Here is a 118,278-nt window from a genome sequence, read left to right on the forward strand (position 1 = left end):
TCACTACAGTTTTGTTCATGATTCAATCAGGTGCTGGGTAAATCCATTGAGGCTGACACAAAGTAGACAAGAGCTAGGGCAGATTGCCTCTTCCTACGTATTTTAAACCCCTTGCAAGTAGTCATTCTCTAGCACATTTTATCAGTTATTATCCCAGTACAGAACAGATAATAGAGTCAAATTAGGCAAGAGTGTCTAATAAAAAGCCTATTATCAAAAGTGTCTCGGAGTTTTAGGGAAACTGATATGAAGAAATTGTGCAATATCCCGGGTCTCATGACAGCCAAGACCTACTATTATTTCCCTAAACCGGAGATCTCATTTTCTCAGTAATATGGGTTAATAACTCTGAAATGAATTCCATGTATTCTAGAAATGGACAAACAAATATATACTAAGGACAGTGGCAGCCAGGTTCCTAAGGGCTGGAGTAAGGGAACTATACAGAAGTGTGAAGACTAGCATGAATGCTATGGTGTCAGATTAGATGCGGATTTATAAACTGGTAGACCTTCCATAAATCTGTTTGTTGGGAGGCCTAGAAGCAGGACCACACAGCAATGAGCACACCTTGAACCACTTAGAGCTGGAACTAGATCTCCATGGCGAAATGGCTCATTCCAGGGCTGGGGCACTAAAAGTACAAGAGGACTCTCGAATATTGTGCTGAGCCTTAAAGAAAGTACTCAAAGAACGATGGGACACGTCAAGACGATGTTAGAACCAGCGTGAAGGACCCTCAGTAGCCAAGACTCTGACAATCTGACGTGAAAATAAATATATTAGCAGACTATAACCCCACTGAATAAAATTAACATGCTCGAGTCCATACCGGTGTAAATAAAGAATAGATAATTAAACAAGAAAGAAGAAAAAGGAAGAAATGACTACCAGAAACTGAAGAAAACCACATAGCGGGAGCTGTGGCCTTTGGTACAGAGATGAAGCTCATCAGTGGGGATCCAGAAGGGAGAAAGTCAGAAAGCAAAGAACTGCCCATCAGCCCTCTCATCCGTCCATCCATCTCCAGCTGGTGCTTCCCCTTGATGAATCCTTACCAGAAGCTAGAGGTCATGGCAGCACAGTGATGCAGTCTGTGCAGGTCAGATTCCTAGGAGACAGAGAACTGGATGGCAGGATGGTTTGTGGACCCGCAGGAGCAAAAAGAGATAATCCAGCAAACTCTTTTTGACATGAGCTTTTTCCCAAAATAGACATTTAGCCATTTTTGTGTTCTTTTATTAAACAATTATTGACAAAAAGACAGAACTTCATGAAAGTCAAAACTCTTCGCAACTTGGTTCCAACCTATCTTTTTTAGCTTTTCTCCACCACCCTGTCTTGCTCTATCTCATAAACTAAGCTCCGATCTTATCCAACTATGTGATGTTTTGAAGCCACTTACTTACAGCACTTTGGCTTTACCTACCTGTTTTCCTGTGCATAGAACACTCTTCTCACTTACTTAACACAAAATTTCCTACTAATTCTTAAAGGTCTAGGTCACATATAACCTCCTTTCTCTTCTTCCCAACTGCTACTAGGCAAGTGAAGTTTTGCTCCACTTTTATTTGGCAGAGGTAATTTATGAGAGATTTGTGCTTCAATAACATTTATTCCAAAATCAATTAACAAAACGTACCATGTAGTGTATATAGAGAGAAAGAGAAAGGTGTTGTTGGTCTCTTTCCCAGTTAAACTGAGATCTTTGTATTTTTGACAAGTACCTGACATACAATTCAGGCACTCTATAAATAATTGTTGAGATGAATATATGATGACTTAAGTGATATAGAAATCTGATTTTCACACTATTCTTCATGAGGCCCTATATTCAGCTACAATGTTTGAAGAGTCAAGTCCCCAGATCACCAGCCACCTTCATCATCACACAGCTCATTCAACCAGATCACCAGCTCTTATGTTTATTTAATACACAATAATGAAAAAGTACTAAGACACCACAGACATTTTAAGAATATCTTGCATTTAAGATTGAAAATTATATATACAGTCAGACTTCTGTATCTGCCTTTGGTTGAATCTGTGGATATGGAACCTGCAGATACAGAGGGCAGATATCAAAGGATGATTGTATATATATATACACACACACTATATATATATATATATAGATATATATATACACACACAAAATTGGATTTGATTACAGCATAGCATAGGAGGAATGGCAGGTCTTTTATGTCCCCTTTTTATAAATAAATGCAGAAGCAGGGAAGTTAAATAACTTGCTCAAGATCAAATATCTCGCAATGAGGCAGGACAACATGGTCATGATGGATACACCTTTCCTTGAAGAAGTTTATGAAAAACAGAGGAGAAAATGTCAATAAAGAGACAGACTCTCCTAATAATGGCTGTAATTCTCTGTTCCATGTAATATATCCTTGTTGCTTATCTGTTCTACACATGGTGGTTTGTATCTCTTAATTCTTTAACTTTATCTTGTCATTCTCCTGTCTCTCTTCCCACCGGTATCCACTAGTTTGTTTTCTGTATCTGTGAGTCTGTTTCTGTTTTGCTATATACATTCATTTGTTTTACTTTTTAGATTCCACATGTAAGTGATAACATACAGTATCTGCCTCCCTCTGACTTATATAGCCATTATTTTGTAACAACTTTAAATGGAGTATAATCTATAAAACCCCTGAATGACTATGTTGTACAACTAAAGCTAATATAATATTGTAAATCAATTTCAATAAAAAAAATTATACTGGGGAAAAAAGGAGATAGTCTTTCCTGGCAGAGGTCTTGGGAAAAAGCCAAACCTCCTGAATTTAAAATTGGAATGTCTACATCAAATCCCCTCTTCTCCCTAGAGAAGCATCAGCAAGAATTGCCAATGCTACCTGTGAATATGGAAGACAATATTCTCTTAACATGGCTTCTTTCCTCCTTTCAGGTGGAGTAAATGATCCTTTTCTGAGCAAGGAATGTCATCCTGCTCGCCTAAGGAGATTAATGCATGTTCTAAATGGGAGTGATCTGTGTTTCCCTCACTGACCAACTCTGGCTGGAGAAATGAATTGCTGCCAGTTTTATGCGCAAGAAAAATTGTTGCTCTTGCTAGAATTACTAAATTGAATTGGAGGTCTGTTCACATTAATTCCTCAGTGGTCATTACTACAAGAAATGCTTTACATTTAGCAACTTTTGTTATAGAAAACGAGGAACCTCAAGCTGGTTCCAAGAGGAGGGAAGTTAATTACAGATACCCACATGAAAGATGTGACTTTCATAGAAATCTAGGAACAGAAACATCACCTGAGGAATCTGAACACTTGTAACTGGTAGGAGAGTCTACAGACACAAAGTAGCTACAGGTACTTCAATAGCAGAAGTCACAGGGTTTCTGTTGAAGTAATTGGCCGTGAACGTGTACATGGTTATACTTTGTATGTCTGTTTCCTTCCAGTCTGTTTTTAATATTTTCTTTCTTTTTTCTCAAACTCTTAATTTATCCCTCTCCCCCTCCTCCCTTTTGGTAACCATAAGTTTGTTATCTATGTCTGTAAGTGTATTTCTGTTTTATAAATAAGTTCATTTCTATCACATTTTAGATTCCACATAAAAGTGGTATCATATGATTCTTGTCTTTCTCTGACTGACTTACATCACTTAGTATTATAATCTCTAGGTCCATCCATGTTGCTGCAAATGGCATTATTTTATTCTTTTTTATAGCTGAGTAGTATTCCACTGTGTGTGTGTGTGTGTGTGTGTGTGTGTGTGTGTGTGTGTGTGTGTGTGTGTGTATCTCACATCTTCTTTATTCATCTGTTGGTGGACATTTAAGTTGCTTCTGTGTCTTCATCTGTTGTAAATAGTGCTTCTATGAACATTGGGGTGCATGTATCTCTTAGAATTAAGAGTTTTCATCTTTTCCAAATATATGCCCAGGAGTGGGCTTGATAGATCATATGGTAACTCTCTTTTTAGTTTTATAAGGAACCTCCATACTGTTCTCCATAGTGGCTGTACCAATTTATATTCTCACCAACAGTGTAGGAGGGTTCCATTTTTAATGTTTCTTAACTTAAATTCTCAAGACAGTCAGACCTGCTGGTTGTGCTTCTTAAAATCTAATATAAATATGAATCATCTGAGAATCTTGGTAAAATGCAGATTGATTCAAGAGGGCTTGGACAGAGCCTGAGATTTCGTGTTTTTAATAAGCTGCCTTGTGATGCCAAAGATGCTTGTCCACAGATCATGATTTGAGTGTAAGGTAGAGCATCTTACCAAGTCAGGTAATAGGTGTACGTGGCCAGTTTAATGGCTTGATTGTCCTTAGGTCATGTGCCTATGATTTGTACAATCACTTGGGGCCAGGGCTTGGGGATAGGTTGTTCATTATATGAAATATACAGGGAATGTGACAGGGGAAGTTTACGAAAGAAGAGTCTGGAATTGGGCTGGCACTCTAAATTATGCCTCCTAGATGCAGTTACTTCCCCCTGAGTTTTGGTCTTAGTTTAGTACCTTTGTCTCCTAGTGAGAATCATCTCTGAAGATCAAAAGAGGGTCAGACACTCAGAGCCTCCCTACTCAGCACATTACTTCTTGCTTTGATTTTAAGATGTGAAGATGTGACCTCCTTTAGCCAGAGAGGAGCCACGTGCTACATACACAGTGACTGGACTCACACAGGTATTTCTGCCGTTTGCTTCTCACTTGACTCTATGCTGGGTCTGTTTGCTTTCAGCAAGTTAGAATGATTTTTAAATCCTGAGTTCATGGCTGCTGGAATATTTACTTTTCCTAAATGAAACCACTCTTTTCTTTTCATAATTCAGGATCCTGGTGCTACAACAGCAGCCGAATTGAAAAGTCAACCCCAAAAGGTGGCTCATGGAAATGGCCAGGAAAGTAAATCATATATCAAATAAAGCCAATTCCTTCACTCTCCCTAACTGACTATTGTTCCTTAGAAGATAAAATATTTAATTTATCCTAGAGCTACGGAATCCAGGTGCTCTTACTATTGAACAGCTTTATTGCAATAGGTAAGATGTGTTCATCTTAGCACTTTATAATTTTGCCCAGAAAACATTTATACTCATGAGGCATTTGGCTTAGCTTTATTGGCTTATATTTATTCCAGAGAAAAGAATTTTATTTTTCTTTGCAGAAGTAGCTGAATGCTTTCCTGTCTTCTCATGCCATCCTTGATTTTAAATGATTACAGTTTAAACCATCTGACCCAGAGATTTTTATATCTATGTGCTTCCCTTTGGCTCCAGAGGGCATGATGTGAGTGCATTTGCTACCTAACCTTAGTCTACTATTATAAAGAACGGTTTACTCAGATCAGCTCAAAGAAATGCTGATAGACATTATGAGTTAGTAGCAGGACAGCAGAGAGGAGAGAGAGAGAGAGAGGTGTATGTGTGTTTCCATTTGGATGGTTTCTCATTAGTTCAATAGAACAATCTCCTCTCTGCCACAAAAACAGAAGAAATTACAGAGAAAGTCAGGAGAGAGAAGTGGCCCAGAAGGAAACACAGCTGTCTACAGAGGGGACAGAGTGCTGGCCTGGCAGCTGGGGCCAGCCTACCTCTCTTCTTGTTTCCCTAGTGGCTCCTGGCAGTCTTTTTAAGCTTAAACTCCATGGGTGTTTTAGAGGCAATGTTTCTGAAGACCATACGAATGCTAGATATCCATGTATGTCCAACCCATGGAGAGACCTCGGTGGCACTTTGCACACGTCCATCTTCCACTGAATGTAGTCCTATTGGCCCTGGGAGCTATACACACAGAGCAGCAAGTGTTTTTTGTTTAGCTCACACTGGCAGCTGTTTGCATGCAGGACCTTACAGATCTTCCAATAGACTCCATGAGCTTATGGTCTTCATACTCTATGTAGAGTGAGCAGCACTTAGCCTCACTGAAATTCTTTTATCATTGCCTCTGCTGCGCACCATGTGAAGTGTGAGCATCCCCAGCTAGGTCTGCCAACCCTGATCACCGCTACAGGGAGAGGCTGAGGTCTTCCCACAGGGCAAATGCTGCTGGTTGAGTATATGTCAGAATTGTTCAGCATGGAAAGAGTTTCTTATGGGGGCTCCATCATTTCGGGGAGACATGGGACATGCTGATGGGGCCATGCTAAGGCACCTCACCATTCCTGAGCCCTGGCTGAGCTGCACCAAGGCTGCTGTGGGTTTCTAGTGCAAACGGGCAAAGCTCTGCCGACCGCAGCAGAAGTCGAAGACACGGAGGCGCCAGAACTTAGTCTGGTTTGGCTCTGTTCTTTCTGGCTGAGACCGGCCATCACCAAGATTCGGGGATTCCTGTTTTGAGCTTTTGCTGGTGGAGAGATGGCTGTTTTAGAGGAGTTATTTTCTTCCTCTCCAGGACAATAAGGAAGTGGTGGGCATGTTGGCCGTGCTACAGGCATTTTGTTCTGATTCCTGGTCCTCTGACGGCTGCTACCTTTTTCTGTACTGCTACCCTGAGAATTCTGAGAATTAGAGATGGGAATGACAGGACCAGCGTGATCGCTGAAATCCCACTGGTTGAGGTTGGCAGAGAGGCAGTTCTGTACCTCGTGGGTTGGGGAAGCACTGCTGCTGGTGGTCAGATTAGCTGAAGGCTGGGGCTTCGAGGTGATGGTGTAGCCCTCCCGTTCTGAGCTCTGGTGTCCCAGGAGCAGAGAGGTGGCCATCACCTCGGACTTCTGGCCCATCCCTGATCTCTTTCCACGTGTAACCTATTGATACTATCAACTCAGCTCTCCAGGGCTCTTTGCAGTCAGTGAGTAACTCCACATAAGGTTTTAGTTCAATTTTATGACCCCAGCTTATCCATGAATCTTTCTTAACTTGATCAAAAGTGCCTCTCTTGGTGGGAGTGCTTCTCTTGGTGGAATTGAGAATGAGAAAGTTCCTGAGCAGGTTTTCACACTCCATGGACAAGCAGAAGGGAATATGGTAAATTTCACTCAGTCACTGCTCTCACGGCTCCTTGAGATCAGAAGGCAGGGGTCAGATGGCCACTGCATATAAGATGACCCTGAGGCTCCACACCTCCAATAGAGGTCTGTCTTAAATTTTGTCCTAGAATAGTTCTGGAGCAGCAAACTTATTGCCACAGAAATTATGCATCTGGTTGCCAAAGGTGAATTTGTTGCTGAAGCCAGAGTCTGCAATCTTGATGTTCGTGTTAGCACCCAAGAGCAGGTTTTCTGCCTTTTGGTCACTATAAACAATCCACTTCTGGTGGCACCACTGCACAGCAGATACTTTCCAGTGGAATTTTCTTCCAGCCTCTTTTCGTTTCATGTGCCATGAGCCACTAGGTAATCAAACACATCTCTTCCACTAGCATATTCCATGATGAGGTGAAGTGTTTTCTCAGTCTTGAGATTTAATTGCTTTTCCTCCCTTGGTGAAAATAAACCCTGAATTTTCTGAAATTTAATATTGAGTTTCATATTCAGTGCCAATTCACTCTCAAAACCACATATCTTGAAGATAAATAAAAAGACAGAGCCTAGAAATTTCAGTATTTATCTTGAGGTGATGAATTTATAATCCACTTAAGAAAGTGTTTGATTTCCCTCTAGTTAACTGTATCCAATAACTTTAAGGGGATATGTGAGGTACATAATCACTCATCATTGGTGGTCATGTAAATTGGTATAAATACCTTTCAGTGGGGATTTTATAGTATCAATCAAATTAAAAATTCTTTTAAAGAGCAGTTCCATTTTTACAAATTTATTCTATAGAAATGCTTACTTGGACACAAAGATGTGTGTTCAAGGATGATCATAATAGCATTATTTATAATAATGAAAAATATTTGTATGAATAGCCAAGACATAGAAACAACCCAAATGTCCCATGACAGATGAATAGATAAAGAAGGTGTGATACAAACACAAACACACACACACACACACACACACACACACACACACACACACACACAATGGAATACTACTCGGCCATAAAAAAGAATAAAATAATGCCATTTTCAGCAACATGGACATGGAGACCATCATTCTAAGTGAACTAAGCAAGAAAAAAGAAAGAAAAATACCATATGATATCACTTATATGTGAAATATTTTTAAAAAGACACAAATGAACTTATTTACAAAACAGAAACAGACTCACAGACATAGAAAACAAAGTCATGGTTACTAGGGGGAGAGGGAGTGAAAAGGCATAAACTGAGAGTTTGAGATTTGCCAATACTAACTACTATATATAAAATAGATAGGCAACAAGGTCCTACTGTATAGCACAGGGAACTGTATTCAATATCTTGCAGTAACCTATAATGAAAAAGAACATGGAAAGGAATATATGTACGTATATGTATGACTGAAACATTATGCTGTACACCAGAAATTGACAGAACATTGTAAACTGACTATACTTGAATAAAAAAAAATTTGTATGGATGGACCTAGAGATTATCATACTAAGTGAAGCTAGAAAGAGAAAGACAAACACCATATGATATCACTTATATGTGGAATCTAAAATATGATACAAATGAACTTATTTACAAAACAGAAATAGACTCACAGACATAGAGGACAAACCTGTGGTTGCCAAAGGGGAAAGGGATGGGTGAGGGATAAATTAGGAATTTGGGATTAGCAGACACAAACTACTATATATAAAATAGATAAACAATGAGGTCCTACTCTATGGGCCAGGGAAATATATTCAATATCTTGTAATAAACCATAATGGAAAAGAATATGAAAAAGAATATATATATATATATATATACATACATATATATAACTGAATTGCTGTACATCAGAAACTAACACAATATAGTAAATCAACTATACTTCAATAAAATAAAAAAAAATTTGTAATGATGAAAAATATGAGCTAAGATGAATACCACCGCTAGAAAGATGATAAATTATCTATGGTACATTCACACTTTGCTTAATGGATTCCTATCCTCTTGCTCATCCAGATAACCTTTATCCTTGTGATTTTTTTAGAGATGTAGAGAGACCATCAATACTTCTCAAAACCACATCCAGTTCCTGCTCCCAACCATGTGGTTTAAGATGGAAGTTGGCATATTTTAATGATCCTGTCCTGTAGGCCACTGTTGAACGCTCCAGACTGTGTATCTGAACAAAGATGTGACAATCAGGATTCCTCAGTTTCTTACATACGGTTGATTGATCCAGAGATGGATACCGAACCCCAGCTGAACCAACCAGAGTCACACCATAGAGTTTTCAAAGTGGGACTGACAAAGAGGAATCTGGGAATTATTGGTAGCCACAGTCCCCTTCATGTCAAAGTTATTTGCTTTGCAATGAGACAATCCAGCTGACACTACACAAGAATCTGAACTTAGAGAAGAGTGTTCTAAATTTTGGTTTTGAGCACTACTGAGGCCCAACTTCACCTTCTGATCTTATAGTCAATTGTTCAATCCTTCCTTGGAATTCATAAACCAAAACCTTCTCCTTTAAACTAAAGCAGATCAAACTGAGTTTCTGTTTTGATACTGTATTGGTGAAATAAAAAGGCACATTTCATCAACAATATGAAGAGTTTGGTATAATTTTTACCAAACTTACACCTTATTTGGATATGAATATAAACATTGTCATAGAAGATACACAGCAAAGTGCTGACAGTGCTTTACCCTTGGAGCAGTGGGCAACAAGAGAAGGTAATTAAATTACCTTCTTGTGTTAAATTAATTAAAATCTTGTGTTTTTAATATTGTATACTTTAATATTGACTAAAATTTTAACTATTTAAACTCTATTCAATTTGTAGTTGAAAAATACTTTAAAAAGTCCATCAAGTAAAAACTGCTAGGAAGAATACATTTTTAAAAAGGCCAAACAAATGCTTTTCAACCACTGTATCTCAAACATTCTGATACCAAATGCACCTGCCTTAACTCGGTCCACAGTGAAGCCAGTAGAGAATTGTGACGGCTTCTGATAGAAAGCCAAAGTTGCAGAGCGACTTCCCAACTCACAAATGCCTAATTTATGAACACCTGGCACATAAAGAGAAAGATCCTGGCCCAAGCTAACTTGCCAGGAGACAGCACAGCAGAGCGAAAAATGCCTCAGCTTTGCATTTTGAATTGTGCCCTTCCATTTACTAGCTATGGGATATTAAGTGAGATATTTAGGCCTTCCGCACCTCAGTTCCTCATCAATAAAATGTGCTAACCATGATTCTTAACTCCTAGGATTGCTACAAAGTTTAGCAGAAATAACGCATGACCAAGCCTGGAACATGCAATGCACTCTATGCAGATGTTAGCCATCAGTGTCATTGGAAGGCAGCTTGGCCTCTAGGTGCTCAAGATTTCGCTGCATCACTGTCTTTTTTCTCTAATGGAAAGCTGGATATCTGTTACCAGGTACAGACAGAAAATCCCTCGGAGTAATGGTTTGCCTGTCATGGTGACAAATTTCAACATGTTAGAATCAACATCCTCAGAATTAATTCTTGTCCCATATATCTGCATGTCACTTGACTAGACCAGAGCTATCCTTAAGTTTGTTAAGTTTATCACAATAAAAGCAGAGAAATTGTTCTATTTCATCTATGCCATTTCAAACATTCTAAGATTCATGGTTTTTTTTTTCCCACATAGTACAAATTCCTGAAGTCTGATATCCCTTAGAGTCGATGAAGTGTTTTAATATGCACCATCCAGGCAGCAGGCCAGGAGCTACTTGTGTTGTAGGTGGTTATTGCCTGATATGGGCAGGCATGGCCAAAGCCATCGTTGTATCAGGGTTTATGTATTATTCACATTGCTAGAACTAGATGTGTTTAGTTGCCTTTTAAAATGCCATCAAACACTATGACCCAGCAGTGAAAGAGAAGATGTTGAATATTCAAAAAATTACAGAATAGAGCAGCATGATATATACAAAAACTCTGTATCTAAATACATCTAAAATAAAATTTCTACCTAAGAAAGCATTGCTTTGGAAGTTGATTATGCTTTATCTTACTGTGCCGTTCATAAGATAATGACACTGTAATAATATAATTTAGGTTCAAATATATAGAGTGAGCCACATCAAGAAATATGGGGTCTTCTTCACCCCTGGGGTTTCCCACTTCACTCTGGACAACGTCTTCCAAAGCAGCACCTACCAACCACAGGCTACATGCCAGGCCTACTGGTGGCACTGTTTTTCTTCCACCAGAGGTCAAAGATTTTCTTTCTACATTTTATCCAAAACAAAGACCTTTCTACCACCATCATTTGCAGGGGCTGCAGTTTCACTTCTGATCCTAGACGTTTGCTGCCATTACGGGTAAAGGGATTCAGTGACTGAGCTAGAGTCTGCTTTTGATACAGAAACCTTGACATGTGGACCCTGCCACTGAGGCAGGTGATTCGTAGGGAAAAATGTCCTTGTAGAAAGGACGCGATACTTACTATGAGCTATAAACTTTATCTAGTCCTCAAATATCTATTAAACTCACAATGTAGATGCAGTGCTAACATCAAATCTCTAGTATATGAGATCATCTCAGTTTGGGAATACATGGTCAAAGAAAGCATCTAAGAAAGAATTGAGAAGTACTGCCCCTGGTTGGTGTCCCTGAGAGGGGAGCACATACAGGACCACTCAGAGAACTGCCACAAAATTTTGGTTGTACTAATAATCCAAATATGAGAGTCAGAAAATTTGGGTCAGCGAGGAGAGAAGTGGGAGTTTTCCAGCAGAAAGAAGAGATTTTCTTATTGAGAAAACCCATTATGATGGAGAGGAAGCCAACAACTTCCAAGAGATAAATCTTAAAGATGAAAGAAGTTCCCAGGAGACATGACAGTGGCTCTGCCTTCCATACACAGAACGTTCCCACTCAAAAGCCTCCTGTGAGTCTTTAACTCAGGAATCACTTTCAGCAGTGGGAGGCATTCACATTACGAAAGGTAGGTACATCGGGATGAGATGTGCTGAAGGTACCACAGTCTCATGCCGCCATTTCACGTTGACTCTTGGACATCCATCATCTCTTTGAGTAAAATGTCAGATGGGAACATTTTCTACTTAAAATGTTTCTTTTTTTTTTTTCATATCTGCCCCACTCTAACTTTTCCCCTAGTGTTGTTTGGTTGAATTTCCACAGTTAAATGTAACTGTACTGTAATCCAATTAAGGCAGAATTTCTAAATTGAAGCCCTCAGGACACCACAGGAAGATTCATTGCTTACCTGTAGTACCCTGATAGTTTTATTCCCTGCTAGATTGGGGATTAATGAGGTATTTATGGAGAAAACATTAGAATTATGTATTATGCATGGTATTGTGTTTTTGAGGAAATATGATTTAAGTTTCAAAAAATTTATAACCAGGCTTTGTAATTGATGCTTATTTTAAAGTGAGTTCTACCTGGGTGAGAACAGCACACTTGGGGAAGCTCGTGGGAGCCTTCTGACTTCACTTTAGGTACATCTGAAAATGGATTTCAATTCTTGAATTTCCTATGTTTGTGTCAAGCCCTTGCTATCACACTAAAATTTTGTCTTTCCCTCTTCCTATTTTTCCTGTCACCCAACACCTAACAAAAAATTTTCAGAATACCTTTGACTTTGCATATAGTAGATTTTCAAATTTTATTTGTTGATTAAACAAATAAGTGTGTATGCAAGTGAATGCATGAGTGAATAAACAATGACTCGAAAAGTTGATTTTCTGGCTTAATTTAAAATCTACTTGTAGCTCTAAACTTTGATGAACAGACTTACACTGACATGGTTGTGGTCAATAGGTGACATTCTTTCTCCCTTCCCTTCTTTGAGATGCACAGTCATACCCCTCCCCTCATGCCTACAGGACCCCTCCTGTCTCCAGGAAATGGAAGAGCCAAGCCACTCTCCTGACTAGCTGGTCCTTCCACTGACTTTTGGATAAACATCACTTGGCAGCTTTCCCTAGAAAAAGATGACACGTTGAATGTCTAAATCTGACTAAACCAGCATCTTCTCTCTCCCACTCTCTCTCCTTTTTTCTGCCTTCCACATCCTGCTCCCATCTTTCATCTATCTCCTAATTCCTCAGTATGATACCTGCTTCTGACTTTTCAACTATAGCCTCATTATCTCCTACTGATTAAATCACACACCTCTTCAGCATCTTCTTCCCAAATTCTGTGGATATCTTTTATTTAGATCCTAAGTCCTTTAGCCACATCTCACGATCTACTTATGCGGTTATATATGTGTTACAAATGAACTTGTATTTATGCCATTAAAGCACAGTCAGCTTTTGCCATTCATTGCACTGCTTGTTGCTATTCAACTGTTTTCACTTCCCTGGTGTGATGCCCAACTCCCAGGGGTTCACGTCACTGCCAGAGGACAACGAACAGCTGGACAGTTAAGGTCCAACACACACCAACTCCCACTTAGGCTTCAGATGCAGAGACCAGCAGTTGAAATAAAGCAACATGTATTAAATGTAAATTTGGGGATAAGTCACACACACATGCACATACATAATTTGATTTTATCATCACAACCCTATAGTTTTGACACAATGATCTCATTTTATAGAGTGTGAAATTAAGCCTTGAGAGATGGCTTAAACACAGGGGCGGATCTCACTCTTGGAAAGGCAAGATTAGATCTCAAGTCTCTCCATTTTTACTTTACCTTGCTCTTTTTCAAGACAAAACTTGGCCGGAAACACATTTACTATCACCTAGTTCCAGAACTTTTTTTTTTTCATGCTGAATGGATATCCTGTACCCATTTAGCAGTTAACTTCCCAGAGAGATGTTGGCTGCACATTGTAAATATAACTGATGCCACTGAATGTACACTTCAAAATGAATAAAATGTTAAGTTTTCTATTATTTGTATTTCAGTACAATAAAAAGAACCAGACACACACACACACACACACGCACACACACATTTACAATCTTCCTTTTCCCACTGTTTTTCATAACTCCCTTTCCTTAAAAGTTACGTCAATAATTAGAGTCCAGGATGAAATACCTAAGCTGGTTTTATTAAGTTAAAATATTGTATACTATTTTCTTTTTATTACCTGCCTTTTGCCTTCACCTGGTTAAATACAGATTTTGAGGCACAGGGATAGAGACAGTATTATCATTTATCAAAAGCTGCACTTCCCAGAGGGGCTGCAACGAGTTTTAAAACACTAAAGTTTTCTACTCTAGCAATACCATTTCTCAGAAATGCACCATTTGCACAAAGAATTTCATGGTATTTTATTTGGTCTGTTGGATATAAAATGAATTTTGGGGCTTTCACTTCAGTTTCGACTTGACAAGCCCTTGACATGATGTTGATGACTTCCAAATCTCCTTTCCAGCCCACACCTCCTTCCTGAGCACTAAACCATATATCCAACAGCCTACTGGGCATCACTGTGATATCCCGCAGACACCTAAAACTTAGCTTGTCGAAGGCTGTACTCATTACTTTGCACTCTCAGACCTGCTGCTGCTTCTGTATTTTTGATTTTGCTGAAAGATGTAACTATGCACTCACATGTCCAAACAAGACATCGAGGCATCATTCTCAAATTTTCCTCTCCCACCCACTTCCCAATCAATCATCACATTCTTTAGAGTCCATCACAGTATCTTGCAAGGTCTATTTCAAAGGATCAGCCTACACACACCTACACGAGAGTGCACATGCAAAGCTTTCCTTCTTGATTGCCTAGTATGATGTAATCAGCTATCCATTTGCTCTGGTAAATTGATCTCTGTAGACACAGAATCTCGGCCAAATGAAAACTTGGGAAAATAAATCAACAGAAGATAAAGGGAAAAATGCATCATTTACCAGAAGCCTTTTACTACCCAGTTTAATTCTCTGTTGTATTTTGTTCTTGCGAAATCAATGGATGTTTCAATGGTAGAAGCCAATGTGATGCTCTTTCTTCCTTAGATCAGGTCTAGATAAACAGCTTTCCCTCCATCTTGCTCACCACCTCTTGGAGAAACAAGTGTAGACCATACTGAGAAATTATTTTAAAGTATAAACAGATGTGTTTACCTGATGTCACACTTGCTTTTACCCAGAGGCTAAAGGCCACTCCCCTCCTTCTCTTATCTTAGGTACTTCTAATTTAATTAGGAACTTCTTCTAGTTTAAAGTTGGACATTAAAAAAAAAAAAAAGCCTTTCCTTGATCTTTTGATTAGATTTGACTAGAATGGGAAATCATGCCAAAACAGAAAGGCTAATGAGAAATAGCAACTCAACACTATCTTCCAAAACTTTTGACACTTGTGAAAAGGATGTCAAAAGAAATGATTAAGTAGGAAGGATTATATGGTAAGTCCCTCAATTTCCTGCCTAGCTCCATGCACCAGTGAGATGCAAAAGTCAGAAGCAGCCATATGTGCTACCTTCATTCTCAAGGAACACTCCTCTTACCACGACACATAAGCATGGTCTCTCTTTCGATGAATCTCCTAAAAATAATGGTTTCAGAAAACAAATTATTCCCTTTAGAAATGTTTAATCAAAAAGAGCCACAAGATCAAAGATGGCATGAGAAGCAAATACAAGTAAACCAAAGGACATAGAAACTATATTCATCATAAGAAATAATAATTGCACAGGAAGTCTTAAGTATTTCACTATGAATTTTAAAATGTAATGAAACAACTGATAAAAGCAAGATGACACAGGTAAAGACGTGAATTTAAACAAGATGGTAAGATTAAAATATGATGAAACGTGAATAGAAGAGCTAAGAAAAGAAATGAGAGGACAATAAAAATCACTGGAATAAAGGTAAAAATGTCAATGATAAGAAGATACACATTGCTAAATCATGTGTAAGGGTCATAAAAGACAGGATTTCAAAAAGGCAAGCAAAATGAAATGGATATAAATTCATTTTCCTAAAAGGATTATGAGAAAATAAAAGGCAAAGGAGATACAAAAATTGCATAAGTTGAGTAACTAAAGAAAAACATTAGAATATAATCCATCTTTAAAGATACTATTCAAGAAAACTTTTTAGAAACAAACAAGGTCTTAATATAGGGACCAAAAAAAGAGAAAGAAAGAAAGAAAATAATAAATCTGGGTCCTAGGAAAACCTGACAGAGAAGATCAACACAAATAAATGCCCTGTTTTATTCAGCTTTGCAGCCAGATAACGATCAGGTCACTTAAAAACAGGAAAACAATGTTGGCCTCAGACTGCTCCCCAATCCTATTCAATGCTGAAAACAATAGAACACTAAAAAAGTTCTCAAAGAAAAAAAAAGTCTGAGTCAAAAACTGTACGCACAGTCATTCAGACATAAACAAAACAGATGAAATTTTTGCAGTGTACAAAATCTCTGGAAATATGATTACTTTCATCCTTTTTAAAAGAAACCATTAGAGGATATATTTTAGCCAACTAAGAAAATAAGGGAAAAACAATGGCAAAAAGCCAGGTAGAGGGTATTAATGTGTTCAGCTAAAAAACAATTTTTTTTAATGTGTGAATAATATTTACAAAACAGTAAAATATATTATAAATATGGGCAATGTAAATGTAATACAACTAACATTAGTTTGGAAATATTTTTGGTCATTGTTTCCACAAAAATTTTTTTCTGTCCTTCCTCACTCATCTCTCCTTCAGGAATTCTTGTGACACATATGTCAGGGCATTTGCAGTTGCTTCAATTGATATTCTGTTCATTTTTTAATATATTTCTTGTGTTTCATTTTAGACAGTTTTATTGCCATTTTTTCCCTTTGCTCTTGCTTCTGCTATTAATCCCATCCAGTGTACACTGTTCATCTTAGACCATGTCGTTCTCATTTCTACAAGTTCTATTTCAGTTTTTGTTTTATTTCCTATGTGATCACTTAATTTTTTAAAAATAAGGCATACAATTATAAAAGTTATTATAATGCTTTTATATCCTAATTCTAACATTTGGGTCAGTTCTGGGTCCATTTAATTAATTGTTTGTTCTCCTCATTATGAATCATATTTTCCTGTTTCTTTTAATTCCAGGTAAACGTTTTTCCCATTTAAATTATACTTATTTTCCCAAGTTATTTAAATTTATTTAAAAGATTAGGAGATTTATATAAAATAGACTGTAAGGGAGGGCATAAAAATAACAGATTTTTGACAATGTCAATATATTATGTTTATATACTTAACAATAATTATACCAAATGCAATTCTAAATGTAAGCTGGCCATTGATGAAGTATTTTCATAAATTAAAATATTTTATATTCTTAAACCAGTTAGGGACATTACTAATACTTAAGTCATAATCTTAGATGAACAGAAGTTAACTTTTGGCCCTTTTTATTATTTAATATCAGATTACTTTCCACTTTTTGGAGTAGACATTGAGCCAATGAATTTCAGAATCCTAGAGTGCAAAAATAATACTTAGAAATCATATATTGTCAACTATCAATTTACTTCATGTGGATCTCTAGCTCAAGAATAAACTACATTGTGTGTATGTGAGTATGGGTGTGTGCGAGTGTATTTATTCCACACAATTTTATCCCATGTTTAGGCTCATGTACCTACCATGACAGTCAAGATACTGAATAGTCTGTTAGCACAAGGACCTGTTGCATAGCCCTTTCATAACTACACCCACCTCTCCCCCTCCCTACATCTCTAAACCCTGGCAGCCTTTCATCTGTTCTCCATTTTAAAGATATTTCAAAAAATATTTCCAATTCTGCCTGTAAGGAGTTTAGAAGCTAACATTCCATCGTAACAGCAAAAAAAAAAAAATGCTAACAGACTGAAAAATCCACTACTCTTCTAGATTCCATAAGAGAGGTGAGGACACAGGGCAAACTGCTCCCCTCAAAATTGAAGAGAGAGAAAGGTGAATACAGGTAGTCATGACCTACCAGACCAGAGACTCACTAGCATAAACTGCTGTGGGAACCAGCACCCGGGTAGGAAAACCTAAATTGCAATTGATAACTTGCTGCAGGTCAGCGTGGACAACTCTGAAAGTTAAAACCTCCAGGGAAACCCATTCATTCTGTAAACTCTTAAAATATTGTGGGATTTCCCTCCAGACGCTTGACCAGGTTCCCATACTAAGTATCAAAGAAAAAAATCCCCTTCTGCTTTTGCAAGGGGAAGGGTAAAGAAACCATTCTGAAATATACCGGAGCACTTTGTTCTTTACGAATAAGTCTGCCCTTACAGGAAACTAGTTAACCGGAGCCTAACTGGCTGGGGTATTATCAGAGCCTAACTCACCTGGAGGAGTGCCCAACTCCAGCCCACTCTGGCCATTCTGTTCCACCCAAAAAGGGAGAAAAAAAATCCAAGAAACACTTGTGAAGTTCATAGTTCAGAGGCGTAGGCTCACTAAAAGACTGCGACCTAATCATAGGGAACCTTCCCTTCCTCCCTCCCCTCACCACGTTACTAAAAGTCTACTTACTGCAGTTCTTTTATTCAATGTCTAGCTATCCTGAAAAAAATTATAAAGCATGCCAAAAGGCAAAAAAAAAGAAAGAAAGAAAGAAAGAAAGAAAGAAAGAAAGAAAGAAAGAAAGAAAGAAAGAAAGAAAGAAAGAAAGAAAAAACCTCCACAATTTGAAGAGACAGAGCAAGCCTCAGAACCAGATATGACAGGGTTGGTAGAATTATAAGAATGGGAATTTAAAACAACTATGATTAATATGCTAAGGTCTCAACTGGATAAAATAGATAGCATGCAAGAACAGATGGATAATGTAAGCAGAGAGATGGAAAACCTAAAAAAAGTACCAAGGAAAAATGCTAAAGATAAAAAAATCACTGTAAGTGGAAATAAAGAATGCCTTTGATGGGCTCGTTGGTAGACTGAATGTGGCTGAGAAAAGAATCTCTGAGCTAGAGGATATATCAATAGAATCCTCTAAAACCAAAAAGAAAAGAAAACAAAGACTGGAAAAGAACAGAGCAGAATATCCAAAGACTATGGGAAAACTACAAAAGGTGTAACATATTCATAATGGGCATACCGGAAGGAAAAGAAAGAAAGAAACAGAAGAAATATTTGAAATGATAATGACTGAGAATTCGCCTAAATTAATGTCAGATACCAAGTCAGAGATTCAAGGAACTCAGAGGACAATCAGCAAGATAAATGTCAGAAAAATTACAGCTAGGCATATAATGTTTAAATTACAGAAAAATCAAAGACAAAAATTCTTAAGGAAGCCAGAGGGTAAAAGACACCTGACCTATAGAAGAACAAAGATAAAAAATGACGTCTGACTTCTCCCCAGAAACCTTGCCATCAAGAAGAGAGTGGAGTGAATTGTTTAAAGGGTTGAGACTCCAACACCCTTCCATCAATGGACAGATCCAGCAGGTAGAAAATGAGTGAAGACATAGCTGAACTCAGCGGCATCATCAGTCAACTGGATCTAATTGACTTCCGCAGACTGCTTCATCTAACAACACCAGAGTATCCATTTCCTCCAGCTCAAATGGAAAATTCACCAAGATTTCCACCTTAGGAAACGAGAGGAAAAGAGCAAATTAAATCCAGAGTAAGCAGAAGAAAAGAAATAATAAGAATTAGAAAAGAAATCAATGAAATTAAAACAGGATATCCATAAGAACATCAACAAAACCAAAAGCTGATTTTTGAGAGATTAATAAATCAAGAAGCCTCTAGCCAGGCTAAGAAAAAGAGAGAGAGAGAGGACTCAAGCCACAAAAAAGCAGAAATGAAAGAAGGGACATCACTAAAGATCATTTGGTCAAAGGATCATAAAGGATACTATAAGCAGCTCTACAACTCCAAATTTGATAACTTAAGATGAATAAACCAATTCCTCAAAAGACACAATTTGCCAAAATCCACACAAGACGAAAAGGACAATCTGAATAGGTCTGTATGTATTAAACAAATTGAATTAATAATAACCTTCCAAAACACAAAGCACTAGGACCCAAGTAAGTTCTCAGGTGGTTTCTACCAAAATTTTGATTAAAAAATTTTACCAATTCTCTACAATTTCTTTCAGAGGATAAAAGCAGAGGAATATTTTTGAACTCATTCTATGAGGTCACCATCACTCTAATATTAAAAAACAGACAAAGGTATTACAAGAAAGGAAAACTACAGGACACTATCTCTTCTCCTTCTGGGACTCTAATAATTTGAAAATTGTTTCTTTTGATGGATTTCCATAGGTCATTCTTCTCATCATTCTTTTTTTTTTTTTTTGGTTTTCTTTTAACCAGGTGATTTTAAAAGTTCTGTCTTCACAGATTGTTACTTATGCTTGATCCATTCTGTTGTCAATGCTCTATATTGACTTTTTAAGTTTCACTCATTTGTATTTCTCAGCTCCAGATTCATTGCTTGGTTCTTTTTACAATTTCTACCTGTTTGTTAAACTTCTTGTTTTGTTTTTATATTGTTTTTCTGATATCATTCACTTGTCTTTCTCTGTTCTCTTGTAGCTCATTAAGCTTCCTTGAAATAGTTATTTTGATTTCTTTATTGAGTAAATCACAGATCTTCATGTCCTTGGGGTCAGATACTGAAAGATTATTATGATCCTTCGTTGTCATGATTCCTTGATTTTTCATGTTCCTTGAAGTCTTGTGTTATTCACATTTGAATAGGTAGTTACTTCCTCCAGCTTTTACTAACTAACTTCAGGAGAGACATACCTCCCATCTGTCCTGCTAGGAATTCTGAGGTTAGCTCAGACCTTCTATGGATACACTTGTGCCATCCTTCTTGCTCCGTCTTATGGCAGAACTCTTAAGCCTTCTCTCAATCTGGCAATGCCCCATGCCAAGTGCTTACAGCCCCTGTTTTGCTTTCCCAAGGAAGGAGCAAAACTCAAGTTTGTAGTCTCTTCCTAGCCTGCAGATTCGAGTCAACTTGGTGTGTGTGCTCACTGGTCATCTGGCAAAGGTCACTCTCACCACAGTCAAAATCACGCACAGAGAACTCACCACATGGTGAGGGAATGCATGGGTGATGCATGTGGAACAGTGGGAGTGTCCATGGGCCAGCTGCAGGAATCCACAGGGGAGGCCTCCTCAGAAGCTCATGGGTAGGCTTCGTGATGGAGTCTGTGATGCAGTTAGTAAAATTCATGCTCTCTGACAGTCCTATATGAAACTCCTCCAGTCTCTTTTCAACCACAGTCATGGAGTTGATGACTTAGTACTCTGAATGTAGCGAGAGTGAAGTGGCCCTTTAGCATCTTTCTGCACAGCTGGAGAAGCAAGGCACTCACTCAAAGCTCTCTCTTTCGAGGGAGAAATCATGGGCTGAGATGCTTTTGTCACTAAATTGTGGCACCTTGGGGAAGTAATGATGCAGGTAGTCATCTGTTTCTTTTACCCTCTCCCATGTGTGCAAACTTGTATTTTTTGCCCCAGAAGAGTATTGAAACTTCAATTCTGGAAACTTGGACATCCTCAAGGTCTCTCTTATCCATAAGTAATTGTCTAAGTCAGTATTTTCCAGGGACTCCCAGACAACGGTCAAGAAGGACTGGAGTTAGTTCATGAGCCACTGTAGGGTCAGGGTCAAGTTCAGGGTCCACAGCTTGGATCAAGGTCTGTATTCCTATTACCCAAAGCATATGTTGGGAAGACTCCTCCTGGGTCCCTTGGCATGTGGTGCTGGATCTCACAGCTCCCACAGCTCCCACAAAGGCAGTTTTGTCCATGGATGGATACCAGACTCTTGTTGAATGGGGAATATGAACAAGGGAGATCTTATTCAGCCATATTGCTGATGTCACTCCAAAAATAAAATCTTAATAAAAATAAAATTATGCCTAGGTATAAGGAAAAATAATAACATTGCAATGTGTTCACTTTTTTCTTATTTAAATATAATGCATATGGAAACTCTAGAACAAAGTATTGTTCATGGTTGCAAGTTTTCTCCAGTTCATTTGAGGTGGTTTTACATTAGTTCTAAATATTAACACTGCTGTCAATCATTAAGGAAATAATACAAAAAAGGCATACCTAAAATGCCAACAAATAATTTGAAGTGAAGTTTTAAGAAAGATTTAAATAATCCAAAAGAAGTTAGGTGATGGTAAACAGAGAAAGAAAATTGTGGGGACCAAGAGAAAGAATAAAATGGTACAACTAAATCCAATCACATCTGTAATTATTTTAAATGTTACTGGAATAAACACACAAAAGAAAATGCAGAGATTCTCAACTGGTCAAAAAAAGCATAAATTGTCTTCACCTTGCATATAAGAACACACCATGAATGTAAACACAAATGTAGGTTATATGTAAATGATGAAAAGGAGATACCTCATACAAACTGTAAGCATAAGAAGGCAAGAATAGCTGTATTGCTATTAGATAAAATATACTGTAAACCAAAGATATTTGATTTTGATGAAGAGGAGTATTTTATAATAATAAAAAGGTCAATTTAAGAAGAAGACATAACAAAATCATATAACACGAACCAAAAATTGAAGTAATTAAAAGTAGCCAAGTCTGTCACCATTTTTGAAGATTTAACACTTCTCTCTTTCAACTGATGGAACAACTAGATAAAATATCAGGAAGACATAGATGATGTAAGTGATACGAGGAAAAGAAGTTAAGAAAAGACATAAAAGGCACAAAACAGAAAGATGTAAAACTCTCCCCTTTTTGGCGGGTAACATGATTATTTACATAGAGAAACCTAAGAAACTGACAAAACAATTATTTGAATAAGTGAATTTAATAATGTCACAGAACACAAGGTTTGTTTCCAAAAATAAGCATCTGTGTTTATACGTTACCATTAAAAATGGAAAATCAAACTAAAAATTTTGTTCTCTTGACATATCACCATCTAAACTGAGAGATGTATTTAACACAAGATATGTGAAGATATGTAGTTGCAGTGCACTGAAAACTACAAATATTACCGACAAATATTAAAGAACTAAATAATGAAAAGATATACTGCTTGGTAGTCAATATTAAGATATTGATTATTGCAAAATTAGTCTACAGATCTTAGGTAATATCATGTCATATTTCTAACAAGTTTTTATTGTAGTATTTGGTTAGTTAATTCTAAAATTAACACAGACATGAAAATGACATACATACATCTACAAATCCAAGAATTCAATGAACTCTAAGTATGATAAACTCAGAGGCTATATCAAGATACATTATAGTTAAAGTAGCTAAAGCCAAAGACAAGAAAGAATCTTAAAAGCAACAAGAGAAAAAAAAAAGCAACTTATCAAGCATGAGATCCTCAGTAAGGTGGTTACCAGCCAATTTCTCATCAGAAACCAAGGAGGCAGGAAGGCAGTATGATGACATATTTAAAGTGCTGAGAGAAAAAAATGTCAAGAAATCATTCTTTATCTGGAAAATTTGTCCTTCAGATATGAGGGAGAAATTAAGACATTCCTAGACAAACAAACAAACAAACAAACAAACAAACCCTGAGTCCTTCAGGTTGAAATGAGGACAGGGAGTCCTTCAGATTGAAACCACAAAACCTGCCCTCTGAGAAATCCTACAGGGAGTCCTTCAGATTGAAATGAGAGGACACTAGACAGTAACCTGAAGTCATACGGAGAAATACAAGCTTACAGTAAAGGTAAATACATGGATCATATAAAAGCCAGTATCACTGTTTTTTGTTTTTTTTTTTGTAACCCCAGTTTTTATTTTTCACACAAACGCATAACAATAATTATAAATCTGTGTCTTGGGGCATACAGTGTCTAAATCAAATTTATCCAAAGAAGACAGACAAATGTACAGTAATCACAAGAAATGGTCCTAAACATCAGTAGTCTTTAGGGAAATGCAAATCAAAGCCACAATGAGGTATCACTTCACATCTTGTAAGATAGCTATAATTAAAAAAAACAAAAACAGAAAATAACAAATGTTGGTGATGGGAACATTGCTGATGGGAATGTAAAATGCTTGGCAGGTCAGCAGGGAAAACAGTTGGGCAGTTCCTCAGATAGCTAGACATAGAATTACCACCTGGCCATGGTTCATAGTAACTTCATGACAGTGTCCTAAGACGTCACATTCTGGAGCTCATTTCTGCTTAATGATATAAATCATCTATTACTTAAAATAATACCTGTTTATTCTCTTTTAGTAATAAGCTTCTGATTTTTTTTTCTATTACGTTTGGCAAATCTACAAAGAAGTCAGATCCTATGGAGTGGAAATGAAGTAACAGTCAGATACAAAGAATCAGCTTAAGAGATCAGATGATGAAACCTGGGCTGTAAAGGTCTTATTCCCACAGACCTTTTCCTCTCCAACATAAAGATTGATTTAAGCCATTATTGTCTCATGCCTGGAATGTTGCCAGCATCCTTCTGTTCTTCCTACTCTCTGGTTCACCTCCCTCCATTCTATCTTTAACGTTGCATCAAGAAGAATCTCTCTGAAAAGTAGGTCCAATCACGTAACTTCCCTGTATCCCTGTCTGTTCATATCTCCCCTGAAATAAGACCAACATTCTGTCAGCACGACCAAACAGGCCCTCTACCACCTGTTCCATCACAGAATTGTCCACATAGTTGGTGCTTAGTAAATAAAAACTCACTCAGTGAATGATCAGTGGTTTCCACCAAGAAAAAGAAAAGAAAAAGCAAGCATAACGGTGGGGAAAATTGCTTTACTTTATATATACTTTCTGAGCGTCATCTTTGTAAAGGAGACTGAGAGAGGGAAGGAAAAGATTTTCAAACCGCAGATACGTGCTTTTTCTGCCATATCTCTTGCCCCAGACTTTAAGAATCTGAGAATCTAGCAGGAAATACAAGACTTGAACAGAAACTGCCATATGATTGGGACTTGATAAATGTGCAGAGGAAATTCAGTAGGAGAAGTTTCTATTTCCACCTTGGGGACTCAGAGAGGGCTACAGACATTTGATCTGGGACTTGAAGAAGGAGTAGGGCAGGTGGTAAGAGGCAGCTCTCCAGACCCTGGAGAAAGGCCCTTGGGTGTGTGAAGTTTAGGACAGCGGCACAAGCCGTATACAATAATGAAGGGCTTAACAAGACTTGGCCAAGAGCAGTAAGGCTGGAAACCAGCATTGCTAGTCTTGAAGGCTCCTAATTGCTAGTAAGAGAAATTATAAGTTGAGGTTTCTCTATGAAGACCCTTGAAGCCCTAGCTAATTCTCTGCAACGCCTGAACCCTGGCTGCTTTCTCTCCTGGCCTGCCCTCCCTACCTGGAATTCATTCAGACTCGCTCTCTCCTCCTTCCCCAACTCCATGACAGCAGGCTTCAGTCAGCTTCTTCCTGCCAGGGGAGACTGATTTCCAAAACCATTCTTCAGGTGGCTTTCTATTTCCCTAAGCCTGGGTTTTCTCCTCAGCAGTCTAGGAAACTGAGAGGGGAAAAAAAAAAAAACCAAAAACACAGATCTGCATTCTAATCATGGTTCTTCTGCCTGTAGATATGTGACTCTGGGCAAATTACTTAACCTCTCTGAGCCATCTGTAAAACAGTGATAATAACGCTTATCTTCAAGAGAGACCATGAGGGTAAAGGAAAATGTTTAAGCCCCTAGTTCTGAGAATGCTTCATACAGCGTTAGTTGTCTTCCCACTCCAGTCTCCAGGCTCAATCAGGTCAAATCTGGGGCCCCCACTTCCTCATCGCCCAAGCCCTCTGTTAGGGCAGCTTAATGAATTCTCCACTGTGATCATTACGAACTCTCCTGGTTTCCTGCTCAGAGGCCAAAAGACAGCATTACACAGCAAGGCTTAAAGTCTCCTTTTTTAAACTTAAACGAGGCTCACTGGGGAGGCTAAAAGCTAAAGATTTGACCCGTTCTGGCATTTGAGCTGATTCGCATTAGAACTGCCTTTGTAACAACTGGAGGGGAAAGAAGAACGCTCTAATCAGTCTAAGCCTGAGGAAAAGTAATTGCAAATTTATGGAGACAAAAACAGGTGTGTGAAATGGTGTGTAACGGGGCTTGCCACAATCTCCCAGGACATGGTTCCTGGTTGGGAGCCCTCACGCTAGAAAAGAATTAGGAGTATCTTGGCAAGATCGTGTCGCGGGAAGTGCAATATTTATTCAGCACACAGAGAGCCAGTGGATGCACTGACAATTGCAATGCAGGCTCTCTGATTTGATTTTGGCTGGCGTGTTATTTAGAGACTTAATCATATAATGCCTAGTGGCACCAAGTACCCACGCGGATCTGATTGAAGCCTTTGCTCCTGCTGCTTTCAGGGTGCAGATAACTGAGGGTGGCTGGGAGAAAATCATTTGCCTACTTGCATCAGGAAAAGTGGACAGCTCCTGGCTTCGGAGATCCAAACTACAATGAGAACATCCCTGCCTCCAGGTATAGAAAAGTTGTTGGACCCTGAAGATCTCTTACCCTTTGTAGCAACTTTGTAGGATTTGCTTGAGCCTAAGATGACACGGCTTTCTCTGACCAAAATTTGTTTAGTTACCTTTGAATCTAACTATTTCATAGATTCAGACTATCATAGAGGAAGGAATGAGTCGAATTATCTTATTTCAGAGATGAGGAAAATGAGACCCAAAAGGAGCGTAGCTTACCAGGATCACAGAGACGGTTACCAAAAAAAAAGCCAGTGTGAGAAGGGAAGTCTCCTGATTCCCAGAGTTACTCTTTTTATGGTATTTACCAAAGAAAAAAAAGTAGATAATCATGCTAAATTTATTTATTTTTCTTCCATTGAAACAGACAGTAGGACCCTTTGCCTTATTTCTCCAAAGTGCTAAGCTATGTGTGCAAAAGCTACATTGTCACTTTCTAAATTTTGCCTGTACTTGCAAATTTCAATCCCTTAATCGATATTTGGTACCATGTTCTTTACAGCTTGACTTTAATAGAGTTAATAGGAAATAAAATCTTCAGTTACATCCCTATTCTTCTATTTCCACACTATATTTAAACCTCCAAAAGTTGAGGGGCTCTGATGGGTCCATTTCCATGAGCAGACAATTGTTTTTCATGATTCTTTGGCCAGATAACTCTGGAATCCTTCCTTTTACATTCATCAAAATGAATGCTCCTGGCTTGCCCAAGCTTATTTTTTCTCAAATCACTTTTTAGGATAGCCAAAGAAAATTCCCATAGTTCTGAATATGATTGGGTATGAAGAGCTTTAGGCATGAAAATCCCCAGATGGCATCAGAAGTCTGTAAGAGACTGGGAGCAGGGAGGGTGACGGGATGGAGGGCAGTAGTGTTACCCCAATCCTCCTTGGTCCTAGACTCCTGTGCATTGAGCACATGACTGTGTCTGTCTGTTTAGCTAACTGACTACCTGTCCTCTCTCTGTCTACCTCACTATTATATCTCTATCTAACAAGAAACTGTGGACAGAGAAAGAAGAAATCAGCTTCCTGTAGTCCTGTTTATCCATGGTTCCAAGGAAATTCCCAAATGCCAGGCACCTGCCCTTAGTGGGAATGAATGCAGTGTAGTGACTGCTTTGAGACCATTGGTTGCCAGCTCCTGTGTTCCTGGCTCTGTTGCTTTCACAAGACAAGCTGTTGAAGCAGCTATTAAGGTGTATTTCAAACCAGCTGGATATGTAAGACAACAGCCCTGTTTAATCAGCTGTCCTGGTCTTACAGTGTGCTCATCCTTCCACCTTGCCCTACTCATTATTAGAAGCAGAAAGCTGCTCTGTACTGGTTCAGCTTTTCCAAGGAGGTGATGTCCTACTTGCTTACAAATCCCCTCCTACTATTGCTCCATCAGAATTGGAAGCTTATTTCTCCTGGATTTTAGCACATGGCAATTTAACACACTTTGCAGTTTCGTGAAGTAGAATTGTGTTTGAGAAATAACTTAAAAACCTTTTTATAAATATGCCCTGTGTCTTTCATGGTGCCTGCCAAGTGACATGTGCTCATTCACTGAATGAAGACCTGCAGTGTGCTCACATTTTCCTATTTGCTAAGTTGAGGCCATTGTAGCAGAATTCAGTAACTTCCCTCTAAGAAAATTACCTTGCTTCGTAACTTCTGATTGAATAACACCACTTTGTCTTTCCATTATAAGTGTTCTTTCTGCGCATTCTCACATAGCCTCATGGCTTGCACTCCCGTTTGTGTGACTTTTAAGTCATTACCTCCGACCAGAACTTCAGACTTCATCTGATGATTGTGTATCAAGTTACCTGCTATACATCTCTGCCTAAAAGGCCCAAGGTACCTCAAAACTAACATGTTCCAATGTGAACCCATCACCTTGCACCTTCTCCGTCTCTTTTACACACATACGAATACACACACTCTCAAATAATCCACTACCGGGGATTTCCACCTCAGGGTACATCACCATTATCCATCTAGCCGAACAAGTTAAAACTCAGAAAGGTTGCGTCACCTCCTTCTGTCTCTCAGAATCTAGTGAAGCCTTTTCTATCAGTAGCCCCAGGCTCTACTCCTTCAGGACAGAGTCTCAGTTTCTAAGTATGACTCCTGCTTAAGTGAATGGCTACCTCTTCAGACATTTTCCCCTGTAAATGAATTCCATTCTCTTAGGCATATTATATTCTAGCCATCTCTCTTCTCTTCCATAATTTTTTCTTCCATCTCGCAAGTGTTGCCTTATGAACTTAGGTCTTTAAGATTTAACTCAGATGTCATCTTCTCTGTGAGACTTTTAATCTTCAGTTTTCCTGTGTTTCTTGCCTGTGTCTCTCTTCATACATCATAAAGTGATCACTCATTAATTTTTCTTTCTCTTGCATGCATTGCAAGAGGTGGACTCATGCCCCTTTCCTTTTCCACTTCCCCAGCACATAGCATATTTGTAAAAGGTATTTCGGAAATATTTATCGATAATCAAATGAACAAATGATGTAAGGTAATAACAAAGCCCTTGGAAGAACAAGTCTTGTGAGTAGTAACTGGGGCAAAGGGTAGACCATTTTCTTGGGATGACGGCTCAGATAGACTGAGGGGCAGAGTGACTTGAAAGCAAAACGCACCAGAGAAATACTCGAATCCTATAGTCATCTAATAAATGGCAGGTCTGCTGTACTTAAATGAAAGTTGGCTCCATGATTCTAGTAAAGAAAGAAAAGGTTTATGATACCAAAATGTGGACTAAAATACTATATACTGATAGGTAATAAATGAACACGTTGCATCAAATATGCGTTTCACATATCTCATGAAGGGATGGCTTGAAGACAAGAATGCCTTGGCTCGAGGTCCTCTGGTTAAAAAGCTAAATCAGATTCCCCAATACCATTGTTCCCCTTAATATGCCATCATAGTAACAGCCAGGAGTTAATATAAACTCTAAAATGTATCTCTGTTTTAAAATGTGTCACTTTATTGCCCATAGCTGTAATATGTAATTCATTCAAGTTTCAAAGCTATGGGTTAGGAAGAGTGACTCCTAGTTCTGTTATTCTGGGATTGGGTGAACTAGTCACTATTCACCTCATCCATATAATTACAATTTTATGACTTACATCATATGGCCCTTCTAATTAAATGCTGGGCCAGTAGTTTCTCAGTTTCATCCCTGAATACCTTCCTAATTCGTGGGTGGATGCTAGTTCACCTACCCTAGTCATCTTTCTGTAATTTCTTTATTAGTTAGATCCACACCACCTGGAATGCTAACTTCAGGTGAACTAGTATTATTAAAAAAAAAAAAAACCCAAAAAACAAAATGAGGGTGAAAATCTTACATAATAAAGATAGGAGTTATCCATTTAACTCCTATTATTCTTTTTTATTATTTGTTGGTTTTTGTTGGTTTAAATTATGGCGTCACATATTCTATAATTTTTGTTTGCATTCCAATGGATAGGTTGTTTAAATGTCCTGCATTTTTGGAGGAAGATGTTGGGGAAAAGGGAATAAGGATGTTTAATAAGGATGAAAATGTTCAGTCCTTGATTTTGCTATTTAATTCATTTCTACTCTCGGCAAGGAGCTGTGCAAAATTTTTGATATAAAGTGGCAAACAAACAGACGGGGGGCCCTCCCCTCATGAACACAAACACAATCATAAACATGCAAATAAGTATGTAACTCTTCATTGCAATAAGTGTAATGAAAAAGCAGGATACTGAGCTAAAGAATTAAGTGTATCTACTTGAGACCAGGTAATCCAGAAAAGCCTCCCTGAAGAAATGACATTAATTTTGAGGTATGTGTTGGAATAACAAAGGGAAAAAATAGGAAGGATGCATTCAAATCAGGGAACCCCATGGGAAAAGACCATGGAATGGGAAAATTCTTGATCCAGCCAAGTTACAGAGTGGACTTCAATGTGGGTGAAGCCTCGTGACAGACGAAGGAAGAGGCATGAAATGAGATGAGATGACATACAATTAAAAAGGTAGATTGCAGCCAGAAATGCCTTTTAGACATCTTACAAGTGCAACGGAATGCTCTAGAAGGATTTAAACATGAGAATGGGGTGATTAAATTTATGGTTTAAAAGATCAGTCCAGATGCTCTGTAGACTGATGTGTTGGTAAGCAGGGGTAGAAAAGAAAAAGAATCGTAAAAAGACTATTGAAGTAACCAGGAAATAATTGATAGTAGCCTGGACAAGAAATGCTACAGGACAGGTGACGATGAGGGCTAGCAAATTAATCAGTGCTATGAAATGGATATTAAAAGCACCCACCTCACAAAGTCAAAAATATTATATGGAATTGTGCCTTTAAAGCACGAAGGACGGTTCTGGTGCACAGAAGACGTCTACATGTTTGTTATTACTACAGCTATTATGGCTACCACTGCTATTGGGGTTACTTGGTTTGATTTTAGGGGTGGTGTTTGGATGGTGGTGAGGGCAAGTAAGTTTGTTTGGTATATAATAATGTATTAATTTAGAAAAAAGTTTGATAGAATTATAGTGTTCTGTCTTGGGGGTGGTGTTTAGAATGATGGTAGGTGCTGTTTAATGGTGTTGAAAAGGAGAAACGGTTGACTTTTTAAAAATCTAATAATTGTCTCAGGGACCAACAGATGCTCACCAGCTTTTTTCTTTACTTCTCTTCCCTTCAAGAAATTTCTTCAGTATTTCTAAGCTTTGAAGCCTCATTTTCTAAGGATAGTACAAATATTGTGATAATTCTCCACTGATATTAGAGCCATCCCTTTCATGGAAATTGTCCTGTGACTTCCTGGGATGTCAGAGCTAGAAGGAAACTTTCAGGGTCATTTGGCTTAATTCTGTCGGTCGCAAATACAGAGGCAGACTGAGAGAGAGAAATGCCGTGACTGGTCAGAGGAGCCAGATAGTGTGTCAAAAATGCCCACGACTGGATATCGGAGTGAACCAAGTTCAACCTCTGTATATATCACTGTCACTTTGAAACAAATGGCTTAGCCTTCGGAAGCTTACTTCCTCATTTTAGAAGGAGGAGCCTAAAACCTGTCCTGCCTTGTAAACAATTGCCATGAAGGATGAATAAAATAATTCACATAAAACATTTCATGAACTACCAAGTTCATTTGTTATCATTCGTTTGCAGTGTTTATCACCAAACCAACAGATGGGCATGTTGATTCAGCTGTTTGCCCAGAGGTAGTTAGCGGAGTGCATGGCTCTGATGCTCAAAACCTTTCGAGGTACACGTACTGGGAGGCTATGTTCTAAATACGTGTGCAACTTGAATAAGCTGAAAATCTTCAAGTACGTCTTTCATAAATTCTTAAGATGCTTAAACCTCAATACCACCTTGGGCTCATTATTTACATTTTACTACAAGAAAATAGTAAGTAACCAGAGTAATTAATAAAACAAATACAAGGTCACACAGCCACTGGGCAGCAGAGTCGGGTTTCAAACCTTGATCTGCTTTGTTTGGAAAGCCATAAATTTTTAAGTACTAACAGGGGAGCTCTACCACAGTCACAGAGGTAAGTTGACATCGTTTCTGCAAAAAAAAAAAAAAAAAAAGAATTCTTCAATTGACCAAACCTGATTAGGAAACCAAAGGCACATTTTTGTCCTCCAGCATGTGTTGAAATGCAGCTGATATGATATTGCAATTGAGCAAGTGGATCTGAAAATCACCGGTAAAAACACTCTGCAGATGGCAATTAATTACCACACTGGCCCTGCTCTATTGCGCAGTGAAAGACTGACAGAGATACTGCGACAAGACTGAACCAGGAAATGACAACGTGCTTGGGAAACTGCCCTCTGCTGGTCAAGGTGGTGCCCTGTCCTTGTAAAACAGGGACGTTATTCAAAGATGCAAATGAGATATTTTGAGCACTTTATATTTATGACTTTATTACTCTGAGATGGTTGGGAGTTTTAATTTTGTGGTTAGCCCACCTGCTGTTTCTTTATTAAAATCTTAGTTCTGATTAATCAAAAATGCTCTTTGTAGTCAGGTCACATAGATTCCATAAAAAAAGGATGCACTGGTTCGCCCTGGATTTGGCGTAAGATTTATCTTTTAAAGATGCATGCTGATTTATGTGTGTGCTCACAAGTGTGGCAGCAAATTAAAATATGATAGTAAGTGAGAAAGGTTCATGGCTTTCTGAATGTGATCATAAATAAGGAATTTCATGGCCAAGTTGCTCTGTGTAATAGCCATGTCTCTCCTCACCCATGGGCATACTGGGGTCCCTCCGTTGGTGGCAACCACAGTAAACCAGCATTGGGTTTGCACAGCTTTATAAAATTGGCATCAAAAATCCACACCAGAAATCAGCACAACATTGTAAACGGACTGTACTTCAAAAAAAAAAAAATCCACAATTCAATCAGCTGCCACAGTTTTTTATGCACATGGCACTGAAGCATGTGAATTTTCTGAAGCAACAGAAATGATGATTGTCTTTCTACCACCACCTGGAGTTTTGTTGACTAGCACTGGTCAGGAAAGCTGGCTTCAAGTTTTCCTCTACAAAGCTTCAAAAGGCAGCAGGCACAGAACTGGGATATGAGAACCAGAGACAGCGTAGCCCAGCATGGAAACTGTTCAACAGATAATTGGACAGAATATCTAAAGGGGATGTAAGTGGTGTTCTGAGATTTACGTATGTATATTTATATGTATATATATATATGTGTGTGTGTGTGTGTGTGTGTGTATTCAGAGTACAATTTGGATTCTATTTTACCTTCAGTTTACTTATTAAATACCCACATGACAATCTCATCGAGACTGGACATGCTACTTTAGTAAACAAGTCTCTTTCATGACAACTTGTAATATTCCCCCCACCGAATAAAAAACAAACCTAATATTATTTCAGACATACACAGAATGAAATGTAATTTACCATCTAGAACTATGAAACCGATGAGACAGCCAAGGTGAAAGAGTGCTGCTACTTACATTGAATACAAGAATCTCCTCGTGAGATAACCTTCCCTGCCAAGTTGTCAGAAGACTCTCTTAAGGAAGAGACTTCTGTAATTACAGAAGGCAGCAGAGCAGAGGAGATGACCATTTCTCAGGAACCACGTCTCTGTTTACCATGTGTCTCTGGGCAATTTCTTGACCTGTCTGAGCTTTGGGGAGCTATGGGCATAACACCTATCTATCTGGATTATTTTGAGAATTAAACTTCATGTGTAAAAGTCCTAGTGCATAGTGGACATCACAAAAAGTCAATTCAGGTCTCTTTTTGAGCAAATTTAGCTGACATTATTACTCTGAGACCCCCAGATTTTGCAAGCACACCAAAGGCAGTATAATTATATTTTTGGTGGTTAAGAATCTCTTTATGGTGTGTGGGGGTGTATGACTCAGGGGTAGAGTGTGTGCTTGGCACGCACGAGGTCCTGGGATCAATCCCCAGGGCCTCTGTTAAGGGGAAAAAGGAATCTCTTTAGTTTTGTGTCTTTTTCAGCCAAGCTGGTCTGCTCCAATGGAAGCACAGGGGAGATGGCTGCCAGCCAAGGACCTGTGACACTAGGAGTGTGATGCTGAGTCACGGAATCCAAGCTGTGTGAGTGGACTCCAGAGCATTTCTGTGGAAAGTGGAGCAGTGAAAGGAGTGGCAGCTATGGGGTTAAAGAGGAGTTTACAGGAAGCACTGCAGCAAGAGGGCTAGAAGGTGGGGGCTTGGGGGCAGAGACTGTCGCTTCGGAGGTTGTGATCACAAAGTTTGTGGCTGAGATGGGCTGGAGAAAGAGGATACTGCTGATGGTCCTGTAACAAAGTTCCAGATTTCTAGAATGACTGTGCACCTCTATGTTGAATTCACCCTGGATGAGGATAATGGTTAGGGCTGGGAGGAAGCCAGTGAACTAGGTGATTATGTGTAAAAATTTTTAAAAAATGAGAAGGAAAAATCAGGATCTTGGTAAGTGAGTTACCTAACAGATGAAGAGAGCAACACAGTCTGAAATCTGAGCCACAAAGAAGCCAAGCTATTTATGAGGAAGGAGGAGAGATGCTTCAAAAGCAACAGAGGAAACGACACAAGTCACCTCTGTGCTGTCTTTTTTTCCAAATGTACTGGGGATACCTTTTCCACTTGCCCCAAATTCTCCTATCCCTTCAAGCCCGAATCAAATTCCCATTGCTCATAGAGTCTTCCTTCTCTTCTTAAGCCTACTCTGGTTTCGCTTTCCTGGCTCCCTAAGATGTTTATTTTCTATAACACCTAGTTTGGGACATAATGATATAAAGCTCATCTCCTGTCTGGGTAACTCCCATTTAATTTTGTCTCCCCAAGTAGGCAGCTGGCTCCATCTAAGTTTCCCATCCGTTTTTATCTCTTAGTTCTTAGCATAATTTAAAGCATGTTTGTGAGCTCATAAATACAATACAATTGCTGATGCTATTCAACTTCAAGACTTACTGTAAAGCTACAGTGATCAAGGTGGTGTCATAGTGGTGAAAGAATAGTCAAATAGATCAATGAAATAGAATAGAGAGCTCATAAATAGAACCACAGAAATATAGCCAACTGATCTTTGACAAAGAAGCAAAAGCAATTCAACAGAGGAAGATTAGACCTTTTCAACAAATGGTGCTGGTACAATTGGATAGCCACATGCAGAAAACTGAATCTAGACACAGACCTTACACCTTTTACAAAAATTAACTCCAAATGGGTCATAGATCTAAATGTAAAACACAAAAATTCTAACAAATAACATAGGAGAATAGCTGGGTGACCTTGGGTTTGGCAATGAGTTTTTTAAATGTAAAACCAAAAGCATAATCCATGAGAGAAAAAAATTGATAAGTTGGGCTTCATTAAAATGAAAAAATTCCACCTTACAATAAACTCACCTCAGGGAAACAAAAGATAGATCATCGAGTGGGAGAACATATTTGCCAAACACATAGCTGATAAAAGACTTAACCAAACTCAACAGTAAGAACACAAACAACCCAATTTAAAAAATGGGCAAAATATATGGGACACCTCACCAAATAAGATTTACAGGTGGAAAATAAGCATATGAATAGATATTCGACACCATTTGTCATTAAGGAATTGCACATTAAAACTATGAGATACCACTGTATACCCATTTGACTGGCTAAAATTCAAAACAATGACATCACTAAATGTTGAGAAGCATATGGAGCAACAGGAACTGTCATTCATTACTAATGGGAATGTGAAATGGCACAGCCATTTTGGAAGACACATGGGCTTGCTATAGGATCTAATAACCACTCTCCTAGGTATTTTACAATATGAATTGAAAACTCATGTCCACACAAAAATCTGTATCTGAATATTTATAGCCCTTTCATTCATAATTGTCAAGAACTAGAAGCAACAAAGATGACCTCCACTAGCTGAATTCAGAAACAAACTGAGGTGCATCCATACAAATGGGATATTATTTAGCAACAAAAATAAGTGCGGTATCGAGCCATGAAAAGACATGGAGAAATCTTAAATGCATATCGCTAAATGAAAGAAGCCGGTCTGAAAAGGCTGCATTCTGTATAATTCTAACTATAAGACATTCCGGAAAAAGCAAACTATGGAGATGTAAAAGAGATCAGTGGTTGCCAAGGGTTGGGTGGGGAGAAGAGATGAAGAGGCAGAGCACAGATTTTTAGGGCAGTAAGACCTCTGTGTGATACTGTACTATTGAACATGCAACATTATGTATTGTTCATTTTTTGTGTATTTTGTACACAAAAATGAACTTTAAGGTAAAGTATGGATTTTAGTTAATAATAATGTACTATTATTTGTTCATCAATTGTAATAAATGTACCACACGAATGGAGATGATAATACTAGGGAAAACTGGAGCGGAAGGGAACTGGGAGAGGGAGTGAACAGGAACTCTGTACCACCTGCTCTATTTTTCTGTAAACCTAAAACTGCTGTAAAATGAAGCCTGATTATCTGATTAAAAGCAACTTCCTATCAACCTTGCCTCCTTCATTTATTGATTTAAAGACCTAGTGAGCAGCTGGCCCACGTCTGATAACAGGGTTACCCAATATTTCTTTATAAGGTGTTGTTTTTCGCATTGATTTCTATATTCGGCATAATGCAGAGGAAAAAACAGGGGGAAAAAAACAATTACTGTTCTATCTCTTCAAATTCAGGTAATAATGGCTCAATCATTTAACCTCACTAAATGTCGACTTCAAATACAAAATCAGTATGAGATAAGCTTTCCTACCGCAGTGGGTTAGACTATTAAATTCAGCTTGGGTAATTGGTGAAATACCGTATTAGGAAGTGTCGAGGGACACCTGAATATAAACTTTCGTGATAGTTTCAGCGTCCAAATGATGTCTTGGCCTGGGGAATGGCCAAGAGCAGCAGAATTTTAAAACAGGATGAAGAGTTTTCAGGATTCCCTCCACCCTTCCTCCGCACTAGCACCTTCCTTTTTGTTGGAGACTTCTTATCGAATAGCCGTATTACAGGGAATCAAATTACATCGCTGATTACCTCAGACTTAATAACACAACCAAATCATCTGCCTCCATTCCTCACCATCATTTGTTTCTAAGGGGATACCTCTGCCGTGTCCCAGCACCTTCAGTACAGCGGGGTAGATGGAGCTTGGAGAAGGCATCCTACGAAGGGGCTTTTCTTTCCTCTCTTTCCCTTGGTCTGGCACTCTCTAAGAAGAATTCAATAGAAAGCATCTACTCAGCACTTCTCACTTGCAAAAAAAAAAAAAAAAAAATGTGAATTTCATCTAAATGACCCATGAAGCTGTTTTACATTAAGTGCTCTCTTGTATAGAAAACGGTTAGAGGACACATTAGGGGGCCATTACATAGCAATTATTTCTAGCCAGGTGTAAACAGAGACCTCTTGTCCACTTTAAGGAACTGTTATGATCCCCCCAACCCATCTCAGGTGTCACTCCACCCCTTTGGCGTGTGTGTTACCGGGAAGAGTTAGTGTCTCAACGCCTGGATATCTCACTCTGATAAAATCTCAGGGGACCAGGACTGTCTTTGGAGGAGGAAAGAAATGGTGCTCCCAGGTAGGAGCCTGCTAGACTTGGCTTGCTCATCGTAGGTCAGGTGATACTCTCAAGTATGTTTCATAGGTACTAGCACTTATCCTCCCTGGGGCTCACAGCTGACATCACGTACTTTCCGTGGCACTCTTCTTCACTGGGGTCAAGGGTGTCCCCAGAAGCCTCCTCAAGACTGCTCTCTATTCAGCCTATAATAGCCGATCAAAACTGGCATGAGAGGTGAAACTTTTTACCATTTTTAATTGTGGAAATCTCGTAGGCTTTAGAATGGGGGAATCTTTTGTAAATAATGGTTTTGCACACTTATATAACTATTCTTATCTCAAAGATGAGATGATAATATTTACAATACAAGGTTTTTGTGAGGAGGTGACTAGTTGTCCCTGTGCACGCGCGCACACGCGCGCATCCCCCCCATATGCCCACATAGAAACAGACGTTGAACGTTGAACCAAGTGTAACAGCAGACACCCGAATGTTATTTCATTTTCTACATATTAGCAGAACTATCAGCTGCCCATATGGCCACTGGGGAAGATATGGAAGCCAAGCTAATGGCATAACTTGTCCTTTAAAAGTTTCTAACATACTCAATAAAATCAAGCCCTGATGCCAGTCATCGTGACAATTACCAAAGACAGTCTTACATTTTAAGATATTGTCTGTTCTGTTTAAGGACAAAGAAGCAACACTACCTTTTTAAATGAGTATTTCCTTGGTAAATAACTCAGTTCTCAGGGTCTAAAGAAGAGGAAAGGTAACATAGTAGATAAAACCTAGGCCATAAAGAGGAACAATTTATACAACACCATGAGAAAATGAGACCAACCCAGAATGTGGGAAATTCAACAAAACAACTAGCCTGAATGCATCAAAAAGTCAATATGGTGATAAAAGAAAAAAAAAGGGGACATCGTTCTAAGGAAACATTCAAGATCTAAGGTAATTTGTAAACCTTGACTGAGTCTTGATTTTAAAGAACATTTTTTGCCACACAAGACTCACGTGAGACACTGATTGCAATCCTCATCTTAGTTTCACAGTTTGAAGAGCCAACACCCTTCCCAGATTTAGGCACACAGTTGAGTATAACTTTTGGGGACTGTTTTATTTTTATCTTTCTCTGATGCTTCATAAATATTGGAGTAAAATGTACATTTACAGTCAGCTAGATAAATTTCATTTTGAACCAGAAGTCATCTATCTCTCTGATTTATTTCTTTGCCCCCAATGGAATTTATCATCTTTTTAGGTCTCCAAATAAATTAATTAGGATATTGATTGGGATTGCACTGTATCAAGAATGTAATTCTAGAGTGTGTGGTTATCAGAATGGGCTGATGATTTCATTGAAGAAAATTCAGCAGTCCAGATATGAGGTAATTTTTTTCATGGTAATAGGATAAGAAAAGGTATGGAATCGACTGCATAAAGGAGAAGAAAGCACAGTGTGGTCAACACAAGCATAGTTTCCCAGGTCCCCAGCTTCCCTGTGGGTGCGTACAGCTACAGCTGGTACCCTTCCGACAGAGGGGCAATTCGGCCAATTTTTTCCCCTCCTGGCCTATCTCCTTCCTGAGTTCACTGCAATATTATTCACAACAGGTAAGATATGGAAGCAACCTAAGTGTCCATCAATAGATGAATTGACAAAGAAAATGTGATATATATATATATATATATATATATATATATGTATGTAATAATATAGTAAATTACAGTTATAAAAGAATGAAATACTGTCATTTGCAACAAGATGGATGGACCTAGAGGGTATTATGCTAAGAGAAATAAGTCACACAGAGAAAGACAAATACTGTATGATCTTATTTATGGATGGAGTCTAAAAACAAAACAAAGTAAGTGAACAAACATAACAAAACAGAGTCATAGATACAGAGAATGATCAGGTGGTCGCCGGTGGTGGATGAGGGGAGGAGAAAAATGAGTGAGGGAAATTAAGAGGTACAAACTTTCAGTTACATAATAAATGAGTCAATGGGGTGAAATGTACAGCATGGGGAGTATAGTCCATAATAATGTAATATCTTTGTAGGGTGACAGTAATTGATTGTGGTGATCATTTTGTAATGTATAGAAACATCTAACCACCCCGTTATGCACCAGGAACTAACATGGTGCTGTAGGTCAATTTTACTACAAAAAGCAAACTAACAAAGAAACAAATAAAGTCATAGTCAAAGAGATGGAATTTGTGGTTCCCAAAGGTGGGGAGTAGGTGGGGAGGGGGACTGAATGAAGGTGGTGAAAAGGTATAAACGTCCAATTATAAGTTAAGCACTAGGGATGTAATGTACAACATGAGTAATATAATTAACATTCCTATATATTATATGTGAAAGTTATTGAGAGACTAAATTCTAAGAGTTCTCATCAGGAGGAAAAAATATTTTTCTCTTCTTTTATTTTGTATCTATATGAGAGGATGGATGAGCCCTAAGCTTACTGGGGTCATCATTTCATGATGTAAGCCAAATCATTATGCATTACACCTTAAGCTTGTACAGTGCTGGATGTCAATTATACCTCAGTAAAACTGGCAGCACACACCTAGTTTGATTCCGGAATTGCAGTGGAGCAGTGACTACTGTGTGCCTCCTATGTTCCCTCTTAGAATAGACGTGTTTGCCGTAGGGATCCTCTGCCAACTACACCACTGTGCGCTGCACGTGTCAGGAGAAGATAGTTTCTAGCTTATGCTCATAGGTTGTTCAGGTTTCAGAGAGTGGAATTCAAGGAGCTGGACCTGAGGAATTGCACCTGAAGAACCGCATCCACATTCCAGCCTAAGTTAAAGGTGAAATTCTGATGAGTCTGATATAATGGGATGAGACTTTTTAAGCATCTTGGGAGGGAGTGAATATATTTTGCATGCAAGAGGAATATACATATTGTTGTGGCCAGACAATGGACTGGGGCAGATTATACTTTCCAAATCTAGTCGCATGATCTCCCAGCCTACTTGCTTTTCTAGAGCCTTGCCTCCCCTACTCTGCCACTGAGAGATGGAGTCTAATTTTCCTCTCCTTGAATTTGGGCAGGCGTGACTTTCTTGTAACTAATAGAATGTGGTGGAAGTGATAGTGCGTGTCTTTGGAGATTAGATCACAGAAAGCAGTCCAGCTTCTGCCTTCAAAACTTGCAATTAGAGCTCTGAGTCACCATGTGAGCAATCTGAAGCCACCATGCTGTTCAGACAAACAAACAAACAAACCCAAACTACCCAAATTAGCCAGTGTGCAGAGATCATGCAGAGAGGCTCTATTACTACATAAAAAGAGGGAGAAATGTCTCCATTCAGCTATCTCCCAACTGCTCCTGCCCCATGCCACTCTGCTGCTGGAGATCCATTCACCCTGTGGCTTGCAACATCTCGAGAGACTCCAAACCCAAACCACCCAGACTTTCCCAAATTCCTGACCTAGAGAATGCATGACAACTCACAACATGACTGGTCTTACTTTAAGCCATTAAGTTTTCAGGTGATACGGTAGCAGCAATACATAACTAGAATATACATAATATGAATGTTTTATTCTCTCTCTCCATACATATATAGCTTATATTATTATATGTTCACACACATATATAATTAATGTGACAAAAATAATTAATATGACAGAAATAATATGGAATAAAGAATAATTAATGTGAAAGAAGCTATGGGGGTGAATACTTTAGGAGAAGAGGGGGCTAGTAATTAGGAAGGGTCTGAGAGGGGCGTCTGAAGTATGGTAATATTCTATTTCTATACCCGACTGATGACAACACAACTGCATTTATTTTTTGCCAATTCATTCAGCTGTAAACTTATGATTTGTACATGCTACCCTAAAATAAAGATATTAAAAGAAGGAAAAAGTGAAATAGAAAATCCACAGTGCCACTGATAAATTAGTGAAGCCCAAACACCTGCACATGATTTAAATGGTGACAGAGATATAACTTTGAGTTGATCCAAGTTCAGAATCAATGAGATTATGGCAGAGTGTGATAGCACTCAAGCAGTGATTCATAGCCATCCTCTCCCAGACTCTTGAGTGACAAGAAGAGAAAGACATCTACCAGCTCCCTGGCTGCAGACACAGAGAAGGAGGAACATGACATGTATTCTGTTTTACTCAGCTGTTCACAATTCCGGACCAAAAACCAAGTATCTATTACATGTTTCCTTCCACTAACTACCAAACTCCACTCAGGCAACACTTTAATAGGTGAGTTATCATTTTATGATTTTTTTTGCTAAATATTATTGGCATTCTTTATGTCTCTTTAACATAATATTCCATCGCTAGCTTATATCGTAGCATTTGTTTATTGCATTATAGAAGAAAATATAATTTGCATTTGATAGTTTTCAGTGCATTTGTATACTGTATGCAAAATGCACATTAATGAGTTCATTAGCTATTAAATAATTAGGTAATTACTTTTTAAATATTTTATAATACGCATATACGTTTCATGAGTTGTCAAATGAATGTGTGTAAGTGTTCCGGTCGTATGTGGGAAAAATTCTTAATGGTGTTGCAAGGCATTATTCTTTTTCTCACTTAAAATAATGAGATACAGTCTACTTTCAAAAATTCAACATCTATCATATTTTAGTAATGAATTTAGTTTGTATAACAATGGGGACCCTGTGAATAAAAATCTATAGTCAGAAAGAAAGAGACTGTCAAACCAATAGAAAAATGGGAAATTTACACGTTCATCAAAATGCAACTCACAAAAGATAGATTGGTAGCTTGTGTTACAGGTAAAATAATATACTCCCCAAATGCCTGCATCCTAATCTCCAGAAACTGTGAATGTGTTACCTTACATTGCTGATGCTTTGCCCAAAGTCATGGGTAGCCTGCATCTGTGACTAGCCAGTGCAAGCCTGCATCCCTTCCCTCCCTTCCACAGGTATTGAACTTAGGGGCACTCTAAATCAACATCCTGTATGTCATTCTCTACTACAGAATTTCCTTCCTGGAAAACCGAATCTGTAAGAGCTGGCAGGAATTGTGTGTGTGCACATAGATGCTGGAAAAGAAAGTGAGTGCAAGTCCCATCTGTGCTGGCACAGAGAAGACAGAGGGGGACAGCAGTAGGAAACACGGAGGGTCCTGTAGATTCAGAAGTGGTAAACCTGAGCCAGAGAGCCGAGGCACAGCAGAGAGTGGTATCAGGGACACGGGCAGAGTTAGAACCTCTAAAAATGTCCTCCTCCATAAAAATCCCCAAATTATTAGAATCAACTTTCTCAGAACTCTGGAAGTCACTCAAAGGTCTGAAGCATCTAGGGGAGCATTTATTCAAGAAAAAAAGTAAAGCTGAATCTCAGGGAGAACAGTGAGCTTTGCACACGCTCACTGGATCTGGACTCGCCTTCTGCTCCCCAGCTCAGCGGCAGCCTTGAAAACTGAGAAAGCCCTACACTCTCCTTCGGGTAACCCTGAAGCTCTGCGCAAGCAGAAAGTGAGGACCAACGAAGTGTTTCCAACTCCCACACGCCGAGGCTGTGCCCCAACATGCACACAGAAGCTCTTGGTGAAGAGAAGAGACTTATGAGTTCTACATGACTTTCACAGCACAACAACAAAAAGACAATCCAATTTAAAAATGGGCAAAGAATTTGAAATAGCCATTTCTCCAAAGAAGACATAAAACGGTCCAGTAATCACACGAAGAGATGTTCAACATCATTAGTCAGTTAGAAAAACACAATTCAAAACTGTAATTAAATACAATTTCACACTCAGTTTAGTGGCTATAATTTAAAGAGTGGGGATCGAATGTTGAGGAGGATTTGGAGAAACTGAAACATTGATACACTGGAAGCGGGAATCTAAAATGGTACAGCATTGTGGAAAATATTTTGTTGGTTCCTCAAAAAGTTAAACATAAAGTTACCATATAATCAGGAGAATTGAAAATATTTGTCCACGTAAAACTTGTATATGGATGTTTACAGCATGATATACTCATAATGACCAAAAGATGGAAACAACACAAATGTTGGAGTCAATGGGTAAACAAAATATAGTTTATACACACAACAAAATATTATTCTTCCATAGAAAGGAATTGTGTATCGATCCATGTTACAATGTGTTAAGTGAAAGAATCTAATCTCGAAGAACACACGCATGATTCCATCTGTATGAAATATCCAGGGTAGACCAGCCAATGGAGACAGTAAATAGACGTGGTTGTTAGGTAGAGGGTACATGAGGATTGGCTGCTAATAGGTATGAGGATTGGCTGCTAATAGGTATGTGGATTCCTTCCGAGTCACTGAAAAAGTTCTGGAATTAGACAGTTATAATGGTCGCACAACCCATGGCTATATTAGGAACCCCTAAATTGTACTTTTTAAAATGGTGAATTTTGTGGTGTAGGAGTTATATCTCTATTTAGAAAAAAAGAACATAAGGCAGTGTTTATAAATTATCAAAATGACGTGAGTTATGGACCTCAGGTGACATGTGGATTTCCTTTGAACTATGGTGGTGGATTTGGAAGAATTTGAGGATTTCCCATTCTATCTCTGTGGATTTGTGAATTATTAATTCTAAGTCTGCTTCAAAACGATTGCATAAAAATAGGGTGGAAATGAGATCCAGTAATACTTACTCTTTCTGTTTCTCCTGTAATTTGGAATCAGTTCAGGAAGGGGAAATGGCATTCATTAAACAACTATTAAGTGAAAGTTAATAAAAATTAATAATAACCTTTTAAATAAATGTTATCTGGGAAAAACCTTCATTTTACAGATAAGAAAATTTAGATCAAAGGGGCAAAGCTAGGATCTGAAATCAATATATTTGAGTTTAATTTGCTTCTCTTCTTACTTTCTAATATTTTTCCTACAGTGTTTACATGTTATCCCCATACATGTGGAGGTGTAGAATATGAATATCTGAATTAAGGCTTGGCCATGTCCCTAACCCCATATCAGCACCATGTTATCAGTATCGACATACATGAGTTGTCTAATTTGCCCATTTGTAAAACGGACAGTCAGACAGGCAGGGGCAGCAGAGCCAACATGTCACAAGAAGGTAAATATGTCAAGACTCATCAGTGTATATATATAACTAGTCACAACAAAGTGTGAACAGCAACACCAATGAGGAAAAAAAAAATCACATAAAGGGGTTTCTCCCCAATGAGGAGCTTTTCACGGCTCCACGTCAGGGATGTAGGCTGCTCCTCTGCTCTCGCAGGGCTCAAAGGTTGAGTTTCTTGCCTGGGTAGCTTCAAATAATAGATCTTTATACCTAATTTCTGTGACCTTTAATCCTTTCCCCAAAGAACTATATGTACATATTAATCTGAATTCATTGTTATGTCAAATAATTCTATAATGACATTTCTATAATAAATATAATTTTGAAAGTCTGCCTCTGGTCATCCGTGCTACATCAAAGCCCACAGAGAGGATGCAAACAATCCCCACTGTTAACGCTATTAAATCCAGAATCAGGAACGTCAGGAATCATTATCAAGTAAATTTACTTCTTTAGATCTTTGCATTCTTTGGAAATTTTCATGGGTGTTTGAGTGGGAGTTAGGGATGTCATTTTCCCACAGATTCTTAGCCTCCTTTGCAAGGAAGTAGAAAGAATTTTATCATCAGTGCCTTTTCCTTTCAATAGCATTTGTTCTCTCAAACCCAGCAGTGTTCTCTGCCCAGTAAACACCCCTTATCACCACACACCCACAAAGATGTGCAATGCGGGAGAAAACACTTTCCTGGCCTGGGTCCTTGTACATTTCTGTGCCTCTGCTTCCCTTACATGTTACTGTTGTTGCTGCTGTTTTGTTTGTTTATTTATTACCCCATATTGCTTGTCCTGTCTCCTTCAGCAACTCTTCAGTTCCAGAAAATACACAGAATCGTGGTTTTACGTGGATGATGGATAAGTATAACTCAATTTTGGTTTTTGTTTATTTGTTTTGTGTTTAATTTTTTTAAATTGAAGTATAGTTGCTTTTTTTTCATTTTTTTTTTTTTTTTTTGGTTTGCTTTGGGGGGAGATAAATAGGTTTGCTTATTTATTTCTTGATGGAGGTACTGAGGATTGAACCCTGGACCTCATGCATGCTAAGTATGAGCTCTACCATTGAGCTATGCCTTCCCCCATCAATTTTGTTTTATAAAAGAAAATTATGCCTCTCTCACTGGTAGCAGTTGACCAAAGAAGTTACTAAAAGAATAAAGACAGGTAACACCACGAAATAATGCACTTGAATTCTTAATAGCTTTTCAAATACGTTACCAGATAGAGAACTTAGACGAAAGTAAGTAACTATAGACTAACAGACAGATTGAATGAAAAACTAGAGAAGCAACAGATTCAGGAGAGAGAGTTTCTCGGGGGCATAGAGAAGAGTGTGCAGAGTTCCAGGAAGTTAATATCTGGACTGTCAGTAATTTATCCCAAAAGAAAAAGGGAAAAGGACCAAAAGACTAAAATCTCTTCATATTATTAACCTCTGTCACAAGTCAGTGTTGAAAAGAGTTGAAGACTTTGGACATTTATGATGGGGGCTTTAAAACAATGCAATTAATTTTACTTGGAAAATTATTTGTGCTATAGATAACTTATGATAAGGTAATGTAGTTCAAATATTTAGTCAACTTTGACCATAGAAACTGTTTAAGTACCAGATGCTCCCCAGTAAACACTGAGCTTAAACATAAGGCATCTAAATGCAAAGTGACCACATTAAACACTCAGCTTCTGAGTGATAAAGGCATTACACTTTACAGAATACAAACGTTACAAAATAACCACTCATGAGGACATTGAGATTTAGTTATGCAACTAAAGAAGATACTAAGTACATTTCCAAGTCTAGGGGTCAGATTTTAGAAATATGGATTTATCATTTACCAACTAAACTGAAAAAGTGTTATGAAAAGTTCCAGGCTCAACAGGCAGGTTTATCCGTATGCAAGAGACATATCTAAGCGGTAGCAGATACAGTGTTTCTCGGGTGAGAGAATGGCAGCTGAGTTTGTTGAATAGATCTGCCCAATCAGATCTTCAGCGCCTCAAAATCAATGGCAGAAGAAAGTTTGCCACTATTACAGTCACACTTTATGGGGTTGAAACTGAGGCTTGGAAGCCATGACCAACAAAAACAAGGTCCTGAAATTAACTGCACATCCACCGTCTGCATATTCTCCAACAGATGCTTCAGAACAGTTGCTTGGGGCTCAGTTAGCAGTGGGGGTAATCTATTAATCATCAATATCTTATCATTATGTCTCAACACATGTGTCTAATACATGGTTAAATTTTATCATTTGCGTGTCAAAATTCCCTTCAAAACTTGAAACAAACACTTGGCCAATATGTGCAGATTTTAACAGAGCTTCTATTTAGATGAGGAGTATGGTGAATTTATTTATTTATTTATACTTTCATATTAATCATTTTGTATTTATAGTACATAAGATATATATACATGTCAATTTTCAAATATACTATTTTATGTTATCATAGAAAAAATAGTGTGATCCATCCTCTCCAACTGTATTGTTGTATTAATTGAGTCCAGTCTCCCTAAAGGACTATTTTATGAAATTAGACAAGGTAATTATCTACATGAAAGAAACTAATTTTTAATTTGGTTAACAAAAAAATGCTTAAATATATGCAATGAGAGAGGATTTTCCATACTACCCATCAAAATTTACTACACAGCTATGGGAATAAAAGCATAAATAGCAATAGTTCACTGGAACCGAGTGCAGAGTATGGGAAAAGATCCTTTATATATGGGGATTCAGTAAATGGCATTAGGAGGTTTTCCAGTGCAGGAATGAACAGACTTTTTTTTCAATAAGTGGTTGGAGACAACTGGATAAACATTCGGGAAAAATAAAATAATTCACAAAATAAAAAACTAACTTTCAGAAATATTAAAATATATATGCAGAACACTAAACTTACCATTATCGGGGTACAAAGGACCATTTGAACTGAGAAAAACCAGGAGCCAAGAAAGTAAAGACTGACAAATTAATTGTGCTAACATTTCAACATTTTCCAGAATGAATGAAGTAGATTGTAACAAAATTAATAAAATTAAGCAGTGGCTGGGAGAAAATATGTGCAACATGAAATTGGCAATCCTGAATTTCTGTATCACAAAGAAAAACACACAGGAAAAGAAGGAAAAGTTATATGAATATATATATATATGTGTGTGTGTGTATATATATATATATATATATATAGACATTCAATTCAGGAATTAAAACAAATAGTTAATAAGTACAGCAAAACATTCTCAATCTACTCTCAATCAAGTAAATGAAAATGAAAACACAATATCAGCCCGACAAAAACGAGAAGTGATTGATAATATTCATGTTGAGGATAACTATCACTATTTAAGATACACATGTAATTCTGTAGGACAAGTGCTTTTCAAACTTCAACATGAATCACTGCACTTTGAAAGTGCATTTTGTGAAACAGCAGGTCTGAGGTGGCCCATGAAACTTTCTATTTCCAGAAACTCACATATGATGTCAAAGCCTCTAGTCCACAAACCACAAATCTGGTAAAACTTTCAGATACATTTCTGAACACACATCCTGGAGTGTTCATTTTAACATGTACACAAAGATATATTTACTAGGCTGTCTATAACGGTATTCTTTTAATGGAGAAAAGCAGGAAACCACACAAATATTTATCAAAAAGGGAATGTTTCTATAAATTAAAGTAAAACTATTCTACTGGAATATTATACAGGAGTATAAAAGAATGGAACAGCTCTATCTATACTGATATGAAAAGAGGCCTTCATTATAAGAAAAGGCAGAGCTGCAATAGAAAGTGTGTAGCATGATCCCACTTATATATTTTCCTGGTTATGAGAAGGAAGCACAAAGCGTACCTGTCAGGAAGGATACCTGTGTTGTATGTGAGTGTTGAGGACAGAATGAGCTAAGTGCTGAGATAAGCTTCTCTGACCACTACGGTCAAATTCCACATCAGGAAACACACTTGCTGGTATAAGAAGGAACCCACTCAACTTGGAATAATACAAATAATTACACAATTACTTAAGTGATATGCTGTTCTCTTTATTCCCTCCCCTCCTACAGTTTCTATCTTACATGTCTCCCACTCACCTCTTTTTTGGGGTATACTTAGTTCTGGGTTTGTTGTTAATAACTCTTGCTAAAAGGTAAATATGTATGATATAGTCGAACTGGGCTTGAAATTTAAACTTCTTCTTGCAGCCAAGTAATTATTATAAAAATACTGACTCCACTCAGACTGCACTGGAACTTAATTACACTGATATAAGCACTGTGATGAATCACATCTCAAGCTGAAGATGCTGAGAAATCACGGAGCGTTAAGAAAGGGGAATTGAATAAATACTAATATCTTCTTTATTCTAAAAGATCGTCATTTATAGAATCTCAAAAAAATTAGCCTCTCAAAACTAAAAGGGAGTTAAAGACTGTCCACACTAGCTGCCTAGAAGATTTGCCTTCCTTCTAGGATGTTACGACTCAGCATAGAAATACGCCATTCTTCCTGCATTTCCAAACAAATGATAGGTGGAAATTTATTAAGCCACCATCAAGATTTGCGATTGCCTGATGATTAATAATGGCACTATGCAATCTTCAGACCGTACGTACATGGAATTTGCATGTGGAAGGAGTAATACAGATGGAAACGCATTAAAAATATATATTATATATATGTGGTGAAAGATTAGGATACATTAAAACTGCAAGATGGGAGAGTCATCCTAAAGGTTATATTAATACAAATTAATGGCTTACGTTCATTCTGATAAAGAAGTGAATGTCATATAATATTTTGTGCAAAATTGAATCCGATAATGTAGATACTGAAGTTAGTGCTCTCTGATGTTCTTCAGTGATCTGTTTACTAGATTCTAATAAGAGAAACAACAAACGAATGGGACATGTGGGGGAGGCTATAAAGCAGGCAAATATCTCTGAAGCATTAGACTACACAAAGAACTTAAAAGTACTTTAAGGAATGGTAATCTAGTTTATATTCAATTTATTTCATTTCCCTACAAAGCCCTGAGGAACATACTCCATTTGTTGCACAAAAGCCAATTACAGTAATGGGCCGTTCATAAGAGTTTCCAGCTTTCAGTATTAGCTCTCACCATTTAACAGTACATTTTCAGATGACTGGGAAGCTAATCACTTCTAATTCTTCAGTAACTCTGTTTACAGGATCAGCATAAAAACGACACCATTCTCTTAGTCCTCAGAGTAGACCAACATGAACAAACTAACAGAAAAAGAAGAATTAAAAAGACCTTGGTTTATCATAAAAGCAGAATCACAAAAATAATTTCCTGGTAACGCGATCCCCTGGCGGGAATATAAATTGTTCAAATACTTTTATAACACTGATTATCTCTGTGCCCTGGGACAACTTATTCTCTTTTCTGTCTTTAGTTTTCTTGTCTGTAAAAGAGGGTAGTCTCCCCCGTCTCATCAGATAGTTGAAAGATGGAACTACTCAATGTGCAAGTCACCCAATGGATGCCCAGTGGGTGTTCCTTCCTCTTCCTTGACCCTGGGCCCTTGAAGCCCTAGATAAAGAAGATATTTTACTTTCTGTCCCCAATAACTTCTTGTCCTGGTCTTTAGGCAATACCCTGCCATGAAGATATGATCAGATGAGACATTCTTTGGCCCCCTGGAGTTTTCTCAAGTCCCCCAGTATTTCTCAGCTGGGGCACTGTGGGCATTTGAGGTAGGAAAATGAATTGTGTAGGGTTGTTCCACAGGTATCGGGCGCTCGTGTCTCTAAATGCTTCCCACTAAATGCCAAAAACTAATCAGTCATTGTAACAAACCCCACCCCCGGCCAAAAAAAAAAAAAAAAAAAACCCAACAAAATACACATACATACAATTTCCAGTCACCCACAGTTTCTTCTATAAAAGGACTACAAGATTCTTCAATATCCTACAAGAGTGCATTTCACTTTATTCGTGATCTCACAGTTAAATGAAAAATATTTATTAGCTACTTTTGATAGGCTAGATTCAACTTCAGGTTTATTTAAGATAAAACTCATCTTCCTCACCTACCATTATAAACAAGATTTGGTCCAGGTTAACTAGAAGATGTGTAAATTTAAGGAAGCATCAACTCTTCAAGTTGTTGATATTTAGTTAGCTCTGAGAATAAAAAAATTTAACTTAAAAAAAATCACATGATCTGCATCTGAGAGAAACCTGCAAATTCTACTCTCATACACAGGATGTGATTCACTTGTAATCTGGAAGCTTCAAAATCAGAAAAAGAATCCCCACCATCCACAGGTCTCTTCAGACAGACTGTCAAGTTTACCCAGTTAATTTTTTTTTATTAGATTATAACCAGAACCCATCTTAATTATAGTGACTGAATTTCACCTTCCACCAATCCCAAATAACTCTGCACTTTATTTTAAGGATATCTGTTGGGGTTTTTTTTTTTGTTTTTTGTTTGTTTGTTTGTGCACTGAGAATTTCAATCCCTGCAGCTAGCTTCTAGCGTTTGGAATAAATTCAATTTTTGGCTCTTCAGATTGAGTAATTTGTGATTTCCTTTAAGAGTTTCCTCCTCTGCCCTAAAGGTGACTCTTGTGTTTTTTTGTTTCAAAGTCCACGTGGCCTCTTTTGCCACTGGCTGGTTTTCCATTTCTGATCTTGGCCACTTCTACTTCTCAGCTGATTTGCAGGGCAGATGACTGACAAGACTATGAAGGCAGTGCATGAGCACAACTTCCTGACTCAGTTTAGCAGCTTTGCCACCTCCTCTTGTTGTCTGAACATCTAGGGGCCCTGTCCAACAGGTGCACAGTATTCCTGACACGAACTCGTCATATTGGGGTGACCATGTTTGCACATACCTTGTCAGTCACAACGGAAATTTTCACCTAGAAGATGTGGGTAGTTGGTGTCCGGAAACTTCATTGTCCCTGCCCTTGACAAAGGAACCGGCCTCTCTCCCTAGTTAACCCAAATCAGAAGACTGAGCAGCGACACTCTGGAAAAGAGGCTGAGCTGTAGTCTATTCACTTGAAGCAATCACTAAGCAGCTGTCACAGGGAATCACAAGTGCTTTCTCTTTTTTTGTCCTGGTGACAGTGTCTGTTCTCTGATTTAGCTTCTGGTAACAAACAGAGCCCCTGAGAGCTTTCCAACAGATCTCCAGACCTCCACAAATGAGTCCCTGCAGACTCAGGTGGGAGGAGGTCCTTCAGTCCCTGACCCAGAGAGACAGAAAACGAGGAAAACCTATGGCGGGCCTGCTGGTCCAGCAGTCCATGAACCTAGGTAATGGCACCCCCTCCTCCTCCATCACCCGGCTCCCCACATTCCAAGGGAAAAGAGGGGGGCTATTACTAAGACAAAGAAATGTAAACAGGCAGAAACAAAATCACAGACCTAACACATAGAACATAATGTTACATAACCCCTAACACGGGTTATGACAGGGACACATAAATGTCCCTCTCCTCGTGATTCATGATCACTTCAGTACTGTTAATAACAGTGTCCCTAAAGATAACTTCTGTGCATTTTTGCCCCAGCCATAGAGGGGAAAAATATCAACGTGCCTCTTCTCATTTCCCAGTTTTTTATGTTCTGTAGGTCTGAATGAATCTTCCATTGGCTTCAATTGTGTTTATTCTTCCTGATAGAGTTTTTTGGTTGTTTTTTTTTTTCTTTTTTTGAATTTGGGAGAAATTGATGTTAATCCATTTGAAGGGTAGCAAATGAAACAAATCCCATGATCCACGGGGAAAATATGACTCAGCATTGTCCTTTCAGGTATTTAGATAACTTCCTTTCATCCAATAAGCCTGCCACACAAAATGCAGCTTCTTGCCTCACACTAGCAGGTCCTTGCTCTGCGAGGGAGGTCGAGGGGTGCTGGGCTGCACCTCGCAGGTCTACGAGGCCTATACTCATCCAGTTGCAAGACCAAAGAAGGAACTCAAGAGTCAGTGACAGACATCAATGGTTTAACGGATGGGGAGCTTATGTGTCTGAACACCATGTGCAGAGGGTGGAAGCAGTCTTGCTCCTGGGGGCCGGGGGAGGTTAGCAGTTGCAAGAGGAACTGACATCAGGTTGGCTCATCAGTTACCAGGGAAACCAGCAGAAGGGCATGCCCCTCATCGCCCCTTTGATAAGAACAATCACTAGCTGGGGTGGGGGGCAAGTATGTAGGAAGGTCGGTCCTGTGAATAGGGTGTAGGTGAAGCAGGTGCTGGGGGAGCAGGGGACGTCCGAGAGAGAGAACAGCCACCTTGAATGGCCTGACCATACGAGTGGACATTATTGACACCACAGTAACACGAGAAACCAAGGAGGAGAGAGAGGAAGTAATCTGGCGTTTCACTCACAGTCCAACACTCCTACTGTTCTGGATGTGCAGACAACAGCAATATGGCTGATGTCCTTGGGGCTCACTTCAGATGACTGTTCAAGGGGCCACAGAATGAGCATCTGATTGACCATCCAGACCCCAGTTGATCTCAGGTCTCCAGGATCCCAGTGCTGCTCACTCTCCAGAGGATTCTTGAACCAGAGTATCCTCCCAGCAAGAAAACCACAGTCCCAACTCTTAATTTATTGCCTTCATTTTCCAGGGTCTTCAACTACTGTTTATGTCCACCCCACTTTAGCATAAATCACTGTCAGACTAGTAAATGGTAACATTCCTTTGAACCCACTGTCATCTCTGTACCTGCCAAACGTATCGTGTCCCCCTTGGCAGCCTTGATGGGACATATTCCAGCCATACACTCGTATCTTGAACAATTATTTTACATATAGGTGTGTGATAACTCACATCTAGATATAAACTACTGACCTTACATTTAGAGAGATTCCGAATTATATTCCTAGCAGGAGGAAGGATTTTCATTAAATCAGCTAACAAGGGGGAAACAGGACTGAGAGTGTGTCTCAGGTAGGAGGAGGTCCTTCAGTCCCTGGCCCAAAGAGACAGAAAAATGAGTGTTTCTCTCAGTCTTATTTCCCCCTTGTTAGCGAGAGATTATATATGGAAAATGAATAAAGAAAAAAGGGAATTAAATATATTTATCCACACATACACAATGTTTTTACTACACTTGAGTTTTTCCACCTTTATTCCTTCCTCTTTCAAGACTTGGCACTGTGCATAAGAAACAAATACAGCTTGAAAAAGCTACTCTGGGTTTCTCACAGACCCTACACATTCCTGTGTACAAATCACACAGAATTTCCCAGTGGGGGCTTTGCCTGGGAGATTATTTACAAAAACACTATTTTAATGTTCTGATGGATCAGAAATAGGTTGTGCTTTTCTCGTATTATTCGCAGAGAATTTTTTTCATCATTGTCCAAAATGTGATTACTTGTAATTTAAAATTTATATAAAATTGAGTCGATGTTAGAAACAAACTGACTATGAAACTTGAAAATCACATTCAATTATTAATTAGGGTAATACTGAAGAGCCAGTTTGTAAAGTTCACAAAATTTTTTACTACTACTTTTTCAGTGGTTTATAGGCTATTTTAAGGAAATATTTTAAATTTATTACTGTGACATTTTGTAAAAATACACAGAGAAGGGAAATGTTAATCAGGGGTATAATATATAAAGTTTTACTATCATTACCAAATTTTAAGGCACTGAATTGAAAGGAAAAACGAAACATTATCTTTCAATTTAATGGACATCATAGGTATTTAAAAACAATTTCTAAAATTCACCTAAATTAGGCTGTGTGCGTAGATATGGGTATGTGTTGTTTTCCTGTTGGCTACACTTTTTCAGAAATTTAACATTTTTCTGGAGCACTCTCTTAAGCAGCTCCTGGAAATTAGCCCTATAAACTAATTATTCTCACTCATAAAACATGTTTTTCCAAAAACTCAGCAGAAAAAGGTGCTCTATTGTTAATTGCTACTTACTCCACAATTCTGTTAACTCTGACCTCCTCCATAATCTCCCTAATTTCATCTCATTAGCTCTAATTATGTTGCCATATACAATGCTACCCACTTCCACCTGCTTGTTGTTTATATCAACCTAATGTTTTGGATTCCTCAACAGGTTCCCCTTTTGGTTGACTCTTAGGCAAGCATTCATTTTGATGATGCTAAGTGTTTTGATGATATGTAAGTCACTTCCTACTGACCTGGCCAACGCCATATTTTTTTCTTCATCCATGGACATTGAGATGATAAGGCTTTTATTGTCCACGCGTATCTTTGATAACTAGTTCAGCAGTAGCTTCCTTATTTTAAAATAGGGAAAATAGCTTGTCTTGCAGGCTTTTTTCTTTTGACTGGATGTGATAAAACATATGAAAGAACCCTGTAAACTCAATACCCCCACGATCAACAATGCAAAGTATTATTATTTTCACTGTGATTATTCTTGCCTCTGATTAAAATTCAAAGTGTGTGAGATATATATACAGATATATATATATAAAACATATATATAATATATAAATAAAAAAAAAATATATATATAAAAAACAGATCTGGTTCCTCAAATGTTAAACATGTCTGTCAATCTCTAATTTTAAGGTAATCCACTCCAGAGAGGCTGCCAAAACCATATGAACAGAGAATCAAGCTGAGTAAATAAATATGCAGTTGTTACAAGCTGAAACTTTGGTCCAATCCGCAATGCCACGTCCTGCGTACTGATCTGACGGGCACCATGTGTTAACACTGAAGAACACACTTCCTCCTTAGCAGCCTAAGAGCATACTTAGCACTTATCCCATTATTCCTTCACACTGCTTGGGCCAAGGAGGGGACTCAGGCTACCTGATTTCAACAAAACATAAGGAACAGTCATCAAGACTGTTGTACTGGAGAAAAGATCATGAAACAGAAAAAAATCCCCAAAGAAAACATTAACTTTTGACAAGGTAGTAAAGTTAATACAATGGAGAAAGAATAGTCTTTTCAACAAATGGCGCTGGGACAATTTAATGTACATCAGCAAGGAAAAAAAACTCAATCAATAAACCTCATCATATTCCCCTTATATTATACAATTAATTCAAGATTGATCATAGACCTAAGTATAAACCTTAACACCACAGCATACTTCGGAGGTATTACAAGCTCAGTCGCAGACCACTGCAATAAAGCAAATACCACCATAAAGAGAGTCACACAAAGTCTGTGGCTTCCCACTACATGTGAAAGTTATGTTTACACTACACTGTAGTCTATTAAGTGTACAATAGCATTGTGTCTAAAAAGTGTACATACTTTAATGAGAAAATACTTTAGCTCTAATAAATGCTAACCATCATCCGAGCTTTCAACGAGTCATTAATCGTTCTGCTGGTGGAGTGTCTTGCCTCAGATGTTGATGGCTGATGACTGACCAGTGTGGTGGCTGCTGAAGGTTGGAGTCGCTGTGGCAATTTTTTTTTTTTTTTTCAAAGAGACAACAATGAAGTCTGCCACATCGATTGACCCTTCCTTTTGAGAATGATTTCTCTGTAGCATGCAATGCTGTTTGATAGCATTTTACCCACACTGGAACTTCTTTCAAAATTGAAGTCAATGCTCTCAGGCCCTTCTGATGCTCTATCAAATAAATTTACGTTATATTCTAAATCCTATGTTGTCATTTTAGCAAACTGCACAACATCTCCACCAGAAGTAGATTCCATCTCAAGAAAACACTTTCTTTGCTCATCCCTAAGAAGCAACCCTCCTTGTCCTGTAAGTTTTATCCTGAGATTGCAGCAATTCCATCACAGCTTCAGAAGCCACTTCTAAATCTATTTCTCTTGCTATTTCTAGCATATCTGCATTCTAGCATAAAGGCAGTTACCTTTCCCACTGAAGTCTTGAATCCCCTCAAAGTTATTGATAGGGGCTGGAATCAACTTCTTCCAAGCTCCAGTTAATAGTGATACCTTGACCACTTTCCATGAATAGTGAATGTTCTTACTGGCATCTAGAATGATGAATACTTTCCAGAAGGTCTTAAACTTTGCCTAGATCTATCAGAGGGATCCCTGTCTGTGGCAACTGTAGCCTTTTGAAAGGTATTTTCTAAATAACAATACTTGAAAGACAAAATTACTACTTCACCCATAGGCTGCAGAACAGATGTCGTGTGAGCAGGCACGAAGACGTTACTCTCACTGCACACCTCCATCCGAGCTCCTGGGTGACTAGGTACATTGTCAATGAACAGTAATATTTTGAAAGGAATCCTTTTTTTCTGAGTAGTAGGTCTCAACAGTGGGCTCAAAATATTCAGCAAATCGTGTTGCATACAGACGTGCTGTCGTCTAGGCTTTGTTATTGCACTTACAGAGCACAGGCAGAGTCGATCTAGTATGGTTCTTCAGGGCCCTAGGATTTCCATAATGATAAATGAACTTTAGCTTGAACTTCAAGTCCCCAGCTGTCTTAGCTGCCCTTTGAAATATGAAGCCAGGCACAGACTTCTCCTCTCTAGCTATGAAAGTCCTGGATGGCATCTTCTTCCATGTCTACATTGAAAATCTGTTGTTTAATGCAGCCACCTTTATTGATTACCTTAGTTAGATCTTCTGGATGACTTGTTGCAGCTTCTACATCACTATTTGCTGCTTCACCTTGCATTTTGATGTTATGGAGATGGCTTTCTTTCCTTAAACCTCATGAACCAGCCTCTGTAGCTTCAACCCTTTCTTCTGCAGCACCCTTACTTCTTTCAACTGCCACAGAATTAAAGAGAGTTAGGGCTTGGCTCTGCATTGGACTTGGCTTAATGGAATATTGTGGCTGGTTTGATCTTCTACCTTGACCACTAAAAATTTCTCCACGTCAGCAATAAGGTCGTTTCACTTTCTTATCATTTGTGTGTTCACTGGAGTAGTACTTTTAATTTTCTTTGAGAACTTTTCCTTTGCATTCACAGCTTGGCTAACCATTTGACACAAGAGGCCTAGCTATTAGCCTGTCTTGGCTTGTGACATGCCTCCCTCACTAAGTTCAATCATTTCTAGCTTTTGATTTAAAGTGAGAGACATGTGGCTCATCCTTACATTTGAACACTTAGAGGTCATGGTACGGTTATTAACTGGCCGAATTTCAATATTGTTATGTCTCAGAGAAAAGGAAGCCTGAGGAGAGGGAGAGATGGGGGAACAGCTGGTGGGTGGAAATAGCAGAACACACAACATTTAGTGATTTAGTTCACCATCGTCCATGGGTGCAGTTTCTGGCACCCCAAATCAATTACAATAGTAACATCAATGATCACTGCTCATAGATCACCAAGAGAAATATAACAATATCAATAAAGTTTGAAATATTACACAAGTTACCAAAATGTGACACACAGACACTAAGTAAGCAAATGCTATTGAAAAAAATGACATTGATAGATTGGCTCAATGTAGGGTTGCCGAAACCTTCAATTTGAAATAATCCACAGGGAGGTAGATGTACCGCTGTTACTAGTACCTAGAGTAGTAGTTTATACTACATCTGTGTATACATAGAATTTGTACCAAGGAAAATATTAAAACTATAAATTTTTTTTTAAATTGTGCAACTTTTCCACATTGTGTTATGGCTGAGAGGCAACTTTCTAGATAGGAACTTTCATTTAGTAGTTTTCTATAAGTCAGCATATATGTGGTATTTCTGTTAAGAATAGAAAATTAATCTCTCACAGGTGGTAATATAAATCTTATCAAGTTTCTAATTCTATAGTGTATCATTTTTTTTTTTTTTTTTGGTTGGTTGGTTGGAGTAAAAACCTTTCATTCCCCATTATTAGAACTCACAGGTCTGGATTTGAGGGATGGGATTAGTGTCATATGTCTCATCTACATTGAATGTAACCATTCATCAGCTTTTCTCAATATAAAGATGTCATACAGTCAAACCATCAGCAGTTTGGCTGCAAAGAACACAGCCCATAGCCTAGCCTAAGAAACGAATCCTGGGAATCACAAGGATTTTATTTTTCTTATTAGTCTTGGGCCAATTCTGTTCTCCAAGCTCTCTCTCTTAAGGAACTCTTTAATCCTCTAAAAATGAGTCTTCTAAGACTGAAACCTGAAAGGGAGGTGGCTTCTTAAGTCTGAAAGACTAGAAGTCAGAACACATGCTTCCTTAAATGTACAGACCTCACAACCCATGAATTGATTAGGCATCAGACAGAGACAGAGGACTAGTTTATTCGGGGGGCTATGGTTTTCATGCAATTCATCTGTTCAATGTGTTAGAAAACCACTGAATGAAGAAGAAAAATATCCCATTTCTGTCAAAAAAAGATAAAACAAATGACAGCCCTCTAGGAACTGGGAATTCTGCCAGGAGCTATGTTCATTGACCTACTTCTCAATTGCATCTATGAAAAGGATTTTGTCCACAACTTTGTTCAAATCATACACCCTATTACAACATATGCCTTGATAAATACTAAGTCTGGGTCATACTTATCATTTAATCAATGTACATACATATATATATGCATATATATGCATATAAACATATGTTCATTAGCACACAGACACACATGCAAGAATACATACATATACATGTATACACAGGTATTTATTATATACAAATCAGTTTGTATGTAAAATAGCATGAAACAAATAAAAATATGGTATCATAAAATATATTCAGTTTATCCTCGACTCAGTTAATATCACTCCAAATTTTCTACTTTAGTAACTCAAAGTAATTTTAGAAAATGCTTTGAGGTTATTTAATAATATTCTAAAACACCATATAAAAAGTTCAGAGATAAAAAAATGATGACAAGGAAACTAAAAATTTATACTGAGGGTGGTAAATTATATAAATAGTACTATGAAAACTTAAGTAAGTGACATAAAAGACATTCTTGAGGTGCTTTTCTATAATGTAAAGGAACAGGACAAACATTTGCAGGAAGAGAAAAAAATGTTAAGAATTTAGAAGAACCATCTAATCTATAAATTATATGGGATCCTTTGGAAGGAACCATAAAAATTAGAAAAGAAATGGTCAAAATATAATAAAGTATAAGTTAAAATAAAGAGCATAATTAGTAGATATGAATAGTATAAATAATACACAAATATAACTATACTGGTATATTATTATTATTAGATTAAATGGATATAGAAAAACTATACCCAAAAGATGATGATGTCAGTTTTCACATTAAGTAACAAAATTAAAACTGAACATAAATTTCTTCTTTGCAGTGCTGAAAATCAAATGTCAAAGAAGCAGTTTTAAAAATTAAAATGTTATTCTGTTTCCTATAGGGTCGGAGAGGTAAGATCTCACCAGACTGACTCACGCACAGGAAATCATTACAAAATCTGAACATAATGCAAACAGCAGGTACCTGGAGACACTGGGGAGTGAACAGAATTAAGCAGAATCTTGTGGGGTGTACAAACTCAGAGGAGAGGTATTTTACAAATGGATTTCATATTGTTATTGCTCTTAGATTTGAGCCTAAGCATTCAGGATGCTATGGGAAGCAACAAGGCTGCCACTGGAAAAACCACGGTCTTCTGGGCCTGGATATTCACAACCTCAGAGACTTAGAAGAAACTCAGAAGGCAAAGAGACAGAGAAAGGATATCCTAATTCTATCTACATGACTCTCTGAACCATACCTGTAGGAAACAAAGCAACTCAGCTAAAAACAAAAATTCTGAATTAAAATCAGATCTGTTGACCAAGAAACAGAGTTTGTTATTCCCATGCAACAAAAATTACAGAATTCAGATTCTCCATGCTCAGGACACAATAAGAAAATTGCCAAATATACAAAGATCTAGGAATTTGGAACATATTTTGAAGAGCAAAGAAAATCAACTGAGATTTACCCTGAGATGACCAAAATGTTGGAACTAGCAGCCAAGACTTTTAAAGTGACTACCAACAACTCTCCTCAGTGATGTGAAACAGAACACACTTTCAATGACTAAAAAGCCAGGGAATCTCAGCAGAGAAATAGACATTATTTTTAAAAAGAAACAAATTTTTATCCTAGAACTGATCAATGCAGAATCTACAATAACAGCGAAATGTAAGGGGCATAGGCAATATTCTTGGAAATGAAGATGGATCAATAGAAAATATTTACTGTCAATAGCTCTAAGGAAAAATGTTGAAAAGTGAACAGAACCTCAAGTACCTGGTATATGATATCAAATGGTTGAAAATATGTACAATTGGAGTTCCAGAAAGAGTGTAGAGAAAAAAAATAGTGTAGAAAAATACTGGAAAATAATGGCTGAAAATTTCCCAAATTTGATGAAAGACAAAAGCCAGTCAATTAGAATAAACACATAGAAGCCACACCAAGATACAAGCCATGTTATAGTCACATTTTGAAAGCTAAGTATAAAAAAGCAAATCAAAATCACCTAGAGAAACAAATATTACACGCAAGGGGATGATGATTTTATTAAGATCTGACATCTCAAACTACAGAGGAAAGAAGAATGAAACAACATCTTTAAAGAGTTCCACAAAAAGTTTACTCTAGTAGCCTATGTCTAGCATAAATATCCTTACAGGATGAATTTGATATGTAAACATTTTCACTTTAAAGAAAGTTTACTGGCAGGACATCTATACTGTAATGTATGTTAAAGAGATTCTTCAAACTGAAGGTAAATGATACCTAATAGAAACCTGGATTCTCAGAAAGAAATTAAAAGCACCAGAAATGGTAAATATTTGAATAAATGCAAAATAATATTAGGTCTTTATTTCTTAATTTTCATGTAGTTCATATACTTGAAACATAAATTATAATATTATCTAGGGACTTTATCATATATGTACAGATGAACACATAAAACAGCTATATGTATAGAGCTGGAATTTTTTTATATTTTATGTAAAGTAAATCAATACTAACTTAAGTGGATTGTGGAAAGTTAAGGATGTATGCTGTAATCCCTACAGCAACTATAAAAATATTATGCAAAGAACCACAACTGAAGAGCTGACAGGATAATTAAAATAGAATATCAACATGTATTCAAATAATTTAAAATTTAAAAAAAAGAAAGAGAGAAATAAAATTTTAGGAGAAAATAAGAAATAAAGTGATAGATAACTGAACCAAATCACTAATTATGTTAGAAACTAATGGAGTAAACCATGTGCATGTTCCTAATGACAGAGTTTCAAAATACATGAGACAAAACTGACAAAATTAATTTAAGAAGTAGACAATCCCACAGTATTATGAATATTTTAACATCATTATCTCAGCAATTGATAAAACGAGGCTCAAAAACTAAAGCCAAAGGAAAAAAAAAAATATCAGAACACCCTTATCAAATTCATTGATATAATTAACATTTACAGAACACTACACTAAACTACATTAGAATATACATTTAGGGCACATGGTAATTTTACCACAATGAACCATAGATTGGTGTATAAAACAAGTAAAAATTCATTTAAAAAATTAAATCATTCAGAATATATTTTCTGAATGCAGTGGAATTAAATTGGAATAACCAAAACCCCTAAAATATGTAGCTATTAAACAACATTCTTCTGAATGACCCGCAAGTTAAAGAAGAAATATCAAGGGCAATGAAAAATGTTTTAAAATGAAAAATCATGAGTATATATTAAAATTGGTGGAGTGCTGCTAAAGCAGTATACATAGGGAAAGTTTTAGTTTGGAATTTATACATTACATTAAAATAAATTTAATGATATGAGGTATTACTTTAAGAAATTAGAATAAGAATAAAAAATAAATAAACAATAAGTGTAAATAAGAAATAATAAAGCTAAAATCATAAATAGACAAAATAGAAAAAGAACAACAGAAAAGAATCAATGAAACTCAAAGCCAGTTCTTTTATTTTGAAAAATCAATAAAATTGATAAGCTTCTCTCTAGTTAATTGATCAACAAAAAAAAAAGAGAGAGGGAAGATACATATTGTCAATATCATTAAAGTGGTTTCATCACTTCAGATGCTAGAGATATTAAAAAATAATAATAAAGAAATATTATGGATAATTTGACAACCTAAATGGAATGGACAAATTTCTGGGAAGATACCAAATTACCAAAATCAGTGCAAGAAGAAATAGAAAATTTTAATAGCCTGATATACTTTAAAGAAATATAATTCAAAAACGAAAAACTTTCCTGGAAAGAGAAATCTAGGTCCAAATGGTTTCACTGGTTATCTCAATAACTTATGTAACAATGAAGTAATACAAATCCCATGCAGACTCTGTCATTAAAATATAGAGGAAGAACGGAATCTCAACCTGTTTTATGACACTATTATTGCCTTAAACAAAAATCAAAGACATCACAAAAAATAAAATAGGTCAATAACTGTAAAAACATACAAACAAAAATTATCAATAAACTTTTAGCAAATAGAATCCAACAACATAAAAATGACAGATAATACATCATACCCAAGGGTTGCTCTTCCTGGGAATGGAAGGTTGGTTTAACATTAGGAAATCAATCAATGTAATTCAGAATATTAATAAAATTAAAAAGAAAAACTAAATAGTATTTTACACAGATCAGAAATAGCATCTAGCAAAGTTCAAGACCATTCATGCTAAAGATTCTCAGCCAACAAGGAAATTTCCTCAATCAGATTAAGGACATCCATGAAAGATGTACAACTAGGGTCATATTCAGTGGTGAAATGCTCAATGCTTTCAGCATAAGATCAGGAACAAGGCTAATGTTCACTCTCACTGCTTCTATTTAACATTGTATTGAAGATCCTATCCTGTACTTTATTAACAGGGAAAAAAAATTTTCTTAAGACATATCGAAAAGAAAGGAAAAAGTAAATCTGTCTTTATTTAATTACAAGCTTTGAAGGGCTTATACTATCTTATTTTAAGACTTACTACAAATCATCAACTATCATTAGAGTATATTGTTGGTGTAAGAGCAGACATATATAAAAGTGGAGCATAATGAACAAACCAGAAATAGACCCACCATGTAATTGATCACTTGATTTCCTAGAAGGGCATTAAGATAATTCAATGGAGGGAAAGATGGTCTGTTCTACAAATAACATTGGAGTAAATAGAAACCTGGTTAGAAAAAGTAAAGACCTTTACCTCAAACCAAGTAGAAAATTAACTTGGAATCGATCATGGACCTAAATGTAATTGCTCAAACTTCTAGAAGAAAACATGTTATTTTTAAACATTGGTTTAGGGAAACGTGCTTTAAACAGGATACAAAAAGCACAAGCCATAAAGTTTTTAAAAAGTGGTAAACTTCATAAAATTTAAAACTTTTTACTTTGAAAGACGAAGTTATGAAAATTAAAAGGCAAGCTAGAGACTGGGAGAAAAATACACCTATATAATACAAGACTTCTATTGAGATGATTATAAGGAATGGTTACAACTCAATTATAAGAAGATAATCCAACTTAAAAAGTGGAGAAAAATAGAAAGCACACACGAAAGAAGATACACGTAATAGTAAATAAGCCCATGAAAAGAGATGCAACATCCCTAGTCATCAGAGGACAAAAAAATTTAAACAAGTTACCGCTATCCACCCACTAGAATGGCTAAAGTTAAAAAGACTGACAACACCAAGTGTTGGTGAGGCTATGAAACAACCATCACACACATAGCTTGCTGGGGAATGCAAAATAGCACATTCACTTTGGAAAATAGTGTGACATAAAATGCCATGTAGATTTACCATAAGAACTCGAAATACCACTCCTAATTATTTACTCAAGGGAAATGAAAACATACCTACATGCAATAACTTGTACGTGAATGATTATAGCATCATTTTCATAATAGTCAGGAACTGGGAACAACACAAATGTCTATTACCTGGTGAATGAATAAACACATTACAGAATATCCATATATAGAAACTACTCAGCACTAAAAAGAGACAAAAGGTGATTACATGCAACAAAACGGATGAATCTCAAAAAACATTCTGTTAAGTGAATGAAATCAAACAAATGACCACATAATGTAAAAGCTCATTTTATAAAGTTTGGTCAGTTTTTTTACACCTGTGAAAGACCCACACCGTTTGACCTACAGAGTCCACAGTCTGGATCTTGCTACTTGCACACTGTGGATGCAGTCCAGTGTGATCCACTGTCTTCTGTTACTCCTGCAAATAGACAGCTGATCCAGACAATGAATCAGACAGTTTTGATCCCTTTGGCAAAACTACCATTTTTATGAAATCTAATAATAGAGAAAAGACAGATAGCCAATTCGTAGTTGTCTGAGCCTGGGTTAAGAGAGCCAATCAACTATAAGGAACAATGAACAAACATCTAGGCGATGAAAACATTTTCTATCTTGTGTTGGTGGTGATTACAGAACACTATAGGATTATCCAAATTCATCAAACTGTATAATTAAAGTTAGTGAATTTCAGTTTCTATAAATGATATTTTGATAAAGCTGGAGGAGAAAAAAACAAAAATAATACTGTTGAAAAATGAATATATAAAAAAGAAAATATAACCACAAAATACCTGCAATTTTATTACACATAAATATATTATTTTAGTATTTCACTTTATGCTTGTTATGATTTTCAGTGTTTATAAATACTGGTATTTCTTTTTATTAAAATGTTATATATTATACAATATTTTAAAATGTATTTAATAGCAATGAACAGTCAGTAAAAAAACCCTAAAATTATAGAAATAAAGTTAAGATAATTTTCTGATGACTTATTCCAGCTGACAACTTAATTGAAATTAATAATTCAAAGATATGAAATACATGGTCTGTGCTTTCTTTCTTTGCCAATCCTAGAAAACTGGAAAAGGTATTTTTTTGAAATGAAATGCTTTTACTTGCTTGCTTCATGACCGCTTAAAACAATACATACTGCTTCCCTCTTCAGCATTTGTTAACAAAAAAATTTAAACTTTTTATATACTTAGTGCATTGTGCCTATAGAATTATTAATTCTAAAGAAGGTTTGTTCCAAGCAGAACTAACTGTGCAGAGCAACATAATGGAGACTGTCACTGAAAAGGAATTTGAGATGTAGTTTTCTGAATCTTCAAATTGAATGACCTGGGTTAATTTTTTTTTCATGTTGGTAAATTTATTATCTGACAGCAGACTTCTTTTTAGAATCTTTTTTTGTAAGGACCTGTGATATAGTATGGTTTAAATATGAATACAAAAATAAAACAGCATGTATAATAGACTTTCAACTATTGTATCAACTTCAGCAAAGTCATTGCATGGAAAATGTCCAAATAATAAATTATTATTTTAATTTTTATTTTGTGGACGACATGCTAATGTTAGTAAAGTATGAATTAACTTTATTAAGTGTTGGAATGTATGGTTTACTTGACAAGAATACACATCATTATTTCTGAACAATGAAGGAGGTCTTTAAAACTTTTTTGCTTCTAAGTACTATTGTATTTCAGGTAAATTCTACCAGAAACCAAAATATATTTTTCTTCCACCGCCAGAATTGTCCATATCAATAATTCTGCTTTATCTTTTAAGAGAGAGCACCGTCTGACAAATGGCCATGTCCGCACAGAGCAATAAACTGCAAAACATCTGACTGTTCACTCACCACTCAAAAATCTCCCTGACAGTTAGCACCAGAACAGCTTCAGAGACCAAACAGGAATAGACATGGCTTTAATAAGCTGAGTGAGAATGCCGTGATTCACATCCAAGGTCTTTTTCGCAGTTTGCTTCTTCCTCTAACAAGGTACAGGACTTGAGCTACTTCCCCGGAATACCAAATGCACGAGATGGGGAGCCTGCTGCAGGTCTCATCCATGTGCTTAGATGAGAGCTGAGCTCAGTTGTCTGGATAAATGTAGGCAGGACGGCCAGCTGCAAGGCAGCCTACCTGGCAGAGGTCAAATAATAGGCACCTTTAAACATCTCTCCCAGAGGAAGAAAAATACCACACAATGCTGACCATTCAAGGAGAAATAGTATCCATGTAAAAATGTTGTTCAAACAAGCACCTTTCCTAAGGTTGGGGTGGTGGGGGGTAGGTCTTCCCATGGCAAAAGTAAAAGCTAGACAAAAGCAGTATGTGACAATCTGAGCTTTGAGATCTCACCTAAAATTCAATGTCTGGTTAGTGGAGTGATTTTAGGAATTTTAGCTTTTAGTTCTTTCAAGACAGTTTCCAATTGGATCAGTGATTCTTTGTTTCTGTGGCTTTATATTCATCCCACACTGTGTGGGAAATGTTTGTGAGCTGCATAGGTGGTTGAAATGGGGAGTCATCATATTAATGGGTTGGAAAAAATAACCTGTCGTGAGGTTAAAATCCCTGACCTACAACTTAATATAGACTTCTATGAGATTCAAGTTTCTCCATCTTCAGAATGGGTTGCGTTAATATTAAATCTATATATTGATCTTGGAGGGCTGCTGGAAAAATTCAATAAAAGATTTAGTGTAACATCTTTCTCAAATAGAAGACCCTCATTATTGTGCCAATTTCATTCACTTTTTTCTAATTGAAATATAGTCAGTTTACAGTATTGTGTCAATTTCTGGTATTCTGAGCCTCAGATAGTCAGGTTGGAATTCTTCCTTCTTCCATATTTAGCCCAATTTTATGCTTTCATCTCATCCACTTGATCCATGTAACCTTTTATATTCCTTTTTTTTTATCCCATTTTCATCCTCAATTCCCATACACACAGACAAACGTTCCCTCCTACAGACACACACCAACACATACCGACACACAAATCTGGATAAGATACTTGACTTACAACAGGAGCTCTACTTTCCTACTTTCTAGACTGAAGCCTACCGTAGTTAAAAAGTGTATGAGGAGTCCAGCTTTGACTGGTTCCCACAATGTATGCTTTGGAATCAACTTACATTATAACCAGTTGCAACAGACTATCATTTTTCACATCTCTCCTATTCTACTTCCAGTATGATAATTACACTTCTCCCACCCTGTTGAACTCAGGTCTGCAGTATGACTTGCTTTGACTAATAAAATTTTAAAAGAAATGATATATTTCACTTTTTGGCAGAGGTATTAAGAGCCAGTGTTTATACCACACAGCTTTTTTCCATCCTCCTTGTGATTAAAATGTTTTAGGAAAGGACTGCTTTGAAAATAGCACTATTTACAATGGCCAAGACATGGAAACAGCCTAAATGTCCATCAACAGATGACTGGATAAAGAAGATGTGGTATATTTATACAATGGAATACTATTCAGCCATAAAAATGACAACATAACGCCATTTGCAGAAACATGGATGTCCCTGGAGAATGTCATTCTAAGTGAAGTAAGCCAGAAAGAGAAAGAAAAATACCATGTGAGAGGGCTCATATGCGGAATCTAAAATAAATAAATAAATACATACATACATACATACATACATACATACATACAAAACAGAAACAGACTCATAGACATACAATACAAACTTGTGGTTGCCAGGGGGACAGGGGGTGGGGGTGGGAAGGGACAGACTGGGGTTTCAAAATGTAGAATAAATAAACAAGATTGCACTGTGTAGCACAGGGAAATATATACAGGATCTTGTGGTGGCTCACAGCGAAAGAGAATGTGACAATGAATGTATGTATGTTCATGTATAACTGAAAAATTGTGCTCTACACTGGAATTTGACACAACATTTTAAAACGACTATAACTCAATAAAAAAAATGTTTAAAAAAAATAAAATAAAATAAAAAAAGAAAGAAAAGGACTGCTTTGTTAGCCTGGGTCCCTGAAAGACAACAATGATGATAACACAGATCATGGGTCCAAGCCAACTTTCAATGAAATACATCATGAACAAGACGTATTTCTAAGCCAATGAGATTTGGGATATTCTTTATTACGACAGCTTAACCTGCCTTCTCAGGACTAGGCTACTACTGCAGCCTGAACTAGGTCCTTTATTTTGAGTAAATAGACTTCAGCCTTATTTTCTGTTCTGTAATACAATTTTTAGAAATCTTTTAAATAACACAGTAATTTCATTCAACTGGGTGAGTTTTATACACTCCAACTCCACATTAAGAGGCTGTAGCTCTCTGCTTGATTATAATTTCTTGGATTTCTATTAGCATTGGCTCTGGGTTTCCCATCAGTATAATCCCCCCACCTGTTGCAAAACCCATTTATTCATCTTGGGTACTTTAACGACAATTGCCTGATGAACTGTGATCTGACAATGCCACCCCTCCTTGGGCAGCAGGCTTTATATCCCCGGTCTTAGTGTCTTTTTCCAGCATCAGCACCTGGATGTAGCCCCCTTACTGTCTGTTCCGCTCCTGTTGCTGTGATAAGATTCGGTTTCTGGGTTCCTCTCAGTTTATAAAATAACTAATTTTGATTAAACCACACTTCTATCAATAATAGAATATCCACTCTGTGAGTTACTGACCTTGAGACATTATCATTTTGAGCTTTAATTCTGATACCTCTTATGATTTTTGTGAGAATTTAATAAAACATGTTGCCAAAGATCATTTGACCAATTGTGTGTGCCAAGTTCATTTACCTATGGGAGCTGGGAAAATCATTCAAGAAAGTAAATATAAAATTTTTACCACTTCTGTATGTATGCACACGTACACACACGTTCATTGCTTAGAGTTAAATGAACTACCGTGTACGTATTTTTTCCTAGATCCTCTGGTTGATTAGAGATAAATTGCTACATTTTGGGGGGAAAGAACATTGTTTCTTGAATACTTTCCAGAATTTGCAATCCACTTAAAGAATAAAATGTCTGTAGAGTACCCAAACGCCACTCCATGGTCTGCAGTAGTGCCCTCTCTGCTGACACTCCAAAAAAAATTTTTTAATACAGGTTATTGGGATACCATACTGATATTCCAGTATATTAATCACCCAGTCCTTACCACCATTTAAACTGTCCAAAAAGTCACCAGCCTTATGGTGACTTACGGTGGTAAGGCGGGTCTCTAGAAAGTCTGTGTCAATGTTTTAGTGGATTCCTGGCATTTTGGCTCGGTCTGCACCTTTCAGTCGAGTTCTGCCTACTTTCACACTTCATGCCTATGATGGGCTGAATGTTTGTGCCTCATCAAAATTTATATGTTGAAACCCCACCTCCAGGGTATTTGGTGATCGGTCTTTTGGGAGCTGAGTAGGTCTTGCAGGCTCCACCCTTATAAACGGGAAATGTGCCCTTTTAAAGGAGACCCTAGACAGATACCTTGCCCCTTCCTCCATGTAAGGGTATAGCGAGAGGATGGCTCTCTATGAACCAGGGAGTGGGACCTCACCAGACACTAAATCTGATATGCCTGGATCTTGGACTTCTCAGCCTCCAGATCTGCTAAAAATAAACTTCTGTTGTGTAAGTCACCCTGTCTATGGTATTTTTGTTATAGCTGCCTGAACAGACTCAGACAAGGCCCTATCATTGGTTTGCCCACAGGCTCCAGTGCCATCCTCTTATCAGTAAAATCACCTACTCAGCTCCCTTCTAGAGAGGGGCAAGCCTTCAGACTCACCCACACCCACTTGAGGGGCAGCTCTTCAGGGTTTAGTGCATCAATCGTGGCTGCCATGCTACCCAGTGGCATGTTACTCTTGATATGAAACAGGAAAATGCTTTAATGGGGAGATGAATCTGAAGTCCAGGAAAATGTCAAGCAATTTCCCTCATAAAAACTCACATACACTTTAAACTCAGAGATCAACACAGATCCACATTATCATATAGAAAGTCACTGGGAGAAAGCTGGGCAAGTCATAAGGCCTTGTGCACTTGTAAATAAATTGCATTTGCTTTTCTACAATGGAAAAGGACAAAGCAAAGGAATGGATGCTGATAGTCTTTTACTCCAAGCAATAAACTGTCAGAAGAAGATTAGGAGAGAGAGAAAATGGTAGCAGACCTTAGAAGGAGATTAATCATGATGTATAAATTTTTTAGGGCAAGAATTTAGAAATGTTGAGGATTACTAAGGGGAGGGAGCCCACAAGAATCAGTGGTAGCCTGGTTGGAAGAGAATAAGCCTTCTAGATTCCAGGCCAACATTTTCCACCATCCACTGCACTGTCTGGATCATTACTTCTTAATCCATTTCACCCACTGCAGAAACATCATTGTGGGATGATGACTGACAAAAAGATGCCAAGAGAAACAGAGAATATGGAGTTTGATGGCAAAGATACTCTGACCTTGCACATGGAGCATGCTTCCCATTTCTCCTCCAAATCACTGTGAGAATTTATTATTGTCCCTCATCGAACCACCTTTAAGAAATGAGGGTTTGACTGAGCCTGAGGAGCATTCTCTATGTCATCCTCTTAAGATATTAGACCTTAGACTGCCTGAAATGTAACTGCTGCTGCAGACTCTGGCAATGAGTCCAGCCCACTTCTGAGAGTTTTACTGTAAAGTAAAAAGTTTTACTGGTGACTGAGGGGTCATCTTAAATATGCCTGGACTTGGCTACTGGACAACAGCTCAGCTCTAGCTGTTCCCAGAAGCCCATTCCATCGGCCCATTGATGTTCTTTAATTTGAAAGGTAGTGATACTGAGATTGGTCTAAGGACAAGGAGCTGGCATTTATTTCCTTATATCTTTGTCCTAGAAAAATGCCATGTCTTGATTTAATGGTATTTGTAATTCCAAAGTGAGTTAAATGTCATGACTAAAAAAAGTGAAAAGGTGATTTTAGAATAAAATTTATGTCAGTAGACACAGGCCATGGAGAGGGTCAAGACAACCTATCAAAGGCAAGGAGAGACCTAGTTTATAAATGTCATTCCGTGAGAGAGAGAGTGTGTGTGTGTGTCTCTGTGTGTGTGTGTGTGTTAAAGAGAGAGAGAAGATTCTTCCAAGACTTTATGAGAACTTCTATACTCACAGAAGTAGCCATACTTTGGATTATGTTCCATGTGGAGAGCACAAACCCTTTGTTAGGCAAGAAAAGGTCTATTTCAACGTCTTCCTATTTTTCCTGAGCAACCCCCACCCTGCCCCTTTCATCTATCCTTGTCTGGGCCTTAGAGGGCTGCTATATATTTCCAGAATAAGTCAGGTCACTGTAGCAGAAAAACCAGTAATACAAATGAATTAATTTTTTTTTTTGCATTGCAATTGGGGTGACAAAACTCAAAAGCACAAGGAATTTAAAAAGATGAAGTTATTTCTGGTTTCAGCTCCCACACATAAAAAGTGCAGAAGTTGTTACTCCTATCCTTACAATAAGAAATAGCTAGACAAAGTAGAAATCAATTATTTTTAAAAAAAAAAAACTGTCAGAGAAAAGAGAAAATCAATTATTTTTTAAGAACTGTCAGAGAAAAGACATTACAGGGCAAACCATTACCCGAAAATCTGAAGCGTCAGGCATATCCAGAAAGTCACAGCAACTGAGATTCGCTTACCTGGAACAGATGCAAACTGATGTCAGAAGCCACTGGGAACAACTTTGTTAGTATTTTTGATGATGTGGTGGAGGCTGAATGAAGATCGGCATGAGAGGAAGAAGTTCCTGGGCACCCCAGTCATACAGCGCTCCTCATACTTCCCTGGGCTTTACTTTAGGATTCTAACCAACTTCTCAAAGTAAGAGCCAAGAAAACTTCCCACAGGAACCTGAAATGGGATGGGAAGGGTAGCCATTGTAAACCCCGACCCAGACCATTCTTTCTATCAAAGGCTTAACCTGCAGGGGGCGCTAGAGGCAAGTTTGATCAATTTGAACCAGAGAGCAGTCCTGAAATCTTTTTTCAGTTGGAGGAAGGGAACTCTGTTCCACTTCTGCCACTCCACCTTTCTGTCTTACCTAAGGAGAAATGAGTAACAGTCAGCAGGGAAGAGGATTCAAAAAAGCAGACTGAGAATGCGCTATCCAGAGAAAGAACTGGAGAACAGGGAAGAAAATGGGCTGCCAAGGTGTCCTTCCAGAGGTGAAAGGGTGGTCAAAGTGTAATCCATCCATACCATGTAAAATATTCAGTGGTGAAGAAGTAGCCACTAAGCTACTCAAAGACATAGATGACTTTAAATACATACAGCCGAGCGAGAGAAGCCAGAGCGAGAAGACTGCATACCATATGATTCCATTTACATGACATTCTGGGAAAGATAAAACTACAGAGATATAAAATATGTACTTGATTGCCACAAGTTTCGGGAGTGGGGAGGTTAAAACAGGTAAACACAGGGAATGTTTTTAGAAGCGGAAACTAACCAACCATGAAACTAGATAATTCCTGATTCTCTCTCTTGCCAGAGCCCAGTATGGGACAGGGTGGCTTCGAGAAAATTCCAACTCTTCTCTCTCTGGGGAAGAAAGGGAGTAGAACATATACCCAACATTTTGACTTTTAGGGGGGCTGCCTGAAGGAACAGTTTCTATCTTGCCTGTAATTTTTTTTTGTAAGGGTCATATTTCCCTATTCCTGTGTATATCTATTTTTTTTTTTAGTTAGGATTTCAGCATTTGAAGAATCAGCCAACTCTCCAGAATTTGTGGTCCAGTTTCATAGAGGGGGGACTTTCGGTTGTCCCAGCTAGAGATTTTGGAGACCTCTCGAATCTTCCTCAGAGATGCATCCTGTCAGTACTTGGATTCAAGCAAGACAGAAATGGAAAGTGGGCACCGCAATTTCCTTTTAACTGTTCCACCATCTTGCTGACCTCACTTCTCCTATTTGATTTGATGCAGAAGGGAGAAAAGAATAATGATTAAAACGAGCTAAAGAAGTAGCGAATAGAAAACTGAGGGGAAAAAAATCAACAGTTGGTTTTTTTGCAAAGATAAACAACAAAACTCTAGCTAGACTTAAAAAAAAAAGGATATTCAGGTAGCTAGAATTAGAAATGAAAGAGGGATATTACAACCAATGTCACAGAAATAAAAAAGATTATGAGGCTATTATGAAGAATTACAGCACAACAAATTGGTTAATCTAAAAGAAATGAGTAAATTCTTAGAAACATACAACCTACCAAGACTGAATCATGAAGATATTTAAAAAAGAAAAAAACACAAAAACTCAACAGACTTATAACTAATGAAGAGATTTAAGCAGTAATCAGAATCTTCTGACAAAGAAAAGCCCTAAGACCAGATGGCTTCACTGGAGAATTCTACCAAAAATTTAAAGAATTAACACCAATCTTCCACCAGCTCTTCCAAAGTATCAAACAGGAAGGACCGTTTTCAAACTCATTCTGGAAATAGCGGGGAATGTTTAGATTACCACATGTACTAGGTGTTAGTAACATTATTTTGCCAGGAGTAAACTGCTTAGGGACTAAGAAACTGCTTGGATTTCTAACTTGTGTGAATCCTGATGTTCTGATGTCTTTATGTGGTTTACAGAGTTTTGGAAATTGGGAAGTGGGGTACACGTGTATTTTAGGGTTAGGTTACTCTGACTTTGGACATGTTGTGATAGCCATAACAGACGAAGGGAAAGACACTTCCAGCCTGACCCTTCTGAAGGACACTAGCTTCCACCAGGATGTCTTACTAACCCTTTGACTGAGACACAGCTGAGTAAACACTTGGGGAGGAGATTTTTGAAATGTAAATTTGTTTAGATTTATACATTTTCTGGATAAAGGATGGACTTTTGTTTTAGACTTTGAGTTTGCTGGGAATTTGATAATGTTACCCATATTTTTCAAATTTGGACTGTGTCTGAATTGCAGGTAAAATATTTGGGTCACATTGTCACATAGCTCTCCAGTGAGCAGGGTTGGACGGGGGCCTTGGCACAATTAACAATGGTAAACTAGGTGAATATTTGGCCAGGCTTACAGTCTAAGCTTGGAATTCATTTAAATGTTGGCTCTCTGACATATTTCGTATTTTCCCATCTCACTAGTTGCAGAAGATATAAAATGAACACGTGACACACTCACAGCGGGAGGAAACAGCCTCCCCCTCTGATCCCTTCCCCCAGTGGTCAGCTGCTGCTCTGCTTGATCACAGACTTAAACAGTGAAGCCAGTGAGTTAAGAGAGAACCAATCAACCACACAGGGTAGCATATAAGAAGGATAAATCTGTTGAAAGACTACTTGGGTTCAAACCTTTTCACTCCTATTTACCGGCTGTGTGACCATGAGTAGTTCACTTAATCTTGGGAAATCACGTTTTAGCATCTTTCAAATGATGATATATATCAGCACTTCCCGCAAAGTATAATGAATAATATATGGAAAGCATTTACCCTAGTGTCTGATACATAGTAAGTTTCAATAAAATCAGCTGTCATCACCGTTATTATGTTTGAGCACAGCACAGAGCCATGCGTTTTACTCAGCCTCTGCTTATGTCTTACCTTGCTTTCCTTACAACCAAGTTATCCCAACGAACTTTCTGCACAGCACATCCACTATTTTCTCTTTGTTCCTGCATTCCTTCAAAGCTTACATGATCTAGATGTGTCTGCCTAGGGAGATGGGCCCTCTGTGAATGTCAAGTCCTACCCTCGCCCCTTCTCCATGCCCCTGTACCTCCCCACAAGGCTCATCCCTTCCGTACCCATTAATTACCAGCTCATTAATTACTGGGTAAGGGTTTTGCCACGCTAACCTACCCTTCAGATAAATTTAATAAAATATTAACACCGAAGCTACTGAAAAATTAAATACTGTGTGTGATCTTCCTTAGAATTATGCAATAGTAACTCTGAACGTAAACTGCTGTTGCCCAAACTATGAGGATAAATGGTGCGAAGGCTCAGAGTAGTGGCTGTAGCCAGGGTACATGTTCTTCTCGCCCCTCCCTTTTCACTATTTGTTAAATAATGCCCTAAGCACCCACGGCTGGCTGGTGAAAAAAAATGTGGCAGAAACTTGTTCAAGGATTTCTTTCTTCCTACAGGTCAGGAGAACAGTGTCTGAACAAGCTCAGTGTGAAGGCTGGGAGAATCATCTTGTCTTCCCAAACTTTCTGTGTGCTCTTTTAAAAAAAAATTTTTTTAAGGGTATTAGGTTTATTTATTTATTTATTTATTCATCATTCATTCATTCATTCGTTCATTCACTTACTTACTTACTTAATGCCTAATGGCTGTACTGAGGATTGAACCCAGGACCTTGTGCACGCAAAGCCCGCATTCCACTGAGCTATACCTGCTTCCCCCTTCTGTGTTCTCTGATTTTGCAGACAAGAAAGCTGAATCCTAGACATACAGTGACTTGTCCAAAATCTTGTACTGAGCGGTGTATTAAGCAGTTTCTCAAACTCATCCGTTTCCCTCTTTACGCTTTAGTTTCCTCAAATGTGTCTCCTAGGCATTTCATCTTTTACAGCCTGCTTTGACTCCTGAGCACTAGCTGCCCCAAGCTTAGGAAATGCTGAAATGCTCGGCTATAACCTCCTTTCCTTCCTCACTTTGTTTTCTGCTGTATACTTTCTTTTCTATTTCTTCTGAAAACCCAAACCCTAACCCCTTTTATCAACATCAACACTCAGGCATATATTTTATATTAATCATTGTTGGTTTCTATGCCTTTCTTTCCAAGCAGCGTATGCACTCTTCGATGAAAGCCCCACGCCTTTTAAAGGAGATTTTTCTAAACTGAGAAACATTGCTTACATCTAAATACACTGCATATGAATCTAGAAAGTATACAGAGCGACAAACTGAACATTCCACTCACTACTCAGCGCTGGCTTATAGGACAGAACAGTACCAACATTTTAAAGCTCCTGAATACCTCTCACTGCCAGACTATACCTCCTTCATTCCCAAACTTAGCCTCCATTTAATTGTGTTTAATATTTCCTTGATTTTCCTTATAGTTTCACTAGAGTTAAGGATTGTTGATTTGAATGGTATCAGAATGAAAGGGCCCCTGTCTTTTTTTGTCGTTTTACTGTTAGGTTTCAGCACAAAGAAAGTAGAAATAGTGCTTTTTGTGTGTGTTTGTTTGTTTTTATTATTATTTGAATAAGCAGAAGAAGGCATCATGTCGCTGAACAGCCAGCCGTAGCTGCCCTGCGAGGTACCTGACGTGCTCTCCATCTGACGGATGGGGGACCTGAGGCTCTGAGAAGCTCTGCTGATGCAGCCTTGCCCCTGGCTGGGTAGACAGTGCATCAGAGACATTTCATTCCTGGCTCCTCTTCCACTGTCACCACTAGCGCAACAGGACACCGTGCAACGTCACTTTGGTTTGACTACAGTAAGAACTATTTTTGAGAGTTCTTGAAGCTTGACCACTTTTCTACATTTACTTTTTTTCAATCCTTCCACTCCCCACCTCCGCCACCATCACTGGCATGCTGAATTCATGTTTTAGAGGAAACAGAGAAGTCAGATGCTGATAAAGATCATGGCTTTCCTGCTTTCAAGTGGTGATTCCTGAATTACCCTGTTGGTGTAAAACAGAAAAGCTGTGGTGTGGGGGGTAGAGGAGAGGCTGGCATCACAAAGGCAACAAGATGTGGCCAAAGCATCGTCCACTTAATTCAAATGAACACCCTATGGACTTCGGCAAAGGCCTCATGGGGCTTGCCTTCATCCTCATGACCCAGCAGAGTAATCTATCTTCCCCTCATCTTTGCTCTTTGCTGGAATCCTCGATCCTGATTTTGTTTTGGTGATGTTGTGTTTTAACTCTGATCCAAACCACAGGTTGTAGCTACTGTTGAGCTGTTTCTGCTGCCAAGACCTAGGCTGGACCTGCCTCTGTTTAGGTTGGTGCTCTATTTACCACTTTTCTAGGAGCTTTTTTTCTCACTTTTTCGTCACCTTCTCAAATGGTTATGACCTTGGTCAGAGTCCCAGATGGTAATAAACAAAATGAAAGAAAGAAGAAACGTAAGGCAATTTGGAGGGCAAGAATCTAATTTAAAAAGTATGATTCTAACATTCAGAAAATTAGATTTAACATCTAGTTGCTATTAATTATTAGCTGTGTTTTCTTGTTCAAATGACTTACCTTGTTTGTAAAAGGAGAAAGATAATACTTGCCTCACATGTTTTTTCTAATTAAAATTTTTTAAAGATGATATGCTTAAATGCACTGTCTAAGCTCTAAAGGCTTAAATGATTAAAGTTTTTTAAAAAATAATTATTAGGACAAAAAAGATTAGAAAGATGTGTGGTTAAACAACAGTTTCGATGAGGTTCTAGACACTACTTTTTAAATAATCATTTTCTTGTAAAAATGAATGCACATGGAAATGAACACTCGACACTAAATATAGAGAACTGAAATATATTAAAATGATCTGAGTAGTAGTTAAAAAAATAGAATAAATATATTATTGTAAAATTTTGCTTTTACTTTTCAGGTAGGTTATCAAACTAAGAAATATATTGGGTTCTCTATTTTGTCTTTTCTGATAACAAAGGAATCTTACAACTATTTCTGGAGAGATTTGATTCAGGGGCAGATGTCAAAATTTCCTAGGTATAATTTCTCCCTTTTTGTTAATATCATAATTAGGCTTCATGTAAAGGTACTCATGTCCTACTAATCTCTTTGCTGTGCTTCATTTAAAAATACCTAGCAATATGTGAATATTTGAAAGTGCCTTTCACACTGAGATCACTTGTCCATTGTTCTACAATGGCAAATTGCAACAGGAGAAATCCAAATGTCAACATCCTCAGCTTTCAGCTGGGCTCTTGACAACTCCGCTAGGAACAAATTTATTGAAATAAAATTGTCCAAAAAAGTCCATGAAGAGTGTGGTGCTGACAACGTATATAAATAAAAATAAAATATTCTCTCAGTCCAGTGACTTCATAATACAATTTTTATTAGAAAATATTAAATTATTTATCGAGTATTTACCAAGGGTAAATCATAATCATTTTATTTTTTCCAGTTCAGAGGCTACTTTTTTTCCTGTCACTATAATGATACCTCTTGTGAATTCATTCACCTTACATTTTGTCAAAATACTTTGAAAGTGTTGACAAAAAGCTGCCTCCTTTAATAAAGCACCTTATTCTGGTGAAATGGTTTTTCCTCATGACTTCATGGTCTCTGTCTCCTGCTCCCTGGAAATCTTATCTTTCTCTAGATTTAAGAATTTAAGTTTCTTTTTAAGTCTATGTTTCTAAAGTAATTTACAACACACTGGATTTAAATATCTTCTTGGGACAACTGTTTTGAATTAGATTTTATGAAATTTATTATTTCCCTTGAGAAATTTTATCTTCCTACCAAGTGCTTAATTTTTTCCTCTATATTACGTGTATTTACTACTTTATATTCCAAGAGAATTACAGCATTTTCACTCATGGAAAAAATAATTAGTAATGAAGTAATATAGCTGGCTGCTAACTCCTGATGTAGTCTTTCCCTACTTCAGATATAATGATGATCAAAACAAAACAAAATATGAAGTTATCTATGTGTTTCCAGCAATTAAGGCATTTTCAGTTACTGAAAGACAATGGGTTACCACTAAGGAACTCCATCTCTGGTCTCTATGTGCGGAGCCACAGGAAAGAATCTGTCCTCATCTGCAAGAACATAAGACGTTTCATCCTTTCTCCGCTCTGCCCTATGCTCACACATGCAAGACCACACTGAGCAGAAAACCCACTGCAGCTCTACCGCAAGGCTGCTCCTCTGCGAGGTGGACGGAGTGCTGTTCTCCCTAAGCATCACAGATGAGAAACAGCTAGAAGAATCAAACACCAGCATATCTACACTACAAGAAATGTTGAAACAATGTTCATCAGGACGAGAGAAAATGGTATCAGAAGGAGCTGGATGTATCCTCCACAAAGGTAGAGAGCTGGAAATAGTAAATAAGTAGACAAATATATCAGAAATGTTAAAGTTTCTTTGGAAGGCAACTTACAGTGTTCAGAAAAAGTAATGGCAATGTATTGCATGGATTAAAACATGACAGGAAAATGAATGATAACAACAGCACAAGGAATAGAAGGGTAGCAAAAGGAAGTCTACCATCATTAGATCCTTTCGTTGTAGTTGGAGGGCCATAATATTATTTAAAGACAAACTGTGCTAAGTTAAAGGTGCATATTCTAAACAGTACACAAACATTGGGATACCTAACAAGTCAACAGAGGGAAAAAAATGAAACTCAAAAATAATTAATTAAAAGAAAACATAAAGAGGGAAGAAAAAGACATTAGAAAAGATACCGGGGGGGGGGGGGGGGGAAGAAAACAGAAAAGAAATGGTAAAACTCAAAAATACTGATTTTTATGTTTAATATGAATAGTAAAACCCCTCCAATTAAATGGGAAATATTGCCAATCTGGCTAAAAAGCAAAAAATCAGTCATATACTGTGTATGTGAAATCAGCTTTCAATATAAAGGCTCAGATAGGCTAAAAGTAAGAAAACCAAAAATAAATAACATGTAAATACGAATCATAAGAAAGTTGGAGGTACTGTATTAATGTCAGACAAAGTAGCCTTACAGGACAAGAATTATCAGCAAAATAAGGAGTGTTATTTCATATCAAGAAAGGTGTCCAGAAGATATAAAATTCCTAAATGCCCAATTTAAAGCCCTAAAATAGAGATTTAAAATATATGAGGCAAAAGCCTGATAGAAGTGATAGGAGAACCAGACACACCTACAATTATAACTGAAGATCTCAGCACTCTTCGAAATTGATAGAAGTGGCCAGAAAATCAATAGATACTTAAAGGACCCTTGAATATCTAATTGATATTTTCTACGCCTGCCCAGCAAGAGCGGGATACATATTTTCAATTGTATATGTGAACAGGCACCAAGTTACTCCATACGCTAACCTCCAAAACGAGTCTTAATTAATTTCCAAAAAAAAACCCTTAAACTACACAGAGAATGTTTTCTGACCACAGAGGATGTTACTTCTGACAACAGGATTAAGTTAGAAATAAATTTCAAAGAGGTATCTCGAAAAAACCTCAAATAATTGTAATTCAGCAAAGCTCACCTGGATAACCATGGGTCAAGTAGGAAATAATACGTTGAAACTGAATGAACATCAAAGCTTAATATATCAAAGTGTGTATAAGTTACAGTAAGTAGTTGAGACAATTGTACTGGCATCATAATAATAGATTTAAGTTTCAGAAGAGACAGTCCAGGAATAAAATCATATACATAGTTGTTTGATTTTGAAAAAAGGCACCAAGGTAATTCAAGATAAATCTTTCAACAAACAGTGCAGAAACAATTGGATATATACATGAGCGGAAAAAATGACCCTTATCTCATGGTATACACAAATTTAATCCTAAATAGTTAAAAGTTCAAAATGCAACAGTCCTAAAATTTCCAAAAGAAAACAGAGGAGGGAAATTTTTGCTAATTTAGAGTAGACAAAAGATTTTGTAGGTCACAAAAAGCATGACATAAAAGAAATACACTGAGAAATCATATTTCATCAGAATTAAAACATCTGATCTTCAAAAGACTCTATTAAGAAAATACCCAGTTTATAGTTTATTTGCTAAATTTTATACTTATGTTTTATGCACTTTTCTGTATGTATTCTATTTCCCCAAACTAGAATTTAACAAGGAGTGATTTTTATTTTATCATCAATGGCTAACATTTATCTGAAGCAAATATAAAAAATCTTGTGTGTTAATTCTACATCTTGGCATGTTTGTGGTTACATTATCACTAATTTTTCCAACATTCTTAAATTTTTTTCATAATCAAAATGCATAGGTAGATCATGTAGCAACATAATGAATTTGATGGGATATTAAGAAAATTAGTATTTTAAATTATTTTTGTACTACCCACTACATAAAAACAAAAGATGCATATAAAAATGATCTAAAACTGAAAATGCCATCAGTTATTTTTCTATGATGGTAGGAAATTGGATATTTTTTAAGCCCTGTTAATTTTTGTTTTTTCTACAGTTCATGTGGCTACTATGTATTATATTTGACATATTCAAAAAGTAATTAATGAGCATCATAATTATGATATTTCAGATCTACTCAGGGTAGTGACCCATCTCTGAGAAAATAAACCCTGTGCATTTCAGAGAGGGTTGTCTTAGGGTTCTAAAGTGATGACCTTTCTTTGGGATGTAGACAGACGAACAAGAAAACTCTTGGTGGCATAGAAAGAACCAGGCTAAGGAACGATTCTCATCCGCAGATTTGCATGTCGCCAACAGTCAATTAATTCAGTGCTCACTGGGGGCACAGTGTGGGTGTCATTCAACTATTTTTAATGCTCTATAGAGATGGCTTTAAATCAACAGCCAGTGGGCCTCATATTTATTTCTGAGTGGCAGGTTGTCATTTGTTTTGAATACTATTTGCATATTCTTCTTTATTAAAGTGTCAATTCATAAAATGCATAGATGAATAAAATCTTCCTAAAACTTTCATTAAAATATTCACTAAGAATTCCAAGGTTAAACTAAACATCAGTGAAAAATAAGAAAAAAAATCTATGGTGGAACAAAAATAAGAAACCCACTTACTCAAATTAGAATATTTTACTATAAAACATACGTTTTGATTAAAATATAATACCTAACAACCTATCTAACAGGGAAATCTCATCTGATGTAATAAAAGATTTTTAAAGTACCAGTTATTTCACAGTCACTGTGACAGGAGCTGTACATGGCGTGTGCACATCCAGAGGGGGGAAAAGATACAGCACAGGCCCTTCCCTTAGCACACACTTCTGCGTTTGCATTCTTTGTAGTCTGTGATCGGTTTCTATTGAAAATACCAAACATAAGATCAAGTAGCTGATATCACTTTCCCAAAATGAAATCCAACTCAGCTCAGTCTAGCTCCAGGAGTACACCATTCTGATCTGTGTTTAACTTTCAGAACGCATGCAGAAAGATCTCCAAATTCACCTGTTCTTGCTTGAAATTAACAGGCTCTCTGAGGAGACACTAGGGACCAACATCTGTTACTAAATCCAGTTTAGTATGTTTATTGGCAAACTCTGTGACCTCTGGAACCATGGGGCTCTAAAACATAAGAAGGGGAGGGTGAAAGATTAAATCAGAATCCTTTGCATTAACTCATTAATTAAAAATAAACAGGGAAGGCGCACTTTTGGGAAGATGGAATAAACACAGTTTCCCTATTTCTCCATTAAATACAACTGAAACAAACATAAAGAAGACTCTGAAAGATGGAGAGAAGAAGGCAGACTGACTTAGGGGTCTCAGAACTGAGGAGCAACATGGTGATCAGTTTTCTAGGTTTTCTTTTTGTCTTATAGATCCAGATTCAGAGCATGAAGAAGTTGCAGAAGCCAGAAGACAGAAAATGCCAACAGGTTCAGACCAATACCAAGCAGCCTGCTCTCTCTACCAAAGGACAGAATACAAATGCAGAATAGTAAGATAGAAAACTTTGTGGCAATAACTGTTTACTGCAGCCAAACACCACAGGAACAACTGGTCCCACCCGCATCCATGCCAGCAAAGGCCAAGTGAGGAGCCTAGATTTCTGCCCTCTGGATACTGTAATGAGGTCCACTACCCCGGCTTCCCCACCAGTGCAGAGTCAGACAAAGACGACAAGAGAGTACCTCCATTCCTGATGAGTGGTAACAAGCCCCTAGTCCCAAATGAGATGCCAGTGAAGACCACGAGGGAAGCCTGGACTTCCGCCACCACCAGCAGCCACAAGGCACCCCTTAATTTCTCTGCTGGGGTGGTGTCATAGGAGGTCAGATGGAGAGCAAGGACTTTTACCACTTTCCAGCTAGAAGACAGAGTCCCTCACTACACCACCCTCAGACTCCATCTCAGAAGGAGGCCACAGTGGACCAGTAACAAGGCACCTGCAGCGAGGGAGGTATCGTTGGAAGACTAGTGGGCATGCTGCAATCTCACCACCCCCCAGCTTTATTAAGGGTCTCCTGTTCGGTGTGGACAAAGGACAAATGGGGAACCTAGACCTCTGTCCCCGCCTGGCAGTAACAAAGTGGGGAACTTCCTTTCCCAATGAAGCCATTTTATAGGCAGCCAACTAAAAGAGAAGGTTTAAATGAGATTCAGAGCCCAATAACATAAGACCCCAAATTTCCAACTTTCAATAAAAGACCATTCATCAAACCAATATCAAGGAAGATCTCAAACTGAATGAAAACACATAATTAATAGATGCTAACATTGAGATGACAAAGATTTCAGAATTACCTGACATTTCACAGCAACCACTATAAAAACAGCTCAATGAGAAATTACGAACCATAACTTTAAAAAAAATTAAAAATAGAAAGCCTCAGCAAAGACATAAAAAAAACCTTAACAAAGAAATAGAATATATAAAGAAGAAACATAGAAATTTCAGGAGAAATGATTAAAACTAAAAATAAACAAATCCATAATTAAGAGTTGGAAAACTCTTTCTCAGCAATTAATAGAACAACTAGATAAATTATCAGCATGGGTATAGAAGGACTCAACATCCCAGTTGAACCATCACAATCTACCTACCATTGCAGACCACTCCACCCAACAACTGCAGGAAACTCAAATACACAGTATTCTCAATTTCTCATTAGACACATATGATGTAGATAGACTACATCATAAAATGAATCTCAACAGAACTAAAACAATTGAAATCATAGAAAGTGTGGTATCTGATTACAACAGAATCAAACTAGAAATTAAAAACAAAAAAAAATGGGAAAAATCTGCAAACACTTGGAAACTAAACAACATACATCTCAATAATCTGTTGGTTAAAGAGGACATTTCAGGGGAAGACAGAAAGTACACTGAACTGAATGAAAATGAAAATGTGGACCTAGAGGTTATCATACTAAGTGAAGTAAGTCAGAGGGAGAAAGACAAATGTTATATGATATCACTTACACGCGGAATCTAAAAAATAGTACAAATGAACTTATTTACAAAGCAGAAACAGACTCACAGACATAGAAAACAAATTTATAGTTACTAAAGGAGAAGGGGGGGTAATAAATTGGGAGTATGGCATTAACAGTTACTCAGTACCATACATAAAATAGATAAATAACAAGGATTTACTGTATAGTGCGGAGAATTGTATTCAATATCAATAACCTATAAAGGAAAGGAATTAAAAGATAGATAGATATATATACACTTATAGCAAATTACTTTGCTGTATACTTGAAAATAGTACAATACTGTAAATCAACTATACTCCAATTAAAAAATGAAAATGCAACATATCAAGATTTGTGGAACAAAGCTAAAACAATGCTTAATGAGAAATTTATAGCACTAACGGACTCATTAGAGACGATGAAAAGTCTCAAGTCATAATTTAAGCTCACACCTCAAAAAGCTACAGTAAGAAGATCAAAATAAACTCAAATTAAGGTGACTCAAATAGTAAGGATTAGAATAGAGATCACATAAGTTGAAAATGGAAAAACAATAGAGAAAAGTCAATAACAAATAACTGGTTCTTTAAAAGGGTCAATAATATTGGCAAACCTCTAACATGAGCGACAAAGGGAAAAAAAAAAAAAAAGAGAGAACAAATATCTGGAATAAAACAAGTGATAATTGTGCAGACATCCAAAGAGTTAAAAGGAAAAAGGATGAAAAAACTCTACATGTAAATTTGGCAACCAAGGTGAAATGGATCAATTTCTCAAAATACACACACACACACACACACACACACAAACACATACGCAAACTAACACAGTTCACTCAATATGAAATAGGTAATCTGAATAGCCCAATAAGTAATAGGAAATTGAACTTGGAATTTTAAAACTCCGAAAAAAGAAATCTCCATGCCCAGGTGGTTTCACCTGCAAATTCTACCAAATGTTTAAAGAAGAATTAACACCAAATTTTTCCACAATATTTTTCATAAAACAGAAGAGGATGTCCTTATTCATTTTATAAAGCTAATATTACTCTGATAGCAAAGCAAAACAAAGACAGTTCAAAATAAAACTACAGGAAAATACTTTTTAGAAATAGAGACATAAAAATCCATTACAAAATGTTAGCCAACAGAATTCAGCAATTTATATATATGTGTGCGTGTGTATATATATATATTCTATGATCAAGTAGAGCTTTTTTCCCCCAGAGCTATAAGGCTTGTTTAATATTTTTATATCAATCAGTATGATCAATCATATTAGGCTAATGAAGAAAAATCACAAGATCATATTAAACTATGCAGAAAATCATTTGACATAATTCAACACCCATTCATAACTTTTTAAAAGTTAAGTTTTTAAAAACCATAAAACCATAAAAAGCTTTTAAAAGTTTTTAACCACTCAGAAAACTAGAGAGGTAATTCCTAAATTGGATTAAGAGCATATACAAAAACCCTGAAGCTAACATTATACAAAATGGTGAAAAACGAAATACTTTTGCTCTAAAGCTGAAAACAAGGCACGAATATCTGCTTTCATTGTTCATGTGCAATATGGTGGTAAAAGTTCTGACTACTGCAATAAGGCAAGAAAAGGAATTAAAAGGCATATAGATGAGAAAGGAATAAAAGTGTCACTATTTGCAAAAGACATGCTTGTCTATGTATAAAATTCTAAAGCATTTCCAAAAACCTCCTAGAACTAATAAGTGAGTGGTTCCAGGAGCCCCATGGATACCAAAATCCACAGATGCTGAAGTCCCTTAATAAAATGGTGTAATGCAGTTGGCCTTCCATATCTACAGGTTCTGCATCCATAGACACGGAGAGCTGACTGGGTATATACAATGGAATATAATTCAGCCATGAGAGGAAAGGAAATCTGCCATTGGTGACAACATGGATGGAACCTGAGGGCATTATGCTACGTGAAATAAATCAGAGAAAGACAAATACTGTATTAGATCACTTATATGTGGAACCTGAAAAAGCTGAACTCATTCAACCAGAGAGTAGAATGGTAATTACCAGGGGCCAGGGGTTGAGAGAACTGGGGAGATGTTTAAAAGTACGGATTTGCGATCAGAAAATGAGTAAGTTCTAGCCGTCTAATGCATAGCAAAGTCATTATAGTAAATAATTCACAACAAATTCAAAGCTGCTGAGACTGGGTCTTAAATGTTCTCACCGCAAAAAAGAAATGGTAATTAGGAGACATGACAGAAATGTTAGCTAATGCCGCTGCAGGAGTCATAATGCAATGTATAATGTATCAAATTAACTCGTTACACATCTTAAACTTACACAATTTTATGTCAGTTGTATCTCAATAAAAATTAAAATTATTTAAATTAAAAAAGAATCATGCGGAAGGAACCAGTGTACCTGTTTTAAGATTTATTCTATAGCAAACAGTCAAGACAGTATGATATTGGCAGAATGATACAAACACCCGGAGGTAGACCCAACTGACTTTTGACAAAGGTGTAAAAGCAATTCAGTGGAGAAGAGATACCTTTTCAGCAAATGGTGCTTGATCAATTTGGTATCCACAGACAAAGCAAACAATCTTGACCTAAGTGTTACCCCTTGCATAAAACTTAACTCAAAATGTATCACAGGTTTAAGCATAAAATGCAAAACTATTTAACTTAAAAAAAAAAGATAGAAGAAAGTCTTTGGGATCTACGATGAGGCCAAAAATTCACAGATTTGATACCAAAAGCATGATCCATAGAAGGAAAAATTGGTAAATTGAGCCTTGTGAAAATTAAAGCTTTTGTTCTGCAAAAGACCCTGTTAGGTGTATGAAAAAACACACTACAGACTAGAATAAAAGTTTGCACGCTCGCTTCGTGTACAAGAAAGTCTACTGTCTAGCATACATAAAGAATTCTCAGAAAATCTTTTAAAAAGATACAATCAGAAAATGGGCAAAATACATAAACATAAACTTCACCAAAGAAGAAAAACTGGCAAATGAACACATGAAAAGATGTCCATCATCAGCAGTCAGAAAATGCAAATTAAAATGACAGTAAGTTATTACTACATACCTCTCAGAACGGCTAATAGAAAAATGATGATCCCACCAAATGCTAATAAGATGGGCTGAAGGAGATCATTGAGAGGACGTGACTGCTGGCTGACCCACAAGACGGACGCAGTAACCATAGCCCCCACCCCCACCCCCCGCTCCCCTGTCCTTGGAATGTGTGGCTCTCCCCATCATTCCCACAACAGGAAGCCTTTTCAAGGACACAGCCTTGAGGGATCATGTTTGCTGAGACCATCTGCATGGAATATGTGACTGAATCCAGTTAGATCCTCTATACAGCTTTTAAGATTCTGGCAGGCAGATGTGGAGATCTCCTAATCTTGTGGCCACCCAAGAGGAGCCTCATATGTAAATTCACTTGCATATTAAACCTGCCACCTACCGATGGGGAGTGGTCTGCCTCTTCCTCTCATCTCTCCTTGCCCTGTATGTACGGGGGCCAGTTTGTGAACCAGTTATATGGAGAAACAACTCATACATTGCTGGTGAGAATGTGGAACAGTACAGCCATTGTGAGAAAAAGAGTTTGGCAGCTTATTAAAAACTAAACGTAGAACTACCACATGACCTGCACTCCTGAGTATTTATCCCAGATTAATGGAAACTTACGTTCCCCACCAAACCTCTACATTAGTATTTAGAGCAGTGTTACATATTCATAACAGCCCCCAGATGGAAACAACCCAGATGTCCTTCAGTGGATGAACAGTCAAGTAAACAGGGGTGTATCCATACACAGGTACTGCCAAGGAAAAAAAGAAAAAGAAGATAACATTGATACACACAACCACAACAATCTAGATGAATTTCGAGGGAGTGATGCACACTGGAAAAAATCCTCCCCCAAAGTTACATACAGTATGATTCTATTTATATAGCATTCTTGAAATAATAGTATTACAGACATGGAGAAGTGATCATTGGTTACCAGAGGTTAAGGAGGGGTTAGGGTTAAAAGGGGGGATGTGGTTGTAACTGGTCACATGAGGTATCCATGTGGTGATGAAAATATTCTGACTCTTGACTGTATCAATGCCGGTGTCCTGGTTGTGATATTGTACTAGTAGACTTTACCATTAGGGAAAACTGGTTACAGCGTACCCAGGGATTCTGCATATTGTTTCTTACAACAGCTTAGAAATGTACACTTATCTCAAAATTTAAAAGTTTAACAAAAACAATTTAACAGAGGTCAGCCCACATGATAAGTCAGAAGACAGTGTATGATGGTGAAATAATAACTAGGGAAGCAGTCTTTACCGAGTTGAGGAATCTAGTGGAACTTCACAGATGAGATTTAGGGAAACATCTCAGAAGGGCTGGCAGAGATCTAAGCCTCAGGATCTAACAAAATCCTGAAAGGTAGAGCCCCCTGGCCAAATGACACTGACAGCAGCATCAGAGGAACCTGAGGACTGGCAGAGAGTGAAAGGGCAGGGATGGATCGAGGGCGCGGTCTGCTGAGGAATATAGTATGGAGAGGGAGAGTATAACAAAGGCATTTCTGCAAGGCAGCTTCCACAGGGTTAGAGGACACGTGTTCAGTGCTGAAAGGTGTATCAGAACTATGATTTGCGAACGCCTTGAGGACAAGGACATCTCTTACTCAATATTGTGTCACCAAACCGCTGTCTGATATCTGGTGCATAACAAATGCTTCATTAACTGTTGTTGTTGATTTCACTAAGCACAATGACGGAGGCAGGACACAGATTCCAGTAGACTAAAGAGACAAAAAGGGGTGAGAAAATAAACAGCTCTTTCAAAAACTCTTGGTTCTGAAGTAAGAACCAAAAAAAAAAAAAAAAAAAAAAATTAGAAGGCAAGGACACATTTTATATTATGTTCTTTTAGTGGTTTTAAGATACGAGAAACTTGCATATACATCTTTACTAGGAAAAAGAGCCAGCAGAGATGGGGAGAAGATAAAAGGTAGACAGGGAAATGAACTTTAAGGAAGTAAAACAGATGCAGATGCTTGTAGGCGGAGAGGTGGGAGTGCATACCAGATGGCCTCTATTTTCAATTAAGTGGGAGGTGAACTGCTCTGCTAGGAGAGTAGAGAAAGAATGGAGGCGGGGAGAAAGGCTCAGGTTGGGAATAGATGGGAAATGAGAGTGGAAACTGAACTACCAACATAAGCTCATTTCTCATAAGCATTTGTCACCACGAGGGCTGCACCTCTGCTCACTGAAGTGTGCAGCCTCACTTTGATACTAATATCTCCAATCCCAACTGATGGCATGTCTCTTCTAAACCAGTTTTCTGCTCAGAATAACTGAAGACAAAATGGGCTGTGTATAAATGTCTGTAACTATTTCCCAAATCACATTTAATCAGCACCGTATGTTCTTGAGTTTATACAAACATGTAATTTTTTCAGAGACATATTTAAGCAGTATGCTTTGTTCAAGGACAAAAATAAATGGAGGAGGCGAGAGATGGATATGCTCACTTACCTTTGTGTGTGCACTCTACTGAACACAGAATATCTTATGAGTCATAGGAGAGCATGACCTATTTTTAGATAAATGCTTTTGTAAATTTCTTATGCAGTGGTAGAGGAAATTTTTATGTCCTAATTGAACTAAGCCATCTCATTACCTGGCTCTACTGACCGATGAGCGTTGCCATGGTGATGAGGCAATCAAGTTAGCAGGTCCTACTGTGAGAAGTTTCCATTCTGGATGCTTTATCAAGTTCCATCTTGCTCATCTCCAAATGCCATCTAATCAGCAGGAAAATAAGGAAAATGATTTAGTGACACAGAAGCACATGCCACAAAAGAAAAAAGGTTTTCCTGAACAAATCTGATTGCAAAGTATGCTGACATAAAATTTACAAAAGAAGCATTTTTAAAAATTTGAAAACACTTTAAGGCTGCTCAACAACAAATTAAAATTTCTCAGGTCCATGTATGTACCCATTTTGACATTTTTAAACTTTTATACATATCCAGGTAAAAATCAAAGCTTAAATAATCAAATGTTTTGTTGTCTGCACAATTGGTCTCAAAGATAAATTATTGCTTGTGGTATGGATTGAATTGTGCCCCCCTCCAAATTCATATGTTGAAGCCCTAGCCCCCAGTGTCATGGTATTTTGGACAAGTGTCCTTTGGTAGATAATTAAGTTTAGATGAGGTTATGAGGGTGGGGCCCCATGATAGGATTGGTGCCCTTATAAAAAGAGAAAGAGACCCCAGGGTGCTCTCTCTCCCTCCCTCCACCTTTCTCCCTCTCCACTTCTGTTCCTCTCTCCCTCCATCATGTGAAAACACAAGAAGTCTTCAATCTACAAGCCAGGAATAGGACACTTACCACAGAACCAAACCTACTGGCACCCTAATCTTGGACTGCCCAGCTTACAGAACTATGAGAAATAAATTCCTAGTGTTTAAGCTACTAAATCTATGATATTTTGTTATGACAGCCCCACTGACTAATAAAGGTCATTTAAATGAGTGTTTTGGGATACAATACATCTTACAGCTTGGTGGAGGTCAGGTATTGACAAAGGATAAATAGCTTTTATACTGAAAAATAAAATCTAAGAACAAGAGTTCAAAGTGGTTTCAATTATATCTCAAAATGGGAGTACGGATCTATTTTCTCTTTCTGAAACTATAGAGAATTTAAAAATTTTATCATTTCTTCATATTTGTTACTGTTATTTCCTTAGCAATGAAATGCTCAAATCCAAAGGCATTATGAAATTTGTGCTTAGGAGCAGGAAGAAGGGGAAAAAACCAAGAAAACTACATCCTTTTTTATCATTTGCAATCTGGGGAAAAAAACCGCATGGAATGAAATGCTTTTGACATGATTTAAGGAGAAAAGAAAAGTTCTGGATAAAAATATCAATGGACTAATCATGTCACTATGTCTCCTAAATATCTCATTGGAATTCTCATGAAGATGCACTAAAATATAATACAAAATGAACAACTACACTGTAAACCCAAAATAATACAGGAGAATATACCAGAACGTGCTATAGTCAATAGATTTTATGCACTACAACGGTTAGTATCATCATTGCTTTATTTCACCAGTGTGTGCCCAGAATCTAGGAATAGCCCTTGGTACTCATTAGGTGCTCAATAAACATTTGTCATTATCATTGTTGACCAGACCATTATTGAGAATTGATTGAGAAGAACCTTTTGAAACACATACCGTATGGTTTTCCCTTAGAAAGATAACATCGCAGATAGCTTCCAAAGAAAGTAGGCAAACGTGATTTCCCATCTTAATGTATATTCAGTGACACAGGGATTATACCGACCAGAGGAAAACCTACTACATAAGTGCTATCATCTGGGCAAGTCAGAACAAGAATAATCTTCCTGTTTCCTTTTAACCACTCTTCTTACACATATTTGGCTCCACAGTTCTCAGGATTTTACATCCCAGAACAAGAGAGGAGTGTAAGGCTGTGTGCTGCAATGTGGTAAATATAGATAACAAAATTTAAGAGCAATTCATTCTGAGTTATTTAGACTTTCACATCCTACATGATACAAAGCGAGTTACAGACAACATTTGCTTCTTTGGCTTATTCTTAGAATTGAACTGTCAGAGCAAAGTAGATTCAATTGGAATTAATTCCAACACATCCACACAAAAAGCAGTATCCACTGACATGGCAAGCCAGAATGAGGTCGAATTCTTTCCCTATAACCTTCAGAACTAGATCTGAGTGGGGAAAGGTGACAGCATTTAAGTGGACAGTGAGCACCAAAGCTAAGGTCACTCTGCCCACACTTTCTTGAAGCCAATATAGGAATTGAAAACTATGATTTAAACAGAATACTGATCAAAGCAGTGATAAATGGGACTTGTAAAATGCTCCTTTAAAACTGGGAAAGATTCTCAAGAAAAACATGATTAGAAATAATTTTTCTAAAAAGAAAAGAAGGAAAAAAATATATATATATACCACCAATGACTTTGTATTTCTTCTAGCTACTTTCACCCACTAAATATAAATAAGTTTATTCAGTAATAATTAAAATTATAACCATCAATATAAAATTTAACCTTCCTCAAAATATAATTTTAGCAAAAAGTAATATTGATGCATTGGTCACTGGCAAAACTCCACATCACTGCCTAATTAACAATGCTATTATTCTGAGGACACTTTGAAAAGTTTTTATATTCTCTGACAATCTTTTCAATTTGTTTTACTCGTCTCAAGAAAACACCTTTAGTAAAATGTGGTATATTTTGAACAAAGTGAAGTGGAGATCTCAGAGAGAAGTTGAAGTGGGTAGAAGCATCTGTATCCCTGGCATATTTCACAAAGACGAGCCGATGGTCCTGAGAGGCACTTATGAATCCCCACAGCCCAGATGATTTTCCATTTCCTTTCTCTCTCACAGTAACTGTGCCACGTTCTTTTCTCTCTTCCTTTCTCTCTTCACTTCCTGTCTCACCAGCCAAATGGAAAGCCCACTTATAGTTTAGATTAGGAAATACTTACCATAACTCATGTAAGATGAATGAAATGTTAACTAATCAAATGAATCAACGGATTTTTTTTTTATTCTTTTGATCTTCTCACTTTTCTATCTGGGCTCCCATTTTCCCACACCTTCTGTATACCGTAAGTTCTTATCAACCGATTCTTTCTTTCCTTTTTCCTTTCTCTATATCCCCATAAACATCCATAATTTGGGTTTTCTATTAGGCTTGCTAGAGTTTCTATTTGACTGACCATATTAACACATGAAATAACCTTTTCCAAAAATTTCTGTAACAAGAATCCAATTTACTAGATTTTCCTAGAATACAGGGTAAGATTGTTTTAGTTTTTTTCTTCCTCTATCTTACAAAGTATCAAAAATATTCCTATAAAAATCAAGAGAAATAGACTAATTATTAAAAATTCCTTTTTTCTACTTTTCCTTATTCTTTTCCTCTGAACCCAACAATCTATTAAGCTAAATAGTGCTTACAATACAGATACTAATATTGCAGTAAATAAAGTTTTGAAAATATTTCTGAGATTAGTTTTATGAAACATAAAATTTGAGGTTAAGTTCTCCTTTAGAATCATCGTGGCTGCTCAATCTTTCTGATTTGGGGAAGGAGATTCCCGTTTAATCTCATAATTTAAAGGAATAACTTTGCAGTAAGAGCCAACAAACCTAATTAGCCCGCTTGTCATAAATGTGCTCTGTGGACAGCTAAGCATGTCACATTTATACAGCATGGGTGACTTACAGAGATAGATGTGACTTTAAGGGATGTGAATCCATGGGGGAATTCTTTATGAGACTGCCTCCCGCATTAGAAAAATGCAAACAAATCTTGCTTATGAACCCATAAAATCTGTGGAGCCATTTTTCTGACTCACAGTAAAATCCCTAATTCTCAAATTTCATCTTCTTATGCGCACTCTTCTTCCATTCTTCATATTAGCAAACTTTCCACTACATCAGAGAGCTGGCTTGTGCCAGGCACAGGTTGTTCAAGGCTGTCTCCCTGCTGATTTGTCTCTCCTGACTAGATTCAGTTGGCTTTATAAAATGCTGTCCACGTAGTTTTGAGTTTGATCGATTTCCTTGAGATGTAAGCTCACATTAGAAATGCGTCGTCCCAGATGCTGCAGCATGTGCTTTCTTTTTCTGGTTCCCTGTGAGGCATGAACTCTGGAGACCTAGCATGGCTACTGGAGTCTCCGTAACAATATATCACCAGTTTTCTTCACATCTTGGCAGAGTCCAAATGCTCAGGGATTTGCCCACCAGAGCAAGTGGAGAAATGTCCTTTGCTCCGTCCATATGCTGTGATGTCACTCATCAATGATGCCTTTTCTAGGAAGTCACAGAGAACAGTCTGCAGTCCTGGACCGAGCCTCTGGTTGTCATGGGACCACACAGGATCATCGCAATTTTCTTCCATCAGCTACAGCCAGATGTTACCTTCAGGATCTCCATTTGTTGACTAAACTTGATACATTCTTAGTACTAGCAACGTGGTGTTTTTCAGTAAATGATGGAAGGAAAGGAAACTATTATTTTTTGAGCATATACTATATATCAGATACAGTGCCTAAGCCATATACCTGTGTTAATATATTAACATCAGTGACTTTGAGGAAAATATGATTACTTTTATACAAATGAAAAAATCAAGGCTTCATGGGGTTAATAGTTGACTCATAACCATATCACTCTTCACTTTGAATATTGTTTCATTAGGTTTTTACCTTTTGTAAGGTTCCATCACCCTCTTCAACATTCACTGGGGACTTGAGAATCCCATTAATAGCTTCATTTCTACCTCAACTCCTGCCATCATCTTGGGACATTTTAATGTTTGGGACATTTAATGATTTACCCTCCAGACTAATTCCTACAATCCCTTAACCTCTCCAAATCTAGTGCCCTTATACTAATTTCTTATAAGTATACTAATTATATCAGCCCTTGGATATGTTTCATTTTTGAATTTCAAACCTAATGTTTCATTTTTGGCGTCAACATCCCATCCTGCCCATGTCCTCTCTTTCACTCACAAACATGTGCTCACAACTGCATTGAGCCCTCCAGTACCTCAACTCCTATATTGTCTTCCCAGATCTAAAATGATCTCACTTTTTCTAATGTCCCTCCTTGGAACCACCCTTTCCTGAGCCCTGTCATCTTTCTTACACCCTTATCCTCTGCTTTCCCTGCACAAACCCCTAAAATTGGTCCTGTTTATCTTACATTCCTACTCTCTACTCCGTCTGAGATACACAGACTTTCTGGTGAAAACTATTTAATTGTACAGCTAAGCACCAATATGAACTTATGGTTTTCAAGTCTCTTGAACCTTAAAATTAGATTACCCTGTTCTTTTTTCCATAAAGTTATCTTTTCTCTTCTAATACATTCTTCCCATTGGCATGTAAGCATAGTCATGTTTCTCCCTTTAAAAAAATGTAAAAATATTGGGCTCCTACAATATCCTGTAGATTCTGCTATTTTAATTCTTTGCTTTGCATCCAAACTTCTCAGTGAGTTATCCTCACATGATGTATTCATTTGTATTCTATATTTCACTCCCTATCACACCATTAAAACAGCTCTTGGTAATGTCACTGTTGCTGAATCCAGCAGGCATTTTCCATCTTCATCTTATTTGACCTGTCAGGAGAATTTTGCACTATCCATCACTCCTCTTAGGATTCATTTGGACATCCCTCTACTGAGTTTCTTCCTATTCTTCAAGCTTCCCCTTCTCTGCCTCATTTTTAGGATCATTCTATTCTTCAAAGTCATTAAATACTAGAGTTTCTCAGAATAAATCCATCTTCTAATTCTACTCTCTCTTAACAAGCTCATCGATGTCCAAGTTTCACTTGCATGCACCTGGACTGATACATGATATCTCTATAACAAAACTGCCCAATTGAACTTTTTGCACTGTTGGAAATGTTCTGTAGTCTGTGTCATCTAAGGTGGTGGTCATATTACCTTTCAGTTTCTCCCACTCTTCCTGAGGTAAGTACCTTAGCATACATTCAAGACCCTATAGTTTCACAGCTTTTAGCAGACTCCTTGCTCTAGGATCTTATACTAAACTTCTCATTCGGCAAATGTTGCACCCAGTTTTCCTCCCACTACAAATTTTGAATACTTCCTCAAAAAGTCTTGAGTTCCATTATCATATCAATTCTCTCAATTTCCTCTTGGAAATTTGTTTTCATTTGTGTGATTCTTTGAATAATAGCTGATTCTCTAATAGGAGAGCAAAGGCCTTTGGCTTTTGTAGATGTTTTACACACCGTTTATTTCCAGTACCTAGTAAAGTTAATGGAATATAAAAGATACTCACTAAATATGTGCTGAATGAATAAATTAACAAATCTTTCCCTAAGTTCTAGACTTTCTAGATATCTCCAACTTCTTCCTAGATATCCTAAATTGTATGTCCTAAAGACATCCAAAAGTGGTTTTAATGCTTTCCTCCACTACTGTTGCTAAACACACACACACACACACACACACACACACACACACACACACACACGTTATTATGACAGCATCACGGACCTTGTCATCCAAAACCAAGATCTGGAAGTTTTCTTTAAATTTCTTTTAGTTTTTCTTTAGCTCTCTACAAGAAAATTATAAGACATTGAGAATTATTAAATAAAGAAGTGCAAGAAATACATCTTGTACGTGATTTAGAAGACCCAGTACTATAAATAACAGTGTATAATTTTCCCAAAATTGATCTATAGATTCAATACAATTTCTCCTTCTCCCCAATAATAGCATTTGTATACTGTTTGGAATTGCATGAATCTATAGATCAATTTGGGGGAGATTACACAGTGTTATTTACAATATTAGGTCTTTTAAATCATATACAGAGTACACGCTATTGGGAGAAAGTTTTGACAAGTTGATACCCAAATTAACATTGAAATACAAAGGCAAAAAAAAAAATCAGAAAAAAATATTGAAGAGCAAGTTTAGAAGAATTAAAACAGTAGGTATTAAGGTACAAAGTCCTAGTAATTAAGACAGTATAATATGGACACAAGGATAGGCACATCATTTAACGGAGGAGAAAAAATACAGTCCAGAAATAAACCTATATATAAATGGACCCCATAATTTGTGAGAAAGATGTCACTGCAGAAAAATGAGAAAGCATGGTCTTTCCAATATATCATGCTGGTTGAGTAGTTATACATATTAAAATTCTGCAACCCAATACACACAAATCAATTCAAGTAGGATTGTACATCTAAATGTAGAAGCTGAAACAATAATTTCTGGAATAAAACATAAGAGAAGAGCTTCAAAACCTTGAAGACAGGAACACCTAGCATAAACAAAGCACCAAGAGCACTAACCTTATTGGCAATGATTGATACATTGGTCTACATTAAAATTCTGTTTATCAAAATATACTACCAAGAGAGTGAAGAAGCAACTCACACCAAAAAAAGAGGGTATTTGCAATGTTGCAACTGTCCAAGGGATCCTATACAGAATATACAGAAAGAGGTAAGAAAAAAAATAAAGGCACACAATAGAAAAATGGGTTAAAGACCTAAACAAGCATTTCAGCAAAGATGATATTCAACCAGCAAATAAACATAGGAAAAGAAGTTCAACTTCGTTAGTCGTCAGGGAAATGAAAATTGAAAGCACAGTAAAATATTGCTACCTTTACCCCCGAATAGAATGGCCAAGATGAAAAAGATTGATGACACCAAGTAAGTATTGGTGACCATGTGAGGTAGCCTTTAGAGCAGAGGTATATATTGATAAAACTTCAGAAAGCTCTTACTGTATGTACTAAAGCAAATGCATATCTTAAGATCCAACAATTCCATTCATTGTTATCTAGTTTACAAAACTGAATACATATATATGTCAAAAGACATATATAAGAATATAAGAATATTCTTTTCTATAAGAGCCCCAAACTGAAAATTATTAGTAGAACAGATAAATACGTTGTGGGGTAGTTATGCAATAGGCGAAACTGTGAGCAGAAACTGTCTGTAACAATACATAACAAAATGCTCGGGTTTGTCAAACATCATTTGTAGCCAAAGAAATTGAGACACAAAATAGTACATGTTGTATGATTATATTCACATAAGTACAAAAAGAGAAAAATGTAATCCCTGATTTCAGAACCTGAGTTTAGGCATCGTAACTGAATGGGGGCCTGAAAATGATTCTGGGGGCCTGGAATCTTCTAATTCTTGGTCTCTGTGTTAGTTACATAAGACTGTATTCACTCTGTGAAATCCATTAAGCTATACATTTATGATTTGTGCACTTTTCTGTATGTAATGCTAAAATAAAACAATTTATGAAGAGAAAAATTAAATCCTACTTCTCTCAATTTTGTCACATAAGTATCAATTGAATCCACATTTTTTCAGTTCTCTGTCGCTGCCATCATTAGCCTCTCACCTTCAAAGTGGCGGAGGCTTGCCAACTAGTCTTGCACCACCCAAAGTTATTCCCATGTAATTATCTGTGAAAACCCTCTAAATGGCAAATATAAAGACCCAAGTGGGCTATTTAAAACATTTTAATGTTCGCCTAGTTGCAAAGTCTAGTATTCAAGCCCCTTTGTGACAAATCTTTTATTATTTTTATTTGCCTCTGTGTCCATTGCTCACTCTCCTATTTGTATGCTCATTGTTTACTAAAAATTGACATATTATTTTATAATGTTCAACAGACAATAATAATCAAGCTAGCATCTGAAACTGGGTATGTATGGCTCCATAACCTGTGTTTTTTCCCTAACATGACCATACCCACTGCTGTATGTGTGGGGAACAACTTGCTTATTACAGAACCAGTGTTTTTTAATAATAATGTCTATTTTGAAATAGCTGAATTTTTTAAAAAGAAAGAAAGAAAAGAAAACTAAGAATCAAAGCCATTACAGTTCATTTTTATGTTTTTCCCCAAATGTGCTCCCATGTCACAGTACGCTTAAAATAGCAGAAGATTTGGCATTGTCATTTATCCTGAGGGAAATGACAAACCATTGAAAAAAACTTATCAGGGCAGGAGAATAACATAATCATATTCCAGTTTTCAAAAATTAGAGTGAGAGTAGTGGTCAGGTAGATTAGAAGGGGCAAGACTGAAAGTAGAGAGAACAAGAGGCATTTATTTGGTTAACAGATAAAAGCCACTGACAGCTTGAAGACAAACTCAATTATAAATAAATGACAAAACATTTTGAAGATCATGAAATATTCATTCTTAGAAGTGATGAGAAGACTGAGAAATATAAAAGATATTAAAAAATCACTTCCTATGAAAAGTGGGTTGAACCAAATGATCTTTTGAGCTATATCATTCAAGTATATGATTAAAAAATAATTATCTTAAATCTAATAACCAGGAATCTATTACACCCACAAGTACTGCCTGAAAATATTATTCCTAGATGTTTTACAAGTGACTGGTAACTTAAAATATTCATGGATTAAGAAGTTAACAGTTCAAAAGAAATGGTAGAGAATCATAAAATGGGAAAAATCAGTATTTCTGACATGTAAATATTAGTATGGTGAATATAGTTGACATAATGCATAGTAAAAGAATGATTTCTTATTAACAATAATAATCCAGGTTTAAAATCCCACCTTATTAAAAATTGAGGCCAAGGGGGAGAAGGAAATAACATGCTCTCCCACTATGTGGTAATGTACATTACATACCATAGTAAATAGATATTGTCCTTCCTCAGAGGAGCAGGGAAGTTTCAAACATGGTTATTTTCTAAAGTAAAGGTAACTATTCTTAGCAGAATTAGTATGTGTAAGACTCAAGTCACTTAAGACAAAAAGTATAAAGAACTTGTTTGATGTAGAACATTCTAGGAAAGAGGAAATAAAGCCTAAAAGTAGAAAGTAAAAAATAAGAGAGCAAAAGTAAAAGAAAAAAATACCACTTTTATCACAGTTATTATAAAAGAATTAAATTCCCCTTGTACTTGTAAAAGAACCTCAACCAAATATATGATGTTAATCACAGACACAATAAAATGGAATGAAGCAGAAAAACTAAGAATAAAAGGAGGGACAATATATACCAGGCAATTACAAATGGAAGGAAAGCAGCCTGGGCAATATCAGTACTGTAGACCTCAAGACAAAAGCATCAAATGGGAAAACAAGTATGCTTTACATGAATAACAAATGGATGAATGAACACATATAAATGGCAATTGTGAGCATTTATGTTTCACATCATTTGACATTAAAATATTTAATGAGAAGACATAGAAACACAAGGTAGAGTTGATAAAGTTACAGCCACAGTGAAGAACTTGACTATAACTCAATTTTTTTTTAATTTTGGGAGGTGGGTAATTGAGTTTTTTATTTATTTACTTATTTTTAATGGAGCTACTGGGGATTGAACCCAGGACCTTGTGCTTGCTGGGCAGATGCTCTACCACTGAGCTATACCCTTCTCCCTTATAACTCAATTTTTAACAAAGAAAACAGAAAATAATTAATAGAGATAAGTGACTTGAATAAGATAATACAATGAAAACTAACATCTGTGGTTTTTTACTACATGTCAGGCATTGCTATATTTATTATGTGTATTGTCATATTTATTAGTTCATTTACTGCTTATAGCAACCATCTAGAAAGAAACGATTATAATTTCACTTACAGATGAGGGGATTAATACAAGCAAGATTCAGTAGCCGGACTAATGTTACACAGTTTGAGATTAGTCGAGCCAAATATTGAACACAAGCAATCTGTCTCCAGGGATTTATCTCCTAACCACTTTGTTGTAGTCTTTTAATTAATAAGTCAGACTGAAGAGGCATAAATAGGTTTTGTGCCTAGATATAGATTGTACACATTCTTTTAAATGTCTATAATATATTTACATAATCAATAAATGTCAGAAACACAGAAAAGATGCAAAAAATTCTTTTACCTCAAAGTAATAAATATAAATACTACAAAACTAAGAATATAACACAGAATAGAAATATGCTTTGATAAATGCAAAAATGAAATTTAAACTGGCATTACAGATATTTACAATGAGAAACCAATAAAATTTTGGAGATCAGTCAAAGGTGTACACAGAGAAAAATCAATAAACTTATATATATTATTGCATAAGAAAGAATGTGAAAGACAAAAAGAAAAAAAGGAATACAAACAATATTTGTATATCAGCATAGCAAAAAATCAGATGAAGGAACAAGTATTTAATATTTTGGAAAATATTCACAGTGAAATATCAAGAAAATAAGAAGAATGTATGTAAGTCTATAAAAGCATGATCTTGATTGTGTTTCAATAATTAAATAATATACAGAGATTTTTTTTAAAGCAGGACAGAAACACAGTAAACTAACTGTGATAATACTGTGTTAGTGGAATTACCAGTAATCACCATTTTTATGCTCTGAAATACATTTTAAATGTTCTGCAGTGAATAGTCTGTCTCATACCATTTGTACACAGAATAAGTACTATTTACACAGCACAGGGACCAGCACCTAGAGATGTAATGCTGAGTGAGAAGAACAACAATAGCTAGAATCCAAAGAAAATTTCAGAAAGAAAACCAATGAACAAAAGAACATATGCACACAACAGTATGGATCACTTTGAAAAACATTGCTAAGCAAGAGGCAGGTATTAATTTATGATTCTCTTTATTAAATAAAGATACTAAAATGATTTATAGTGTTAAAAATCAGAATGTGATTTCCTGGAGGAATGGAAGGTGGAAGGAAATAAAATCAATTTTAAAAAAAGGGACCCAGGAAAATTTTCTGGGTTGATGAAAATGTTTTATACCTTGTTAGGAAGGGGATACCAGGGAATATAAAATTTTGAGCAGAACATTTATATCTATTTTCCCAAACGTTGAATCTGGGTTGGCCTTGTTATTTGCCTTGGTCAGTAAAATGAGGTAGAAATGACAATGTACCACTTCTGAGCCTAGACTTCATGAGGCATTATCTGTGTCTTTTTCTCAGAACCCTGTTGCTGCCATCTGAAGAAGCCCAGCTTAGTCTTTTGGATAGTGAAAGACTATTTGAAGGAGAGACTGTTTTTTCTCAAACTTTGAAATATTGCCTTTCTAGACTAGATTGCACCCTCTCAGCTCCCAGCTGACCACAGACACCTGATTCCTGCTGAGACCAGAACTATGCAGCAGATCAATACACTAGGGAGCAATAAGAAATGCTTATTGTTTTAAGTCACCTAATTCTGGGCTGGCTTGTTATGCAGCCATAGCTAGCTGATACATATGAGAAAAAAAAACTGATTGACTTCTACTTTTGTTGTGAAAAATAAATGAGATAACAGACTTAAAGAAACATTGAAAACTGAAAAGTACTACAAGTTATAACAAATCAGACAACTGTCCCTTTTACGATTTTCCCTGGGCCAAGAACAGTACTAAGAAAAAGATTCCTAAAATATTACAGCTATATTTGAGATCTGATATTCCGAGATGAGACATAGACTTTACATCTTACACAAAGTCTCACTGAATACCAATCACTGCCTGAGTGATGAGCCATGAAGAATTGTGCAGTTACATCTGTATTCAGAAGAAAAGAAGACTTACTAATGTCTGCATTAGACATGGAACACACAACTGGTTTCTCGCCCTGATTTTATCCAACCTCTTCATTTTCAGATGAGAAACTGAGACCCTAAGGACAAAAATGTCTTGAAAAAGTCACTCAGAAAATCAGTGCCAGATGTCAGTTTTTAACTCAAGTCTTTTAAGTTAATCTAAATTTCACCACACTCACAAGTAGTTTTGAAGTATTGTGGCCCAGGAAATGGTTACTATCTAATAATTTTTAAAAAGAATTAATTCTTGCATAGTAGAGATATTATTACAAAGAAATTAAAGTTTTGCCAAGTGATCAACCAGCTCCTCTATGATCTTTCACCATTATGGTTGAAGCCGATTATAGAAAAAAAGATAAGCAAAGATATGAAAGGACCACTTGCCTCTTGCCCCTTCCCAAAGAGACTGTGTTGATACTATGGTCCATCTCTGAAGACTATTAATCTGAGACTTATTATGATCAGTACATGTGTTAAAGAGAGGGAGAAGCCCATTCTTATTTATGATGAATTCATTGAAAGGGATGCTGTGTCACCACAATGTGCCAGGCACAGGTTGAGCCAACCTTTGACCTTATAAGTAGCAGGGTCCAAGGCAAGCAGTAAGGAGAGGGACTCTGATCACTGATTCTGGGGAGATGAAAACCAAGAAGAGTCCTACAGGAAAATTTAGTCCGAAAAGTCAAGTTAACTAGAGGTGAGACAGTTTTAAATTTGGAGGGAGATGTCCATTGTACATGTATCCCTTGTGGAGTCCTTGTAAGATATGCAACAGAAACTGGCCTCATTTGGCCAAAAGTCTGTGATATTCAGGCTTCAGAGTTACAGTAGTTGACATTGTGTATTATCCTATTCTTCAAACTGTATCCAGGACTGCCATCTCATTTACTCTGAGTATGCACAACTTTTCACATCACGGGTGACCAGATAAAACTGTGCCAAAGGGCTCGTTGGAGGTCTCCTCACCTCAGAAAACAACACAGTGTCCTCTTGGGCTTCAAATCTGGATGCGACGAACTCTGGAGCAACCATTTAAGTATCTTATTCTCAGCTGCCGGTGTTAATCATAGATGAGAAAGATTAGGTCTTTCATCTCTATCGTACAGTCTCATATTGGGATAGCCTCATTCATCAAAGTCATAGATTTCAGATATGAAGAATCAAAGGAAGTTTGTGGACTCCTTGGTAGAGCCATTAGCGCATTGCATCTAGTGGATCTGCCAACAGGTGACAAATGTACACAGTGTCTAGCACTGACATCCAAGCTTGTTCTTGCCTGGGCCCTGGTAGATATGTACTTCTCCAAAATGAGGTAGTGGGAACATCGATCTGGGGTCAAACAGACTTGGGTTTAATTCTGGCTCTGACACCAACTGTGTGATTTTGCTTGAGTGTATTAACTTCTTGGAACTTCAGTTTCCTCACTTCTACAATGTGGAAGATACTTCTTCATAAGGTGACTGTAAATGTCAATGAATTAATGTGAATAATGAAAGTGAATAATGTATATGTATAAGACAAACATCTAAACTATATATTACATGCTCAATAATGTCAGTGCTCGTCCCCCTATAAGGCAAAGATCTCTTCTAACATTGTTCTCACTGATTGGTAGAATGGAAAGTATTCAATAAATGACAGCAAAACTTCTGTCTCCACTTCCAACATTGATACAGTCATCTGAACTTGGGAGGTTTTTAACTTTCATCTTCCTGAATCTCTTATTAACTATAAAGTCAGTTCGATGGATCTTCACCTTCAACTCTAATTGGCCAGACCACTGGAACGGAATCATGCTGTAGTGGCCAGGATATCTGTTGTCTTTGAATAGTAAAGTTGCCAACTTATGAAAACACTGTGTCTGTTTGGTTAGAAATCAGAAGTCATCTTACAGTTTCCAGGGCAGACAAGCAACAGCAGAAAGAGATGGTTTTATAAAAATTAAGGGAAGACATTTTTTGCATTAGAAATCTTCTTCATCCTTTGAACAAAAGACCAGGATTCACCCTATCATATAGTCTCAGATTGTGATAGTCCTGTTTATCAAAAACTTGTTTACAGATTTTAAATATGAAAATATCAAAGAGAATTTGCAGGCTCTTCAGTAGAGGCCAATTGTATATTACTTGTTCATATGTATATTACAGTAGAAGAACACCTCAGTCCAGCTTTCAGAACAGAAGTAGAGTGAAGAGCTGCTAGGCTAACATCCTGCCAAGACCTGGGCCTCCTAAGACCTGGAATCTTTCCATACCTCCCCATCTAGCTCCCCCAAACCCCTATCCAGCAGTACCCTGGAGTATAGCTGATCCTCTCTTATCACCATGGAAACAGGGAAGGATGATTTTAACTACAAAAATTAGGATGGATTTAAGATTCACCAACTCATCTTTATCCCATAATTTTGGTGGTCACAATGAGTAAATCAACTTACATGACCTGGAGCAAATCAATTTACTTTTCTGAGCTTCAGTTTCCTCAAATGTAAAGAAAGGGAGAAGAGTAAATGAATCCTTTTATGTTGGACCAACTCTAATTATGATTCATTCTTATCTTTTTTTTTTTTTTTTTTTTTTTTAACAGCTCCACATTCTTCAAATGGAACCACTTCATTCACCCGTGAGAACGGCCACAGCCTCCAGCCAGGGACAAACAGCTGGGGGCAGGCGGAGAAAGGCAATTCTAGGATCGTTTCCTCTTGGCATCAGCTAGTCAGTCCCATCAAGCAATTCTAGCTACCACGTTTTTCAGAACCCAGACACTCTTCCCTTCAGTAATTTCAGGTCTTCACCCCAAAATTCTGAATATTATCCATACTTTTGTTTTCACTTAGGTTCTTAGGTTGGCCACTACACTTTTTGCCCAGGTTCTTAACTCCAGGTTCTGCTTAAAAACTATTCGGAAAACTCTGAGTCCACTATGCAGGGACAGCTGTTAATGGAAAGAATCTGAGTCGAGGCTGCTTGTGTTCCACAGCAGTGACTTAGCTCAGACTAAATTTTCTCCCCACAATTATGGGCGTGCTGCCGACATCTTGAGGGACCTGTATCTGGCAGGGGAAGGCACGTGGGCAGAACGAGGAACAAGCCAGCAGCCCCTGGATGACAGGTCTCCCCAAGAGGGCCTTCCCCAGCTGAAGCAGCCAAGCCTCGCCTTTCTGCTGACAGACGCGCCTGCTTCCAGCCATGTGTCTCTCGACACGTGTTTGAAAAGGCCTGCAAGGTACCTCTGTGGCCTCATTTCTCAGAGGATCTCCAGGGAAGCCAGCTTTGTTGGTGACTGCAAAATGTATGCCATTCCCCTGCACAGACTCTCTCTCTCCCCGGCTCTCACAGACTCCCTATCACCTAAAGAATAACATGTAAAGTTTTATAACAATATCTTGCTCCCAAGGGTGTTATGAAAATTAAATAACCTATCAATATGCCTGAATTATTGCATGGTAAGTGGAGGTACTCAAGAATTACCAGTTTTCAAGAATTTCTTCAGTTTACAAGAATTACCCTCCCTACTTCCTGATCTGGTCCTTACCTATTTTATAGGTTTTGCTCCGATGATTCTCATACCTCACTTTAGTGACCCGAATTGCTTGAGCTCTTCAAACATTTTTCAAATTCTGTATTTTTGCATCAATAATTAATCTATCTTGAAACTGATGCTGCCTTTTTCTTATTGGAAAAAAACCCCTCATTCCCGGCACTTTAGTGAAACCCGCCCTCTCTCTCAAAGAACAGGTAACTCTCCCTGCCCCTCCCAGGCCACCACTGGCCCTGGTATAGCCCCACAATTTACTCTGCATTTTTCATTAATGATAATGATGATGATAACTATCATTCCTTAAGTGCCTGTTACTTATCAGAAACTGGACTGTTAACTCTACGAACATTCTTACCCTTCAAAATAATCCTACCATTGTTGATGGTTAGCCTCCATTTTAGATGAAGAAATTGAAGTTGGAAAGGGACTGATCATATTACTGTAATACACAGCCTGGTTCCTCAGTTGTCTTCTTGTCTGGACTACACTTAAATAATTGTGTAAACGAGCTGGCCCTCAATAAGTGACTACTCAACAAAGATACGAATGATGCAGAAAAGTCTCCTCTTTGACCCCCAGTTCTTTTCTTACCCATATCATGGGCTTTTATTTTCCTTTAAAGACATGTTTATTTAACCCAGTTATGCTTCAGTACCCACCATCAAAGAATTACAGAGGACCTTGATAGATCATTCAAGCAAAATGCTTCTTGTTTTGCAGATGTGGGAACAGCCTCACAGGTGACGTGCACACAGCTTCAGAGATGTGCAAACTGTTCCTGAGGTCAAAAATGAAGTAATGAGGGAGCTGGAACTCCAGTGACATGCACTTTGTTTTCAAACAGGTACTCTTGGCAACAGCACCAGTTTAGCGGGCTTGGGGAAATGACTGATTCATTTTCAAATCTATAAAAATTTGAGCACAACTAGAAAGGCTTCAAAACCCAACCCAGGCATCACTTCCTCTGTGACACCGTCTGTTGAGAGCTCATCTAAGTAAAGTTGGCCATTTATAGTTAAAATCTCTGGAAAATATTGGCCAACTATTTCCTCCAAATTAGGTGGTTTGGAGATTATATCTGTTCTCCCCACAAGCTCAACTGTGTGATACACAATGAAAGCAAGTTTCAGAACAAAGACTGCCACCCAAAGGGACATTTATCAGCCAAGCAGACGTATAAAAATATTATCACCAATTCTTGCAAGCCTGCTGAAGCTCTGACTCTGTCAAGCACAGCCTTGACATGAAGCCACTGTACGAAAGCTTTGTATGAAAAGTTCACCCCAAGGCAAATACAACAAATATTTTGGTAGTATGATTAACTACTATTCTTTTAAGGTTCAGTGGCAGGATCTTCTATTAATTAGGGGGACACAGGACCGAGTAGATTTCTAGTTATAGGGCACTCGTGTGAGGGAATGAGATACCTGTTTCACCAAATTCTTATTCACCAATTCTGCCAGAGTGGATGGAATCACACAAATTATTCTAGCCAAGTAGCCAAGGACACATATTAACCACCACAAGTTTTCAATAATAAAAAATCATTTCTAACATATATTATGGAATTGGCGTATTCTATGTACTGATCGTTGAAATGCATACCTTTGGAGTATGAACCTCTCTGGGGACAGGTAACTCACTACACCTAGGACCTGAATTCCTCACTGGAAATCTTTAGATGTTACCTGATCCTCCTAATGTGTGCATGACATCGATTTACATTCACATGTATTGCCTCATCTATAGACAAATAAATCACAGACAATACAACACTACCTCCTTTGTGATTATGCCACAACCTCAAATCTCTCTGTTAGAGCCTGTAGTGCCTGGAGTAGTTGTTCTAGGTAATGGGTCTGTCTCTGCCACCAGAAATTTTAGTTACTTCTATCCTCCTAAGCACCCACCTGGCACTATGACTTGTACAAGGTAAACACACAATAAATGCATATGATCTTTGAATAAATGACTAAAATGATAATACAATCAATGAATTAGAAGAAGCAACTTTAGGAATGACTGTATTAGCTCGGAATGCTTAAACAATAAACATTTATTTCTCATTGCTCTAGAGGCTGAAAGTCCAAGACCAAGATGCCAAGGGATTTGGTTCCTGGTGAGAAACCTCTTTCTAGCTTACGGATGCCTGCCTTCTCTCTGTTCTCACATGGCAAAGAGAAAGAGAGCTCTGGTCGGTCTCTCCTCCTCTTTGAAGGACACTAAATCCCATCATGGGAACCCTGCTGTCACAATCTCATTTAAGCCTAATCAATTCCCAAAGGTCCAACTTCCAAATACCATCACATTAGGATGTAGGGCTTCAATATCTTAATTGAAGACACAAACATTCAGGCCATTACACCACTCTACTCTGCTGTGATCATTTCGATCGAAAACTAAGCAAAAATGGTAGAGAAGCTATTCCTCTCTTAGAAACAAATCATTACGCAGAACTGAATGAGAAAAACTATAGAGTTTTGTATTGTCAGATTCCACTTGTATCTGACCTTCTCTTCCATCAGAGAGGCTAATACGCCCTTTGAAGAGCCAGTGCTGCAAGGTAGGCTGACCTTACAAGGGAAGGCAGAATCTCTGTGGTCAGCTACAACATGCCGGGGGTGTCCAGGGGCAGAAAGGGGTGTCATGTGAGCAGACAGGTTGCCCATCCAAAACCAGCTTTGCCTGTCCCTTCTCTGTTTTATTTCCAGAGGCTTGATTATCTTATCCTCCAGCATAGAAACTGGCCTTCAGATGCAAATCCCGAAATGGAAGTTTCTCATCGTCTATTTGCATTGTAATAGGTGCACAATTGATTCGCAAAACCTTGGTGCTGCTTAACGTGACAAAGGAAATCACTTGCTTCCAAAATTACAGGGAGCTTTGGGGTCAGGCAGCCTCGGTAACAATAGAGCCTCTCTTTCAGAAACACAGAGAAATACGGACACGCAGCCCCCGGCTTTGGGAGCCATCTCCATCTGAGTGGTCAGTGCCCTCACCCTCTTACAGCACCCGGGGGACCAGGGTACTAGCATGCCCAAGCCAGCATATGGCGCACATCTTATTAACGTAATCGCGGGACTCCAGCAAGCTGTTTTCAAGATAATTTGGGCCCCTGTGAATAGTCATCCCTCTTCTCAGCCCTGGCTCAGTTCTGGAAGGGATGATGCATGTACATCTCCTCTGCCCAATGGACTCCAAAGAAATCGTGCCAGCGTTTATAATATCTGCAAAACCTCTCTGTAAATAACACCCAGGCCACACTGAGCAGATTGAAGCCAGGAAGCTCAGTTAACCTGACAGCTTTTCCTCAAGTGGTTATTTTTGCAGTTGGAAGGGAAGAAAGACCCCCGCCACTCTGAACAGAAGATTCACGGCAGTCCTAACTTGCACTTTTTTATGGCTGTTTTATGGAAGGTGATGTTTTACATGTATGAAGAATAAAGTGAATTCAGCTCCTCTGCCTGGAAACCTCTTTCTTTCTATGCTGGTCAGTGACAAGTTTTTAAAAAAAGAATAAGAATACAAATAAAAGCAGCCTTTAGTTTACAAAATACATATGCAACTTGGTCTCTATTCAGGCAAGGACCTCCCTCCCCAACTTCCATCTCTATCTCTCCAATCCTCTCAACCATGAATACCAAGATTTGAAGATTTTTAGCTTCCTTACTCACCAGCTCTTAATTTGGTAAATTAGTTATTTCATTTCTCTTAGCCTCAGTTTCTTTATGTATCAAGTAATCATTGTTTTTATTATAGGTTGTAATAGTTCTGAAATTTCCTTGCTAGGGATTAAATGAGATAATTCATGTAAAGTGCTCAGCACAGAGTAAAAGTTTAAAAATGGTCATGTATTAGTTTTTAGTTCTCCTTTGACTTTTCTTATTTTGTACCTCTCCTTTATTTTTACAGTCCATCACACTTGTCTTTTCTGATTCTTAGGAATGTATGTCAGGATGGATTCTCTTTGACGATTCCAGAATATCACACAAATGGACTAATACGGTGTGTAACCTTTGGGGACTGGACTCTTTTATTTGGCATAGTGAATTTAGGATTCAGCCAGGCTGTCCTGTGTATCAACAGTTTCTTCATTTTTGCCACTGAGTAATATTTTCATTGTTGGTTGTACCACAGTTTGTTTATTCATTCATCCTTTGAAGGTCATTTGGGTTTGGTGATTATATGCCATGCTACAAAAAACATTTGTATACAGGTTTTCGTCTGAACATAAGTTTTCGTTTCTCTAGTATAATTATCTAGAAGTAGGATTGCTGGGCCATATATAGGTTTAACTCTGTAAGAAACTGTCAAGCTTTTTCTAAGTGTACCAATTTTTATTCCCACCAGCAAGGTATAAGAGTTCCTGTGGTTCTGTATTCTCACCAGCACTTGTGCTTTTAATTTGAATTTCTTTAATGACTAATCATTTTGAACACTTTTAATATGCTCACTTGCCACTTATATCCCTTTTTTGGTGAAGTGTCTTTTCAAATATTTTGCCCATTTTTTACATTAAGTGATTTTCTCAGTTTTGAGATTTGAGAGTTCTTAATGTATTCTGATATATATTTCAAATATTTTTGTCAGTCTGTGGCTTACTTTTTTTCTCAGCAGGGCCTTTTGAAAAAGCAAAGGTTTTTAATTTTGATGACATTCATTTATCATTTTTTTTCTTTCATCAATTACAATTTTTGTCTTATGTCTCAGAACTCTTGCCCACCCAAGGTCATGAAACTTTTTTCCTATGTTTTCTACCAAAGATCTAATTATGTTTTAAGTCTTAATTATTCTTTATTCCTCAAGTCATATGTCACTCCCTCCAGGAAGCCTTCTCTGATGTCCTAGGTAAGATCAGATCCCTGTGTTACGCATCTTTGGAGTATTTTATAACTTCTTTCCCAAATTTATCGCAGTTTATAATTATACATGTTGTAATTACACATATTGTATGATTATTTGCTAAATGTCTGCCAATCCTCTTGCTTGTACTTGATTGTCTATCTTTGCTTACCATTGTATCAGAGTCCAGTATAGTTTACTTCATAGAAATTGAATGAATGAATGAATGAATACAAAAATAAGCAAATGCATGGGTGCCACTGTACACCATGAAAGACTATGTTAGCAGAAAGTGTTGTCATCCTAAGTCCTTTGGCCACTTGAGCTCAACAACTTGTCATGAAGAAATGAGGTCAAGCTGAAGTTATTACCACATTTCTGCTCCAGGGCCCATTCTAGAGGAAAAAAAAATATAGGAAGAGGGCTAACATTATCTAGGGTCTATTATGTCTCAGGCATTTTGTGTTAAAAAAAAAAAAAATCTGAGGCTCAAAGGTGTTGACCTTGACCTTGACCAGTGTCACTCTTCTAATAAATTGAGAAACTGGGACACAATTCGAAGTCTGAATCTAAACTCAATGTTTTCTTCCTATTCTGTGCTGCCTCCCCACTCGCTTTCCTCCCAAAACACTTAAAAGTTATTTTTCAAAAGGCTGTGTAGTTGCCAGAATGTGCCAATCTGAAGGCCTATCAGATGCATCTCAAGAAAGTTATAGATCACTTTTTTCTCTTAAGATATTCCTTGAGAGGATAATAAAACATCTTAATACAAAAGGCTCATCCTGTCCTATCTTCTAGGCAAGATGCTGCTCTAGCCACCCTGAGTTATCTAGTAATGAAAAGACCTGCAAGTTGTATCAAAAGATGAGTGAGCCTAAAAAAGCTGCTTCTCGTGGTGGGAATGGACAAATTATTAAACCTTACATAAATTAAGTCAGTTAATAAATAACATCCACTTCGTAGGATGGTTATAAATAAAGAATAAGGTTATGAGTCTTTTATAAAGAAAGAGCATAATGCCCTACACATAACAGAGCTCAGCAAAGGACAGCTTCTTTCCCCCCTTTTTGCCCTCACTGATAAAAGGAAGCAAGAAAGGCCCACAAGATGGGAAAAGAGGTCCTGCCCTGACTTGCTGGTCTCTGAGCCAACTCCTAAGGTATTAAGAATCCTTGCTAAGAAGCCTCACTTACAGGTTCAGGGCTATACCTGAGTCCAGCAGCAGGGAGCCTTCCCTCTCTGGTTGGAAAGGCATTATTGCTCAGGTGTCTTCAGGCCATTCCAATGTTCCAAGCCTGAGTCCGGTTTGTACCCTAGATGGTAGGTCTTTCTAGGTAAGGTTTTTAGGCTGGAGGTTCAAGCACCAGCTCAACCAGGGCTCAGTTCCACTCAGATCCGGAACCCCTTTAGATTGGGAGCACATCTAGGTTCTCCATATTGTCTACTCTGAAAACACCTCATGCTTGAAGGTACTACCTATAGTCTGGCATAAATATTCTAAGCCAATGCTTCTCAAACTTATCTGGGGACATTGGTAACAAGCAGATCTAATTCAGACTAAGTCTGCATTTTTAACAAGCTACGTGGATCACACTTTGAGTAGCAAATATCTAAGCCACTAGTTCTTAAACTTTAAGGAGCATCAGAATCACTTGAAGGCTTGTGAAACTCCTGCCCCACTCCCAGAGTATGTAATTCAGTATAGCCCCAAACTTTGCATTTCTCGTGAGTTCCCAAGTGATACTGAAAGTGTACATTGAGAACCTTTACGCTAAGACATACACAAAAAGGCCACTGTGATGCGGAATCTCATGTTCATGTGATTCCTCTGAATAGGCCTAGACTTGTGCATTGTTCTGGCGTCTTGGGACCTCTGTGCTTTCAATCTCACACGTTTTCTTGTATCACCTTTGTCTTCTGCTTTAGTGCCTCAGTTTCCTAAGTACTGCAGCTTCTGATTGAGAGCTCCATCTCCTCTGCTTCAAATCAACAAAGTGGGAGGGATGACAGAGAGCATGGATCCTGGATGGTGTGGTTTACCAGAAGCCTGTCTTTGTAGATTAGCTACCATATGCTCCTCTGTCCCAGCAAACCAGACCTGACAATATAATTCAGCAGAGACACTGCTTAGATAAAGCACCATCCTGCTGTTCTGAAAGGAAAGGTGGAAAGGACTCCTAGAAGAGGGAATAAAAAGCTAGTTCCATCATATTACTCACCAAAGGCTCTGTCACGTGTCTCACCCTCACCATGATGCACCCCCACCCCCATTTTTCTTAATTTTATCAGCAATCCCTGAGGGAACAGATGGAGTGGGAACAGCACGTGTTCACTTATTAAATTGAAAAAAACAGTCGTTCTCTGCCTTTAACCTATCCCATCATTTCATCCGCAAGGGTGCCTCCTGAACCCAGTCTATAGTTCAGCTCTGAAATGCCCAAAGAGACATGGCATTCCAGCACCAGATAGCTGCTGGCCATCATTAGGAGAAGTGACAGACATTTCTCCTCTACGCTTTTCACGTAGAATCACTCTTTTCTGTCAAATCTGTCTGTCTGCACTTGACCTTTCAGTGAAAAGCATGGAGCTCTGTTAACGAGCCTCTCCTGGACAGGAAGCGATAAACCCACTCCCACTGCCCCAGCTTCCATGCTGTGGGTGCTCCATCCTCTGATGCCTCAGGACACCATACTGGGTTCCACTGCAGGCGTGCCTGGGGACAGCTTTTCCTCATCCTTCATGTACAAATTCAGCTGGAGATGGAGCGCTACCTCTTAATAATTAATTAATCTGTTCCCTAGAGAGCCACACAGAGTTGATAATTATAGAAAAGAAAGTGATAAAGATCAACTGCTTGCTTTCCCAACAACACTTTTCAGCTGGCTGATGAAATCTTTACCAGGATCCCAGGATCTCGGCACCATACCAGTTTTGAAGGGATTCTATATTAATAAGACATATGTTAGCAATTTCTATGAATTATTAACATTTTGTAATAAAATGGCAAAGGCCTATATTTCACCTTTTATGTGCCAGGCAGTGCTCTAAGTGCCTGGTGTATAATAAATTAAATTCTCACAACAACTAAATAAGTTTGGTACCCTTATTAGATCCATTTTACAGAGAGATTAAGTACTCTGCCAGGATCTACTGAGTGCTAGAGGCAGGATTCAAACTCAGACTCTCTAACTTATTACCTTTCGCATTTTGCATTTCCCAAGCCACTTACATACAATCTACCCGCTTTGGAAGGCAGAGAGTATATTTTTGTATTTTGTAGATAAGGAAGGTGAGATTGGGAGAGGCAATATGGTATCTCTAAGTTTTGTACAGGGCATTTCTGAAGCTAGTTCAAACCTTCTTTTAAAGTCGTCCAGAATTTTTTAATGAATAACTTCTCTCTTTTTCAGTACAGATGTCATGAATTGTCAGACCCAAACAAGGCACAGAGCCCGCTGTGAGGGCTGCGCAGTCCCGTGCATAGTTAGACCTGGCGAAGCTCGGCAGAATTACATGATTGTATCACCCAGGGTAGGTGGATAAATGTATCAGTGAGAATTTTCTCTGCATTCTGACACACCTGGCACCTGAACCCTGGATCTCTGGCCGCTCACTCTTAATGGGATTGTACACACAGTCTCACAACTCCCAAGCATACCATTACACTCTACCAGAAGAAATCAGCCAAAGGCAAATGAGAATGAGTCTGGCTTCCCTGATTTCACCCTATCTGCCGGCTTGCCCTCATTTCCAAACAGCTCATTTATGACACTTAAACGCCACTGGCAGTGATTTTGGAGGACAAGAAAAACCAATGGGAGCCAGTAGTGTCTGGCCTCCGAGCCAGCCTGAATGGGCCTTTCTGCCTGGGTCAGTGCCAGTGGCACAAAGGACCCACTTCCTTAACACTTGTGGCCAATAACCTACCAGAAATTTACTGATCTGTTATGTTTGTTGCTTATTTACTCCCTCCCCCACCCCCGACTATAATGCTGGCTCCACAGAGGCAGGGATTTAGCTTTTATTTTAAATGATGCTACTACCTAGAAGAGCCCTAAGCACATCCCAAAAGTGAACTATTCACAGGAACTGAAATAAATGAGAAAATAAACTATGAATGTTACCTAAATCCTCCACAGGCATTTCATTATGAAAAATGAAACTGACTGTATTTTGGCTAAAACTACTCACGTCTATTTACCCAAGCCAGATGGCTAGAACAGGCCCGCTATCATGGCCGTCACTCACTTCAACCCCTTCTTATTTTATCTGCTGGCCATTGCCACTGTCAGCACCCCCAGACCATACTCTTTATTTGGTCTCTGCTTGATTCACTGCAAAGTTTCCCATAAACTTCTCTGCCTCTGCTCTTGCATCCATTCAGTGCTCAGTTCCCACCCAGCCACAGGGATTCTACAACCTACATATAAACTTGTCACATTTGGCTTAGAATCCTTTCACGATGGCCCACACTTTCAGGACAACAGACAGATTCCCCCTCTTGGTATATAATTTGTCCATGATCTGCCAGACAGATCCTCCCTGTAGCTGCATCTCTTGGCTTTAATTTCCCTCCAGCCACACTGAACCTCCTGCCTGGTGTCCCACGGGCTCATGATCTCTCTTCTTTCTCTGACTTTTCACATGCTTTTTCCTTCACTGGGAAATAGCCCTTCTCCACTAGGCTGCTTCCTCTTCTTTAAGGCACACAATTGAAGTTTTATCTCCCAGACTGACTTTCATGTCTTTCTTACTTGCTGCTCCCACAGCCCTATCACTTAGGCCTCCCATTGTGATTTCTGATTATTCATCTGCCTCCACCATTACATTGTAAATTCCTCAGAAGCCAGAGGTGTCTTTCTGGGGTAGAGTCCTCATTGAAGAAATCCTTAATAAAATAATATGTAAATGGCTGAGAGAAACACTTGAACTTGTCTCTCTCCCCCATCTTAAGATGGTTCTCATGAACTGTATAGCTTAGCTGTAAGCTGTAAACAGCTGTAAAAAAGACTGCACTTTCTGCAACTAGGTCCAGGGGAGACACAGCAAAAGTCTAGGATCGGTTGTATCTGGGTGAACTTCTAATTCTTGTAATTTGATATTTTACTGGTATGGACTAAGCCAGACAGGCCTTTTTTTCCAAATAGGCCTTATCCAGGTATTTTCTGACATTTAAGTCAGTATGATAACAGCTCTAAGTATATGTCACATCCAAGACTTAAATTTTTCAATCATCACAGAGCAGGCCTGAGTTCTTTCTTCTTTTGTCCCTCCAGGCCCAAAAGCCTGGATGCTAAGCCCATCCTCACTGGTTAAGATGGGAATGCGTGGGCATTGGCTTGAGTTTAATTAAAGAAAAAATACATTTTTACAAAGACTACAATTGTACACTTTGGTTTCCTTACCCGTATCAGGGATGATCCAGCCTGGAACCATGAGAAAGAAACAGAGAGGGGAGAGGAGAGGGTGACTACCTCTTGTCTCCCTCCTCCAGACCTCACTTCCTCCTGGGTCGCCATCCTGTTCTTAAAAACAGGCACCACAGAAGTCAGACGTGTAGTCACAAAATGTGGGGGCTTCCACATCCTAGTCACTGGGCCCAGAAAACACTGCACAGTTCAGTCTGGCTCAGCACACCACCACTCATACAAATCAGTTCTTTTTGCCATTGAGTCTAAGAGCAAAAGACACGGAAGCAGAGGACAAATTAATAAGAATGAGACTTTATATATGTATAATTGAGGGAAGAAAGATAAGAGCCCACTGGAGCATATGGGAGAGGGGGAGGTATAAGCAGTGCGGGTATCCTGCCAGTTCTGGCCCAGAGCCTGGGTCTTCCAGGCTAACAGTCAACACCAAGGATGGCTTGGTTGATGATATGTACAGAGCTCTTTTCTATTCTACACAGTGGAACTTCAAGTCCAGTGTGCTTATATCTGGCCAGATTCATTGGCCCCACACCCTCTAACATGTATACATCCTGTACACACACATATCCTGAGGTTGGGTCTCAGCTTACCTCAGGGAGATAAAGGACAGGTTAAGTTTGTTTGACATAGCCAAAAAGCATTGAGCCTCTGCTCGGCAGAGCAAGGTCCACTCGTAGGGTACCATGGGGAGCTGTCATTTCTAAAGGAAACCTTTCCTACTTAGTTAATGAGATCCTGGATCTTGCACTGGAAACAAAGGAACGGGGTGGAGGCCTAACACTTGCCTCCACTGACACCCTAGATAAGTGAACGGGTAGTCTAAAAGCAAGACTGCTGTTTGCTGCATGCATACCAGAACATACCAGAAGCACAGTTGCTCTGATTAGAGATAGCGGCAAAAGTGCTTCCAAACACAGGTATTTTCTCCGTGATGCTGGCTTCTCCAAAGTCAAAGGAAGGTACTCTGGCTGGGCGGGTTTCTGGTGTTCCCACAGGTGAGTCTAGAAGTGTCTCCCTAAAGCTGCAGGGTATTCTCCCCTCCAACTGAGGCAGATGTGCTTAGGCCATAAGCTCCCCGTGTCCTCTGAATATTGGCAGGAATGGCAGAGTCTCCAGCACAGATGTGATGCTGGCCCCTCCCATTGCACCACCTATGCCCTGGACAGGTGGGCCTCAGTTACTCTGATGAAAGGCAGGAATACAGTGGCCTCTGATCAGAAGTAAGATGCTGCTGATTTTCTCCGCACCACAAATACACTGGAATGGTGAGCCTCAGGTACTCTGAACGAAGATGGGACCAGAAGCATCTCAAAGCACAGGTAAGGTGCTCTCCCATCCTATTGCCTCACCTGTGTTCTGGACAGGTGGGCCCCAGGTGCTCTGACTGTAGGCAAGAAGAGCGTTAGCTCCAAGCCCACGTATGGTGCCAGGCCCTCTGAATGCAGTGGATGTACAGTGACCAAGGAGTCCCTGGGTGTCCTGAAAAAAGGCAGGAAGGGAATATCTCCAAATACCAACATGGCACATGCCTCTGACTACAAATGTGCTCTGACCAGAAGGACCACAGGTGATCTGACCACAACACGTTCCTTTACAATGGTACCATCTCCTCCAACAGCAGCAGCTATGTTCTGGATGATCATGGTGGGATGAGAAGGGGGGCCCAACTGCTCTGACCATAGGCAGGAAGAAAAATTGTCTCCCAAGTCAGATTTTCTTTCCATAGAGCTGGCCTCTTGAATTGCAACAGTGCAGGGCGCAGATGCACAGGTCAAGTGTTCCCCAACACGATCAGTGCAGGGCATCCTTCTCAGTCCTGGATCATGGAGCTGGGACCCAAGGCAACCTCACTGACCCCAACTCTGCTGCTACCCATAAAAGCTGCAAATCCCATAAAAGCAAATGGGTGTGTGGTGGTGCTCGCTAAAGGTGAGCTCCTGCCCCTGGTGCTGAATATTTTGGTGGCTGCAACAATGAGGAGAACATCTGGAGTGTCACAAA

General features: G+C 37.8%; 1 pseudogene; it reads right to left on the reverse strand.

Annotated features, from left to right (window-relative positions):
* Window positions 1-6,365: 6,365 nt before the first annotated feature.
* Window positions 6,366-70,048, reverse strand: LOC105075405 (serine/threonine-protein kinase MARK2 pseudogene; annotated as a pseudogene).
* Between the last annotated feature and the right edge of the window lie 48,230 nt (window positions 70,049-118,278).

Source organism: Camelus bactrianus, chromosome 11 (assembly GCF_048773025.1).
Source record: "Camelus bactrianus isolate YW-2024 breed Bactrian camel chromosome 11, ASM4877302v1, whole genome shotgun sequence".
NCBI lineage: Eukaryota > Metazoa > Chordata > Mammalia > Artiodactyla > Camelidae > Camelus > Camelus bactrianus.